Source organism: Amaranthus tricolor, chromosome 5, assembly GCF_026212465.1.
Source record: "Amaranthus tricolor cultivar Red isolate AtriRed21 chromosome 5, ASM2621246v1, whole genome shotgun sequence".
In the NCBI taxonomy this organism is placed as follows: domain Eukaryota; kingdom Viridiplantae; phylum Streptophyta; class Magnoliopsida; order Caryophyllales; family Amaranthaceae; genus Amaranthus; species Amaranthus tricolor.
Window position 1 is genome coordinate 21,681,582 of NC_080051.1, and position 135,000 is coordinate 21,816,581.

At 33.3% G+C, this 135,000-nt stretch overlaps 6 protein-coding genes and 1 pseudogene across 8 annotated transcripts; 5 read left to right on the forward strand and 2 right to left on the reverse strand.

Moving 5' to 3' along the window:
- The first annotated feature begins 6,136 nt into the window (after positions 1–6,136).
- LOC130813728 (myosin-17-like) lies at positions 6,137–26,933 on the forward strand. The gene is made up of 39 exons (XM_057679582.1): positions 6,137–6,503; positions 7,903–8,031; positions 10,893–11,036; positions 11,157–11,302; positions 11,440–11,596; positions 11,698–11,756; positions 11,887–12,046; positions 12,131–12,280; positions 12,364–12,500; positions 12,573–12,719; positions 12,812–12,913; positions 14,089–14,146; positions 14,243–14,344; positions 14,497–14,534; positions 14,657–14,783; positions 14,881–15,051; positions 15,716–15,847; positions 15,987–16,096; positions 16,326–16,386; positions 17,389–17,566; positions 18,057–18,262; positions 18,402–18,521; positions 18,595–18,693; positions 18,783–19,004; positions 19,377–19,516; positions 20,477–20,594; positions 20,680–20,730; positions 20,822–20,893; positions 21,368–21,538; positions 21,998–22,156; positions 22,266–22,466; positions 24,400–24,537; positions 24,615–24,685; positions 24,777–24,876; positions 25,214–25,270; positions 25,367–25,423; positions 25,525–25,605; positions 26,269–26,351; positions 26,436–26,933. Exons 1-39 carry the CDS (start codon positions 6,501–6,503, stop codon positions 26,557–26,559), a joined length of 4,581 nt encoding a protein of 1,526 aa, XP_057535565.1. The 5' UTR covers positions 6,137–6,500; the 3' UTR covers positions 26,560–26,933.
- Positions 26,934–29,902: 2,969 nt separating this feature from the next.
- Positions 29,903–73,121, forward strand: LOC130813729 (midasin). 3 transcript variants are annotated; one of them, XM_057679583.1, is made up of 76 exons: positions 29,903–30,203; positions 30,293–30,642; positions 30,725–30,809; positions 33,735–33,988; positions 34,107–34,283; positions 34,755–34,912; positions 35,758–35,867; positions 35,955–36,074; positions 36,701–36,779; positions 37,492–37,614; positions 37,684–37,759; positions 37,866–37,962; positions 38,038–38,172; positions 38,263–38,319; positions 38,402–38,578; positions 39,138–39,263; positions 39,345–41,108; positions 41,262–41,302; positions 41,382–41,577; positions 41,676–41,780; positions 41,863–42,168; positions 42,838–43,028; positions 43,112–43,166; positions 44,025–44,175; positions 44,474–44,547; positions 45,337–45,490; positions 46,124–46,222; positions 46,302–46,402; positions 46,812–46,901; positions 46,981–47,046; positions 47,142–47,306; positions 47,494–47,701; positions 47,773–48,659; positions 48,785–50,338; positions 50,519–50,708; positions 50,784–50,846; positions 51,752–51,828; positions 51,899–52,147; positions 52,548–52,683; positions 52,762–52,847; positions 52,932–53,017; positions 53,350–53,491; positions 53,577–53,666; positions 54,128–54,251; positions 54,324–54,478; positions 56,235–56,348; positions 56,698–56,847; positions 58,302–58,481; positions 58,562–58,747; positions 58,830–58,931; positions 59,013–59,237; positions 59,312–59,431; positions 60,202–60,283; positions 60,381–60,511; positions 60,601–60,765; positions 61,667–61,742; positions 61,837–61,949; positions 62,596–62,675; positions 63,029–63,142; positions 63,558–63,626; positions 63,747–63,903; positions 64,574–64,710; positions 64,789–64,892; positions 65,536–65,816; positions 66,001–66,258; positions 66,782–67,003; positions 67,103–67,261; positions 67,382–67,606; positions 68,205–68,486; positions 68,563–68,694; positions 68,782–68,988; positions 69,071–70,786; positions 70,877–71,158; positions 71,725–72,006; positions 72,496–72,624; positions 72,710–73,121. In XM_057679583.1, the coding sequence occupies exons 1-76, from the start codon at positions 30,099–30,101 to the stop codon at positions 72,740–72,742; spliced, it is 16,347 nt and encodes a 5,448-aa protein (XP_057535566.1). In that variant the 5' UTR covers positions 29,903–30,098; the 3' UTR covers positions 72,743–73,121. The 3 variants fall into 3 exon arrangements, with proteins under 3 accessions (XP_057535566.1, XP_057535567.1, XP_057535568.1); XM_057679584.1 differs by having other exon boundaries at positions 29,926–30,203; positions 65,539–65,816; XM_057679585.1 differs by having other exon boundaries at positions 29,926–30,203; positions 45,343–45,490.
- A 1,393-nt stretch (positions 73,122–74,514) lies between these two features.
- On the forward strand, positions 74,515–77,972 carry LOC130813730 (ankyrin repeat-containing protein At5g02620-like). The gene is made up of 2 exons (XM_057679587.1): positions 74,515–75,302; positions 76,972–77,972. The coding sequence occupies exons 1-2, from the start codon at positions 74,721–74,723 to the stop codon at positions 77,698–77,700; spliced, it is 1,311 nt and encodes a 436-aa protein (XP_057535570.1). The 5' UTR covers positions 74,515–74,720; the 3' UTR covers positions 77,701–77,972.
- Positions 77,973–82,638: 4,666 nt separating this feature from the next.
- Positions 82,639–85,801, forward strand: LOC130813731 (ankyrin repeat-containing protein BDA1-like). The gene is made up of 2 exons (XM_057679588.1): positions 82,639–83,466; positions 84,816–85,801. Exons 1-2 carry the CDS (start codon positions 82,879–82,881, stop codon positions 85,527–85,529), a joined length of 1,302 nt encoding a protein of 433 aa, XP_057535571.1. The 5' UTR covers positions 82,639–82,878; the 3' UTR covers positions 85,530–85,801.
- Positions 85,802–103,413: 17,612 nt separating this feature from the next.
- Positions 103,414–105,820, forward strand: LOC130813732 (uncharacterized). Its single transcript, XM_057679589.1, has one exon. The coding sequence runs from the start codon at positions 104,456–104,458 to the stop codon at positions 105,470–105,472; it is 1,017 nt and encodes a 338-aa protein (XP_057535572.1). The 5' UTR covers positions 103,414–104,455; the 3' UTR covers positions 105,473–105,820.
- Positions 105,821–114,806: 8,986 nt separating this feature from the next.
- LOC130813733 (PHD finger protein ALFIN-LIKE 4-like) lies at positions 114,807–127,031 on the reverse strand. The gene is made up of 5 exons (XM_057679590.1): positions 126,773–127,031; positions 126,529–126,561; positions 124,489–124,717; positions 116,392–116,536; positions 114,807–115,396 (listed from the first exon to the last, which is right to left on the reverse strand). The coding sequence occupies exons 1-5, from the start codon at positions 126,867–126,869 to the stop codon at positions 115,142–115,144; spliced, it is 759 nt and encodes a 252-aa protein (XP_057535573.1). The 5' UTR covers positions 126,870–127,031; the 3' UTR covers positions 114,807–115,141.
- A 7,026-nt stretch (positions 127,032–134,057) lies between these two features.
- LOC130813567 (2-oxoglutarate-dependent dioxygenase 11-like) overlaps positions 134,058–135,000 on the reverse strand; it is a 9,813-nt pseudogene continuing 8,870 nt past the window's right edge.

The window sequence follows — 135,000 nt, forward strand, 5'->3', positions numbered from 1 at the left end:
TCAGTAGCTGATTCATCAAGTTGCTGTCATGGCATGTTCATCTAATCTTCTGCAAATTGATCATGATACACACATACAACACATATCTAATGTAATGATCTTAATCAGCACATATAGCATGTTGCTTTGATTACCCTTGGTAGCTGATTCAGCAAGTTGCTTTGATACACACATACAGCACATACAACATGTATGTCTCAACACAATCAGCACATTAAATGAACACTCAACACAATCACAAATCTCATTGATCTGAACATTGATCCACTATGAACAGCACAACACAACACACTCAACACAATCACATTGATCTGAACATTGATCCACTATGAACAGCACAGCACAGCACACTCAACACAATCACATTGATCTGAACATTGATCCACTATGAACAGCACAGCACAGCACACTCAACACAATCACATTGATCTGAACATTGATCCACTATGAACAGCACAGCACAGCACACTCAACACAATCACATTGATCTGAACATTGATCCACTATGAACAGCACAGCACAGCACACTCAACACAATCACATTGATCTCAGTGTATGTCTTACATTAATTCAGAAAAGCACAAATCTCCACAGAACATTTGATTACATGCTGTTCTTCTAAAAATAGAGTATATGTCTTACATTAATTCAGCACATTAAATTCAAAGAAACATAGTACATTATCAATTCAAATACAGCTCTATATTTGAATTTGTTGATCCACTATACATGAAGTGGATGTTGCTGTTCCGGTTTGCGTTTGTTGACTGCTGGTGCAAGGATTTCCCATTTTAGGCCTTCCACCCTTTGACTTTCCCCCAGTTGGATTTGATTTTGCTGGATTCTTGCATTTTCTTTTGTTGTGGCCTAAGTTACCGCAATTACCACATCTTCGTTGCTTGAATTCTCGAACAACATTTACAGGATTGTTACCTCCTTTACCTTCATCGTTTTCCTTTTTTCTTTTCTTCATTTTAGGCCTTCCAGGCATCTTTCGAAATGGTGGAGGAAGAGGTTTTGCTAAAGTGGTTGTCGGCCACATTTCGCGTCCTGGCATACCATAAAACTTCGGAGCATACGTCTTTGCATACGTTTCTACAAGATACGCTTGATGGACAAATTCAGTAGCATCCAATTTTCTAATACAAATACAAGCCATGGCATGTTTGCAAGGGATCCCAAGAAGATTCCAACTTCCACAGAGGCATGTCTTATTGGTCAAATTCACAACGTAACTTTTTTCATCATCGTCCACCTCAAACTCAGACACATCCACTGGGATTACTCTCAAACCATATATTTCCTTTGAATTTTTTTCAATCATTTTGGAGATTGTTGGCATTAACACACCTCTAAAGTTACCCAATCCTTCTCTTTTGGCTGCACTCCGTTGCATCACATATCTCTTAATCCACTCCATAAGAGAAATGATGGGCTTTCCCCTAGCTTCTACTAACACATTATTAAATGACTCACAACAATTATTTAACAACATCCCAGACTTACTCCTAATAGGAAAAGCATGCCTAGACCAGTGTTTAGCAGGAATAGCAGCTAGATATTCATATGCTTGAACAGAAATATTCTTTATTTGATTCATTTCTCTATCAAAATCAAACTGTAAAGGGTAAGATCAACACTAATTAGTTCAACACTAAAATCAAACTGTAAAAGTTAAATTATGAAACATCCATACCTTGTTGTAAGCTCTTGCTGCTTTCCAAAAGTGATGCTTGTACAACTCTCCAGGGAACTTAATCTTAAAGTTAGCCCATATATGCCTACAGCAGAACCTAATTTCGGCTTCAGGAATCACTGCGTTTAAAGCTTCAATCAAACCCTACATTGTGAACACATTAGCATTTATAATGTTAATTAGAATTCAAACAAATTATAGAAATCAAACAACTAAGTTCATACCTTTTGCCTATCGCTCATGAAGGTAAAATCTTCACATCCTGCTTGCACCCAACTACTTGATGAACTAACCGACTTTAGGTCTTCTACAAGGAGATTTAGAAACCAAGTCCAAGTTTCTACGTTTTCTGTTTTGACGACAGCCCATGCAACAGGGAAGATGTTATTGTTCCCATCTTTACCTACAGCGGTAAGCAAAATCCCAGGAAATTGTCCCTTCAAATGCGCCCCATCAACACATATAATAGGCCTACAGCCAGCAACAAAACCCTCCTTACATGCTGGCAAACATATATACATCCTTTGAAACAAGGGTGGAGGTGTCTCTATTCCGATGCATTTGACGATTGCAGTGCTTCCAGGGTTATACCTCCTTATTGCTTCCGCATAATCCCACACCCTGCTATACTCTTCACTAGCATCACCGACTAACATTTTCTTTGCAATTCTTTTAGCCATGTAGCATTTAGAATATTTCACTTCACAACCTAACTCCCTGTTTACCCGTTTCTTAAATGCCTTTAATTCCCAATTTGGATTTTCCCTCCAATCCTGTATGTATTTCTCAGCTAAATACAAAGCAGTGACTTTGTTATTTTGGTGTTGGTGAGCACAAGTGTGCTCGGGAAAATAACTCCTTATTTGAAGTGTCTCCTCATCTTTCAACTTCACAGCATGAACCTTAAAAAAACACTTCTTATCGTTCCCACAAACACAGTTCACAATTCTACCTTTCGATTTAACGCAATCGCATCTATTGTAGCAATAAACAGTTATCCTAGATCTACCATTATGCAGGTAACAATAATTGTAACCACATTCAATAGCATGGTACCTTAACGCTTTTCTAAAGACATATGTAGAAGGGAACTTAAGGCCTAAAGACAAAACGATCTTACCCTTAAAATCAACCTCAGGATTGAATGTAGGATAGCTTGCTATACCTTCCTCATCAACATTCAATGCACCCAAATCAACATCTTCAAGCTCCAATTCATCATCATTAACGTATATGTCTCTATTGTTTTCCTCATCAACCTCCTTATCTACTAACAATCTAATTTCATCATCACCTATAAACACATCATCAAGACCATAAACTACATTTTCTGCAAACAAATCTGAATCATGCTCATATTCATCCTCATCACCGCAATTGTAGTCATCATCACTGCTAACCTCAGATTCAGAAAGTTCTTGTTGTAGGGTTAAACCTCTCTCAAATGGTGTAAGGTTTAGGGTTGAAATAGCATCTGAGTTATTTGTTTCAGATCTAGGGTTAGCACTAATACATTCTTTATAACCCGTACATGTGTTTGGTGGTCCCATTTCCCCAACATCAACAACTATATTTGCTCTTTCCAGGTCATCCACAACCTCATGTGCCACATCATTTCTTTCAAGCTCCACCTCATCCTTCCTAACATTGACCAACTCATTTGCCAACTCAGAATGCTGCATTTTCGAAGTACTTGCTTTTTTCCAGATTTTCAATTTCTTCATTTTACAGATTTATCTAATTTAAGGAACCATTATACATTATTCTCAAGCAACAACAATCAATTAACAAATGACAACATAAAAACAAGAAATTAATAACAAAAATTAAAGCAGCATTTGAAATGAAGGCTCGACATTACAAACAACAGAAAATTTAAAAAAAGAAGAAAAAATCCGTAATTCAGTGGTGAAACATACCTCTAAATGTTAGACGCTTCAGCTGGAAGATGTCTCAACGAACAAGAGAGCGAATTGAAGAGCTTTGAACAGCTATTTCGAAGAGGATAACCCGCTTTCTTCGAAGAAGAAGAGAAAAGCTTATGGAATTCGAAAATGGATTCTGAAATGATGAGCACAGCAATGAAGAAGGAAGCACAAATTAATTGGTCACGTGCTTCACACGTGATAGTCAACGTCAGTTTTGACGGTCAACACTAACCAATCCGTTAATAGGTACTCTTTTGCAAACAATATTATTACATAAGGTAGTTTTTTGAAAAAAATAATAGAAAAGGTAGTTTTATGCAAAAGCAGGTATAGAATAGGTAGTTTTATAGAATTTTTCCATATATATATATATATATATATATATATATATATGTATATATATATATATATATATATATATATATATATGTATATATATATATATATGTATATATATATATATATATATATATATATATATGTATATATATATATATATATATATATATGTATGTATATATATATATATATATGTATGTATATATATATATATATATATGTATATATATGTATATATATATATATATATATATATATATATATATATATATATATATATATATATATATATATATATATATATATATATATATATATATATATATATATATATATATATATATATATATATATATATATATATATATATATATATATATATATATATATATATATATAGACACACACACGTTAACATTTAAATTCATTTATGAAATAAATTTATTAAAACTAATTCAAAAATAATTTATTATAATTGTAAAATCTTTAAAAGTTATTAAAATATTAAATAATTACGTTATTAAAATCTCGGGGTGTTACAGTATAACTAACCAAACGGATCGTAAAAGTTATTGGAATCAACATAATGGATAAAAGGAAAAAAAAAATAACAGGCCGCGAGGTGATCCCTCATGCGATGAGAGCTGTCATGTTTCAAATTTTGACTTTTGGGCAGAATTTGATCTTGTGTTGTGACCATGGTCGCAAGGTGCGACTTTTATTCTCATTAAACTTTTATGGTTATATTGTTTTTTTTGCCTAATTATCTTCATAATGAGGGTGTTTATATGGATTTTTTTTATCTTTTTGATTTTGATTTTCATGTGGGAGGTTGCATTGAATGGAAAAACACTATTTTACATAGTATATGCTCTAGAGTTGGAGCGTGTTCGACATAGCGATTTAAGTAGTTGTTATTAGTAGTTCAATAAGGATAGAATACCATTTTATAAAAACATCATTGTTGGGAGAAGTAACAATGTGAGTGGGATTAAGTTAAGCAAGTAGACCTTTTGCTAAACATTACAATTACAATGCACCAAAAAACAAGAATAACAATTTAAGATTATCTTTATATTTTTTCTCAACAAAATGATTTCAATAGCTATTATAATTGATATTTTACTGAACTATATTAATATTTACAACTAATTAGTAATTAGAGATCCTGTTATTTTATAATACAATTAAAATTATTCAAATAACTAACGGTTACCTGCACAATTATGTTTGTACTCAGAAAGTGTATCATAGGTTTTGTAAAGAAAGAAAGATGAAAATGCATAGATATTAGAAAACAAAGCCTGCATAATCATACTGTTTTTTGTATACCGTTTGTTCACTTCTGCCAAAATCCTTCTCCCTCCATGCAATACATAAATATTTCTAATTTCTTCATTATCAAGTCTCAAATCCCTACTCTTATGGAGTATTCTTTTGCTTTAGCAAAGAAAATATGGTGTTTTTGAAATTTATAGTAAATAATAACAAAATAAGTACATAGTTAGATTTAAAGTCAATAATTCATTATTTCGCACAAAATATTATAAATACAACATCTAAAATAAAATATAATATCAATTAAGAGAGACAAAAGAAGTAAGTTTCAAGTCATGCAAAGTAAGCAGCACAATTCAAATAGAATATAATGTAAATTGAAAAAAATATAAAAAGTAAATCTCAAATCATGCAAAATAAAGTAGGACAACACAATTTGGAATATAATAAAATGATAGACCGAAGGAGTTAGAGGTGTTCAAAATATACTTGATGACTCGATATTCATCCGATCTTATAATCGAATTCGATTTGACCTGACTTAAAAAAATTTACTTTCATGTAAAAATCAATATAGACACAAGACTCGATTTTTAACCGACTTAAAACACCTGACCTAATGACTCAAATGGAGGTAAATCTCAACTTTAAGCCCAATTCAGACCTTTCCAATTTTGGAGTACTCTATCATTTTTTTTTTCAAATAAAAAAGATTTACAGTAAATGTTAATAAGAGGGTAATTAGTCACAATAATTACGCTCTAATGTCGTTTTTTAATTGTCGTATGACCGTATTAATTTGTGTATTAGCGTCCCCACTTTTGGTCTCCTAGCTGACTAGAGATTCCCAAGAGAGAGAAACCAAACTAAAACCGCAGCATAATTTTGGATTTTATTTTTTAAAAAATATTCAGCTATTAATAAAGAAATGAACTTTTAATGTTTTGAAAAGAACCATTTTTCAATTTTCAAAATTTATTTCTATAAGCAAAAATAAGCTGTTCTTGCTTTCTTGTTCTTTCAATTACAAAATTTATTGTTGCTATTTCTGTCAAGAAACTTGGAAATTAAACAAGTGGGTAGTCTCCTCTGTGCTGATCTACAGCCTTGGCTTGCTGGTTTTTACTTGAGCAAGCTAACTTGGTTGGTGGGTCCCACAACTTCGGGGAAGTAAGAGATTGAAATTTCATTTCAATTTGGTGGGTTTTGGATAAGTTGAAACTTGAAGCGAAAAAGATCGAATTATTAGCATAACCCAGATGGTAAATTTCTTGCTTTATCGTTTTTTGGTTTGTGTTTTAGGGATTTAATGAATTATATTGTGGGTTATTGAGTTCATATGATTGATTAACTTGTTGGGTTTATAATAGGGTATGCTTGTGTTTGTGTATTTTATTATTTTGATATTTTCGTTTTACTCGATTTTGCATTTTGTAGTTTGTTAGATAATTTGTGTTAAGTGTGTGTTTTTGAAAGTTGAGGTTTTGTTTAGTTTTTAATTTCAAGTTTGAATTTAGTTCATTGTTGGGTTCAAATGCATTTGCTATATTGTACAGAAGGATTAGATGATTGGAATTGGGTTTTTATGCTATTATAGGGGCTTAACAATTCATATGGTTTGCTGAATAAGGGTGTATATTTGAGTACTGGGTATCACTTATCAGCTGTTTTCTTGGTTAACTTTTAGTAAGGGTTTATAAAATGGGAGGAATTTGTCAGGATTTGGCACATTTTTAGTGAAATGGGGAATACGGGCAAAAAGGATGTTCAAATGTACTTCATTTTGTGTGTGCTTAGAACACCTATTTTCTTAATAAAGTTTCGTTGTGGTTATTCCTCTTTGTGATTTGAATGAGTTCATGGCCCTATATCAAACTTCGACATGGAAATATAATTGAGGTTCGGGAGCTTGCCATGCTCTTCCTCAATCCTTTGCATACATATTTTCAATCGTTTAAATCCGGAGCAGCCAACGGTGTTGGGTCATGGGTGTGGAATGTTGTACGGGCGCATGACTATTAACATCCATCATGAACAATGATATTTGAGTTTGGATATGCAGTTCACCTAGCTGTAGGGTTTTAGTGTGTGTTCATGCTATTGTGCTTATGAGTGCTTGGGGTTGTTTTTAAGTCTTGACTTGAGTGGAACATGACATGGTTAGTGACGGATATCTCACTAGTTGAATTGAGTTATTTTGTCGGTGCATAGAGTCGTTTCTGTGTTTTTAATTGATCTCAGAGCATAGAGTAGTTTCGTCTTTGTTTGATTTAACCATTTACAATCCATTTGTTGGTTTCAGAATTATGATTGGCTTTTTATTGAAAGTGATTGGTTGTTTTTGTTTAAAAAATAAAAAATCTTTTGCGACCCTTTTTCTCATAAGTGCGGTAGCACTTTGAAAATACAGATATATGTAACACTTTGTTTATTGGTTTGTCTCATTAGATCTTTATTCACATATGAAAAACCGATGTATGATTCTTGCTTATATTATGGATGGCTAAAAGCGGAAATTCTTAAAAATTTTATGGGATGGAGAATTATGTTAGTTTGAAGGCACCATTGGTGTTTTGAAGTATTTTTGACGAAATAGGTCAAAGTTTTAGCTTCTCATTTGTGCTAAATGTGCTTATCCAAAAATGTGTTGGTCTCTTGTAGGCTACATCAGTGAATATAATTATAGGCTCACATGTATGGGTGGAAGACTCTAAGTTAGCCTGGATTGATGGAGAAGTTATTCGAATCAGTGGTGACGACGTTCATGTCCGGACTACATCCGGAAAAACAGTAAGTCATTTTACTTGGAGCTTTTAGTATGGTAAGCATTTTGGCAAATTTTGATGTGTTGTATGACAACTAATTTTGGAATTACGCTAACCATATTTCTTTGTTAGTTTCCGTTGAGGATTGAAATATTTTTAAGAGTTAGATTTCCAAATTTCCATGAATTATGTTTATATCAAATAGATTTTCTTTTGTCTTTGGAACTAGGATGGTAATAAATCAAAGTTTTCTATGTAAATTTGTTTCCTATTGTATCTATTTCAATCTTGGGTAAGAATGGCTTTAGTACTCCTTGGCATAGTATTAAAAACATGGTAACGGTCGTGATCGCGACAACGAACGGTGATACGGTAACAAGAGTGATGCGACTATCGTAACGTTTAAATATTAGTCGAATCATTAGATATACCTTGAAACTTCCCAAAATGCGGTTTTTTACACCTTTATAGCGCGGGAAATAACGGTTTGTTTGTTTTGAAAACCTTTACAACGTGACCGATGCGATGTGATGCGGCCTTGTTTTTACACTATGCTCCATGGGGACCAGTGTAGGCTGCTTGGCTGATTCTGACACCCACACCCTAACTTAGAATTCATATCCGTGTAAGTTTTTCATCTGGTTCCTCATTCGGCTCCTTATAGTTATGTGTGACTTCTCAGAACCATCTTGTGATAGCTCTGGAGTAAAGCTTCATGACTCTTTCACTGAAATTCTTGTATAGCTCTTTACATTAATCCATCCATGATCATTCTGGAGCCATGTATGATGCCAGTAGACCTCATGTGACCAAATGGGACCCTGGGGGTTAATTGATAAAAACCTCTACCTATTCCACGATAAATCATCTTCAAATTTTCAAATATTTTTACTGCAATTTACAATTTTATCAAAACCTTCTTTTTTCACCATTCTTGAAGTCAATTTTATCAATCTTTTCGCCAACAAGTTTACCCTCATTTGGTTCCCAAATAAGTGAGACAAAACCCAAGGACAGGAGAGTAAATATTACTAAAAGGCTGTTACTCCTTATGATACACACTTGATGGCCTGCAATGAGATATTTTATCTCACAAAACACTATTATTTTGCTCCCTTTTGCGCTTGCTATCAATATTATTTGACTAAAGGGTCGCTTAAAACGCAAATACATTACCTTGTATGGAGTTGTTTGCCATTAATTTTAAGCAGGGAAACTGAATGTGCGACATATTGTTACCAAATGAGTACCTATAATTTAATTTGTTCTGAAGATGTCAACAATCCATGTTTGTGCAGCTAACTGAAGCAGGAGTTCCACAAATCAAAGTCTTATTTAATCATCTTAAGCAATATGTACCACCTGCTTTTTTATGATTAATCATCTGAGCCATCTGTTTTGATTGAACTACAGACAATGTTCCAGTTACCGTTGTTGCTTTATATAATATTGATGTCAAAGTCTTAATTCCAAAATTCTGTTCATAGATTATTTAACTTGAGCTGTTTACCGGTTTATTTGAACAATACGTTTTTAACATCTGTCAAGAACTTGTCTCAATCCCGTCAATGGGCTATCTCAAAACTTAATCAGATATTTATTGTGAAGAATATCATAGTATTCCTTGAATAAAAATTCTGGACTTTCCTTTTTGTGTGAGATTTTGTTGTTCCCTAGGTCAAACCTTTCCCCTGAAAAACGTTAAATATATATGGAAAATTATTCTTACCAACATTTCTGGAAATTTATTGCATGCTTAAGAACTTAGATCGTGTTTTTATCATAGTAAGTCCTGAAACCTGGGAAATTCCGGAGCATAGAAGCTTCATCTATGGTTCTTCTTACTCTCTTGAGTTGTGCAAAATGGATTTTGGGAGTAAAACATGTTGAGCTATTCATTTCACTAAGACATATTTGACTCATCTTCACATAAAACTTCTGTTTCATAAAGGGAAATCTGGAGAAAATAAGATTAGTTAAAGCCTCAGGTCCAAGCCTCAATAATGGGCAGTGTCTCCAAAGAGCTCAGTTGAGGCAATTCCACGAGGCAAGGTCAGGCTATTGAGGTGGAGTTAAGCTGTTTTGTCTTCCAAAAAGTCATGTTTTGTGGCTTTGTGCCTTATTCGAAGATGTGTGCTGAGGTGAGGCGTAGCTCCAGTGTAGCCTCAGGGTGTGTCCTGATTTTTTATTTTTTTAAAATTTTTTTTTGTAAACTAAGCAACTTGCTTAAATAGTTAAATGGCTCCTTAGATGCTTCCATGTGGTTAAAGCAAGCTGCTTTGTGATAGTCATTTATCCATCCTTTTTTCTAAATTCTATCAATGAGTTCTGTAAGTTGTTTAGAAATTTAGCTTTCATCAACAACAACATTTCATTACCCCGACGCTATTAAGTGGCTCTCGTCTAGGGTCGGGTTCAAGGGGGTCAAATTTACACAAACTAACCCTTGTTAGTGATAAAACTAACAAAAATGTTGTTTCCAATTGACCCTTGGTAGCAAAAACCATGTACAACTTCACATGAATAAAAATTGCACTTGATTTGCAGAGTCATTTTACTAGTCTATTGTAATCAAAAACCAAAGAACTATATAATTTGGCCCCATCGAAATAAGGGACATAAAAGTTTAGAATTCATCTGAAGCTTATTTTGATCAGAAAGCATGGATTGCTACGAGTCGATGTTTTGTGAATAAATGTCAATATTGTTCTGCACAACAAACACAAAATGCTGCCTTATCGATTTTCGTCTCCAAATTGCAATTTAGCTATGTTTTCTATGGAAGTATTACATTAACTTTTTCGAAATTTTCCTTTGTTATGGAAGCTTCATATCCGCCATTTTATTGGTTCAAATCTGAAATTGTGACTTTTTTTTTGAATTTAGGTTATCACCAAGATTTCTAAAGTGTTTCCGAAAGACACGGAAGCCCCACCTGCAGGAGTTGATGACATGACACGACTTTCGTATTTACATGAACCTGGTGTCTTACAAAACCTGGCTACAAGATATGAATTAAATGAAATATATGTAAGTATGACCACTCCTTTTGGTTCTGCCTATGTTTTTGGTTGAAAAAGTGGAACAAATTATGAACTTTGACAAAGTCGAGAGAAATAAGAGATGGAATACTAATAAAGATTTTTTCAGACATATACTGGCAATATCCTCATTGCTGTGAATCCCTTTCAAAGACTTCCTCATTTGTATGATACACACATGATGCAACAATATAAAGGAGCAAGTCTAGGGGAGTTGAGTCCTCATGTTTTTGCGATTGGTGATGTTGCCTACAGGTTTGTTCTCCTTCCTTCAGTTACTATACACACTTTTCTCCCCTTTTTGGAGGTGGGGAGGTTTGAGGGAGAATACATACATTGGTTGCTTGCTTTATTTGTTAGATAGCTGATTTGATCATTAATGGGTAATCTAGGGCAATGATCAATGAGGGAAGGAGTAATTCAATTCTGGTTAGTGGAGAGAGTGGTGCTGGTAAAACAGAGACAACAAAGATGCTTATGAGATATCTAGCTTACTTGGGTGGGCGATCCGGGGTAGAGGGAAGAACTGTTGAGCAACAAGTTCTGGAGGTAAATGAAATAATGTTTTTCCCTGGTTGCCTCTCTCCAGTTAATGTTTTTTTTATCGCATATAACGGCCACATTGACACTTTTGCTTATTACTGAAACAGTCAAATCCAGTGCTGGAAGCATTTGGTAATGCAAAAACTGTTAGAAACAACAATTCCAGGTACAGTTAAATTCTAAATTTTGGGATTCGGATTTGCTCGTTACAGTAAACGGTCTTGCTGTCAATAATTTTAAGATACTTTTTCTCCACGTTTCTTATCTGCTCATTCACTTCATCCATGATACTCTAGTCGGTTCGGTAAATTTGTTGAAATCCAGTTTGACAAGAACGGAAGGATATCAGGGGCTGCAATCAGAACTTATCTTCTTGAAAGGTCACGTGTTTGCCAAATTTCAGATCCTGAGAGGAACTACCATTGCTTCTATCTTCTCTGTTCTGCACCAACTGAGGTTACTTTTTTTCTTTATTACAGGATTTATCTTATTCTCATATCTGCTACTATTCGGAAATATGATCGTCACTTTTGTGTTTAGGAAATCGAAAAATATAAGTTGGGGAACCCAAAATCATTCCATTATTTGAATCAATCGAGTTGTTATGAACTGGAGGGTGTGAATGATGCTCATGAGTATCTCGAACTAAGGAGAGCTATGGATATAGTTGGAATCAGCGAGGATGAACAGGTCAGTATTTTCTTTTGCATGCACGTGTATAGGGATTAGCCAATTGGGAAACATGATTTTTATTCTAAAAAAATTTTCTTCAGGAGGCAATTTTCAGGGTTGTTGCTGCAATTCTTCACCTTGGTAATGTCAATTTTGTCAAGGGAGATGAGATAGATTCATCTGCTATCAAGGATGAGAACTCTAGGTTTCATCTCAATACAACAGCAGAACTTTTTAGGTACATTGTTAATCTTATTTCCTTCATCCTGTAATTAGTTGAACCCTGCTAATATTCAGGATTCATGGGTAGGTGCGATGCTCAGAGCCTAGAAGATGCATTGATAAAACGTGTCATGGTGACACCAGAAGAAGTCATTACAAGAACTCTTGATCCTGTAAATGCTCTAGCAAGCAGGGATGCATTGGCTAAGACAGTATACTCTCGCTTGTTTGACTGGTATCAGTACATTCTTACTAATAATTCTTTTTTTATTGTGCAATTGAAGGTTTTGCTGAATGTTTTGATTTAAATGCTTTCTGATGTTGCAGGATTGTGGAAAAAATTAATATTTCAATTGGACAGGATCCAAATTCAAAATCTATTATTGGGGTTCTTGATATCTATGGTTTTGAAAGTTTCAAATTCAACAGGTGATTATGGCATATGCTTCTCTTATAGCTTTTAAGATACCCACTAAGGGGTGTTTGGTATGAACTTTTTAATACTAAGTAAGGGATTCAATTACCATTACTCCACATATTTGTTTGGTATGATATTAGGTTAACCCAATCTCTTTCTTGAGGGTAATAGATACCCTTACTTTGTTACCACCCATTTATGTCAAGTAACAAATTCCCTTTCTATGATCAATTAAATGTTTCCCTTATATTTTCATACCAAACAACATATAATTACAACCCATACCCTTACCCTTACTCCTCTTTATCATTTTCCTTTCCATTACATATTATATTCCCCTACCAAACACCCCCTAAATATATTCTATGATGTGGGATGTGTCTCATAAATGTTTCTTTTCCTGTTGTGAGGAGCTGACTTATGAAGTTGATGCCCATTTCTCCATTGAGTTTTGATATAGGAGTTTTCTATTTCTGTAGTTTTCCCCAATTTTTGATGGATTTGTTGTAAATTCCAAAGGGTGTTGCTGTGGAAAATCAATCTCTGTAATATATACCTGTCAGCACTGAGATGGTGCTCTTGCGAATTCATTTCTTGTTTTTCATCGAATTCATTGACATTTATGGTGGAATTTCAAAAAATGTAGCTAGGAGAAATGAGGTAGACAATATTTTATACGTATTCAATTATCCCATTTGTATTTTGTTTTCCTCTAACTAGTTGTGTAAACAAGTCTCAGATGAGTGTGCTTCTGACTCCTGGTTTGATCTCATGTTAGAGCTTGACCAACAAGTCTTCCCCTCGTTCTCCTTTTGTGGTGGTTGAATTATAAATATTTTTTATTAGAAAATAAAATAGTATTCATATTAACCAAACAAGAAAGAAAATGAGAAGAATATGAAAAACAAGAGACAAAACTAGACAAGCTGTACTACACCCTTCTTTTCTGTAGACATTACTGCTTAAGAATTGCTATGAGGTAAAGATGTCTGAAAACTCTCTTTTCTGAGCGTAGTCAGCTCTACACTCAATCCATTTAGCCCAATCTAGTGGAGGCCAAAACTGTACTGATCGTACTTACAGTGAGAGAGCAAAAAGTGGGAAGTCGTAGCTGCGGAGAAATTTCCTGTCAGCCTATCCTCTTTGACATTTGTTATGTTGCTCATTAATTTTCAATGTGAAACAGCTTTGAGCAGTTCTGCATCAATTTTACAAATGAAAAACTCCAGCAGCATTTCAACCAGGTTAGCCTACCTTATTGTCATTGTGTTGGATGAATCGGGTTAATGTTCTTCATACACAATGTTAAAATGTTATGCATATGTAATTTATATTTGCAGCATGTCTTCAAGATGGAGCAAGAAGAATACTCCAAAGAGGAGATAGATTGGAGCTATATAGAATTTGTTGATAACCAGGATGTGTTAGATTTAATTGAGAAGGTGTGTTTTGGTTACCTCTTAAAATATGGCGATGAGTCATTCTGATAGTCTTCTCCACCCTACATAAGATATAAGTTGGCTATTATTGGATTGTATCTGTTTATTTGTTTAGAGTAAGTTTTACTGAAAACGCAGTCTTCTAATGTCTACAGAAACCTGGAGGAATTATTTCCCTACTTGATGAAGCCTGGTATGATAGAATTTCCATCTCTTGTCACTTTTGATCATATAGTTTTAGTAATGAAAAGTTAATAATTTTACTGTGCTCTTTTGATGATGCGGAATCCTGGGTAATGCTTTTGATTGTTGCAGTATGTTCCCCAAGTCCACACATGAAACATTTGCTCAGAAGTTGTACCAGACTTTTGCTAAAAATAAACGCTTTAAAAAACCAAAGCTTTCTCGGACTGATTTTACTATATCACACTATGCTGGGGAGGTAAGGTCTCTTGGCCGTGTTTACATCCTTTTTCTGGTTTATATTAGTTGAAACACCTGCTGGGGCTGACGGGTGAAGTTTTCTGCTGGTGTTGTAGGTTATGTATCAAGCTGATCTGTTTCTGGATAAAAATAAAGATTATGTGGTGGCAGAGCATCAAGCATTGCTGACAGCCTCAAAGTGTGATTTTGTCGCTGCACTTTTTCCTCCACTTCCAGAGGACTCATCAAAATCATCCAAGTTTTCTTCAATTGGATCAAGATTTAAGGTCGGTGTCCTGTGCATGTTTTATCATGCATTTAGCGAGTAATTGCACCCATTTTCTGTCAGAAGTGAGTATTTATGCTAGTTGGTAATATACAAGATTCTTTTGCATGTTCCAATAGAGTATAATTTTGATACAGTTTTCTGATGAGGGTTTTATGTTCTTTCAAGAACAGTTTTTCACACCGTTACTTGGTAAAATATTGGTGTTTATGGTGATTATACTTTTCATACAGATATATGACACTTTTTCGGCCACGGATACCTTTCAAATATTTTGATCAGAATTGTACTGAATTGAGTCGGGGAATGTTGTTTGGGGATTTAAATGTAACAAAATAGAGTTTATTGACTCGATTGATAAGCAAATGTATTGTTGACGGCTGATAGTTCAAATCTTTTAACTGATGGGCCACAAAATAAAATATGCTTTAATTGCTATTTGCTTGGTGAATTTTCTTTTTTGTCATATGCAATGTTAATTTGTTGACTTGTGCTCAGTAGTCATTTGTTTTAGAATGATTCATTAAGTTGATTACTCGGTGCTCTAATGGCTATTTCTTCTTGTTTTATTTATCATTTATCAATTTCAAATGTTTCGATTGTAAGTGATCTTTTTCACTGTAAATATAGTAATACCTCATTGATTCGTAGCTTATGAATTACAGCTGCAACTTCAATCCTTGATGGAGACATTAAGTGGGACTGAGCCTCATTATATAAGGTGTGTGAAGCCAAATAATGCGTTGAAGCCTGCCATTTTTGAAAATGTGAACGTCATCCAACAGCTACGCTGTGGTGTAAGTATGATTTATACTTTTTAGGGTTGGGGCAAGGTCTTGATGTTTTTAATCACATTAGTTTACTGCTTCTATCTGTCAATGAAGTATGCTTCCGATTAGACCTGATGAAGTTACTTTATTTTCTTTGAAAATTCAGGGTGTCCTTGAGGCCATTAGAATAAGCTGTGCTGGATATCCTACCAGAAAGTCATTCTATGAGTTCCTTCTTCGTTTCGGTGTCCTTGCACCTGAAGCTCTGGAAGGAAAGTAAGTCTTTTCATATCCTTATTATCTCTTGGTATTTATGTTTTCTATTCAACAAATGAACTTGGCAGCATCATGTTTTCGTCTGGGTTTACTGCTTAGTACTGTAACTGTTGTTTTCTTTTGGTAGTATGGCATATTCTCTATGTGTCAGTTATGTGCTACTATTATGAGTATCATAATAAAGTTCGCAAGATGATTTTCATATGAGTTCCCTTTTTTCCCTTTGTAGTTATGATGACACGGTTGCATGCCAGATGATTCTAGATAAAATGGGGCTGCAAGGATACCAGGTAATGTTGTAATAAACAGTTTCTGGTTGTCTACTATATAGTTGCAAAATTCAATTGGAAGTCTTTTTTCTTGGGTGGCGCAGTAAAAACTGATTGCGCTTCATTATGTTTATTCTGCATAACAATAAAAACTATGCTACTTGCACCGAGGAGGCTAAGATGGGGCACATACTACAGAAGTGACCTTTGGGTTGGATAAGAGTGTGCAAAGATTTTCATAAATTTTCTTATCCAAGTAAAAGGAACCAGCTGCGTGTTAGAATGTCTGAGTGGTGTAAGATACCAAAATTTTCCTGGAAACAGGGAATGATTCTTATTTTAAATAGCTTTACTTTCTTGTTCTACCTGTGGATAAAAATATTGCAGATGTGGAACTTGTAGGCCGATAATGGCTTTGTAGCTGCTAAAACATTATTTTTCGATTCCTGTACCACAATGGACTCTTTTGTGTTGTTTGATTGGGCGTGTCCAGAATCAGACTAATATGCGTGATGTGTCATACAAGACTGATATAATAATCCTGTTCCATCAATTTAGATCCTTTAGTTAACAGCACAACAATGTACCGTCCATTAAGTGTAGGATCATTACTACAATTGCCACCATTGATACAATTAGTATCCTGGTTTTGATTGTCTGAAATCCAAAGAAAAGTCACATGTGTTTCACTGTTGGAACATTGGAATGGGATTTCAGTCACTGATCTGTATTATGTATTCTTCTAAGGTAAAATTGTTAATTCCAGGAAAAATTACATGTATTTCCCCGTTGGAATATTGAAATGGGTATTTTAGTTGGTGTTAAGTATTATGTATTCTTCTGATGTAAAGCATTAGTATTTGCCTCATCAGCACTTGGACTTCGAGTTGTCCTCTAGTTTCTGTTTCCTGTCTAGTGTATGTTTTGTAGTTGAGCTTGTTGTTCGTTATATCTTGTGCTTGGAAAGATTCTGCGTTGTAGTTCAATTATTTTTGATTCATATGTGTATCATGGCTCTCACAGATAGGCAAGACGAAAGTTTTCCTCAGAGCGGGCCAGATGGCTGAACTGGATGCTAGAAGGGCAGAGGTCTTAGGTAATGCTGCAAGAAGAATCCAGCGGAGGATTCGCACTTATATTGCTCGCAGAGATTTTGTGGACCTCCGGGAATCTGCAATTCAGCTACAGGCTTTGTGTCGATGTATGTTGCTTCACTCTTGCAAATTGCTTGCTTTCTGTATAGTTGTGGCCATTTTTCCATTATAAGTGCTTCTTATTAATGGCTCGATCTTCTGCTTGAAGCACTGAAGAAGGAAGTATCATTTGGAATGTAAAACAAAAAATTTCCTTTTTGGAGTTCACTTATGGTTAGTTATGTCAAGAGACAGATGGTCATGGGGGAGAGGGGGGGAATGCGGTCTGTTAATTTTATCATCTAGTAAAAATTTTACTTTTTGAGGTGAGTGGTGCGCATTGTAAATTTATGGTCTTGTATCAGCTGTATGCCTCGCAAATTAGTTTCAAACTAGGAAAGGAAAAATATTTGGTGCCGTTGAGATGAGGAACTTGCATCAGAATATTTGTCATATGCCCCAAAAGCACTGTCATTTTCATGTTGTTAATTTTGTTTGTTTCTGCCTCAATGTCTTGCCAACTTATGTCATCTGGAAATGTCTTTGTGGCCTGTGTAGACAGAATGGCCTGTAACCAATATGAACAATTGCGGCGTGAGGCTTCAGCTCTAAGAATTCAGACGAAGTTCCGCCAGCATGTAGCCAGAAAAGCTTATTTAGCTGTACGCTTATCTGCAATCACCTTACAGACTGGATTAAGAACAATGACTGCACGCAATGAATTTAGATTGAAGAAACGGACAAAAGCTGCCATCCACATCCAGGTACTTTAGGTGTTTTGTACTGCATTGCTCAATAAATACTGGACCGAATGAAATATCTCTCTAAATTAAATGATTGTGTGAGTTAAAGTAACAGTTGGTGATAATTTCATGAGAATAATAATTTCACTCCGATCCTCAGGCCAATTGGCGTTGTCACCATTCTTATGGTTATTACAAGAAACTCTACAAGGCTGCCATTGCTACTCAGTGTGAATGGAGGTGCAGAGTTGCAAGAAAGGAGCTCAGAAAGCTTAAAATGGTTTGAACATCTTTGACTGCCTGATGCTTTTTTTGTGAATTCCACTGTTGACTTTTGCTTTCTATTTGTTTAGGCTGCAAGAGAAACTGGCGCCCTTAAAGAAGCCAAAGATAAGCTTGAGAAACGTGTAGAGGAATTGACATGGCGTTTGCAACTTGAGAAGCGCTTGCGGGTATTATATATGGAATTTTTTTTCATTCTTTATTATTTAATAATAGTTTCATTACTTTCCATATGATTTCTGGGATGTCGGTCTTGCAGACTGACCTTGAGGAGGCGAAAGCCCAAGAGACTACACAGCTACAGGATGCATTGCATGCCATGCGATTACAACTTGAAGAAGCTAAAACTATGGTGATTAAAGAAAGAGAGGCTGCTAGAAAAGCAATTGAAGAAGCACCGCCTGTAATTAAGGAAACTCCTGTTCTTATTCAGGATACAGCAAAGATTGATTCGTTAACAACTGAACTTGAAACGGTCAAGGTAAGTTTGGCGAACAAACTAGATATTTTGGAAGAAAACAGTTTCATGACTTTGTTGCATAATCCGTAGATATTCATGAAGCTTGTATTTTGTGACATATGGCATTTGTTATTCTCTTTTGATCCTTGATTTATATCTAATATAATCCTTTAGTGCTTACCTGAAGGAAAGCCGCGAATTTTATAATCAGATTGTAAAATAATGTCATTTAATCATGGAATTAAAATGAGGCTTTCTGTAAAATAATGGCTGCTTTATAACAGATTTTGAGCTTACAGTTTCGCAAAACACTGCTACGTAACCTCTGATTTAAAAGCATTGAGTAACAACCACTATTAGCTCTTATTCTAAGACTGTCATGTTCTTATTCAGGCTTTACTGCAATCGGAGACACGGTCAAAAGATGAGGTGAAGCAATCTTATACAGCAATGTTGACGAAAAATGAAGAACTAATAAAGAAGCTAGAAGAGGCAGAGAAAAAAACAAATCAGCTACAAGATTCAATGCAAAGGTGTGTAGGAGACTTCTCAAATGTTACTTGGTTCAGTTTCTGTATTGACTTCGATAACATGTATGGGTGATCTTTTCAACGGGGTTTCAGGGAACAAGTGCTGCGATGCATGTCCACCTTCTCAAATAGTGTTTTTAGATCTTTGCTTAATGTTTCTTGTTTTTTTATTGTGGAGTGTTGCTAGTGTTCTTGTGATTGTTGCCATTAGGCTTCAATATCAAATGGAGTTAAAATAGCTGAGCAAGTGCTGATTGTCATATTTTATTGTTTGGGAAATTGTCTATGGAATTATAAGATGTCTAAGCTCTAGCTGTGAGTGTGTCCCAAAATGTTGACACTGTAGAAAGAACTGCTTAATGGCATGTTTTGTCTGAACACAGTTACTATATTCACAACCAGTTTTTTTATCAGTGAAGATAGTCACCAAATGCATGCAATTTCTTGATACCTAAAGGTTGCACAGGAAATTGAGATCTTTAGGAAGCATGTGATTTTGAAAGGTCAACATTTTTCACTTAAATTATTTTAGCAATAATTGTTCACCTTTGGTCTCTACCATTTTGTGTTGTTAATATACTCTATTTTCTATGCCCAATTGTCTATTGTGTTTGTTGATATCTTTTAAATTATTCCTTTTATATTTCCCCATCTATGTTTTGAATTTTTATTTTGCCTTTTCTGAGGGACATGCATTCGTGGAAGTACACCTTTCTTCAGTAAAATATATTTGCTTTGTGCTTTGTAGAAAGAGTATGGCTTAGCACTGTTTCACCATTTAGGTTTCTACTAGCCACTATTTTCAACTTTAGCTTATGGAACTGAAATAAATGTTCTGGTGCTCACACTGTCATTCTGTGAGCGAAGACATGGTTTTAGTTGTATCTCTAAGTATAAATACCTAACTACTGATCATTCTTTCAGTGGGAAATTCAGAAATTTATGTGGTTTCTTGTGGTTCAGGCTTGAAGAAAAGGTTTCTAATTTGGAATCTGAGAACCAGGTTCTTCGCCAACAAGCAGTAGCCATATCTCCAACAGGCAAAGCTTTGGGCATGCGACCCAAAACAACAATTATATTGGTATTCTTGGCATGCACAGTCTAAATTTTCTTTATATGTATAGTGCTTATGGTATCTTGATTTAGCTGTGTGCCTAATGTTTCAGAGGACTCCAGAAAATGGAAATGTTGTGGATGGAGAAATTAAAAGAGTATCGGTAAGATTACATTCTACACCTGACATTTCAGGGACTATGGATTTGGTGCCTCAGCTGATTTAATGTCACTGTTTTTTTGGTTGTATATCAGGCGCTTGCTCCAGTACCGTATACTCCTGAGAGTGAAGCTAAACCCCAGAAATTCCTTAATGAGAAGCAACTGGTAAGTAAACATAAGATCAATCACTCTCTCTGTTCCTTTTTGATAGTCCACATTTCTAATATGAGCATTTCAAAATGTTTGTCTACTTCCGAATAATTTATATTTAGATAACTAAATTTTACTAAAATGTTCACCCATTTCACTTTGTTCAAGAAATTATTACTCCATTTCATTTACTTTAATTAAATATTCACTCGTTTCTCTTTGTTCACAAAAGTTATTACTCTATATATTTACTTAAATAAAATATTTTCCCATTTCTATTTGTTTATGCCATTTTCATTTGCTCAATTAAATATGAAACTACTAACTAAAGATTCTTCTTTCATTATTGAGCTATTATTCCATGGTCTACCAAAAAAAAAACAGAGGGAGTATTATATATTTTATTTACATTGACAGCAGGTATTCTTTTTGGTATTTTTGTCACTAAGCATACTTTCTAATCCTGCTTGAATTTTGTTTTGTTTCCAGGAAAACCAAGATCTTTTAATAAAGTGTATATCACAAGACCTTGGGTTTTCAAAAGGCAGGCCTATTGCTGCATGTTTGATCTACAAATCTCTTCTTCAATGGCGATCATTTGAGGTTGAAAGAACAAATATTTTTGATCGTATCATTCAAACAATATCTGCAGCAATTGAGGTTAGGTCTCACATGTTTATTAATATTGGTTCATGTAGCTAACATCAATCTTTTGGGATGAAGGCTATGGTATTGTTGTTGGTGGTGGTGGTGATGAATACTTGATTCTCCCAAAAAGAAATTTAGAGTACTTGCTATATAAATTTTAAAACAATAAATTAACTAGAAAAAGTTAAAAGTTTTTCATCAATCACTCAGGCTTCTGGCCTCATTGTAATTTGTTAATGTCTAGGCTGCACCACTGCATTCTTGTGAGAGGCATCCAAATAAGGTGACCTAGTATGGTATGCTGTAAAGAGACTAAGAGAGTACAGCTTGATAGAGCATTCAAATGCCACTTTCAGATTTCAATTTCTCTTTCTGTGATCTGGGAATGAAATATGATTGTATTGCTCCCTGTTTCTCCAAACTGCCTTTTCCTTATAGCTTTGCTGATGTTTGGAATTGTGTGTACTGCAGACCCAGGATAACAATGATGTCTTGTCATACTGGTTATCTAATTCAGCCACATTGCTGTTGTTGCTTCAACGTACATTAAAAGCTAGTGGAGCGGCTAGTCTAACTCCACATCGAAGGAGAACGTCTTCTTCAGCTTCTTTATTTGGTAGGGTGTCTCAGGTAAGATGCTTCTCTTTCTTTGATCATCATCAATGAGTTTGGTAGTAAATTTATGCTGTTCACTCCCTTAATGTTCAATACAATTTTTTTTATGTTTTGCCAAATATAGGGACTTCGCGCTTCTCCGCAGAGTGCTGGCTTCTCTTTGTTCAATGGTCGTGCTCTTGGTGAAGAGTTGCGTCAAGTTGAGGCGAAATATCCTGCTTTGCTTTTCAAACAGCAACTTACTGCTTTCCTTGAAAAGATATATGGCATGATCAGAGATAATCTAAAAAAAGAGATTTCTCCAGTGCTTGGTCTATGCATCCAGGTAAACAGCCTTAACTGTCAGAAGACAACTAGTTTAATTACATGTTCTGGTGTAATTTGACCAACTGTTTGCTTTGCAATTTTTATTTTTTGAGAATGCCCACAAATTTAATGTTGTTTTAATTGACACAAAAAAAAGGATATAAAATTCTCTCTGTTGTATAATTTGTCTGGTTGTCTGAATTACTGAGACTTTTTTTACTTTGCTCTAATATTTACTGATGAAAACTACATTTCATGTGTTTTCACCTAGCAGAGCAGACAACTTTTGCTTGATGTTAAAAGTTGAATTCCTGTTATAAAAGTGTGAATGTTGAACAGTGTTCGATAGTTGATACAAATTGTTGATAATGCTAGATCTTTTCCACGAAAGTGTTTCAGATGCCCACGCAAAAGTTGATTGATTTAGTAACAAATAAAGTACTTTATATCTTGGAATTTTGAAGGCTATGTTGGTATTCTCATGCACATGCATCAGCCTTTGATGAAAGCAACAGTATTTACTGCACTTTGCCTGTTTCACTGTAATCCCCGTTGTTGTCCATTGGTCTCTTAGCAATGGTGATGAAATGACCTAAGATCGTTCTTTAAGTAGTATTCAGTTACACAAAATTGCAACTATGAAAGGATACGCTACTCTCACTTTAGAGAAATTCTAAAACATGGGGTTTCAGAGCAACTCTTGATCTCTAACCCTTGTCCTTCAAGCTTCAACAAGCACCACAAAGTGGAAGGTCGTGTTTACAGAAAGTTGGCACAAAGAATCAAGTTTTATTTTTTAATCAAGTCTGACTTTTTATAGTAGCTTGGTTTCTTATTTATAGAAGACTTTAGGTAGATACTATACATCCTAGGAGCTTTTCATACGTCCATTTAGTGCCCCTGAGGATTGTAACTCCTAAAGTAATTATAACTTATTCAATACACCCCTTATAACTTTCTATGGGTTAAAAACACAATTAGAACTCTCTTAATGGCTTCCTATGGCCTTCCAAATAAGATGCCATCACTTAAAATAATCTTAGACTTTTAACTACTAAGCTCCTAAACTAGACTCCTATTCCCAATTAGTACATCTACTAATTGGATGCTGTTACATTCTTTGTTACAAGATCAAAACAAGTAAACATAAATCATAATAATGGTTAAGTGTCGGCTTCCCATGCTCTTCTTTGATGTGGCTCAATCGAATGCCACTCTCATATTAAAGTATCCATAATGGCCGGTTAATAGGGAGTTGTAACTCTTTTTTTGTGTGATCAATGTGATGATTATTCCTTCCCTCTTTGTAATGGCTGCATGGATGACAACTTATTGATGAATCTTTGATGACAATCATCCAACTTATTGCAAGAATGATGAGCCATGTATCCTGTAACCTCCACCTCTTATGAATGCACCAAGACACCACTTCAAAGGCCCCTTTCGACGTCCATACTGTTGTCCAAATGAAGTTTGTAGCATGTTTGCGTTATTTACTTCTTTGTAACTCATTTTGTTTTCATGTTCATACGTGACGCATCTTTCCCATGCCTTGGACCCTTTGGTGCTTCGTTTATGAAAACTTTTAATAGACTACTAACTTTCCTATTCATTCAAAGTTTTAAACGGTGTTAATTTAGTAGAAAATTTTGGACGATTATATTTGACTTGTTTCAACGCCTTTGCCTTCTCCTGGATGATTCACCTTGGGATAAGCTCATGGACTTGAGGAATATGTTGGACGTTTCCCTTAATTTTTTGAGTCTTTTGCTGCTTTCACTTGCTTTCTTTAACAACCACCTTTGGACTTGAGTGTTCTCGACTCATTTTAGTTATATTTCTGGCATTGATCGAGTCATGAGCCATTATGATCATCATGTAGCTTTTTTTATGAACGACACCTGTTTTTTTTAGTTTTATTTCGAACATTGATCAAATTTTGTTCCATGCAGGCACCTAGAAATTCCCGGGGAAGTCTAGTGAAGGGACGTGCTCAGGCCAATGCAGTTGCTCAACAAGCATTGATTGCTCACTGGCAGAACATTGTTAAAAGCCTAAATAACTATCTGAACACTATGAGAGCAAACTATGTAAGTGAAGGAGCTTTCAGATTGAAGTTGACCTTCATTGCGTAAAAGTTGACCATTACCTGATTGAAATTTTGCAGGTTCCACCATTTCTTATTCACAAAGTGTTTACACAAACATTTTGTTTTATCAATGTTCAGCTCTTCAATAGGTATTCCTTTCTGTATATTTATGCATATGATTTCTGTTGGAAATGGAAAGTAATTTGATTGATCATTTAATGTTTTGTTTCATGCCTTCAGTCTTCTGTTGCGTCGTGAGTGCTGCTCATTTAGCAATGGGGAATATGTTAAAGCGGGTCTGGCTGAGCTAGAGCAATGGTGTCATGATGCGACAGAGGAGGTAATTCGAGTTATTCTCTTATACTCTGTTATGAATTGGGTCAAAGGGTCCAAGGGCATTATTGACATTTTACTATTAGTTAGTCTTTCAGTTTTGTTAGTTATGGTAGTTGTTATTTTTAGTATTTGTTGTTGGGCTTAGGCTATATAAACAACCAGCCTTGTAATGTTTGGATAGCTTTTGGAATATTTGAATAAGAGAAATAAACAAAGGAGTTTGGACAAACTCGAATTGCTCCAAAACCTATCTGATTTTAATTACGGGTCTTGGCCAGTGTTTTACACCTAGCATTACTTGTGATATTGATAAGCAATTAAGCACATTTGTTTCTAAACAGTATGCGGGTTCTGCATGGGAAGAACTGAAGCACATAAAACAAGCAGTTGGATTCTTGGTCCGTCTCATAAATCTTTTCCTTTATCTCTTTACTTCACTGTTTTAGTACTTAGGAGCTTGCTTAATTGCAATTTTTTATTTTGACAATGGCTAGGTTATCCACCAAAAGCCCAAGAAAAGCTTAAACGAAATAAAGAACGATTTGTGTCCTGTAAGTCAAATTTCACTTCCTAATATTCTTGCATAAACATTTTGATAACTTAAGCATCTCTATATATTCTCACTCACTCCGAATGTCCGATTTTCTCACAGGCGCTCAGCATTCAGCAGTTATACCGCATCAGTACGATGTATTGGGATGACAAATATGGCACACACAGTGTATCTGCAGAGGTGATCAGAATTTAGATTTGTTATGATTATGATTTTCTCTCCTAGCTGTGATTAAATTCTGAAGGACCAAACATTTAATGCATTCGTTTTAAAAATAAACAAGAAACTTTTATGTGTGGGGCCTACCTTTTGGGTTTTTCTTTCTTTTTTAGTTTCATTGGGTTTTGCTTTTTTTTTTTTTTTTTCTTATTAAGGTAGTCCAACAGCATTCCACTACGCAACCTTACTCTTGTAAAAACATAGAGGTTTCTGATTAAAAGCAAACATCATTTAGAACTTCATATAAATAAGAAATGGATTAAGTTCCCAAATTTCTTTTTTTTGACGAAAGCAAAGAGCTAGAAAGAAAACTAGAGTTCTGCATATCATTGCTTAAATGTACATTTGCAATATGCATTTGATATAATGTATAAGGGGAAGGATCTAATGAAAAATTAAAGTGGTGAAACCCGTGAAAACCAGTTTCTAGGGTACAAGAGTCTTTAGGCGGTACAAATTTTATGAAAGGCGGTACTCCGATTTTATGAATTATAGTTTTTTTATTAAATATTTACGAAAACCCCACTTACCATATGTACCTTCACACACTGAATATGTCCTAGTTTTCGACTTTCAATGTTGTCTTCTCATTTTAGAACTGAATCTATCTCGTGAACCGGGTAGGTTATTTCAAGTATGAGAGTCCAAATGACAGAGGAATCAAACAATTCTGTAAGCAGTTCGTTCCTCCTAGATGATGACTCGAGGTAATATTGTTTCAAACCTATCTTAAACCGTGCGAAGTAGATGAACTGATGACTGACTTTGATTTGATCTATGAATTACTGCAGCATTCCATTTTCAGTCGATGAAATATCCAAGTCTATGGAACAAGTCGAATTGGCTGATGTCGATCCCCCACCATTGCTTCGCGAAAATTCAGGCTTTGCTTTTCTCTTGCAACGCTCCGATTGATTAAATATTCCATCATCACTCCTCTTGCCGCTCTAATTACCTGCGCAGGATACATTCACTTGTACATTGTCGCTGTGAAGATTCTAAGTATATCCCTGTACATTCACACCTAGGCGTATATTTATTCCGTCTTGGTTGTTTTTTTTTTTTTTTTTTGCAATCTTTTTTTTGTTCTTTTATTTTTTTTTCAGGCACGACATATTTGTTTTGATGGACAATGTGTGCATTAAGCATGCACAAAACAATGGGTTTTTAGCTGCATAATAGTGCAGAAAGCCCCTTTTTTCTGGTGGCTCAATGTATATCATGTGTTATTTGCTGTAATGGTGCTGTAAAAATTCACGTTTGATGAAATTAAAATATTATTTTTTAAAGTCATCTAATTATAATTATTTGATTAAATTTGAGGTAGAATGATAATATTATTATTATTACTTGATTAAGAAGTAAGGATATGAAAATAAATGGCTGCAAATAAATAGAATTACATGAGACTGTCCCGTATAAGACTTTTTGTAGATAAAACACACTTGTAGAATAAAACAGAAATACATGCGGCAATTTAATTTACGTTAAACAAGCATCGTTTAAAACAACACACTTCTTATTTGTCACCACCTTTATCATTGTCTCAATTTGCCCTGCAAAAAATATTTAATTTTTCTCAACTTATCAAACTCAAAGCTTGTTCAACGTAAACTCAACAATATGATTGTTCAAAATGATCTAGATGTAATTTTAAGTTTTTTTATTAATTTTTGATAAATGTCAAAAAATATAATGGTAGTATTTTTTTGAAAAGAGGCAAGTCACACAAAATGTGCAACTAGACCTATGGGTGTGAAAAATAATCTGATCCGAAATATTTGATATCCTGTTCAAAAAATCTAATAATTTACTTGCATTTTGAAAACGAATACCGCATTGGGATTTTAATGAAACCAGATTTCCGATTTTAACTTTTTCAATATTTTAATTTTTTGATAGAAAAACTCTATTTAGACTTTAAAACATGCTAATATTTACTATCTTTAACTATAATTAAGTTGCATAACTTATAATTTTTTTTATCAATTTTGCTTATTAATTATTTATTAGTTTTGTTTTTTTGATGACCCAATCATATTGCCAAAAATATTTTTTTTTTTTGGAATTACAAAATATAATTTTGATTTAAGAAATAAAAGAGAAGTGAGATTAAATATTTATGTGAACAAAAGCAAACGTATATTCAATATTTGATCTGGGATAAACCGGATATCCAATTTATGGATACCTTGTTTGATTGGATCAGACCGAATCATAATTTTAAGTATCCAAATTGATCCAAAATCTGATTTGGGATAGTCATGATGATTTAGGGAGAAAGAAAGAAAGATATAGTTAGCCATGAATCACATATGGTGAGAGCATGAATGAGGGAGAAGAGAACTCTTGGAAGGTGACTCACAGGGAAGGGGAGTCGCTTAAGAGAGGGGTCGTCGGGGAGACGTTCAGGAGGTGGTGGAGGGGAGGGAGTAGGTGGTGTAAAGGGTATTGGCCCTAATGGGTGTGGGGGTGGTAGGTGAAATTTTCCTATTTTAATAAAAAAAAAAAGAAAGTCAAACATAATCAGTGATGGTTAATGGTCATTAGGAGGTTAATTAATCGGAATCTAGTGATTTGGCCTAAATGGTGGGCCAGTGGGGGTGGTAGGTAGGGGTGTGCACCGGTCCAAATCCGGATCGAAAGACCGAATTTCAAAATATGTTAAGATCGGAGACCAGATCGATCCCCGGTTTGTTTCCTGTCCAATCCGATCTCGATCTAACTCGATAACTTCTCGATCCCATCCGAGTTTAGACCGGTTAGATCAAATGCAATTTTCGATACCAAAAATAAATTAAAAGATAGAAGATTTTGAAATATTTTAGCAAACAAATAATTATTAAATTTAAAAATTTGAGTCAAATTTTTTTTAGTGTTAGAAATAAGAAATATAATGCTCTCTAGCTATGTATATACATACAAATCGCAAACATTCTTCCTCTTCAAAATATTTTATGTATATATCTAGTATAATTCGGTTTAACTCGAATTTTTCTGGGCTTAGATCGGAACTCGAAATGATGAATTAGTAAGACCTGAGCCTTAACCTAATATCCAGTCCAATTTAGATCGGGTCTCAACTGGTTTCGATCTGGACCACCGGTCTGGTCTTATTTTCCACGCCCCTAGTGAAGGTGGAATTTTATTTGTTTTTTTTTTTCAAATGTGAGAGTTCCATCAAGTTCAATAATTTCAGGTTGAATGATATGGGTAGAGTCATGGACATATTTTCAGAGTTGGAACATATGGAATACTTCGTGAACTTTAGATTGATTCATAGGTAAAGGCAAATCTATATGCTACTTTTCGAGTTTGTTCTAACACCTCATAAGAACCAATAAAACATGACTCAATCTACCCATCCTACCAAATCTCATCGTACCCTTTGTTGATGACACTTTTGACGATCTTGTAGTGCATTCATACGTTCTTGAACCATTTTCACCTTCTTCGTGGTATCCTCGATTCATTTACATCACTTCAACATATAGGATTCGTATATTTCTTCCATGCAGTGTTCATAAGATGCGATTCCTTACATTTTTAATAATTTATAAACAATTATATGATTTGCAAATTATGATGGGGTTTGAGCACTTTCAAAACCCTTTTTATGTCCGTCACTGTGAACTACAATCAAAATTTTAGATACGTAACTATATTATGATTTTTTGATCTTATTGTTATAAAAGTATATTTTCATATGAAATTGTTTTTATTAATCTCACCCCTCATAAAAATTCGTCCAAATTTCATCACTATATGATACTGACAAAGATGAACCGTACAATATTGACGAAGTGTCTTAACAATTTATCTCACAATCCAACTTAAATTTTTTTTTGGAAAGTACAATAAAATAACAATTTAAAAAAAAAATAATATTTCCTAAATGTCCTACGTTATAATTAGGAAATATATCTAATATCGAATTTTTGAAAAAGGTGAGCGAAAAAAAAAAATTAATTGAATAAACTATTATTCAAACTTTTTCCAAAACTAAGCGTGAAAACCCCAGACCTATGGTTTGGAGCTGTTCGCAGTTACTAACTACGAACATGTCAAAAAAGACAAAATAGCTATTCGCAGTTACTAACTAATAATAGATTGTTTTTTTTTTTTTCGCTCACCTTTTTTAAAAAATTCTCTAATATCTAACCTAGTCCGAAACTAAAGCCCATTATCAACTTAGCTTCCGTCAAAATATTCTTCCTTTTCTTATTTTTTTTATTTAATTAACCACTTTTCTTAAACCCTAAACCCTATATAAAACCTCCCAACAATAACTCACCTTTCCAAAGTTTGCTTCTTTAAACTTTTGAAGCAAAACTCAGAACAAGTAAAAACCCCGCAAAATTCACACCATTTTTAAACAAATTTCATCTGCAAAATAATTTTATACTGTATTATTCAACACCCTTTTGTTAATTATCATCTTCTTCGAAGCAACTATGTCTATGGACGGAAGTTTCTGTTTGAAGATGGAGTTGGACAGATTAATTGCACGTTGTCCCAAGCTTGGAACTGTCCCTTGTTTCCGTCTTCTCCTTGAAAAGGTATAAAATTCAATTAATCATGCAATTATATGTTTGTTAAATTACTTTTTATATGATTAAAATTTGTGTTTTGATGGTGTTATTTGAAGGGGAATGAATTAGAGGAGGAACAAGTGGTGAATTCTTTGACTACTATGTGTTTGCATCCCACATATACAATACCTATCATGGGTTGTTTTCGTCCGATTGCTAAGAGAATTTTGAACCGTGTAGTGGAATTGCTAAAACAAGTTCCAAACTTGAGTTTTAATTGTTCCGGTGGAGTTATTAATAATTTTATGGAGGAGAGGTTTTTTATAGATTGTGTAGAGGTTGATGATGTTGTTCATCAATTTGGAGTGATCGAGGCGTATTTGAAACATCAAAGATTTTTGGATCTTCATGAGCTTGCTTGTCTTGCTTTTTGTAGAATGCTTGAATTGGCACCTTTTTTGAAGAGGTATGTTATTTTTTTTAGTAGAGCTTTGTATTATATCTGCAACATTTGTCCGTTTTATGTGAGAGCTTTGTTGTTGTTTCAGTGCCGTGGAATGCTACTTTGAATTTGGTGCATCCCCATTTTGTCGAGTTCTTGAAACACCATTTCTTTCCAAGGAGGATAATGCGGTATGTATTTTGGCTTTAAGCACCTTCTTATTTGAAGTTTGTTTTATCGAGTGTTTTCAATCGTTATGTGGACTTGGGAGGCTCGGATCATGTATGTAGCTCAACATGGTAGTGGTGTTTTAGGAAAAATGGAGGGTTTTGGGGAGAGGGAAAACAAATGAGGGGGAGGGGGGACATTTTGGGAATGTTCGTTTTCAATACATGAAGATCAATTTGTATCAGGTTCATGAAATTTCATGAGTACTTTACTTGGTTGCTTGCTTTGGTTATTCAAATTGCATTTTCCATGTATTATCACTTAGTCGCCTACCTGCACCAAAGGTGGAAGGGGGGCGTATCAAATGTAGGCCATGACCCCTCCTTAGTTTTGTTGAGCTTTTGGTGTTAGCCCAATTTTGAAGAACGATCACTTACTTTTATTAGGAGTACTTTGTAACCAAGGGCATATTCAAAAATAAAACATGATGTCAACAAATTTAATAAAACAAAATTGCATTTAACATTTTGAATAAGCCAATTTTCCATTTTATATCTTCAAAACCAAGCATTAATCATTTATTTATTAGTATTTAACTATCAAACTTAATCAAAATTCACACTATCCATAAATACTATCAAGCAGAACAAGTACTTGCACGTTCCAAGTTTCAAGGTAATCAAAATAATAATCAAAGAGATTGAAAGAATGAACGAAACAAGTTTCTCCAAGCTTTAAGACTTCAACTTAATCTATAATTCAAAACAAACCCAATACAAATTCAATCAAACAAATTTAAAATAAACCCAATACAAGTTTAATCACACAAAATCAAAATAAACCCAAGAAAAAAAGAAGAGAGATTGAATAATATACCAACAATAGTGAAGGTCATGGGCTGGTGGAGGTCAACCAATTTGTTCGTCAATTGGGTTGCTCTTCAGCTGACAGTCGCTCGGCATTTGGGGAGGAAAACGAAGTGGACTCTACTGGGTTAATGGTTTCAGTTTCTGTCTTGAGTGCCTTTTGGTATTTGCCTATTCGGAGAATGTCGATGAGTTATTAGGGTTTAGGAAGTAAACCACAAAAGTTAGAAAAAATAAATAAAAAGGGGTACCCGCACGCAGTAGTCAAGTTTTGAGTTATGAATGATGTACCAACGCATCTAACCGCTTTCTAAACTATCTGCTTGTATTTTTTTTATAATTTAAGAGCTGTACCAGATACCCTTAAGATACATCAAAAGTTAGTTATCCAACTAGACAACGCTTCTAACACAAGTGATTAACTACTCCGCTCTAATGGGTTTGTTACAATTCTCATATTTTACTTTACATGTTCTTGTTGCAAGTAGAAAAAAATTATCTTAATAAACAAATGTGTGGATGAGATGAAAACAAAGATTAAGTTTGTGAATGGGATGAGATAAAAAAAGATAATGTTGGCTTATGTTTAATTGAAATGTTGTAAACTAAAGTGATAAATATAGTAATATGGGTACAAAATATTATAAAATTTTTCTGTCCTGCCTTACTTTGTTGTCATAAAAGAAAAGTCATCATCGTAATTTTTTATGGCATACAATAATTATGATCTGGCTATTCGGCCATCTCTTACGCAAAATCAAGCTTCACCACTGCTTGCAACCCTGCACCTAAGAGTGGGGGATCATTATGGATTGTTTTTAAGATTCCCTTGCACACTTTTTTTAACCACTAGGAATTTTCTCATTTTGTGGTTATGAAATGAGGTTGAATCAATTAACCGTCATTTGTATTTGTGGAAGAGCTTAATTGAACAGTAGTGCACCATACTTTCTGAACCGTTAGAATTCTTTGACTGTAAATCTGTAATCTCTATCTATCCTGTTCTAGAATCTGAGATGATATTGTCCTCAATTTTAATACTTCTTCATTCTGTTTTAGTTGATAAAGCCGTATTTAGATTGTGCTGAAATGTTATTTATGGTATTGCAGAAGAATTAGTAAAAAGGTAAAGAAAACTTGTTTCAATTATTTAAAACGAGAAAATTTTCTGCGAAAAGTCTTGAGATTGATCTTCTTACAATTAAGAATAGAGAAAAGCTTCTAATTCCTAATGTAGTTCTTCAGAGAGATCACTTAACGGTGGCTGTCTCATTTAGGAGGTGGAGATGATACGATGTATGCTGATATTTATTATTGACTAATGAGACTTCAATTGCTCATTGCATACGCAAAATAATATTGCAATGTGAAATGCAATGTTATATGTATGAACTCTTTATTTTTGAACTTGAATGTTCATTTATTTGGCCTGTATTCCAGAAATGTTGTTGTCATTGGACATGCACATTATAATTGCATTGCCTTTGTCTATCTTTCATGGGAGGGTTGATTAATGTTTCCATCCATTTTTTGTAGTTTAACCATGTCCTTCGACATTACCGATGAGTTTTTTAATGCTGTATGGATGTTATATGTTATTCTTTGTCTTCGCCTGTATTGTTGTGTCGGAACAAATGTTTCTGATTTCATGGTCTTTACTACTAGAAAGGAACTGCCCTTGTATTCTAGGTCTGATTATGCGCTGTTTCTTTCTTCACTTAAACCTGTAGTAGGAATATTATTTCTGCCTTAATTCCTGCATAACCGTTCTCTCACTTTATGGGGTTGATTTTTTGTTCTAATTTCTCTATAATGAATTGGTTAGTAAATGACTATTTAATTTAAATCTTAGATATAATTTGTAATGGAGTTTGGAAAAGGTGACATTTATTAAAGATTGAAGTAGTATTTTTTGTTAAGTTTTTATATACTGGTTGGTGACCGTGTATACTTTTGTTTCTTAATGTAGAATATGAATGTAACTTGGCAAATTGTTATGCCATCTCTGATTATGTAATCTGTCTATGTTTTTATATCATGCTCCATTCTCTATTATTGATCTGCTTACTTCTGGTTTTGCAGCAAGCTGTAAAGCATGTAAGGGACCTTGTTTGGACATCTTACCGTCTCCTTCTATTGGACCCTAAATTTTTTTCAAGCCGTTGGAATTGGTGTTGTTTTCTGGACTTGGTGCATCAGTCTCAAAATTTGGATCTTGAATTTACTAGAGATATAAGATGGGCTAGCGTGCAGATAATTTGTGTCCTCCTAAGGTTACCTAGTAGAACTGCTGTGCTTAGTATGAAGCCTGTAGAATGTCTATCGTGTTTTTTGCGGTTAGTTCTTGTACCTCAATTGTCTTCACATCTGTTTAGCTTTGATTTCATGGCTGCTGTGTAGCTTGCAATTAAGAGCTTCCTTTTTGAACTCTGCTAATCAGTGTGCTTTTAATAGGTGGAATGAGTTCTGCTGGGATGTGTCAATGGAAAAGGCTGGCTGGTTAATCTCCAGAAAAGCAAATTTATATTATACTGACATGGATGCTTGTTCTAGTGGAAGAGAGCCTATTCCCACTGATTTGCTGAAGCTTATTGAATATCAACCCGAAAGCTTCAGAAGGAGGGTGCGAAGGTATGGTGTAAATATTCTTTATAAATACCAGCTTGCATACCATTTTTAGATATGCCTGAAGCTTTTTGATTGTTAGTTCACTGCTATGCTTAGGATTTAAGCTATGTGTTTGGGATTTTTGACTTGCAGAAGAATGTTTGTATCTGACCCTAATTGCTGCCAATTATGGATGCCATTGTCATATTCACAGCAAGCTTTTCCAAATGTTTTATGAAATTTGGTGGAACTATCTGATTATTCTTTAGTATGTTATTGTCCTTTCGGCAGAGGCATTAAGAGCCTGTGCTCTCTGATGGTTGCAGCTGCCAAACAAGTATCTTTAATGATGTTAAATATGTGGTTATTTAAGTTCTAGACTAAGCTATCTGTTATGTCGTGTTTGAAATAATTACTATTTTAATTGTTATTTCATCTTCATGTAGTTTGTGTTACTGTCTGATCATGCTACACTTATTATTATTGTGTGATCAGGGACTGCAGTCCTTTTTTGTTGACATCTTCACTCAAGAGTAGTTTCGAAAGAGTCATTCTATCTGTGAATCAAAAATGGCCTGTTCTTTTGTATGGTCCACCTGGCTCAGGGAAGACTGCACTTATTAACAACTTAGCTCAAGAAATTGGAAACCAAGGTATAACACGTACAATATTTGTCATTTTTTTGTTTTTCTTAAATTTCTATTTTCTTATCTTTTTTTTATTTTATTGTTTATTTAATGTTTTTTGTGGTGGTCTACTCTGCCATGTTGACCCCCCAAACCTAAACAACATACCTTAAGACTTTGTCGGCCTTTTGTAAGCTAAGTTAAGCTAGCTTACAGTGTGAGAGTTATTTGTGGCACGCTTTGATTCTTGAGCGTTGTACGAGCATAGTGCAACAACAAGGCCGCATCATATCATATTGGCTGTATCGTAAAGGTCTTCAAATTTACCAAACTGGTATTACCAGTATTGTAAAGGTGTAAAAAAACCGCGTTTTAGGCCATTCCTAGCGATATTTCATGGTTTAGGCTAATATCTGACGGTATGGCAACCATATCATCCCCGTTGCTGCATCACCATGCTCGTTATCACAGCCATGACCATTAGCGAATTTTTGCACTATGGGGTGCAACTGAGTTGCATGGCCTATGACCTTGTGTAGGAAGAGAGAACAAAAGGGAGGGAAAGGGCTGGAATGGATACTGTTACTTGTTAGTATTTCTTGGGTGGTGGCGGTGTTTGAAATATTTGTACAACATTTGCTTGGCGATGATTTGGTTTTGATGATTCTGGGGCATTAGCAGTTAGCCACATGTATCAACCTTAAAATGGATAGCTTGTAGTATTTCTAGGCACTCATTATTTTGTTGCGGTTGTTAAAATCAGCCACAAGTATGGGAGTTTTGGTTCTGTTGATTCATGTACCTTTTCATTTCTGTTACTAGGCATGTGCCTTTTCACTACTGTTTTTAAGAATTTTCTTACTTTCCATTAGTTCTTTCAATTCACATGGACGAGCAAATTGATGGAAGGACATTGGTTGGAAGTTATGTCTGTACAGAGCAGCCTGGCGAGTTCCGTTGGCAACCAGGTCCTCTTACCCAGGTTGTTCACATTTTCTAGGTTGCTTGGTCTTCCTTCTGGTTTTTACGTGTTCTTCTATTTTTTTTTTACCATTTCTTCTTTTTACAGGCAGTAAAAAATGGTTTCTGGGTTGTCTTTGAAAACATAGATCAAGCCGCTTCAGATGTGCAGTCTATATTATTGCCTCTTCTGGAGGGCGGAAGCACTTTTTTGACTGGTTATGGGGAGGTAGTGTTTCTGTTACCTCTTGCTTTTAATCAATCAAACTGCCATACTTGATAATGGTGTCTCAAGTCGAATGTGGGTGTCTTAAAAATTGTTTGTTTAGTAAATGTTGTTATTGTTTATAATGCTAATGCTCAATAAATAATCTGGTGTGCCGTGAGGTGAGTTTAATGCATAGTACAAAATATCGCTTGTGATCGTCATCTCAGCTGTGACTGAAACATACTTTTGCACTGTGCTCCAATGTTTCCTTCAAATATACACACAGCTCTGACTTTTCTATAAACTTGTGTACTATGAAGTGCAACGAATCATGGTCACCGTCAAATTATATTTTTTGATCTTATTTGCAAATCCAAATTTTGAGGATCATCTTATAGTTGCACCCTTACATACTTTCAATTGGATTAATACTGCAAAACTAGGCTGATATCTTTTACTTCATCCTAGAAGAAAATGATAGGGGAATTAACTTTTTGCATTCCTGTTATTAAAATAATTCATGTAACATGAGGGGAAGTTTTATTCAGCTTTTGTGCATAATGACCTGGTCTGCTTTTGCTGCTTTATATCAAGAAAAATTCATTTAACATGAGTAACTAAGTTGCTATTGATTGAGATCCTTACAGGGCATAAGAGTGGCAGAAGGTTTTCGACTATTTTCTACTATTTCAACTTCAAAGGTTGATATATGTTACAGTCTAGAAGGTTGGTGACTTCTTGTCAAATTATATTTGCCCTTATATGGTATTGTGAATTCATGGTCTAGGTGCAATCACCAGAAATCGTATGCTTGATGGTTTGATAGGGAGCTTGTTGTCTTGGTCTTTGTGTTTGGTTTGTATGAAAATGTAGGATTGGCTGTTATTCAACATGTGCTGTTAACTTGTGATATGCCTCAAATATCTTGTGAAGGCAGTGAGAATGGATGTCTCATTTTACATAGGTTGTCTGTTTTGAACAAATGGATCAAATAAAAGTGTTTTATACACCTCAATCCTGCATATCATAGAGACTGTAGTCTTTTTGTTCTGAAAATATCGTGTCGCTCGAATATATTTATTTTCAAAATGGCAATTAGGAGAAACAAAATTTATTCTATAATAAATGGATCGCCTAGTGCATAGATGGTACTACCTTTCAATGAGGTGGTTAGGTATGGAGATAATATTGTGTATGGTGTTAACTTGAAGGAGGGGAAGTTTTAATAGATGCAGAAAAGAAAAAAGAAAAAACACTGCTAATCAATTACTTTGTTTTCCTTCCATAGAAACATTTCTCTGTAAGCATAATGTTTTCTGTGAGATTTTGCATAACCTTGCATGCAGCAATTGTACAGTGTTATTTAAAAAAAATGCTTTATATCATTAGTTATGGAAAATTTTATATTGTCCTTTTGTGACAACATAAAACTTTGTAGGTAGATATGCTTTGTCTGCTCTTTGGAGGCGAGTGATGATCAGGCCTGCAGCTAGCACGGACTTGGCGAATATAATGACTGCATGGTACCCAGATTTAGAACCTGTAGCTGCGAAGCTCATAGGTAATCTTCCATCCAACTGGTTAATTATCTAACTATATTGAGATAATAGATAATCTTTTGGCTTTGCAGAAACCTTCGAAAAGCTTAATGAGATTTCTGAACTTGGATCTGGTAGTAAGAATTCTACAAGCAGGTTCTCCCTAAGGTTTGTTAATGGAATTCATTGTTGTTGATGGTCAATCTTCTCTTTTTAACGTAATTAATGCCTATTGTGTCATCTGATGTATTGTGATTCTCTTTCTTCTGTGAAGGGATCTTCTGAAGTGGTGTAGAAGAATTTCTGGTTCATGTTTCAGCTTCAGCATAGATGGCTTGTCAGCTGACTTGCGTAATATGATATATCTCGAGGTCTGTGATTTGTTATTTTAAATTTTTGAATTCTTTTTTGATTGCTTGCTTATTAGTATCACATTTTCATTATAGGCTGTGGATGTATTTGCTGCCACTGCAGCTTCACCAAGAAACCGGTTGAATATTGTAAGAAACATAGCAAATATGTGGGGGGTTCCTATTCCAACGGCAGAGGCCTTATATTATCTCAACAGACCTGTTCTTCAGGTAGATTTTATTCTGATTTAACGTTTGTTAATATATTCATGTGATGGGCTTGTGATTTAAGTACTAAATCCTTTCAACTTAAATGAACAGGATTTTGCAGGAACTGTACAGATTGGAAGAGTCAGTCTGCAAAAAAATGAAGATGCTGTAAGATACTTGTCGATTTGCTTTATTTGTACGTTTAGGAAGGGCTGTGTTTTGTCGGCTTATTTGTGTCATATTTCTGCAGGTTTTCCATGAAAAAAAGCCCTTTGTTGAAATTCGGAGCTCTTTTCATGTACTGGAGAGAATAGCATGTGCTGTTAAATGGAATGAGGCTGTTCTTCTGGTTGGGGAAACTGGTACTGGTAAAACTACTCTTGTACAGAATCTGGCTGCAAGAATTGGTCAAAAACTTACTGTTCTGGTATCTTTCAAACATAATCTCTTTTCTTTATGTACTATGCATTCCTATAGTATTAAACACCGTTGATTTACCAATAAAATTAAATAATAATAGCAAAGAACATATATATTAATACAACCTCTAGTTACAAAAGCAGAAGCTAAGACCTGAACAAGAGGTGTTAACACTTGATCACAATGCAAGTGCTATGCTTACATAAATCCTGAAGTACAACCACTGGGCATAGTAGTTCAGACCTTTTTAACTAATGACAGCTAAGTGATAGGAGTAAACAAGTTTGACTATTTGATTTGAACCTGCAACCTTCACGATCAACTCATATATCAAGACTCCTACTAGAATAAAAGTAAGGTCTAATTGCTTTTCAAAATTAAATAGGAGTATTAATCGAACCCAAAAAAAGAGTACCAAAATAACAAAAATAATACCTTACTAGCTCAAGAATGAAAACAAATAAATGTTTAGGGTAATACATGGTATACTGTGATAGTATTTTTCTTCCATTTGTGCAAGTTTTATTAAATTTTCTGTTATATTGTTGTATTATTTGATATTGCAGAACCTCAGTCAGCAGAGTGATGTAGCCGATTTGTTGGGGGGCTTTAAACCAATGGATCCACAGTATATTTGCATACCTCTTTACAAGGAATTTGAGACCTTGTTCTCAACTACATTCTCTGTTCAGGTATTGTTGTTGTATGTTAATTTGCTTCTAGCAGCCTTCATTGTGGCAAGCTTGAAATAAATTTTCTTTCTTGATGCCCAGGAAAATGAGAAATTTCTTGTTCGTTTGAAAAAGCTTTTAAGTGACAAGAATTGGACAACATTGTTGAGTGGATTCCAAAAGGGTGTACGAAAAGTGATTGATATAGGGAGATGTGGGCCTGGAATCAAGCGAAAGAGACCTCTAGAAGAAAGAGTTTTGGGGGTCTGGGAAAGCTTTTCTCATAAAGTGGAGATAGCTCGCAAACAACTTTCTACTTCATCTGGAATGATATTTTCATTTGTTGAAGGAGCCTTTGTCACAGCACTTCGAAAGGGTGAATGGATTTTGCTAGATGAAATTAATTTAGCACCTCCAGAAACATTACAAAGAATCATCGGTGTCCTTGATGGGGAAGGTGGTTCACTTTGTTTAGCTGAAAATGGAGTTATTGTGGATAGACATCCAAACTTTCGCATGTTTGCTTGCATGAATCCAGCAACTGATGCGGGAAAACGGGATTTGCCTTATTCACTGCGTAGTAGATTTACAGAAAACTTCGTAGATGATGTTTTGGACGAGGAGGACTTGAAATGCTTTGTTACACAGTTTCTTGATTATGGGCACACAGTCAAAGACCACGCAGACAAAGACTTGGTAAGTAAGATAGTATGCTTTTATAAAGATGCTAAGAAGGAATCTGAGGAAAAACTGCAGGATGGAGCTAACCAGAAGCCTCAATATAGTCTGAGGTCTCTTTATCGTGCTTTAGAATACATAAAAAAAGCAAGGAAGTTTGGGTTTAAGAGGGCATTGTATGATGGATTTTGTATGTTTTTCATGACATTATTGGAGAATCGCAGTGCTGAATTGATGAATGAAAATATCATTTCAAAGTTGCTAGGAGGTGTTAAACAACTTCCATCGCCTATACCCTTGGAACAGCTGTTAAACATCAGAGAAAGACCAGGATCTGAACAATTTTTAGGAGAATACATAATAACTAAAAGTGTTGAGGAGCACCTAAGGAGCTTGGCTCGAGCAGTATATATAAAAAGATACCCTGTTCTATTGCAGGGTCCAACCTCTAGTGGAAAAACTAGTCTTGTGCAATATCTGGCTGCAAAAACTGGCCACGAGTTTGTCCGCATCAACAATCATGAACATACTGATCTACAAGAATATTTAGGTTCTTATATTACTGATGCCAATGGGAGACTTGCATTTCATGAAGGTGTGTTGGTTCAGGCTGTTCGCTATGGACAGTGGATTGTCTTAGATGAACTGAATCTTGCGCCTTCTGATGTCCTAGAAGCACTAAATCGACTGTTAGATGATAATAGGGAACTTTTTGTGCCCGAACTAAATGAAACTGTTCGTGCTCATCCAAATTTTATGCTTTTCGCAACTCAAAATCCTCCAACTTTCTATGGTGGTCGTAAGATGCTTTCACGTGCATTCCGCAACCGGTTTGTTGAGATACATGTTGATGACATCCCAGAGGATGAGTTAACTGAAATTTTAGAGAAGAAAGGCAAAATTCCTCGAAGTTATGCAAAAAAAATGATTGAAGCAATGAAGGAACTACAGCTGCGCAGACAGAAGAGCAAAATTTTTGCTGGGAAACATGGATTCATAACTCCGCGAGATCTGTTCCGGTGGGCTGATCGTTTTAGGAGATTTGGAACCTCATATGAAGACTTGGCCAGAGATGGCTATTTTCTTTTGGCAGAAAGGCTCAGGGAGGAGAGTGAGAAGAACATTGTGCAAGAAGTTTTAGAGAAGCATCTACGTGTTAAAATCAAGTCAAATGAGCTCTATAAACAGGTACTGCCATTAATCCCTATCAAAATTTTGGTTCACCCAATTTTTTTTCCTTTTTCCTTGGTTTTCTCTAGATAAGCGATAAAGAGAAAGAAGGTCTTTCTTGAGTATCTTTTCGCAGCTGTTTTGGACTTATTTTGGTTTTCACATATGCAGGGATCTCCTAAGGCAAACACTTTTTGGGAAAATTTTGGAAAGTATGTATAATTTATCCATTTAGGCATTTTTATTCTTTATTTTTAATATTGTATTACTTAAGGTCTATGATTGGTGCAGTATTGTTTGGACCAAAAGTATGGAGAGGCTTTACTTCCTTATTGAAAGGTGTTATCAGTTAAAGGAGCCTGTACTACTTGTTGGTGAAACTGGTGGAGGAAAGACGACTGTGTGCCAGTTACTAAGCATGGCTTTGAGTGCCAAATTACATATCCTAAATTGTCATCAGTATACAGAAACATCTGATTTTCTTGGGGTGTGTTAAGAGATTTCTTTTGTTAAATTGATTTGGTTTTTGTTGTTCCCAAATGCTCATCATACTCTAATGATGCATTTTTCATATATCATTTTCAGGGATTCTATCCTGTTCGTGAGAGGTCAAGGATAGCATCAGATTTTAAGAATCTTATTAAACAACTAGCATTGTCACAGGCTTTTATCCATATACCCGATGTTAATGTATGATACTTTCGTCTCCTTGATTATGCATGTTACCTGACAATGTCTTTTTTTTATTTAAATATTATCTTTGCGGGCGCAGAACATTTCTGCAGATATTGGCAAAGCTCCTTCTACTCTTAAGCAACTGGGACACTTTATAGATAGCTGTAAATGTGGTCTGATCTTGCTTCCAGATATAAGTGAAAAGGATTTGGTATCTCTTGAGAATTTAAAAGAGGAACTGTCTCAGCTGTATCAGCAATGGCAAACAATTTTTGTATGGCAAGATGGACCACTAGTGCAAGCTATGAAAAATGGGGACCTATTTCTTGTGGATGAGATTTCGTTGGCAGATGATAGTGTGCTAGAACGGTTAAATAGTGTTCTTGAGCCTGATAGGAAACTGGTGAGTTTATTATTCTGTTTTTTAGACCAAATTTTGTACCTATTTTTGTTGTTTTAGCAGCATTTTGCTGCTTCTGTTTGTCTTGGTGGTACAATGTTATGGCTGCGCCATTGTTAGTAAGATAGCTGTTTTGACGATGCTTCGTCAAATTCTGCCATTTTCATATATTCCTGTCATGCGCTTCCTAATTCTGCCTCTTATTCCTTCATTACCCCAACTTTTTTGCACCCAATCTACATTCTTTTGAAACCATACTGTTTATACTGTTCGAAAAGGTGCCGCTTTTACATTTTGCCTCAATCTGTTGGTTTAGTTACTAATGAGCCAGTAAGGTCTTCAAAGTAGAGGGAGCTTTTCCTCGTGTTTGGATTCTTTTTTCACGTGGAAACTGACTAAGCAGCTGCTTTATAGCAAATTGTGGATAGTTCAGTTAACTATTCTATTTTGAAATCTGTAATCCGAAGCAAGAAATTTCGTCTTTAAGAGTTTGATGAAATCATTTCTGCCTTGTGCAGAAGTATCCAATGTGGGTGGGTGTAGATTGGTTTTTATTTGTGTTTTCCTGTGTCCAAACTTAATGAATTGCCATCTCTTAAGTAAATTGTTCTAGTATGTTTGATATTTGATTTCAAACCAAATGTCATGTCTAATAATGACTTCATTTTGCAGTCTTTGGCTGAGAAGGGAGGACAAAATTTGGAGACAGTGACTGCTCATGATAATTTTTTTCTTCTTGCTACAATGAATCCTGGTGGGGATTATGGTAAGAAAGAATTATCCCCTGCACTTCGGAACAGGTTCACTGAAATATGGGTTCCCCCCGTTAGTGACCTAGATGAGTTGAGGGTTATTGCTAAAAGGTATGCCGGCTCATTGAGACGGTTTGTAAAGAGTTTTATTGATCATTTTCTTTCTTTTAAATGACTTTGATCAACTTCCACAGGTTCCTAAGTCCCGTGCACCATCATTTTGTGAACCCTCTTCTTAGTTTCTGGGAGGTATGCATTTTTATTTGATTTAATGGCATTCATATGGTTTCTAAATTATTTAAATGGATTTGAACTTGGGACTCCCTTGTTATTTTATAGATCTTGATCTTTTTGATGGGAAATATAATGATGTTAGATGTAGAGATGAAAATGCAAAGCAGGTGGAGAAACCGTCTTTCACTAGAAAGAACAAAAAAGTAACTTGATTCTTATCATGCAAGGAAATGAATATGGAGAGATATAATGGGAATAGAGTTTGCTTGAGAATTAGCTTGGAGAACAAGGGCAAAGAGTTGTTGGAGGAAAAGGAATTTTACCATATTAGTATAAATAGAGAATAAGAGAGACAGAGAGGGCGTTATGAAAAATTGAGTGGTTAATTGTAGATTTTCTTAGGACTGAGTGTCTTGCCTCTCGAATGCAAGAGCTATTGTAATACACTGATAGCTTAGTTCTTACCACATCATACTATCATAGTGGAAATCTGTTATTTTCCATTGAAATCTTTGATTGCCTATTACTACTAGCTTTTACCGTTCAATCTTCTTCGGAAGTTTCTAATTCCAGTAAATATGTAGAATTATCAATTCCTAGTGTATTAGTTATTCTAAGTGAATTGAATCTGACTGCGTCAGCTTTATTAGCCAATAAGGATGGGAAATATATGTATTTTTTGTTCAATAATTATGAAGTATATTGAAAGGTATGGGAGTGCCACTCTCTCAATTAGTAATTGAGTTCTTTCTTTCAAATGCACCCACCAAATTTTGATTGAATTTCAACTGATGCATTCCTTCAGTTCTGGGTTATAGTGTATGTACTTTTGCTTTATGGCATCCTTTTTAACCCATGTTTGTTAATGTATAGTGGTTCAACCAGATACAAGTCGGCAGAATTCTTACTGTGAGGGACCTCCTTGCTTGGTTGGAGTTTTTCTCAAAAACAGAAAAGAGCTTACATCCTTATTTCGCCTTTTTACATGGAGCATTCCTCGTTTTGCTTGATGGGCTAAGCTTGGGTATGTCCTTTCTATTTTCTGTTGTCTGCTTCACCTTGTGCCAGACCCTTTTTTTAAAATTTTTTTAATTAAATTTTTTTTTTTACTATTTTAATGATAGACTGCTTCTTTCTTTTTATTTATATTTTTATCTTAGATAATATTCTATCACTATGTTGTGATCAAGGCTTTGGCATTTTGGTGTTGATGTATTTGTTACAATTTTCTGAAACAGATTGTTTTGGAGTATTCATTTATATCATTTTACAGTCTGCCTAATGCTTATCATATCCGTTTCTGGTTTTCTTGTTTCTGTTAGGAATTGGTATATCAAAGACCGAAGCTATGGAAGTAAGAGAGAAATGCCTTGCCTTTCTTGTGGAGCAGCTAAAGGTGTGCCTACTATTCTTCTCATCTTAGAATTCACGAATATTCTCCTTGATTATATTTTCCAATGCACATTCATTTATGCTGTGGATTAGAGGACAGTTTACCTATGAAATATCAGTGTTCACTACATTTGACATTAATGCCAATATTGTCATATATAGTTGCTTTTGTTTGATTTTTTGCTTTAAAAAGTATATAGTACTAAGGGCCTCAAGGGCTGCTGATGACCAAGAAGAACAAACCCTTGAGCTACCATTGATTTTTGCATTTACAAATTAAGAAAAGTCGAGCAACACCAGGAAGCTAATACTTGACTCCAACTATACAAATGCCTCATTTTCGGAACTTGAAGCCTTTTTGAGGGGGAAGAAATATCCTCCAATACCTTCTTTTCTTGTTAACCGCGCTATCAAATTTTGAATGGAACCATCTAAGTTCCAACTTCCACAGATCTGCAAGCTGGTATATTTTGAGCTTTTTGTCTGGGAAATAAAACATCCTCAACACAAGGTTAAACCCAGATCTTTCCAAACAAAGAGAAAGATCTGCGTTTATGAAAACAAACCGAGAGTAATATTGTATTCTCCCTCCCTTGGAAAAACTTGTGCTCTTAGAAGTACAAAAAGCACGTCCTTTCGGAAGCTTGTAGTTAAGATTGAAATGTAACACCTTATGTCGGATTGTCTGGCTGTGAACCTTTAGTGATGTGTCTGAATGTTTTTCATTGGTAGTCATATAATATTTATGACGCTATAATTTAATGTGGTGTTATTACAATTTTATTGATGTTAGATACAGGCAGATGATTCTTCTGTGGTTGATTTGGAATTACATCGAATGGAAAAATATGGATGGGCTGATGATGGCGGGACAATGGATGATTCAGATGCTGACGAAATGCAATGTGACAATCTCTTTGGAATCCATCCATTTTATATTGAAAAAGGTAGCTATAACATTAATTTATTTCTGCAACTAAACGTTTGCTGGCTGTCTTTTCTAATTACTCTCTATTATTTCTTTGTCTGGGGGAAGGTAGTGGCTTGGTGGGTGGTGTACTTGGTAGTTCTCACCAACAATATTGTTTGGAATTGTTGGTGCAAAGAGGGTCATATGAGATTTAGCAGGAAAGAAGGATCAAACTTGTCTGGCAATCATTTAGTTTCTCTGTTCTTTAGGAATGAATGTTTTCCGAGGTTGATTTTCTGTGATGCTAAGCATGACTGACTTGCTTTCTTTCTCCTTTGATTTTGATAGTGGAAACCCCCTTTCTATATCTCAATCAATAATGCACCTCCTCTCTTATAGCTCAATCATAATGCAAATTGTTGCTATCCTCCTTTTCTTTTTAATACCTACACTTCTTATGTGAGAGCTTTTTGGAAGAAGTGTAGCTACTAAAATAAACAAACAGAGGATAATTTAAATTGACATCAATTTTTCCGTCAAAGCTGTTATCATTAATATGTAGAAAAATAAAACAATGTTGAAGAAGAGATTAAATTGGAATGCATTTTTCTGACAAGGCTTTTCCAATTTGTTTTGTTTACTCTGTTTTCTTTGACTTGAAACTATGTAGGTGATGCTCATATTGAAAACAGTGGGTTTGAGTTTTTGGCTCCTAATACACGCCGAAATGTCTTACGTGTCTTGCGTGCTATGCAACTGTCAAAGCCTGGTTTGTTAACTTTTCACAGACCTTGTTTTAGATTTGGTGTTTATGTTAATTCTCACGAGATTACTTGTACCAAATGTAGTATTGTTGGAAGGTAGTCCTGGAGTTGGAAAAACAAGTTTGATTTCAGCCATTGGAAAGTTTTCGGGTCACAAGGTTGTACGTATCAATCTGTCTGAACAGGTTAGAGCTTTTGTGTATTTTGTTTTGCAGTATATATATTCTCCTAACTCACAATTTATTTTATTTTATTTTAATTTTATTTTTAATTGTGCTTTTCTTCTTGTGTACTATCTTTATTTGTACATGGGTACTTGTGTCGGAAAGTCCTACATTTTGAAGTGTCCCACTTATCTTATTTATAAAAAGCTCCATGATTTCCCCCTAATTTGAAGGCTTGATAATTGATTTGTCGATCCTATATAGAAGTGTCCAACACGGGTACTTGAAGTAATGTAGTCTTGTGTGTTAAAACCTAAAATGAATTTAATTGTGATCATTATGTTGTAAAAAAATGTACTTAAAATTTTTTTTTTGTCCTTTTTCTTTTCCTGCTCGTGTATAGACTGAATTCTATTTTAACATGGTATAGACTGATATCATGGATCTACTGGGTTCGGACTTGCCTATTGAGAGTGATGAAGGGTTGCAGTTTGCTTGGTGTGATGGCATTTTGCTGCAGGTACTGTAAGTGTGTTTTCATGTTCAAATGTGATCTTTTATCTTGTAATATTTACATCATGTATGATTCACATATACAGGCTTTAAAGGAGGGATCATGGGTTTTGCTAGACGAGATCAACTTGGCTCAGCAATCTGTTTTGGAGGCATGTTTATCTTTGCATTAACCTTTGTGATTTTAATTGAGTTGTAGCTTTACATGGTTTTTTTTACTCATTGATTGATCTTATTATTGTTTTAGGGACTGAATGCTATTTTAGACCACAGAGCTGAGGTTTTTATTCCAGAGTTGGGTCGCTCTTTCAAGTGTCCGTCGTCGTTTAGAGTTTTTGCTTGTCAAAACCCTTCTTATCAGGGTGGTGGGAGGAAGGGTCTTCCGAAATCATTTCTAAATCGATTTACAAAGGTATGTACTTATGTTTTTCATAGTTATTTGGCTATATTCTTTCAGTTGTTTTGGATTGATAGAAGTAGATGTAAAATTTCTTATGTTTATGACTGCCTCATTTTTGGTTTAGATTTTGTTAGTCGCATATGATCTTTCCATGCAGATCTTTCCAGAAAACTGACTGTTACTTTCTTTATTAAACCAGGTTTACGTGGATGAATTGGGTGAACATGACTATCATTTCATATGTCGTTCCCGGTTTCCGTCAATCCCTGAGTTCATTCTTACCCGTTTAATTGCTTTTAATAAGAGGCTATATGATGAGACTATGATACATCATAAGTTTGCGCAGCAGGGATCTCCATGGGAATTCAATTTGCGTGATATTATTCGATCCTGCGAGTTAATTGAAGGTGTATTTTTTCACAGATTCATAAATTCTTATTCAAGTATTGTATGTCTGCTAAGCATTTTCATCATGCAGGTTCAACTGGAAATTCCAAGAATGATTGCTTCCTTAATGTTGTTTATGTGCAAAGAATGCGAACTGCTGCAGACCGGAGAGAGGTATTGCGTCTTTATGAAGAAATATTTGGGATGAAGCCTTCGTTAAATCCATACCCACTAGTACAGATGGATGATCAATTTTTGGTTGTTGGGGACACTCGTATTAAGAGGAACCGATTTCAGTCTACCAGAACTATATGGAGCGAGCTCAAGATTTTTCCGGGATTAAGGAATACATTGGAAGCTGCCGCCCGATGTATACAACAGAAGTGGCTGTGCATATTGGTTGGGCCAACATCATCAGGCAAAACATCATTGATAAGGCTGCTTGCACATCTAACTGGAAATGTGCTCAATGAAATTCATCTTTCTTCTGCCACTGATATATCTGAATTACTTGGGTCTTTTGAGCAGTACAATGCCTATAGGAACTTTCACTCTATTGTCACTGAAGTTAAGAGCTATGTGAATGAGTATTGCAATTTGCAGCTAGATTCATCTGCTGACGTATTTTTGAGAGACAGAAAAGAGCTAATTACCAAATGGCTCAGTTTTTCATCTAATATAAGTTCTGGTCATGTATCCAAAACTGATACGAAGGATCATGAAAGTTGGAGGTCATCGTTATCTTTGTTGGTTGAAGTTATTGAACTTTTAATGTCGGATTTTGAGAGGTGTATGCTACCCGTTACTTGGTCATTGGGAAATTTGACTAAATCTTTGAAGAGAGTTCAGAAGTTGCAAGATATTCAAAAGGGAGGGCCAATTCCAGTGAAGTTTGAATGGGCAGCCGGAGTGCTAATCAAAGCAATTGAAAACGGTGAATGGATAGTGCTTGAAGATGCTAATCTATGCAATCCTTCGGTATGTCATTACAATTTTTAGACCGTTGGTTGTTCTATCAACCATTTCAAATATTTTGACATAAAACATTGTCAATAAATATCTGCTAATTATACTCTAATTATTTTTTTTATCTTATATTGCAGGTTCTTGATCGGATTAATTCTTTAGTTGAATCAGAAGGGTCAATAACTGTAAATGAATGTGGGAATGTGGATGGGAAACCTTTGGTTTTATCCCCACATCCAAATTTTAGAATGTTTCTCACTATGAACCCAAGCCACGGTGATGTTTCCCGCGCAATGAGAAATAGAGGAATTGAGATTGCTATGATGCCTCCTTATTGGCTACATGATGGTGATGACCAAGAGAAGATCCTAGAGATTGAATTAGATGATATTAAGAGCTTTCTTGCTCTATTTAACATACCTAATGAGATGTTGGTTGGTTCTATGGCGAAAGCACATATGTTTGCCAGGAATGAAGGTCTGCTACTTAATGTGCAAATAACTTATCTTGAACTAGGACGATGGGTTCATTTATTTGAGCAGCTGTTGATGACTGGTAATGATGTTCTATGGAGCCTTCAAAATAGTTGGGAGCATTCATATCTCTCATCATTAGGTGAAGCTGCAGGATGGCATATTGTTCAGGAAGCAAAAGCATCTTATTTATCAAAAATTGGGTATTTATGGATTGAGGGAAATCAAATTGTAAGTTCTAGGGATGGTTGTTCAAAGCAAGCATCAGAGGTGTCTAGTGGAAGCTTATCCCTTGGCTTTCCAGGTGGGTGGCCTGCACCTTTGAGACTGAGAGATTTTGTCTGGTACTCAGTCGAAGCTTCTGTCAGACAAAAGTGCCTGTATCTGGAGTATCTTGGTGCGCAGTGTGCATCATATGAGCTTTATATTCCAAGGAATCAGATGATGAGGGACAATGTCCACTCCAATACTTTGAAGTCAATATACTTGCTAGACTTGAAGCTGTTGCAGACAATTATGTATCCACAAGGTCCAACTGGTGAAATTATGAAAATTTATTCGACAGCAGAATATGCTATTATGCTAACTAAGAAGAAGCTTTTATTTGCTGCTGATTGGGTCATGGATCAAGTCAGCCGGAAAGTTGATCTTGAGCTATGTCTTTTGTGGTTTAGCTGGTTTGGTTCGCAGTTGCAGCCCTGCTGCCATTTTTTTGAATCTTTGGGAAATCTGCTTAGAGAAGAATTGGGACATCCAATTTGGAATTACATCTTTAAATTTCGAGATGATATGTCCCGTGAGTTAGATGTTGACATGCAGTCATTCCCATTCCTCGCTTTGGAGTCTGCCAATGTTCTTGCAACCTTTTCTGAATCTTCTGGGAGCCTTCTATGTAATGCTATAAATAGTGTTGGTCTTCTTAGATGTAGTCTGCGGCAGTGGAATACTGAGATCAATGAGGGCATCGCTGACAGCTTTTTACAATCTGTGGTGAATTCTCTGCGGAATCTGGAAGAGGAAGTGCTGAGTGTGATGGTTGAATCCCCATGTTTTGATTTTTTACACCAAACATATAGTGAACTTTTGGAAGAGCACATCTTGTTTTGGAATGTTGTTGTTTCATCAGACTTTGAAACACTGCTTGTCTATTGGCGTGCTTTGATGAAGATTGTGTTGAAATTGCGAGAGCATTTCCCTGAAGCCGTAAACAATTTGTTGGTGAGTTAATATGCTGTTATCGCAAATTGTTGTTTGTCTGAGTGGGGAGAGAGAGAATCGTTGTTGGCTTATGTTTTTTAAAAAATAATCTGTATAACATTGTTTGTTGTAGTTTCTTCAGTTGACTCATCATGTTGGTTTCCTGCAATATGAACATAATATGTTTTGACACTTTTGCAGAGAAGTTTTCATATGATGTCAGGGAATTTGAGTAGAAGATTGCCTTACTCCTTAAATTCTGAGAAGTCATTGTTGTGGTCACATGGAGGCCATCCATCTTTACCTTGTTCTTCTGATGTATTTTATGAACTCCAAAAACTTGTTAGCTTTGTCAAACTAGTCTGGCCAAGGAAGCACTTGCAGAGACAGTGTATGCTTTCTTTTACATTAGTTTGTTGTGTTTTTATAAGGCATGTGTATTTTGCTAAAGATATTGGTGTTGCAGTGGACAATGTTGTTGAGATTGCTGTATCAACCCATCCAGAACTTCGTTTTCTCACCATGCAAGGTGGGTGACAATTTTCCTCACTTACTGGCTATCATCTTTGTTATATGCAAGGCATACAGGTTTAATCCATTGTTGAGTGAGAGTCATTGCATGATCTGTCAATGCAGTTTGGGAATGTTTGGAGAGATCTAGAATTTTATTTTTACTTACGAACCCCTGATGAAGTCTCATCTTCAAACTAGTTGGCATTTGGAAGTCGGTATCTAGCGTGGTACTGTTAAATGACATTTATGACTAGATGGACATTACAAGTCATGAAAACAGCAAAGCATGTGACTTATGGTAATAAGTAATGTACCTTACAAAGGAGTATGTTACAAATACTAGATCCTCCCTTCAGTTGATCTGTTAATGCTTTCACCTTTTCTTTTTTGAACTCGATACTCCTGTCCCATTCCCTGTGGTTCTTAGAAACCTTTTACCTGCTGTTAGATGAATTTCTCATGTCTACCTGAAGAAAGGCTTGGTATTTCTCTCGTTGTCAACTTGCTCATCAATATGATGGTCTGTTGCTTCAGATGTGACTCTAGTTTGGTAATATTGATGTTTTGGCCTGTTTGCATTGTTAATGCCCATATGTGGCAAAGGTAGGGGGAAAATAGACTTGATTTTCACTTTTTTTATATCTGTCATGTGCTTCATCATGTTTCCATTTGAAATTAGGAATGGGTGAATCCCTCCTGAACATGATCTCAAAAGTTTTGCTTCATTTTGGAGAATGATGATGTTTTGACAGTGTTATTATCATAAAATAATATGGTGAAACCTTTTGTAAATAATTTTCATTGGGATGGAAGTAATGGCTGAACTTTTATTTGCACCTTGTCAGTCCTGTTTTGTCTGTGTACTTTGTTTTTGGTTGCTAGGTTTAACATCTTACCTTTTTCATGCTCTTGGATTGATAGGTCTTTGCATGACATTTTCTCTATATGGAAAATATGAAGAGGGAGACATTGCTGAGAAGTTAAAGAAGATGTATGAGGTATATATTCTAAACATAAAGGACATCTTAATCTGATACTACATCTAATGAGATTTTATTATATGTGAAGATGCTATATAGGAGATTTGAAAGTGAAAGGAACGTATTGGAGGCGAATTCTATATCTCAAATCAGTGGATATCCCCTGGCGAAGCATGCTTGTTGTAAAGCCATTCCTGAGATCCTGAACTGTAGATGTGGTTTCGAAAGTTGGGTCGCAAGCCTTCCTATAGTTGATAAGACAAGCCTTTTTCTGGACTTGTGTCTGCTCTGTGATTTATCAGAAACTATTCTTGCGGATCCTAAAGACTTGCAATCAGTATGTCCTTAATTCTTTCCCTCTTGACGAATAAAGGTGATAGAAGACCGTGATATATTCCCCAAGTAGTTTCTGTGATAGAAAGCCTTCTATCATTTTGTTTCACATTCATTTTCTTGTAGAAGTAATCTTGTTTTCTGTGTGGGTTATAAGATTATCAAGGCCCTTACAAATTCTGATAAACAACATATAATACTGGAGGTTCACAGAGGGGTAATTTCTTGTGTATATGATATATCGTTATCAAGAATCTAGTGTGTTAAGCTGTTATACCTTGAAATGCTTATCAATAAATTTAGGAAGAGCTGAAGATAGGCAAAACAGTCAAACTTGGGATCATATGTTAAGATAGGATTGTTATTGACAACCACATGACTTTGTTTTCTTTTGTTATTTACAGCTTCTATCAGGTTCATATGATAGTTTGCAACATTCAATGGACTTCTCGATAAGTCTTTCATCACGGTCTCCATTAGATTTTGTACCTCACCAGGAAATGTTATGGATACTTGATGCATGGATGACTGTCCCAGAAGGTCAATAGAATTCCATTCTGGATTTTATTGCAAATACATTGTTGTTTTCTCAAACTTTCATTGCTTGTTGCATTGCAGTTTCGCAAAAACTTGTCACTTCTGTTCTGGACATGTGGTTTAAGTGGCATTCTTCCTTGTGGAGTTGTCCCATTGTCTCTAACAAGGTATTTGCTGCTGATGTTTGTTGTACCAACATAAGCCATTTTCAATTGCATTTTTTTTTAAATCAATTCTTTTTTTTTTTCTAGGAGCTTGTCAGGACTGATACTTATGGATTCATGCTGCCTGATACGCTTGTTAAACCATTGAAGATAGATACTGTACAAAATATACTGTAAGATATAAATATGTTTTCTCTTTTGGCTTTGCCGCATGCTGATGATTAATTCAGCTGTAGAATATTTTTCTTCGTTTTCATTAATGCAAACACGATATGTATCTTTGTTTTTTCGTTGTGGGAAGTTGTCGGTCTTTTTTATCTTGACGCCTTTAAATATTCCTTATTGTTGGATATATGGCATTCTTTCCACATTGACTTATGATCTGTTTCATTGGATTTGTTTGGACGGTATTTTGTTGATATAGTAATTTGAAAACAACAAAGTAGGTTGAAACTTGAAACAGAGGTTGATATTCCATGACAATAATATCTGTATTTTTCTGTAGGCAAACTACTTTTGTCATCAAGGATTACCGATTTCATTGCTTCAAGCTCAGGGTTGCGTCATCCAACATTTGGAGAAGCATTGTGCCTAATGTGGACTTGCACTTTTCTCTTTTGCATGCTGCTCGTTGCTTATTGTTGCAGGTATCATGTGCTCTTTAGTTGCTCATCTTTTTTTTCCTTCTCGTCAGAGATGCATTTTTCTTAGCTGATTAATTTCCTTTTTCAGATTATATCTGCTCATAGAAAGTCTTTCACTGCTGATAATTATGTGGCAATCAAATCATGTCTTTTGTCTCTTCAAAAGAATGAGATCAAGGTAACGTCTTATATCAGAATTTATGGCATGGTTTTATTAGTGGTAATTGAATAGGATGATACAGCATCTGTGCTGTTGGCTATGTTGCTTGGATGTGTTCCTACTTGAAACTCAATGCATTACTGAGATATACTCATACACACGCATTCCATTACCCCAATGCTCGAAATGTATTGACACACACATTCCATTACCCCAATACTATTAAGTGGCTCCCACCTAAGGTGAGGTTTGGAAGGGTCTGATGTCAATTTAGTTATTGTAAGACCTTTTATTTGAAAATAACGGAGATACCCAAAGGATTATGTCTGTTTGCAGAAAAAATAACAATAGATCATCAAATCCATTGCCGAGACCGGAGATGATAATCCTTAAGGAAACTAAGTGACAAAAAGTTCAATAATAGCTTTTTTAAAAATTTAAGGTTTGATGTCTAATAAAAAATTTGATGTTCACTGCAGCAAGATGGCGTGAAAACTCTGCTTTCACTTCTTAGTTCATCCGGACATCAGAAGTTCGTTTCCCTTGTAAAACCATTTTTTGAACCTCTACTCAAAGAAGTTGCTGAGATAAGCTTGAATCAGGGTACACATTCTTTAGTTTATGAATTTCATTCGTTATTCTTTAGTCTATATTTTGACCATGTAGTCTTTTCAGATTTAACATATCGTATAAGCTGTGCCTGGTTAAGACTTGGAGGATTGAGATTTCAGCTTTTGCTTGCCTGTGATGATCTGGATCCGGCTATTAAGTATTGGTCCAAATATCAGAAGCTGGTGGATAAATGTAAATCACTTGGACTTGAAAATGAGGTAAGTTTCTCAGTTCATTTTGATCTTCGTATATTAGAAATTATTTTTAGTCAGCTTCTCTTTTCTTCACTCTGCTATTCTTCTACTATATGATTCATTCATCCATCCAACCCATGATGTCAAAACTCGGACGAGTTGACACGGTTTCTCAGTCAACCATTCCGAAATCGCGCGAATTGTAATGTGGTTTGAAAACACGGCGCACCACTGTTCTTGCCAGCCATTTTGACCGTTTAGAATTGGACTTAACGGCTTGTTGCGGGCAAGATCGCATTTCTTTGGGCGAGTACACGGCGGACCACTGTGCTTGCCAGCCGTTTTGGCCATTTAGAATCAGACTTAATGGTTTGTTGCGGACAAGATCGAGTTTTTTTAGGCGAGTTTCAGGATTTTTGGGCAAGTTTGAACTCAGTTAATGAAAAGTCGAGAGAGAGGTGTGTATAGTGTATATAAGACATGCTGTAACTGACGGGAAAAAAGTAGTAAAATATTTCTTGCCTTGATTATTGGGATTCTAGAAAATGCTAATGGGGGATGTGCGATAGACTCCTCCTAGATAGCCATTAGAGTAACGTAAAGGAGTACAAGTACTTTATTTAAATTAATATACCTACTTTTTTGACATGAGCACATGACTATCTTATTAAAAGTGCAGCTTTTTTCTTTTTTTATTCTTTCTTTCTTAAGCTATTAGTAGTATGAGTGTAATAGAACGTCAAAGGTTGGGAATAGTCCTTTACTCTATACTAACAATAATATCATATTCCTATTTCAAAAAATACTAACAATGTCAAATAATTGATGTCCTATTACAATTTAAATTGATTTAAATTTAACGGATAGGAAGTCATTAGTTATGACATTTATTAATTACAAGTCTAGATCAATAAATAATATTTTTTTAAAAAATTAATATTAAGTACTAAAAATAATAAATAAGATTATTGCAACCCATTCCGCATTAACCGAATTTTTTCGCCCCCACAATCCGCAAACGCGACCGTGACTGCAATCTTGCACCTTGATCCAACCCAAAACTCATGCTGTTGAAGTTTAGTCCTTTATGTCTTCTCTATTGTGCTTGTATTCTTCGTCCTGTATTTTCACTGTGGAGTGTGGATATGTTCGTAAAAGGGTTATGAAATTTGTTGCACAGTGATTTAAAATAATGGAGTAATAACCAATATTAGTTATGCTAACATATCATCCCCATTATTACTTTTTTTAAAAGGATATTAGGTTCAAAAAGGTATATTATAAGCTTTATTTTAAATATATATTCCATAAAACTTGATTTACTATGATAAAATGGATTTTTTTCAAGTTAACATTAACAATCTAAATTGCTACGTCGACATGATTTATAACACCACAAGGTGCCGTGTCTGCAACATCGCGTCACGTCCGTTATTGCAATCGTAACAACATCCTTACTTTTTTTATGGATCTGCTTGAAAAGATATAGGCAAATAAAGATCCAAAATATGCCATTGCTCTGTAAACTGAATGGAACTCATCTGTAGCAATGTTATTTTAAATTATGATTCTATGGTAAATGTTTTTTTGGAGCATCTTCTCTCTTTTGCTGATGTGAATGTTTTCTTGCGATTAATATTGGAAATTGTTTTATTTGGAGCTTAGTATTCCATATCCTTCAGTGATCATAAACATCTGAAGCTGTGAAATTCTAGTTTCCTGCCACCCTATAAAATTTCTGTTAGGAATTTGCTAATGTCCTTTGATATGCTAATTTCAGGTCAGACATTATTGTAACTTCCTGGTTGGTTCATCTTCAACTAGAAAGACTGATGAACGAAGAGCAAGCTTATTGGGAAAATATGAAGCTGATCGTAACAGATTGCAAAGCAAGGTACTGGAATAAACCTAGATCACAAGTATTATTGAACTATATAAAATTATCCTGCTAATGCTCTTATGGAGTTCCACAGTTTCAAGAAATGGTAGAAAGCACCCTTAATTCCTATGCCTTTATAAATGAAAGAACCTTCTTCTCTTTGTTTGTGAATTATGTTTCCTGCTTCTATTTTATTTATCCAACACATGTGACTATAGTCGTGTGAGCAGCTCACTATTATCTTTAAATACAAGAATTATTTTATGTTATTCAATTTGTTAATTGTTCATGTGATTTAGCTGACTCATTAAAAGCTTTCTACATATCAATAATTTATTACAGAGGTGTAAATTCTTGTATCCAGGTTATTTACCGTTCTGATCGTGGAAAATTTATCAAGTTAAAGGATGAATGCAATCAATTCTCTGAGAATGTTATCTCAGGAGTGAAGCTTTTGGAGTCTGATCAGATTGCAAGCTTGGCATTTCTTATCAACCAAACCAGCAACTGGCAGGTACATGTCTTGTATTTTTCTATCTAGAGCTCTGTATTTAACTCATCCCCATGTCCCCAAGAGGCAAAAAGGACAGAAGAAGTCAAAAAGAACAGAGAAACAGAATGTTGTTGAAGTATGTGGATTGTGGAGAAAAATAACAAAAATAATCATACTTGAATAAATAGGGGAATAGTTTTTGAGCATAGAACACAAAGCAGGTATTTTTACTAATTTCTATGGGGGAATTGTACGGATGATACTAAAGGAATTCTCTCTATTGATTGTTTTGAACATACTTCTGGTGTCCCAGAGTAGTGGGTAAAGCAAATGGGGTTATACATAAAATGTGAGAGCAAGTTTGCATATTTTGGTCAAAAAAGGAAATGAAGCGAACATTTAAGTAAAAACTAGTAGGGTAATTTGCATTGCTCTAGAAGGGAAAATCCTGTAGGAATTTGCCCAAAATAATGTCTATCTTATTTAAAATTCTCTAAATCAACCACAGTCTTTTACCCTAATGCCGTTAAGTGGCTCCAAATGAGGTCTGTGGGAGTCAAATGCACACAACCTCAACCTTGTTAGTGATAACAAAAAGGTTGTTTCCGATTGACCCTTGATAACAAACTTCATCTGCAACTTTACATAAATAAGAAGTGCACATAATTTGAAGTTTTCTAAACATGCAACATAAATTTTATTTTGGCATAATATCCACGTAGGAGTTTTTTATTTAATTTTTTTGGTTGAAGCTAAGAGAATGCAATTACTTCTAGGTGAAAGCGAAACCAGTAGTAAACCACAACCCTGCATAGTTTTTAGCTTTTTGTAAACAACTAGGACTGCAAATTTCACGAGCAGTTCGTTACGTAAAAATGCTACCTGAGAGTAGAGGTTCTAGTATTTATTTAATGCAACTTTTGAATGTAATAACGTAAACTATTGTAAAACCGCTAGGTTGGCTTTTTAGGAAGAAAAACTAAGTTTCTCTAATAAGGTAAGAGGTTTTTAGTAATGAACCGCGTAGCTGTTTTACACTGTATTAAAACAAAGTCAATCTTAAGCCTATGTGAATGGTATTGTGAAATTAATTATCAAGTGCTTTCTTTTGAGAATTTAGAACAATTTTAACAAAAGAAATACTCCCTTTGTCCCATAAAAATTTCCCTATTGGCAATTGGTGGGAAAATTAAGAACAGTGGGTAAAGTGGTATTTTATAGAAAAGTGGGAGAAATATGTGAATTAAATGAAAAAGGTAACTTAAATGTATGGATGAGAATTAAAGGAGTGTGGTTCATGGCCAAAAACAAAATGAGACAAATTTTATGGAATGAACTAAAAAGAAAAGTGGGGTAAATTTCGTGGGACCGAGGGAGTAACCATTTAAGGTATTTTATTTTATTTTGCTATTATTATTTATAATATCTTTGGAAAGAGCCTTGAAAACATTATATTTCTAATATTTTTATTTCAGGCAACTGCAAGTCGTTTCATTGACCGCTTATCAGAAGAGTACGCTAGTTATGTTGATATAATCCAACCTATTCAAGTTTCTGTTTATGAAATGAAATTGGGAATGTCACTGCTTCTGTCAAGTGCTTTGCAGAAGGATTTTCTTGGTAGAGTGCAAGAAGACAATATTGACCACATTTTGGTATTGGATGCCTTACTTTTGACTTCACCAAGTTTATCTATTTTTAACATCTCTTTTGCCTGATTGTGAATTTTTCTCAGGATGCTATTTATTCTTTGATGAGATTTCCTCTGGGATGTCCTTTTGAGAGACAAGTCCAGCTTAACTTCAGTGCACCTGAGTACCCCTTCTATAGTGTAGACTTTTCATCTTGCATTTGGGTCAACAAGATGGATTTATTGAAGAAGGTTATTTTATCTACTGAAAATGTCCATGGAGGAAAAAAGGTTTGTGTTTCACTGTTTCTAGGATCTCTGACACAATGAGGTGTTAAAATCATTATTCACAATTACTTGTAATACATATCAGGTTGCGTCTTTCCGGTTGCAAGTTTCTCTATTGGATAACATACTTGAGCGTGTTTTGAAACTTGTCAGCAACACAAAACTCTTGAATGATGCATCTTTTAAGGTAATGAATTTCCTATAGATATTATGGATTAGTTTTATTTGAATAAAGAACTCACTGTCTTTGATGCATTCCATGAATCAGATAGTTGATAAGATATTTTACTTCATTACGAGCTTGTGGAGGGATGCTAAAGCTCAAGAAAAACATGAGAAAGATAATGATGCACAGTTGTACAAGTTCAGGCCACGTCCTTTTAAACTAGACAACGTGTATGAGATTGATTTGTCATCGTTGGGTAGTTCTTTCTCAGGTGATAGCTTCAATGAATGGAAGGAATTGCTCCATGATGAAGAGAGTGTTCAAGGGGTAAATTATTTGTCTTTTATGCGTATCATGGTTTTTATTGAGACCAATATTTAAAAAAATACTTGAAAGTGCAGAATGATGCCATTGATCAGTATGAAAACTCCGGAGATTGGAACCTTATTCCAGAATCAATGCTCAGCACCATGTTGAATGTGCATAATCAGTTATTTGGGTCAAACAATCTTGTTGACAATGTATGTTCTTACATCTAGTTTTTTTATTTAAATTTCTTTTTAGAGCTATTTGTTGGGATTAAGGTTTTGGCATTTTTGTTGTATCTTCTTCTAGGGCTTGAGCCTTGAGCTCATGGTTATTTGGATTAAACAATCTTGTTGACAATATTTTCTTACTTCTGATGCCCCAAACGCCGCCTAGGAAGAAGCACCTTAGTGACATTGGGGAAATAGCAATCTGTGTTGTGAATGTAACCTGTCATGACAATCTTCCTTTCTCCTCGTTTTGAATGATTATTTTTGAATGAACTTTATTTATACTTTCACTTTTCTAATGTATTGTGACCTGTCATATACCCCCCCCCCAACCCAAATTTAATTTTATTCGTTTTATACTATCTTTTTTTAATTGCTACACTTCTCTCTTTTATGTAAAAGCTTTTGGAGAGACGTGTAACTGACAACTAAACAAATAGAGGATACATTTAATATGTTAAGGCATTTTTTAGTCACTGCTAAATATTTGATTTAAAATCATTTGATTAAAATGAGAAAGCATGACAACATCTCTCATTGGAGTTCCAGAGTTCTCATGATACAACAGTATACTTGCTTAAATGAGATACATGTAAAAGAAGGTTGAAAAATAATGTTAATATAAGAGAATCTTACTAATATAGTAATAAATGAAACATCAATTGTTTATGTTGGGGTATTTAATTTTTTGCCATTGTGAGTTGTTCAAACTTCAAATATGATTTGTAGATACTAATTAAGTATTGGTTGTGCAGCTGGGCATTGTGCAGTTGTCTAATGCAGACAAGCTGAATCTTTTTGCTAAATCTTATACTCTTGGAGCAACATTACTCAAAGGTAGAAGTTGCATTTTCTAGAACTGTAAAATCTTGATTTATGCATCAAAATTTTGTGTCATGGATATTTTTTCTTACGTAATTATCTATGCATTCAGATATGGCAGGAATATCTGCTTCAATCTTGGATTCTAGGTTTGTTGGAGAGCATATCCTTCGCCTTTGTCTAGAGCATGAATACATGTTGCCTATACTCGACAAATCAGTTGTGTCACGAAATTTTTATAAGGTATTGGATGCTTCATTGTTATTCTAACTTGTTTAATCCTGTCATTTAAATTACAGCAACGGGCATCAACATTGTTTTTTCTTATCTAGGATCCAAATCCTGCTGTCGTGGCAAGCATGGTGGAGTTGATCAATGCTCTAAGAACAAAAGTTTTTTCCTTGTTGAAGGAGAGGGATGAACATCCAGGATTGCAGAAAATTCTGGATATTGTGGAAATGCTCTTGGGTCTTCCTTCAAGCACCTCTGTTGCTCAGGTAAATTACAAGATTTCTTTTATTTTTATAGGTGTTATGCTTTTACACTGAAAACTGAATACTGGAGAGCTATTAGACGTAGTGGTTCTGTTAATATATTAATGTTGTCAACCATAAGGCTGCATAAAGTTTGGTCAAAACCGTAAACCAAATTTATGCATTTGAAGTATTTGAACTATGAGATGACATGATCTCACTAAAAAACTTTCCATCTATATAGTTTTAAATTTATGCAAAAAGCTTTTAAATTTCCATAGATCACTTGGTTAGTACTTGTGAGAAAATAATATTAGAACAATTAATTGCTAGTTATCAAATCAGAATTAATATTTAACTTGGTCAAAAATTCTAAAGCTAAAAATCGTAAACCAAACTATACCACTTTAGAACGGTCTGGTCTGATCCAATGTTTTTAACAGTGGTCTAGGAAAATTTCCAGAATAATATTTCTTGTATGGTCTGACTCTAGTGTCAAGGCGGACTGTGCCCCCCTAGATTTAACCATGACAAAGGCTTCAATCCAACTTATAAAAGTTTGGCAACTAAATTAATGGGTTGATTTATTTTCCGAATATCAGATATTCTGTTAGTATGTTATAGTTTGGGTTATTAGAACTTTCAAAACTTAAAAAAAAAGTCTCATTTTTGTTGGAAGAATGTAACATTCATTTCACTGGCATTTTATATCTGAAGCTATATGTGATACTGCAGCCATACTAAAACTCCATTTTTTTTGATTTCGGCTTATAAAAGTGCTGCTTATATAGTTCTTGCGTAATTTTTTCGATTATTTATTACAAGGTTCGGAATCTGAAAAATATACATGTTTTGTGATAATTTTCTTCTGTTGGCAACCCTCAGAGTCATTGCTTTTGCTAATCTGTTCTTGTTCTTTCTGAAGGCTTTGTCTGGCCTACATTACCTGGTCGGTCAAGTGAAAATAATGCAGGAAAATGGTGCGAAGTTCCCGCTTTCTGGTGAGATGCTTTACATTTTTCACGCGTGGGAGAAGGCTATTTATGTTTTGTTTAGTACTGAAATATTTTCTTTGTCCTGACTGTGGTTGTATAGATGAAGTGGAATCTATTTTCTCTCTCATTACCTCCTTACAAAAAATGGAGTTTGACATGTGGAAAACCATGCTAGATGATGTTCATATTCAGTTTGAAGCCAATGCTGATAAGGTAAATTATAGAGTCTGTTTTTTGTTTTCGTCTTTTTTAAAATCTTCTATATATGTAATCATACTGCTGATTTGGACACAAATTGTTGCCAATCCTTGCCTGAAGCCAAAAGCAAGTGCAGTTTTCGCAAGAAATATTGAATTCCTATTTCAATTTATAGCAACATCAATCTTGATCTTGAACTGGGTTAGGATGTGAAACAAACAGGATTTGATCAATGTCAATCCTCTCACTTAAGGAAAAGTTGACCTTCTTCCTCTCGTCAAATGTTATTAATATCCTCAAAAATACCAAATCCAGAAAGGTCTTCTCAAAGAAATTGGCCAACTTTTCAAATTGTCACCAATCCCTATAGCTAACTCCTGATTGAGAGAAAGTACAAAATTTTGTACCTGCGAAGTTGCAGTATGAGAGACTAATTCTCATACTACCTCAAAAATATGTAATTAAGCGTGGTTCTTGATATTTTCTATATCATTGCAAAAATTCTGTGTTGATAATTGTATTGTTTAAGTTTGAGTCCTGACTCGGTTATGGTGTTTGGGTATTTTTAGGATACTATATATGTTGTGTTGGTGTCCTTTTTCTGTCTTTATGTTCTGTCTGAACCATTCTAACTGATGATTTCATGATTTTTCTTATGCAGCTGTGGTTTCCACTTTACCTGGTTTTGCATCGAGAAAGCACCTCTGATATGGTTGAATATACTCAATCCACATTGCAAAGGCATGTCAAATATTAATGAAATATTTTTTGTTTTAAAAGGAAAGGTGTGCAATTTGTACTTCCCGCAAGTTAAATAACTGGGGAATTTGACTGAAAAATTGCTGAATCAACATTTCCCTGAAACTAGAATTTTATGTAAACAGGAAGTTACTCCTTTCCCGTTGGTTAAAATGAGATATCCTATTAGCGTCTTGCTGTATACCACATAGCTGTACTATCCATGACTTAAAACGTCTTAGAAATTGCAAAATCCTTGAACATTTACTTTCTTGTATTCAATCAACTGCTTACTGATTTAAATTTAACCAAGATGAAGCAACTGCTGACTCAAATGTTGTTCTATGCACATGCAGCTTAGAGGAGTTTATTCGAACATCCAGTGTTGGTGAGTTTAGGAGACGTCTGCAGCTTATGCTAACATTTTATGGACAACTGAATGCTGGCATAACCCTGGGATCTTATGTTAGGTACGTTTTGCTATATTATATTCAATTTTTCAGTTCTGCTGTGGAACATTTCATCTTGGACTACAGGAAAGAGAATTGGTAGTACAACTATGGTACTACTAATACCTGCATTTTCTGGTCTTTCTGGCTTTTTAGCTTAACTAGTAGTAAGTAACTTGGACATGTAAGTTTGTACTCTCTCCGCCTGACAGTCTGACCAACAAATTTTCCCTGAAATATACTTCTAGCCACAATTAACTTGGAATCAGGCCTCCATGATTTTTCTGATGCAGCTGTATGACTTGTTTTCAATGGAATTTTCACATTTGACTAGATGCTGAACTGCCTCCTACTTGTGATCATACATTTGTTTCTTCTTGTTCTAATAAATGTTTTACTGATGTGTACTTGTTAAAATGTTTATTGGGCTGTGCAGTTTTACACACAAGGAAAACAGAGATATCTTGTACAATATTTTTGGCTTTTATATGCAATTATTGCCAGCGTAAGTCCATTCACTTGTCCTCATTTTCCTATTTTTGCTGAAAACCTGTTGATTTTCTCTCCTCTTTTGTTGATTGGGCATTTTAATATTGACTTCAGTAATTTGTGTTTGTTTTTTTAGTGTTATGAATCACATTGCCACAAATACTAAGAATATTAAAAGAGAATTGGAAGAACTTCTGAAGTTATGTCAGTGGGATCGTGCCGAAAAGCTTGCATCTCTGGAGAACTCGAAAAGACACCGTCTAAGGCTGAAAAAACTCTCACAGAAGTACACTGTAAGTAAATTTTTTTATGTGTTCATATATAATGGATATTATTGTAACTGTAGACGTTCTTTTTGATTTTCTTACTAGTTAATGGTTTTGGTCTTTTTTATTCCACCAATGCAGTTATGATCTGTGTTGCTTTCTCATTAGTATGTTTTTTGAGGTTTATTTTGTATATTAGGTCTGTCGGTCTTTCCGGCTGAAAGTTCTTTTGTCGATCCTTCTTTTTAACGTTAGTCTGTCCTGTTGATAGTTGATTGAGTGAAATTATATTTACTTCTATTGATCCATGATATGGCCATTTTTGCTAGTTCCTTATGTTTGTAATTTGCAAGTTCTACTATTTTTTATGTAGCCTAATGTGTTTTAGACTTAAACCTATTTTGGATAAGGAGTATGCAAACCAAACAGAAACAGTGACTAAATAAATTGTTTGGTGGGATGAATTAAAGTGAAGTTATTTAAGAAAACTACAGTAAGGGTTCGAATTAATGGTGAACTTTTTACTGCTGACATGTTTGTTCATTTTACCATGGGAATTGAGGTAGTGAACATGTCACAAGGAGATTTACTCCAACATAAAAAACTGATCCAAGCTTTCATTTCTATGGATCTGGCTGTTTCTCATATCTGTTTCCTTCTTCTTTGACAACGTTTGTCACTATTCATTTTGGTGTAGGATGCACTCCAGCAGCCAGTTATGCTTGTTCTTTCTCAGGAATCTGAACATAGTGATCTGAAATTTCTGAAGTTTGACCACTCACCTGCTAGTGATCAAGAATTCTCTACATTTGATAAATCTCAGTTTCACAACAGGTAGACTTGCCTTATTTCTCCTGTGTCTTTAATTTGAGAGAAAGTATACTTGTTCCTTACATAGTATGTTGTGTACAGGACAACTTGGTATGAAGATTGGAAGAAAAAAGTTGATCATGCTGTACAATGCTTGCATAGCAGAAGAAAATTGAATATTCAGACTTCATTAGTTAACTCAAATGGTACTTAAAGTTTCCTTTTATTTATCAATTGAAATACTTAACGACTATTTGCTACAAGCCGGGCTATGGGGTCATGTCAAGTAGCGTGGAAACATAAGTAGGACTAGTAAGGGTCTGTCCCCACCCAAGTTCTTATTAATATCAACAGCATACTAAGTTTATAGATGTGCAATAAGTTGGCACAGTCTTGGGAATCTTATAATCTTTAAGTGAAGTTTCCGTCTCTGACCCTTCTAACTGCTTACAAACCTTTCTTATTTTACATAGATAAGACCTCAACTATTCTAAACCATTTTAATATTAAAACGTTGCCCATTGAATATTAAAACGAGCAATTACCAGTAACTTGTTTTAGAATTTTAATGTCATGAAATTTTATATCCGTTGGTTAATCGTTTGTTATATAGAACTTTTAAACCAATTTCCTCCCTCAATTAAATGTTTTAAGTTTTGCCAATAAAATTATGAGAAAATCTCATGAAACCCCTTTGTGAGCCTAGGCATGTGCATTTTAAATATAGACCTATGACTCTCCTGTGCCTACAAAGTATCTTATTACATTATATTTCTCTCCTGCGTTAGGCACATGGCCATCAATTGCTTTAGTTCTCGAGACCTGACAAAAAATCTTTTATTCTTGCAGTAGATGGCAACACTATTGGGCATCTTCCTATTTTGAAGCCTCATGGTCATACTTACATGGAAGAATGGAGAAAAGTATGGAAGAACCTAGGAAAAATATGTAGAGCTGTAGTAGAAAGTGCAGATATGTGGAAAGATGAAGGGAAATCTCAAGTAAAGATGAGGGCTTTCTCAGATCTTCTAAAGCTTTTGGAAAAATATGGATTATCAAAGCACAAGTCTAGCCTTCATAAAGTTTTGGAGAAAAGCTCATTTTTCGCCACCAAATCTGCATTGATCGATGTATGAACTACTTTTATCTCTTTGGTATCTAGTTTATGGAGTTTGGCTTTCCCTACGGTGCTTTTCTGTTACTTTTGTTCATCGTAGTTCCCATATTCATCCATTTTTTTTGACACATTGTCAATAACTACAAGAACTTACTCTTTGGATATTGCATCCTCATTAACATGATCATTATATGCAGGATAAAGTTAAACAGGGGCAATCAAACTGGTGGTTTTTTCTACCATCATATGATGTACAACATTTGTTTCTGAAGCATGACAGCTTGGCTTTTCAAAATAATGAGGTTAATGATTTCAGTCTCTTCAAAAGTTCAAACGGAACAAGTGTAGAAGAGACTTGGAAATGTGCTAATCAATACTATTTTAAGAGTCTGGCATCAGTGGCGCATCTACAACAGATATCTTTAAATTTTCACAAAGATTTTAATGCGGATCAGGTTAATCTCTTGTGAGAACCTTTGGGAATTTTTTTTATCTGATTTTGTTTGTGATGCGGATCAGGTCGCTACCTCTCATTATATTGGAACCAATATGCTATTTTCAGTCAACTATGGTTTTAGGATGTAGATATCATTTTTAAAACCTCCATGATTTTCATTGAAGAGCTGACGGACTATAATTCAGTTGTATTAACTTTGCATACACAATAGTAAAAGCTTATCAGTTGAGAATTTTTGTAACATGCTTATGACATTACTAAACCAAAATTTTGAACCTTAATGTGTGATGTACCTTCTTTCAAGTCTTGTGTCTCGACATTTTCTTTTGCTGCTCTGGCTAGTTGGTAACTCACTATGTATCATGCATTAAGTTTTTGCAAAGTAGTCAGAAATCTCTTGTTTTTTAGTCGTCACTGTATGTTCAATGATAACCGTTTGCTGTGTCTAATAGCTTATTTTATGCATAGAACAAAACACAGCTACATGGCTTCATATCTTTTTTGAATTATTGCTTATGCAGGTTAATCGATGTAGTACCTTCGTTGAGCATCTCTTAATGATACAAATGGAGCAACGTGCTGCATTTTATGATCTGTCAAGGCGACAGCATCACTTAAGGAGAAACCTTGGATATTTGCAAAAAATGTGTTTGGTTTCCAATTCTCTTACTGAAAGGACTACTGCTGAAGTTAATATCCCTACAAGGCAGCAGCTTCTTTTTAGATGCATGTGGCAACAAAAGGTGATTTTTTTTCTTAATTCACACTGGTTAGTTCTACTTGTTTGGGATTATTTGCCACTCTGTTTTGTCATTCCATCTATAATGGGAAAATACATGCAGGAACTTTTTGACACTTTATGCTCTGTGCTGGATGAAGAATCCTTGATGCTACAAATAATTAGAAGTACCCATCTGAATAGCTGTCAGAGCATGAAAGATGTAGGAAATGACATTCTTGTGCTCATTGAGAAGTTTAGTCCATTATTTAAGAGATCTAAGGTAGGCATATAGTACCTATCTACCCCCTTTCTCTCGAGTTCTCTATAAACAAATATAAATAAATATATTGGTTCAGTTGCTTTTGTAGGCTGTATCTTATGGTATTTGTTACTGGTACAGGTATCTTTGGATGAAGAACTTCTCGGTGATGGTGAGTCTGCATTTAAATTGGCTGTTCTGATGCACCCTGTTGTGGTAACAAAAGATATGGAAGCGTTAGTCATTCAGAACTTTCAGCTGATGAAGGAGCTTCAAGAACATATTCTTGCTTTACATGTGCAGATAAAGGACAAGAGATCACTAGAAAATGTCCTACTTGGTCATTTTGAAGATATCATAGAAAAGGTAGTGTTCTCTTGTTTCACCCTGCTTCTCTGGCTTTGTCTGTAACCTTCTCTTCTTTAATACCATGTTATGCACTAGGGTGAAAATAAGGTTTTGATGGTAGATTATTTTATTGTGGAATTCAAGAAAAACAATTCATTTTGGTAGAACGAGAGCACTTGCGAATTCCTTTATTAGATGAAGGCTGTGACGGATCTTAGACCGTAAATTAGGGGGGGCAAGGTTATTATGTAAACAAAAAAATTAGGGGGGAAAGATTTGAACCGTTGACCTCTAGTTCAAAAATTATACCTTTGACATAAGCCACATTTTTTGGTAATAGTTATACAACATTTTGCATTTATATAATGACCAAAAAAATTGGGGGGTCGGGCTCTTTTCAGTCTACATGATTATCCGCCGCTGGATGAAAGTGACCACAATTACCGGACTGAGATTTTTCTTTGGAGGTGAAAATATTAGAGTTTGGGAGGAAATTATGTATCTCCAACTAATAATTATTTATGTTTATTCTAGTGGAAATTTTATTTGGCTCAACCAAAGGCTTTATTTAATTGTCTATTATGCTGATTAAAGCTTATACTCCTTGGAATTGCAGGCCAAAAATGTGGAAAATGATTTCTACTCTACTAACGGGGACCGACATTCAGTTTCTTCTGAAGATCTCTCATGCCTGGAAGCTGGAATTGGTGCATCACTCCATGATATATTTAGATACATTGGCAATGCACTTCAAGAACTAGGATCCTGGAGTAACAAGGATCTTTCTGATGATGCTTTGTCAGAGGTCTCTGCGTGGAAACTGTTGTTCGACTCTTTTGCATCAGATCTACGGCTCGAACTTATCATCCAGGAACTTGATAAACTAATATCCTATGCGGTAAGCTTCATAATCAGGTTTCTCAGCTTTACTTTTGTTAAAGTAGTCATACTCTAATCCATTTTTCTTCGTGCAGGGAAAACTGCCGAATTTGAGTGGTTTATCTTCGAAAACAGCTCAGCAATTTAAGCGTCTTGAGGAGATGCTGGTTCTCTTATTGGACTTTAGTGATGGCCTTTTACGTGAATTTTTGGCTGTCCATGAGATGGTATGCTGTTTCGTTTGTGTTCTTTCGCGTTGATAATGTGCTAGTCGAAACACTCAAATCACCTGCCGACTTGATTTACTATTGCAGATATCCATTTTGACTCATAGGCTTGCTGGGATATTTGCTTCACTTTTTTCCAAAGGCTATGGTGTACAAAGTGAAGACCTTGTTGAGGATACCCATGGTGACAAACCACAAGATGCATCCGGAACTGGCATGGGAGAAGGTGCGGGAGTGAAGGATGTGAGCGACCAGATAACTGATGAAGATCAGCTCCTTGGGACTTCTGGAGAGGTAAATAGCCGTTCATTTCCCCAAGTAGTACTTTTAAACTTTACAATGTAAACATGTATAATGAGTTGATTTACTGCCACAGAAAGACGAGCCCGATACATCCGATCAATTACCCAGCAAAAACGATGAAGGAATTGAGATGCAGAATGAATTTGATGCTCCTACGTACAGTTTGAGCGAAGATTCTGGGGATGAGGATAACAATAATGATGATGGAGATGATGAAGCTGATCAATTGGATGATGCCATGGGGGATACTGGAGATGGCAGTGAAGTTGTTGATGAAAAGCTCCAAAACAAGGAAGAAGATCAAAATCTTGATGATAAAAATCAGAAGCATAAAACAGGACCTTCAGTGGAAGACAAAGATCCCAATAATAGGGAGCTTAGAGCTAAAGAGGATTCTGCTGCTACAACTGATGAACTAACAGAAGGAAAATCTGATGTATGTGATGATAATGAAGATATGGATACGAGTAACGATGGCACTGATGACAAGGATAATACAGATCCAATGAATATTGATCAAGTAGAGGCGGATAATGAACCCACAGACATTGATCTTAACGAACCAAATCCAACTTCTGTTGAAGATTCGGAGAACGTAGAAGTAGACCCGGATAATTCCATGGAAGAAGATGTAAAGGATGAGGGAGACAATGATGTGGATGATGGAGATATGGAAGACAATAATGATGTCCCGGAAGATGAAAGTTTAGCGAAAGCAGATGCTACCCAGTTGAGTGAAGACGCTGAGATGGATGATTCACAGAACAAGAATGAGAAAAATGAGGATTTGGATCTTACCGCACCTACTAAGGACAGAAGTGAGCAGGGGTATTCTGAGTTGTCAATTGATCGTGTTCCTAACATGCAGCCGATGTCCCAAACAATGAGTGAAATGCAAAAGGCTGATTCCACAAGTACAACGCTTGAAATGAAGTCCTCGATGAGTAGTGATATCCAGAATGACCTTGCATCACAAGAAAACGCCAGCCAGATGGAAAGTCTGTTGGGAAACTCATCAAAGGGTAATCTGTCTGATAACCAACCACAAACCCATTTGCCTTCTCAAGACATGTCATCCATTCAGAATAATCAGCCAAACCCGCTTCGCAATATCGGGGATGCGCTTCAAGACTGGAAAGAGAGAGTGAAAGTATCTGCTGATGCTGCTCCGCAAAGAGATGAAGATACTGTGGATGATATGGAAGATCATGAAGCAGATCAATATGGGTTTACATCTGAATTTGATCAGGGAACGGCACAGGCATTAGGATCTGCGTTGCCTGACCAGATGGAACACAACATTGCCCATGATAAACCTGATGGAGATAAGCTCATTTCTCAGGATAATGAACATGAGGAGCACCAATTCGAGGATTCTAATACTGAAACAAATCCCAGTCATCCAGCTTTCATGAGATTGATTGAGGAAAAAAGCAAAATTTCTGATTCGCGTAATGAACCGGCAGAAGATGCTCAAGAAGCTAAGAAAAAGAGTGATGCTGGTCCTGGAAAACAAGTAGAGAGTTTAGTCTCAGTAACGAAGTCCTACATGACTCACGATATGACAACTGAAATTTCAACTGATGATGAACCAGGCAAAGTGCAGAATCTTGCTCAACAACTGAGTGGCATGAATATGAATGCTCATGATCTTTGGAGGAAGTATGAACTTCGTACGATGAGGCTATCTCAGGAATTGGCTGAACAGCTACGCCTAGTCATGGAGCCTACACTGGCTAGCAAGCTTCAAGGGGATTACAGGACTGGCAAAAGAATCAATATGAAAAAAGTAAACATTTGAATCCCTGATCGTAATTTTGTCTTTCCTATGTTTTTTTTGTCTTAATCTCATCATGCTTCTCTCCTTGTTGAACTGCAGGTAATTCCATATATTGCTAGTCACTATCGGAAAGATAAGATATGGTTGAGACGTACTAAACCCAACAAACGTGATTACAAAGTAATGATTGTGGTGGATGATTCCCGCAGTATGTCTGAAAATTTCTGTGGTGATTTTGCTGTTGAAGCATTGGTCACCGTATGCCGTGCCCTTTCTCAGCTAGAAGTAGGGAAATTAGCTGTTACAAGCTTTGGGAAGGAAGGGAACATTAGTTCATTGCACGACTTTGAACAGCCTTTGACCGGAGAAGCTGGGATGAAGGTCAGTTCTTTTTCTTTTTGATACCAGTAAAATGAGAAAACTGTTTGAGTATATAACATATTCTGGGACTCAACTATCAGCTTAAGCTTTTGGTTGAGTTAGTTCCTTGGTATCAGAAGCCAGTGTGACAAGAGGTCATCGGTTCGATCTCAACCACCCCTCATTTAAAGTGGAATATTCAGCACCAGATATGAGGAGGACCTGTGTAGCATCCACACTTCTAGCCCGAAGGGCTCTCGTGTAAAGGGGCGTGTTAGAGTATACAACATCCTGGGGCCTCAACCATCGGCTTAAACTTTTGGTTGAGTTGGTTCCTTGACAAAAACAGAGACTGTCTGTCGAGAATGAAACATTAACTTGAGATAATGAAACATTAACTATTAATTATTTGGGGTTGGGTATGTTAGAAAGAAGGCAGAGCAAAAAATCGAGAGGAAAGGAACATTTACTAGATAACATTAACTGGAGATAATGAAACATTTTCATGCTTTCCTCTATTCTTCTTTCAAGTACTTCATCTCTTTTGACGGTAAGACTTATTTTTCCTTGAATATTTATTGGAGCAGATGATCTCAAGCCTGACATTCAGCCAAGAGAATACATTAAGAGAGGAACCTATGGTTGAGTTACTCAAATATTTGAGCAACATGCTAGAACAGGCAATGGGTAATGCAAGACTGCCTTCTGGTCAGAACCCATTGCAGCAACTTGTTCTAATTATTGCTGATGGACGATTTCATGACAACAAGGAAAAGGTGAAACGGTGCATGAGAGACTTATTGCATCGAAACTGTATGGTCGCGTTCATCGTTTTGGACAGTGCTCAAGAATCCATAGTAGATTGCAAGGTATTTTCCCCTTCTGCAATTTCTTGCTTTGGTAATGATGGATTTAAGCCTTGGAAAATTTGATATTAATAATCCAACCTTTCACCCATCCACTGTGAATAATCCCATATTTGGATTATTTTTTAATAATCTCACCTTTGCCCTTAGTTTGATATTAGCATAACATTTTATCTTATGATAGTTCAACCTTTGGCCTTAGTTTGCTATCAACATAACATTTTATTTTATAATAATTCAACCTTTGCCCTTAGTTTGCTATCAACATACCCTCTTAGTATGCCGACATCAAACTAAGGACAAAGGTTGGTTTATTAAAAAATAATTCAAAATTGGAGTTATTCACAGCGGATGGGTGAGAGATTAAATTATTAATGTCAAATTTCCTTAAGCCTTTGCACTTAATCCATCATGTACTTCAAATGAAACTACATGAGCTTGTTTCTTTTTTCTTTTTCTAATAATTTTTATTTTCAAAATTTTACAATGAAGGATTATATCTTCAAGAATGGAGTACTTCAAAAAGCCGTTCCTTATCTCGACTCGTTTCCATTCCCTTACTACATTGTACTGAGGAACATTGAGGCGCTCCCTAGAACACTAGCCGATCTCTTGAGACAGGTATTTCCTCTTCTGGAACTCAAATTAGCTTTGACGAGTATTACTCATGATTCATATCCTAATATCGGAACCCTTTCTGGTGCAGTGGTTTGAGCTGATGCAGCATTCGAGTGACTAATTGGGATGACTGCCATCCGCCGTGTTATTCATCTTTTTGATTGGTCTTAAGCAGGCATCATATGGCATATGGTACTGACATTCTTAAATTGACAATTGTTAACTATTGTGTACACTACAGTATACAGTTTTGAGTACCAGAAAAAGGTTTTGATATGGTAGAGATGTATATACAAATTTTGGCGGGAATGTAATGTTAATGAGAAACAATGTAAGTCCTGATTCTTAATTCTAATCCACTGTTCAAGTCATCATTTTTTATAAAAGTTTCTCAATGTTCTTGTGTTTTAGGTTTTTTTAGGGACATTTTTATAGTTCACAACCCTTTATATTTTGTCGCCACTCCTTATATATTGAACTTTCAAGATTGCTCCTGGTTACTTTTCAAACCTTCAATTTCTAACTCTCTGAACTAAAATTCAATATCAAAATACTATGGCAAATGAAAATAATCACCAAAATGATTCGGCAAGCATCTATAACGAATGTTAATTTCTAAAAAAAATGCTTGTGTTGAAATTTGATACATGTTCACTCTTTTGGCTATAACCTTTTACAGGAAAATCACATAATTGCAATGTTTGCGGCATTAGAACCTAGACTTTAAGATCTTTTCAATGATATATTATATGCCAAATTTTAATAACTGAGTGAGAAATGACAATCGTTTATAGTTTGTTTGTGCTGAAATTTGATTTTATTTTCTGTATGTTAATACAAAAATAAATAATCAAAGCATATTTACAACAACTCCCAATTAGAAATTGCCATGTAGCATTGTGTTTGCTTCTACCAACCTTCTCTTATCTCTCTAAAATAATTTATTAGTGGTTGACTTTTAATTCAAGAACCACAAATCATACAATCACAATTGTTTATCTTTCTAAGATGAAATATAAGCCATTTGATTTTATAATTAAAGTGATTAAAATGCATAAAAAATAGAAATTAATTTAAGAAACGACTTCCAAATAATTTCTTTTACATAAATTTTTAAAAATTTTTAATAGCAGGTTATACAAATGTTAGGGTCAACAGGGCACTTAATTTGGTACATTACCATGTGCACGAAACGGGCAAATTAACACGCATTTGAATGACCAATTTTCTGGATTTTCTTTATTTCGTAGACCGAACTATAAGTACATGTTCAATTTTGACTAATGCTAATTAGTGGAAAAATTAAGGAAATATAGTAAAGTAAAATTTTTTAACAACAATTTTTTTTAATGAAAATGTGTTGAGAATTATGATTGACTTTTATTTTTTAATTCTGATTCATATATTTTAAGTATTACTCTCTATGTTTCATTTGCTTTTTCATGTATTTTTTTTACAGATCCCAATGCAAATTTAAAATTCAATTAATTTTAATTGTAAGTTTTAATAATTCTAAAAAATTGACATTTAGTTGCAACATTGCCTTCTGACACAAGTATTAAGAAATGTCATTGTCGCATAATATCTATAATATCCTCAATAATAGTAGGTAAAAAGTTAATAATATATAAAGTGAGAATAAAATAGGGGTAAATAAAAAATTATTTAATAATGTCTAAACAAGGAAAGTGTTGTAAGTAATTTGGAACGAGCAAATATATATCAAGAAGAATATATCAAAATCTCATATAGATATATTTTTTCATATAGATCGATGAAAAATCATATTTAAAGTTTTAATACTAAAATTCGTAAATTCTATTTGAAAGAAATCTTTATCGGGTCTGAATATTTTAGAACGGAAAAATTATAAAAATAGATAAATTTCTAGGGATTGGATTATAGAATGAAGTACAAGTATATCCAATTTTGACCAAGTAAACCAATCCCACTTGGCCACTACCTTCTTCTTCGCCGTTACATATTGGAGTACTTTTCTTACCAGATAAGTATAAAATCTCCAGTATAAACGTATGTCCTATAACGCCAACATTAAGTAAACACACAAAATCCCAAAGAAATTAGTATTAGAAATAGAGATGGAAATGGAAAAAAAGCTTTATGATGCTGCTTTTCATGGAAATGTCGCAATTTTTAAAGAATTAATCCAAGGAGATCCCTTACTTCTTGACAGAATTACCCTTACAGACACTCCCTTACACGTAGCTATCCTACGTGGCCATCTCCAGTTTGTTAGGGCTCTGCTGAGTCACAACTCTCGACTCGCTACTCAGTCTGACTCGCTTGGTCACTTACCTCTCCATGTGGCTTCCGCCAAAGGTTATCTCGAGATTGTTCGCGAGTTGCTTCGTGTGGGGCCCGCAAGTGCGTGTTTGGCTCGGAGTAAGGATGGGAAATTGCCGATTCATTTGGCGGTGATGAAGGCGGTTCGAGTTGAGGTCGTGAGTGAGTTGGCTAGGGCGAGTCATGAGTCGACTCGGTTGCGAGTTGATGGAGGAGATACGGTTTTGCATTTGTGTGTGAAGTATGAGAATTTGGAAGGTTTGAGAGTGTTGATGGAGGTGGTGAGAAGTGAGAATGATAGTGGAAGTTTGATTAATTTGAGAAATGATGATGGGAACACGGTTTTGCATTTGGCTGCTCTCTACAAGAATTTGGAGGTAATACTCTTTTTTTTCTTTTTATTTTAAGAATTTCGTTCACAACTATAAATTAATTATAATTATTGATCAATTTCTTGAATTGATCATTTTATGTAATATATTTTGCTAAAATTATGTAATTCATCCGTTTCAAATTACTTCCAACATTAGCTTTTCACGTAATTTAATGTTCTAATTTAATTATTAATATCTCAAATTATACATAATAAAAAATTATAAAAATTTGATATTAATAATCTTTGCATCGAGACAAATCAAACAAGATCTCATTTGACTATATTTAATTTATAGATTAAAAATTAATTACAAATTAAGGATGATGAGTGAATAGTGTAAATATTGCTAATATTGCAAGTAATTTGGAAAGAATAAAGTACTTTATTATACTTTCACTATTCCTATGAAATTATATTAATTGACTTAATTATGTGAGAATTTTTGAGTCAAATAATGGTATTTCAATAGAATATAAAGATTAATTGACTTATTAATAACTTGCAATTAATCAATATTAGTATAGATTATAAAACATATGTCCTTTGATGGACAAAAAATAAGTAGTTTTTTATCTCAAATTAAATAGTAAAATTTTTGAAGAATTCACGTATATTTTTTATTTATGTGAAATCGTAAGTGATATTTGTTATTAGTTATCGCTATGTCATTATACTTTCTCCGTTTCAGACATAATAAAATAATGCACTATTTATTCATCACTCTTAAGTTATGATAAGTTATAATCTATAAGCTAAAATATAATGAAGTAAGATCTTGTTTGATTCGTCTCAATCTAAAAACTATTAATATTAAATTTTTATATTTTTTATAATAGATAATTTAAAATATTAAAAATTAAATTAGTATATTTGAATGCATAAAAAATCATTTTGAAATACCACGTTAGAAAGTGAGCAACATGTCATCTTATCTTATAACTAAAAAAGTGATCGTCAATCATTTTCTGCAATATGCTTTTGGGAACAAATCCCTAAAACTGTAACAACTTCGTGATAAGATTGCCGAAAATGTTTCCAATGGATTGCTTTCATTGACTAAAACTGTGTTTTCCAATATAAGAACTAATGATTGGAATGAGACACTTACTCTATTATAAAGTTATTTATTAACATAATAATTATATTTAAAAATAAGATTGACAAATTAATTTATATATTAGTTAATATCTCACAACTCCAATATTTAGTCAGTAATCCAACCTCACATGTAAATCCGATTTTTATACCTATCACAAACCATCATGGGCTCTCAAGCCTATGACCATTTGTAGGCTCATGTGTACAAACATCCATAAGAGGCCAGTTGCTATATGCAAATTTGATTGAGTTTTTTCTGCCAAACTGGTAGTAGAAGAATTAGTCCATCCAATTTATATACTAATCAAAATCTCATTCAGCATTAATATGAGAATAAATGTCGACATATTAATATATATTACAATAAAATAATTAAATCAATAATTCATCTCTCATTCTGTCATATCCCTTTTAAAAAGCTCTCACTTAAAATTAAAAATATAATAAAACCAAAAGAAAAATATTCAAAAGTATTCACTAAACTAACTAGTTTTAGTTTTTACCAATAATAAGATCACTGTATGTTAAATTTATGCCTCTAATCATGATTATTCTTATTATTCCTCTTACAGATCACAAAATACTTGCTAGCAACACCAGAAATTGAACCAAATGCAGTAAACAACAATGGTCTTACACCTTTAAACTTGGTTGAAAACTCACCAAGAGACTTAAAAACACTTGAACTACACAACTTCCTTCTACAATCCAACTTTCTCAAATCAACCCATAACCCATCATCTTCTCAATCACCCGCAAAATCCCAATCAAACATCCCAACACAACCCAACTCTAAAAAGTCATGGAAAACATTTTTCACCTTCACAGAACACAATATTAACCAATTAGAAGATATGAAAGGCAAAATCTTGATAACTTCAGCTTTGATTGCTATGATTAATGCATTACCCATCATATATTTGAGGGTAAACGGGCCTGATATACCCGACCAATACTCAATAAACTCGGCCTCATTTGTGCCTGCTGTTACAATTATGGTACTGTTAGTTGCTGGTTTACCTTTGGAAAACAGGTTTTGTGCTTGGCTTATAGTGCAGTTAATGTACACTGCACTCGGGTTTATGGGTTTGAATTACATTGGAGAAATGATATCTAATGAAAATCGATACTCGAGATTCGATATTGCTCTTGTTTTTATGATGATTTGGTTCGTATTGTTGATGATACTTAGTGCACTTAACATCATACGCTTGATAGTCTTGTTTGTTACGACGATTAAAAGGAGGTCGAAGCGAAGAAATTTGCGCAATATAAGAGAGAATGCTTTGTCAAGTGCTTGATGAAAGGGTGAATTGATCTGAATTTGGGTCTGTATTTTAGTTTTCTTTGTTGGATTGATGTATATGTTGCTCTGTTCAAGTTGTGTTCATATTTTAATTTGTGTGTTAAGAAGATAAAAATAGAGGAGATTGTGGTTAAAATGTAAATTCAATGAATATATATGTGGACGCTTTATTAGTTTACTATCATTTGTAATGTGTCTTTTATTGCTACATGTAAATTCAATTTTGTTTATCTTTATTTGTATAGTTTAATTTTTGTTTTCTTTATATATTTACCGTCAATATAAGTGTGTTCTTGTTATTAAAGATGATGCTAACTGCATGAGTATCAGAGTATGCTAGTACTTTTTTTAGTTATGGAATATCAAGGTTGAATTATGAACTATAGATGCTATTGTTGTGGCAACACGAAGAAGCTAGGATTCTTTAAAAACTTGTTGTGCAGAGTAAAGAATTCTGAGGTCTAATTTATTTTTCATAAATTTTTAAAATTTTTATAATTAAAAAGAGAGATTTTCTTAAACTAAAATAAAAAATTAATATAATTATAATTTAATCTAAGGGGCTCTGTGTGGTAAGGCACCCTGCCCAGTGCATACCACCAAAATAGGCCCTCGTTACTCTAGTTGTTTTGACTTTTAATACTCCTTCCTATTCATCTAATTAGTTCCATTTGACTTTTTACTATTTTTTAGATAGGTTAAATGGAACCACTTAAAAAGGAGAGAAAAAAGGATAATAAGTAAATTATTAATGATTTTCATTAGATTTATTGTAATAAGGTAATGTGAGTAAGAATGATAAGATCAAAAATACACCCTATAAATAGAAATGAGACTAATAAGATAACTTAACTATATTTAAAAATGAGACTAATAGGGAGAATAAGAGGGAGCATATTTAGGGCTGAACATGGTTTGGTCTAAACCGTAAACCAAACCGGACCAAACCGTAATTTAAATATTTGGTCTGGTCTACGGTCTAAATGGTCTGGTCCGGTTTTTTGTTTTTTAAACGGTTTACGGTCCGGTCCCGGTTTTAAAATTTTTCAAACCAAACCGGACCGAAAAACCGTATTAAAATCATATTTTAGGGGATTAGGGCAAGTGGGCAACTACTCGTGAGTGAACTCCTGCTGCTGGCTGCCTCCATCTCCTTTTCCAAAATCGTGAGTCGTAAATTATATTCTACGCTATCTCATTTCTCTCTGCTCTTCAAAGAATCACATGTGAGTTTCCGTTCTTCAAGATTTCATTTTCGATCTCGCTTGCAATTTCGCATTTTGATTTGATGTATTCTAGGCCTTTTGCAATTTCGATCTCTGCTCTCTGCAATTATATTCTAGGCCTTTTGCATGCGCTTGATAGTGACAATTCAGTTGTATTGCTATCCTTGAATTTCGTCTCCAAATTATTCATTTGTCAACTAGTTTAGTTGGCCTCCTGATTTTGGATTATGGTTTATGCAACAGGAAGTATTAGGCTATTATAAGCTGCACTAGCTAATAAGCAGATGTTTTGTAGGTGGAATTTATGAATCTCGTAATGTTAAATTGTTTGATTGGAATTTGATTGGAATTTATCAATTTTAGGGTTTGATTTGAATTTTGATATGTTGAATGTTAAATTGTTTAAATTCAAAGAATGAAGAATCTCACTCAATAAAAATTAAAAAAAAACCGTAGACCAGACCAGACCAGACCGCTCTAGAACGGTCTGGTCTGGTCCGGTCTGGTCTCTTGACTGGTCTGGTCTGGTCTGAAAAATTTTCAGACCGGAATTTCTGGTCTGGTCTGATTTTTCTGTCAAACCGGACCAGACCGGACCGTGTTCAGCCCTAAGCATATTGGAAGAGGGTTGTTGTGTGGTGATTATGGGCATGGTGAAAAGGAGGGTAGCGTAGGGGAGTTGGGTTGTGGAAATAACCGGAGAGAACTTGAAGCAAGAGACTTGTGGAAGAGGGGTGATGAGAGTTTAATTCAATTAAAAATTTTTAATGATCTTCTATTTAAAAAAAAATTAAAAAAAATTGATGAAAAAATATATTCAGAAAATTCATGTTATTTATGGTCAATTAATACGTGAAAAAAAATTAGGATTTTTCCCGGTAATATTCTTTTTGTTTTTTCACTTGTACAAAATATGTAACAATTTATGATAGTGTTGTACTAAGATCAAAACAATTGGGAAGATGAAGAAACGAATTTTCAATGAAGGTTTATAAAGATTGATGAGAAGACCATGTTATGTTCAAGATTGATAAAATGTTTTTAGTAATTGAAAATGCCAAACATTAAAATTGTTTTTGTGTTCAATCTCATTAAAAATATAATGTGAAACAAATCTGTTTCAAAATTTATTTTTTAAAAAATAATTTATGCAAACCTATTTTTAGTAACAAAAATTATTTTCTAAAGGTTAAGACGAACTCAAACTAAATTAGAGAGGAAAAGTATTTATAATGCTTAGATTTATGATTACTTGACAAAATAAAATGATGAAATAATAAAATAAAGGTCGTTGCCTCATTGGTAGATGACGAATTGAACATGCTTGTGTTTGTCATTATAACTTGACTAAAGCCTATATTCTCATTCAAAATCAATAACTTAAAATATTTTCGTGAGATTTTTTTGATTTTCTATAAATATTATTAATTTTAAATTTTATTAATTTTTATTATATATAATTAGAGAAATTAAAAGTTAAACTAGTGTATTGAAATGTGTAAAATTTCAAATATTACAAGTAATTTAAAACGAAATAAATACGAAATAGATAACTTTAAGTCTAAAATAAACTTTAGTTTCTGAGTGCTATCTGACCCGACATTAATTGAAACGAGGATAGATTGTGGGAATGATTTGCCTAAGTAGTGTTGGAAAATAAAAAAAAATTCAATTTGGGGTTCACCAAAATTTATTTCCCAAACTAGTGTCCATTAAGAAAAAAAAATTAATTAACTCTATTTGATTGTGGTTTGAAAAGTTCCAAACTTATTAAATCTCTCCCAAACAAAACTAAATCAAAATTAAATTAATTCCAATTTCAACAGCAAGCCTATTTATTTTCTCAAATTTCTAAACTAAACATCAGTAAGACTGACGACGGAGTACTTGAAGATACTGATGACAACCACCATCCACGCCAATCGCCGGTTTTCCACCACAACCGCCACCTATACCGATCACCGTATTCTAAAATCCACTGTTCTAATTGAGATTTTTTTTCCAATGTGAAATTGAGGTAATTTTAAGATTTTCATCTCTATTTTTGATTGATTTTCATCACGAGGATGATGCTAACAACAGATCACAAGGATACGCTATCTTCGACAAATATCTTTATTGATTTTGACTTTTGGTCTTGATTGAAATTTTTGGTTATATGTAGAAGTATTTTTTAGGATATTTTACTCAATCTGTAAGACTTGTGGGATTTTTTTTAATTTGTTTACGCATATATTTATTTGATAAAACAACTTTATCCTCTTGCAGCTTTGAAATTATCAAACCAAAAAAATATAGCTTAGTAAAACTATTTTATTATATGAACATCATTTTGGGAATTATGTTAAATTTTTTCTATTTTTCAACTCCAATTAAGCAAATCACTCTATGGCGCCTACGTAGTGGGTCTTTAATTTGGATATTAAGATTAGTCTAGAAAAGATGACTTATACTCCATATTCTTGCTCATTATTGTTTCATGTATTCATAGTCAACCAAATTGGTCATCCAAAGTTGACTAAAAACACAATTGGATTGCCGATACTTTTCTGTCATTCTAGTATATTACTTCCTCCGTCTCAAAATACTTATACTTTTTAATGTAGTTTAATACACTAAGTTAATCTTTAATATATAATTATATATAATAAAAGATTATAAAAATTTAATATTAATAATTTTTATATTGAGAAGATTTAAACAAGATTCAACTTTACTATGTTTTAACTTATAAATAAAAAGTTAATCACAAATCAAGGATGATGAATGAATAATATGTTATCTTATAATGTAGCAAGTAATACGGAACAAAAGACTTAATAAAGAAAAAATTAGCTGACTCTTATGTTTATTTTACACTATTTTTTATTTTAATTTATTTTATTAATTTTTTATTTTATTCTTTTTAATCTCATTTTTAAAATTACACTTTTATTCCTCTTAACCACTCATTTAAATTACATTGATATCCACCATTCTAGTATTAAGCAATAATAACAAATTGGTCATTAGTAATAAAGTTTGTTAGATAAATTGTACACATCATATTCATAGGTGTTTGTTATTCTCTTCTTTTTCATTTTGCTTTCTTGTCTTTTTCAATATAAAAAGAAGTCTACTCTACTATTCATTTGAGTTTTACAAGATAATAAAGATTACTTTCTTCTTCTTGCTCAATTTCATATTTCTTTCTCAATTCATCTTCCATGGTTGAACGAGCATATACTCTACACCAAATTTAACATATTATTTACTTGTTTTTCTCTCAAACTTCAACCTAATTTTTTTTTACAAAATTTCACTTATATGTGCAAATGAGAGGGACAAAAGAAGTATTTTTTCAAGGAAAATTGAATTTAATAATAAATAAAAAGATAATAAATTATATTAGGAAATAAAAAAAATCAAAATAAATGAACAAAATCAAAAAGTAAAAAAGATGCAAAATAAAATTAACATGTAATCCCTCCAATTCATCTTAAGTAGCTCATTTTACTTTATACACTCTATCCAATGTACTTATGTAATTCTTAATATATTTAATTATGTATAATTAAAAATTATAAAGAGTTGATATTAATAAACCTTGCATTAAAACGAATTAAATAAGATTTTACATAACTATGTTTTAATTTATAGATAAATAATAAAATACAATTTGAAGGTGATAAATAAATAACATTTCAAAAGTAAATGAGATACGCACCTTAAGAGAGAGTATGATGTATTATTTGATTAATTCATAGTGAAGTCATAGGGCTTTGTTTTCCAAGGGAAAGCAACACATTTTGGACCAAGTCAAAGTATATACAAGTTGCCCACTTTAATCTCAATCTGATAAAGTCATACCAGCAGATCAACATAAATGTATTATAGTGTGCCATTAAATTGCTAAGACGACCATTAAAAATTGCATAACACATTGAAGAGAAAGAATTACACAAAGCATGGAAATGGAGAAGAGATTGTATGAAGCTACTGTTCAAGGAAACATTCCTAATTTAGAATCATTACTCCAACAAGACCCCTTACTTCTTCATAGAATCTCCCCTTCTTTCTTTCAATTTTCCCCTTTACACTTAGCAATCTTACATGGCCATCTCGAGTATGCACGAGTTTTACTGACTCACAACCCCCAACTCACTACCGAGTCTGACTCACTCGGCCAGTTACCCCTCCATCTTGCTTCTGCCAACGGGCAAATCGAGATTGTGAGTGAGCTTCTTAGTGTAGATACTTCTGCCTGTCTTGCTCGGGACAAGGATGGAAAGGTGCCGCTTCATCTGGCGGTGATGAAGGGTGCCCGAGTTGAGGTTGTGAACGAGTTGGCTAGGGCGAGTCCTGAGTCAACTCGGATGAAAGTTGAAAGAGGAGATATTTTATTGCATTTATGTGTGAAGAATGAGAGGTTTGATGCACTAAAAGTATTGGTGGAGTTGTTGAGGAGTGAAAACAATGGAAGTAACTTGATGAATGCAAAGAATGATGATGGTAATACTATCTTGCATTTGGCTGCTTTATGCAACAATTTGGAGGTACTCTCCTTTCTCTTTTCATTTTTCTTTTTTAAACCAACTTTGACTTTTTTCATTTTTTAAAATCACCGTGAATAATTAAACATTTTCTTAATTTCTCAACTATTGATTAACTATAAATAATACTAATTTACGAGGATTTTTCCTATTATAATACCAACTTTTGTTTATTAACTAATTCACCAAATTTTTTTATCATATAATCTTCAATAGTTTGATTTTTAAAATGTTAAGCATATTCTAGAAAAACACCTTTCGAAGTTAATATTATTTATAATTAATCAAAACTTGATATTATCATAGGGAAATAAGCAAAAGGTTATATTATTCATGTTAATTTTTTCTTTTGTTTTCCATTATCATTTCTTATAATTGTGTTTTTAATTCAAGTGTAAAAGGACTAGTTCAAACATGTTTTTATCTAACTTAAAATTGAGGGCTAGTGGTGAATCAATTCAATGTATTTAGGGGTGAATCTAAGAAATTTGATTGGGGATTTTGAAAATGTTATGTATAGTATTTAAATACTTAAATACAGTATTAATTAACAAATCTAATAGTATCAAATTAAAGCATGGTAAAAATTGTGTTTTGTTCTCAATAAATTTACATATTGATGAATCCGACTAATAATTGCATATTATAGTTTATCATCTAAAAAACATTTCTCTAAAAAATTTTCATTAGGATATGGAGTATTTTTTTATCACTAAAATCTTCACAAAAAATTATTGTTTTGTTTTTATAGAACATTTTCTTATAAAAAAATGTTCAATATATCACTTTGAAAGTTTTAGAAAGAAATATATGCTCAAAATAAGAAACTAACCAGATTTATTGTAAAGTCCACTTTATATGATAATGTGCAACTAAAACAAATAAACAGTTAGAAAAGGGGTCATATGGTCGTCTTTAAATTACAATTGGGCTTCACCCAAATTTTTTTCCTTGTTTTTGGGTTGGATCATATTTGAGTTATAGGTTAAAATTTATGAGTTTATAACCTACCGACACTCAATTTAAATTTTGTGTCGATTTTGAGTTAGATAAAAAAATAACAAATTTAATCTATATTTTTATATTTTTTTGTGCAATCCCAACAAACAAATTGGAGTCGCCACTAGATATACTTATACTATAATAAAGTATTGTTTTAACATTAAATAAATAATAAATACTTCAACCGAAACTGCTACGCCGAAAACGTAGATATAATATCCAAAAGGAGATTATTGTTAGAAAATCAATAGAATTAGCCAAATCTATCAATTTTTAGGAACAATTAGCATACCATGTAAAAGTAGTATAATTTTATATGCTTCTAATCATGATTTATCTTATATTTACAGATCACAAAATTCTTGCTAGCAACACCAGAAATTGACCCAAATGCAATGAACAACAATGGTCTTACACCCTTAAACTTGGTTGAAAATTCCCCTAAACACATAAATACACTTGAACAACTCAACTTACTCCTCCAATCCAACATTCAAAAACCTACCAAAACCCACAATTCTCCTTATCTCCAACCCACTAAATCATCCCTAAAACCATCAAAAAACAAGTCATGGAAAACATTTTTCACCTTCAATAACAATAACATTAACCAATTACAACATATGAAAGGTGAACTCTTAATAACTTCAGCTATCATAGCCTTAATCCATGCATCACCCATCATCTATTTAAGGATAAATGATCCAAAACTACTTGATATTTACTCGATCAATTTCGGGTCTTTTGTGCCTGCTGTTACAATCATAGCAATTTTGTTGGGTGGTTTTCCATTACAGAACAAGCTCTGTTCTTGGTTTGTGATACAGTTGATGTACAGTGCAGTTGGGTGTTTGGCTTATGGAAGTTATTTTGGTAACATGATCTCTTTTGAAAGTCGATACTCGAAATTGACGATTCCGATTGTACTTATGTTCATCTGGTTTTTGTTGTTGATTGTTCTTAGTGCACTTAATGTCATCCGTTTGATTGTGTTGTTGGTGAAGAACTTTAAGGGATGGACCATGGCTGGGAGGCTGCGTAGCACAAGTGAGAATGTTATGTAATGTTCGTAAGATTGTGTGTATCTGATCCTTCGATTTTCGCTTGACATTGGAGTATATGTGTTGTACGAGTTTTTTTTCTTTGTATGATAACAAGTTGGTGGGTCAGTATAGATGTACAATGTTGTAAGTTGTATATGTATATGTATATGTATTTGTTTTGTTAGATTGATTTTTAATGAAAAATTATAATACGAAATTTGATTAGGGTTTAACCTGGTGAATACTGAATTTGTATTAATTAATAATAAGAGGTAACAACTCTATTTATACAAGAGATATGACTAAAAATAAGAAAACAAAATATTAACATAAACCTAAATAATAGGAAAGTATCAAGAAGAGAATAATCTTAATATCCTAAATATTAAAAAATATATTTTAATATATTTTATTTTCCTACAAAATATTCTAGTATATTTTATTTTCTACAACCCTCTTTTTTTTTTTCCAAACAATAACCACCATTGTAGGCCTTCCATCAAAGCTTCAAGAAAGGGTTTTTTTTTCATTAATTAAATATCTAGAACAAGAATAGGTGTGGCAGCGCCCATATTAAGTGAACAACGTTAATTCATCTGTTAATTCATTTGTATTGCTTTATTATTAATTTATTTTACATAATTTTTAATTATTAAATCAACAATTAGCAATTATAATGTATGTAGAAACTACTTAGATCATCTCGCAAACAACAAATTAACATACATGCCGTAACAATCAACAATTATAACAAATGTAAAAACTCAAAAGAAACCGAAACAAGAATTAAAATAAAGTAATAATCTTTATTAAAATGTATTAACACCCAGTAATTTCTTGTATTATAACTACATAGACAACTTTTAATGCTAAAATAAGTGATTACATTAAATCAATTAAGAACAAGATTTATAATTAATTAATCATAGACAGAATTTATTTTAAAGCATAATAATTAATTAAAATCAAACAAAAAGTTTAAAGTAAAAGACCTCATTTCTAGGATCATAATAAATCCCAATTTGATCATCTTTTTTAAACCCACGAGACCTAACTAAAGCCAGATTTAACCCTAAAATAAACTCATCATTTGACCCTTTTATCAAATACGTATGTTCATCATACGGTCCATACATTATCGGACTATTTTCATCCGTTACGTCACAAACTTGTACGTACATTTTTTTGCCCGTAACAACATTATTTGCGCTTTCAAAACTTGTGTAACGAAATATATGCTCGAACACGTCTCCTTGTGTTAATCGGATTTTACCCGTTACCATCTCGTCACTATCCAATTGTTTTCGGATCCTCCATGGGTCATTGTTGATGTTATTCGGGTCAACATTTAATGAATTCAATGTCATGGATGTGGGTATCGGGTTCGGGTTGTTGTCTCGGATTTCAATGAGAGTTGCCGTTGGTTTGTAAGGAAAATTTGTTGCTAAAGCTATCATTTCTTCTTTCTTTGTTGGGAAGAAATTGTAGAACATGGTTTTTTTCATTAGTACCGCCATTGAAGAGGAGAGAAAAATTGATTAGAGTTTTTGGATTGTTTTTTTTAGGGTTTAATGGTATTTATATTGAAAGAATAATTGGGTTTAATGGTATAATCAAGAGAGATTTAATTTGTTTCCTTTGAAAGAAGATTTCTTGCGTATATATATAAGTTTTGGTGTATAACTCATATAATTAGTCGATTTAAGAATTTGTTTCACCATAAGATTATCTCATTTCAGAATTTATAATGAACATAAATAAAATATTTTATTAAAACTTCCTTATCAATAAAGATATGAAATCAACATAATTTAGTAACGTTTAGGATTGCGATCAATTATATTTGGAAATGGATATTTCTTTAATTCATTCATACCCCGTCCATTCCAAACAAAGGGTAATGATTTAAAAATATTAAAATTACGATTGTTTTAATATATATACCATATATGTATAGATTTAGATAACTATTCGAAATTTCTTTTACAATATTTTCTAAAATATTATTACATTTATCTATTTTAATTGATTTTTACGATTGAATTTACAATCTATAAATCTATTCTATAAAAATTACTAAAGAAAAAACAACCTTGAGACCTGTTAGATTAGGGGCAAAAATTCTACGTCTATTCTTCAAACTAATATAGTAGAAAAAGATTGACATCTATAATTTATTCTTAATATTGTAAATATGCAACTACACCACTCTTATTTCCAAGATAAAAGTGGGTAAATTATACAACTCTTAATTAATTATTCATTTCTTAATTAAGCATATTGAAGCGATGTAATATATATATATATATATATATATATATATATATATATATATATATATATATATATATATATATATATATATATATATATATATATATATATATATATATATATATATATATATATATATATATATATGTACACACATATATATATATATATATAGATAGGGAATTGAGAGAAAAATACAAATGAGATTCAATATATTATATAAATATGTGAATGAAAATTTAAGAAATAATGTAGCTCATGATCAATAATAATAAGAAAAATATAATGAGAAAAAAATATGTGTAAAACATTATCCAATAACCTTTGTATATAAAAAATTAAATAACCTAGAAAAACTTTTATACAAGTATGTAATTAAATCAAAATGTTTTTTCAATCTACGTGCTACACATGATCTATCTAGTTTAAAATAATTATCAAATTAATTATCTAAATATTTACTTTAGATGCATAAGTTAGAAAAAACTGATAAAATGAATTCTAAAAATATGACAAGATATACTTTATTATGCAGTTTTCTCTTTACTTGAAAACATTAGAAAACGAAAACATAACATTTACAATAACAAGTTGCTATAAATATATAATTTATCTTAATATTTTTTATCTCTCCTGATATCTTTAATTAAGTTCAAAATAATAATCAAATTTATTGTCTGAAGTGTATGCATTAGGTGCAAAGATTAGAAAAAATGTTTTTTGATTAATTATAAATAATCGAAAATTTTCCTTATAGCAATGGCTAACACACGGGTCTAGCACGTTGGTCAGACCAGTGCCTCATGTCGAGTCGTGCCCAATCCTCCAACTTAAAATTGTTGTCATGTCGTGGTAGGCCTCTCTTGGTGTAGGTACAACATCCACATGTAATACAAATTGCTTCATATCATATTTTGTTGTAGCGTCAACATGTATTACAAATTGCTTCTTCATTAGTATATTGTGGATTGGGATAATGTTTTATTTGGGTTTTCATATTGACAATAAATCATGCTATGATATTCTTGAATAATATTAAATGATTTTTTTACCTATGCACTAGGTTTAAACAATAATTTGGTAATTATTTTGAATTCAATAGACAATACTTCTATCTTTTAAAATAGGTAAATATAATACAGTAATATATTCCTTTTATTTTTAAATATTCTTCTCATTTACTTTTTCACAAATCTCAATGCAAACTTTTAAATTAAATAATTTTAATTGTGAGTTTTTAAAAATTCTAAAAAGTTGATATTGAGAATGTACATATTGAGACGAATCTAACAAGATATCACATGAATATGTTTTTTCTTATAGATCGATGAGAAATCGTAGTTAAAGTTTGACACTAAAACTCGTAAATTATATTTGAGAAGAATATATGAGAACGGAGGGTGTATATTTTAAAGAGTATCCATTTATCTCGTACTATGTTATACCATAACCTTTAAAAACAAATAAAATTGAAACAACTCTTGTATAAGACATTAATTATGATGTTAAGACGGATTTATATAAGTAGTTAAATATTAAAATGATGTGTATAATATTAAACAACTAAGTTATTATTCTAAGTACGAGAATATATGTTTTAATTAATTTACTTGGGCTATGTAGCTCGATTTACAAACACTTAGATTGACTGAATTGTGTATGTAATTTGGATTAAAAATTTTTTTATGATAAGTATCATGGTGAGAAAATTTTATTTGAGGTCAAATATTCTAACTAAATTAATTAAAATATCCACATTCATACTTAATATATTTATTATATTTAATTGTTCAATAGTTTTGAATGAGATCGTCTCACCATAAGACGGGCTCATACATACATCTTATTCTCTAATGGATCACTTTATTATTGTAAGCTATTAATTTAAGGATATAATTAATCACTTTAAGATCATTCTAAAAATGTAATTGTAATACCCCACTTAATATTCACCTAATTAGACAAATGTGCTACTAAGTATAATTTTAAGACAATTTCTAGAAAAATAATCTAATGAAACTAATACAAATTTTGTTACTTTAGCCTCATAAAATATTGCTCAACCCCAACACTAAATTATTAAAACAATGAACTCTTTTTATGTTAAATAAATTATACAAATTCTTAAATAAAATGGTCTCATTGTAATATTTAATACGTTAACGTGATTAATTATAATTCGGAAGTAATCCATTAAAGAAATAAACTAATTATATACTTCCGTCTTATGATGAGACAGTCTCATAAAAATCGATCAGAATAATTATAATTATTCACAAGAGTTGTTGAATTTGAAAAGGATTCATTAATTTCCCCTTACAAACTTGGGCCAATACCGAGGGTTATAGGTTATTAGGCCTTGGAATACGTCTATTATAATTATCAACTAGTCTTTTAGGAGACCGTTTTTTGAGAGACGTATCTTAAGTCCAGCACATTAAAAATTAATAACTACTATCGTATTTTTAATTGCTACTTATATTATCCTTAATGCTTACTTCCGTACTTTTAATGCCTATTTTGAATTTTTTAAATGTCTACCTACATAATTTTTAATGCCTACTTATAATATTTTTTAAAAAATATAATGAATGATCTCATGAAAAGTAATTTGTCTATAATTATTTACAAGAGGAAGAGTAGTTACATTAAGATTTGGAAGAATCAATAAAGATAGGATTATTATTCAGGTGGGCACACATGATTGTCAGACTATCCAGTGGGTAGAAATAATAAAAGAAAACAGGTGTCCATAACACTTATGAGAACTCAAACAGAAATGGTCAGTGGTCACTCACTATTCTCAATACTCTCACCGCAGCTTAAAATTTATTCCATTTAGTGGTCTTTATTTGGGTTATTGAATTAATTTTAGATTAAGTATTTTTTGTTGGTTTGAAATTGAATTTTGTGTTTATATTGTTTTCTACATCATTATAAATTATTTTTAAAATCGGGTCAAATCAAATTTGGTTACAAGATCGGGTAAATTTCGAGCCATCGAATCTGTTTTGAACGGTTTTAGTTCCATTTAACAAAAAATACTTTAAATATCTTAAGTAGCAAATTTAAATATCTGAACGAGAACCAAAGAAAAAGTATGTAATATAACTAAACATAAAAATAAAGTAAATTTAATTCGAAAAAGTAAACTAATAAAGGGTGAAATAGAGACAATATTAACATCGGTTGCATCAAGATAAATTTAGAGGTCACTATGCATACAATTCATTCTATTAATTCATTTCTCTTTTCTACCATCGTATGACACACCTTTTTTTTTCAAACATAGAGTAATTTATCTTGGTATATTTTCTTCCTCATGTGTCCTTAAATTAACTACTTCTATTTCAATATTTTTATCATATAAATTGAGCTTTGAATAATCACGTTTAGTACCAAAAATGTTTATATTGTAATTGTAATAAAAGAGTAAGTATATATTATATTTATAATTTTTATTTTGATATAAAAATTGATAAATTAGAGATGAAACAAATAAATAAAAAAAATTTATAAATAAGATTAAGATAAAACATGAATATGTAAATGAAATAAGATGAAAAAAAATACTCCATCCATTCCGTAAAAATGTCTCATTTACTTTTTAACACTATGCACTTATTAGTCTTAATTTGTGTTTTATTCTTAATTTATAAATGACAACATAGTCAAGTGAGATCTTATTTAATTCATCTCAATGCAAAGATTTTTAATATCCACTTTTTTTAATATTTCATAATGTATAATAAGAGATATTAAGTATTAAATAAGTGCATTGGATAGCATGAAAAAGTTCCGAGGGTGTTTGGCTAACAACCGATAGCTGATTATAGTGGCTGATTTGACCAGCTGATTTTATTAACTGGTTAGACCAGCTGATTTTAACCTGCTGCTATGAGCAGCTTGTTCGAAAACAGCTTATTCATATCAATAAGCTGTTCCAACCAGCTAGTTCACTAAATATTGGCATTAGTTGGTTTGACCTCTCAATCCTTTATTTATATCCAAACAAAATAAAATTATTCAATAATCTAATTTGCCAAATAGGTAAAAAAAAATTTGAGTGAAATAAAGGGAGTATGAAAATAAAATCCAAAGTATGATAAATAGCTGAAAATGGATAGAGGAATTACAATACTTTACTTATTTTGATGGACTCTGATAGTCAGTCATCAATGATCATAGTGCATAAAACTTTGCAATTTTAATAAGTCAATCTTCCGCTCTTTCTCTTAGGAATTATGATATATGAAGTTCAATATACACCATTTTCAAAAACTTTGATTCAACTTTTTAATTAAACATGATGCTCCCTAAAAAGAACGTGTTAACATGATGCAAATTTGGTGACCTCATGTCAGATATTCAGTTATAGACAAGTAAATACCCTAATTTATAACATTGATAGGATGATACTTTTAGAATTTTAATTTATTTTTTTTATTTTATTTACTTTATTGGTATATATTTTATCTTTTTATGGTGATTCATAAATTTAAATTACAGAGATTAATTAGAAAAATCTAGTTATAAACTAGTGAATTTTTTCTCATACTCTTGTGATAGGCGTTCAATATCCACCATTTGCTTAAAATTATTTTATTTTTCTCCTTGCGTGTAGTCAAATAAAAAATTAGCTTAGTATTTATAGTTTAATCTACTAGTCATGTCTTTTCCTAATTAAATTTTACAAGTATAAGAAAAAATTACCTTAAATAATTTAATCTTTCATTGATTTTTCTATAATAATTATAACTTTTAGTTAACCATGAATAATCTCAATTTTATATTCACTTACCCAAAAACATTGTTGCCTAAATAGTGACCGATTTTTCAGAATAGTTGCAAAAAAGTCAAAAATATTATAAATTAAAAGTTAAAATAAAAAAAAAAACTCACTTGATTTCTTTTTTATGTTTTCATAATTTAATTGTGTGTTTACTTTATGCTAATGATTTGTGTATAGGTAAGAGGTTACATTGATGCATTCTTAGCGAATACCCCTTATAATTCGGATTCATGTTTAATTAAAAATTAAAATTATTGTAGAAAACTCAATAAAAGATTGGATTACTTTGGAATTATTTTCTAAGTATAATTATCTATCTAGTTTATACAATAAAAAAATTACTCATAAAAGTGAATTAATGTGGAGTGTAATTAGATTAATAGGATTGTGCTTATTGAAGGTTTTGGATTCGACATTGCAAAAGTGTAAGATCATGTAACCATCTTTGTTCTACCATGAAAAAAAACCAATAATCAGTTAAAATAAATTTAATGTAGTAAATGTACATTAATTCCGAAAAAAAAAACCCTAAATGGTTAGAATTTAGTCTTTAACTAGATAGATTTACGTGTCAAATATGATTTATTAATTATTTAATTCAAAATTTTTAATTATATATATGTAATTAAGTTTTATATAACTCTTTAATCATATTGAAACTATAAATGTACAAAATTATTTTATTGAAAGTATATCTTTTACATAAATAACTAATATTTCATCCGATAATCATCCATTTTAATTAAGAGATACTAAATATCTTAATTGATTGTATATGGTAAAAAATTAGTAAATAAGAAATAGTTTAAAATCTTTTGTAACCAATTAATTAAACTAATCTAATCAGAAAGATATTACATGATATGCTATAAAATTGTTCCTTAATTACAATTTGAAAAGAGCGAGAAAATTTTTGCTATAAAGTCGACATGTGTCCTAATTGAATCTGCATTAGTATATTAGTATATTGTATAGATGCTTTAATATGCCCGAATTCCAACCTTGTAAATAAACTAAAAAGTCAAAGTCTAATATGAGTAAAAATAATATGATGAACACAAATTGTCTTGAGAGACGGTCTCTTATAGAGACGCATCAGATATATAGGCTAAATAACTCAATTAATGCAAATTAAAGAGAAACTAAGAATGTGAACTTCTTGTTTTGAGGTCGTCTCTTTAAAAGACGGTCTCTCAAAAGAGTAGCTGTATAACAAAAATAAAGCCCTTCAAGTTCGTAAAAGACTATTTAAGTGGGCTTATGGGGCAATAACCTTGCATTTGGAGTGAACGAAAGTCAGTTTTAGCGAGTCTTGTATGAAATCGTTTCATCATGAAATGAGTTATATGATTTGTTAATTTCACTAATATATTAATCACTTTACATTATAAGTGATCATTTTAAGTTAATAAGTGATTACTTTAAGACCATAAGTGTACATTCAGTCAGCCCAATAGAATTAGTCTCACCGTGAGACAGTTCCCTTTGAGACTTTATGAGTAAGTTTACGTGGGGAAAAAATAAACAGCTAGTCTCTTGAGAGACGTATCTCAACACTAGTGGAAAAAAACTTATCTGCTGTGTATCATTTGCTGCGGTTTTATTCAGACGCAGCATTAAATAGCAAAAAAAAACGAACAAAAAAATATATCAAATGCTGCGGTTTCACTAATGCCCACACGCCGCAGCAAATAAGTTGGTTATGGTGCGGTTTTCCCATTACCCGCAGCAATTAATTGAAGATTCACTGTATATGCTGCGGTTGTTCTTAGCCCGCAGCAAATAAGCATTAAAAAATCTCGCCTTTTAACGTTATACCCTTAAACCAACACGAAGAATTTTCATAAAACACTCGAAAAAGACTGCTACTGTTTCATAAAACATCTTCTTCTTCACGCTGCTACGTACTGTGTTCTTCTTCAAGTTCCATTGTCTTCTTCAAGTGCCATTGTCTTCTTCAATTTCGCATACTGTCTTCTTGTTCAACCCACGCACACACTGCTACTGTCTTATTCTTCAAGTTCGTTCTTCTTCTTCAAGTTCCTTCTTCTTGTTCAAGTTCTTTAAACCCACACGAAAAACCCACGAACATTTCAAAATAAACCCATCATTTTCGTTCCTTCCTTCAAAAACCCACCATTGTTGCTTCCTTCAAAAACCCACGAAATAAGGGCTTATTCTTGTTCTTCGTCAAGGTATTATTTTTTCAAGCTTAAATTTAAGTTCTTCAAATTTCATTATGTTTTGGGGAATTAGTTTATTTTATACTAGTTTTTATTTTGTTTTTCATTGTAGGTTGCATAATCAAATTTAAAAACAACATTATCATATCTATTTACCTAGGTATGTATTGTATATTTGAATGTGAATAATTTACTTGTGTATGTACTTGTATATTTGAATGTGAATAATTTTGATTAATTAGGATTTTTAGGGTAGATTGAATGTGTATAATTTACTAATGTATGTAGTTGTATATTTGAATGTGAATAATTTACTTATGTATGTAGTTGTATATTATTAGTTTCTTAATTATTTTGATTTATGTGTATTAGGTTAAAGAAAAATGGTTTTTTTTTGGTTATGTATGTTTTGTAATTAAAATATACATAATTTGAATACTTTAAATAATATAAAGGTTATATAGGGTTAAATAGGGTTAATTTTGGTTCATGCCAAGTTTCATTAATTTTGTTTCATGGGATAAGTATCCATGTTAAAAGTTGTGTATTAATTTTATTTTGAATTAATCAATCACACTAATTAGGATGACAAAAGATCGTTCTTGGATGTATGGAAGCATTGAATCGTCAGAATTTATTGATGGCGTATTAAAATTTTATAGTATTGCGGTTGAACATCAAGTTAGGACGGGGGAGTTGGTTTTTATTGCCCATGTGTCACTTGTGGCAATGTATCAAAGGTAGATAGTGCTGATATCCTTAGGGAGCACATACTTCGACATGGGATTAGGCCTCAATATCATGTTTGAGTTTGGCATGGTGAGGAGGGAGTTTACAAAGAGAAAAGTGTTGTTGAGGACGTCATTAATGTGACTGATGTCAATGAGAATGTAGTAGATCATAATGTTGATGGGTATGAGACAGATGAAGAGAATGTCGATGAGGATGTGGATCGTTTTGATGAGATGATGGAGGGAGTCACATATCAAAGAATGAATGAGAGGCTTTTGTTGCCAAAAGAACAACACCCATTGAAGTTATAAGCATTCCATATTATATTATAGCTTTTGATTTGAATTTACTTCTTTTTATTCAATCATTAAACTAATATATGACATTTGATTTTTATTGATTAATTAGAAAAAGCGTGGTAAAACTTTTGAATCAGCAAGCAAAAGGAAGTTTTACCATCGCTTGGGCCCAAAAACGTACGACGAGGTCCGAAAAGAGTGGGTGGATGCGGGTTTATACCCCAATCAAAGTCCAGCCACGTCCTCATCTACGACTACCTCCGCATCCGTGAATACTCATGCTGAAGATCGGGTGCGAGATTGGTATTGCGGACTTCATTCCCGAGATGCAAGTGGTAATTTACCATTACTGATCTGGGAACGAAGAAGGTTGCTGATGCTGTGGTGAGTTTTGAAATTATTAAGTATATTCTTGATCTATTTTGTATTTTTTGGCTTTGATTTACTTATACTAATTGTTATATATGTCACTTTTTATTTGAACAGATGGGCTGGAAGGAAAAAGAAGCTACGGGGGAGTTCACCCCAAGAGGCAATGTTGATGCATTGCATATGGTCTTAGGGAAAGACCATAGAGCGTGGGTAATCGGAAAAGGAGGCGTCCGCATGGGGTTAAAGAAGGCATTCAGCAAAGAGTGTGTTGCTACTCAATCCCGAACGATGCCACTTGATGAAGTAGCAACCCTCAGAGCAGAAATTACGAAGGACGTTCTCGCCATAGTGGCACTCGTGTTGCAGAAGATGGAAGCACCCACTGTAGACTTGGCAAACCTGATTGTCGAGGATCATCAAAGTCAACATGGGGATCCTAACGCTTCGGTCGAGCCAACACCTGAGCCCATTACCCTCGAAGCACCCCAGCCAATTACTACCCCCGAAGGGCAAAATCCTACACCGGAGACCATGAACTCCGTTGCTCAAAATCCGGAGCCAACTCCCGAGTCAGTGGTAAAGGTACATAGTTTTTAAATATATAAGCACTTATTAATTTAAATTGCAACGTGTTTTAATATTTTATTATGATGCTTATTATACTAAACGACACAATTTTCAAGAGGCGACTCCTTGTTCTCTTTTGCTGCCTCAGTTAGGTGTTGCTAGTGATTGCGACTTAACTGACGCTGCATATGGTGTGGCATAGCCAACCAAAGAGGGCCAAACAGTGCATTCGATGCCTATTACAAGTGGCCACATCAGTTTGACCGTGGAAACCATTCTAAAGGGGTTTGAAGATTTCTCACTCCCGGTTCCAATGCCAGAATGGAGCCTTGAGAAACTATCAGACACCCTAGGTAGTTTCGTCACATGGCCATATGCTTGGGTCCGATTCACTACCATGGTAATAATCATTTGTATTTTATTTATTTTTATTTTTTTAATTGCATGCTTACACTAATTTAATTGTATAAATTGAAATAGGAAAAGAGTCCAAAGGGCTCTAGGAGAGAAATCGGTTCCTCATCATAGGTGTCGACTGGGTCAAAGTCGATGGCAATCACTCCAATTTTAACTGATGCGGAGCTAAAAGATCTCTCTCAAGATTGCAAATGGCTGCACACATGTGCATCTCGCCTGCGTGAGGAGGACCCAATCATTCTAACCCTATAGAAGGAACAATTCTGCTTTGTTGAGAGCCCATTTGTAATTATTGGTCCTAGTGACATTGGGCAATTTTGAGAGGAGAAATATTGAATATAGCTCTTACCCATGTTTACATGAGGTGATGTTCATTATCTTACAATTTAGGCATTATTGTTTAATTGTATTAACAACCGAATTACTGATAAAATTTCCTTATTCTTGAGTTTAGTGCGGCTTACGAGGAGCTAAATTCTTGCCAACCTCCAATAAAAATTGGATGGTTTTGTCCTGAGTTTATTTGGGGTACTAAAAGCGTAAATGATCCAGATAATGTCAAACCATACATTGAGACTGCTTTGAATAATTCTCTTCCATCTAAACACACGTTCATTCTGGCTCCATATGTGGAAGAGTAAGTTTTACTTTTGGAATTGAACTTATCTTTTGATTTTTAAGTTCACATAATCTCTAATTTGTTGGTTTTAAATTTGCGTTTGTAGTTTTCAATTGGATACTTTTGGTCATATGTCCTTTAACGAACAATGTGCACGTCTTCGACTCATTACAAAAACCTCAAAGCCCGCGTCGCAACACAAAATTCAAAGCCTTGTTGAATGCGTACGTAATTTTATAAATTTTACCAATTTTCATTTAATTAAGTGTTATATATATATATATATAAATAGTATTACATTAATATTATTACATGCATTAAAATATAAATAGTTATACTTTTCCATGCGTTTCAGCACAATGAAGAAAGTACGTGGAGAAATGAGATCTATATCCAGAGCCACATTTTCTAAATGGACAGCAGTAAAGGTACACAACATTATTCGATTTTATGTGTTTTTAAGCTTTTTTTGGACTTTCACACATAAAGTAGCTCAACTTGGTTTGTTTTGCATGAAACTTGGCACACAACACTATTTAATATATATTATTGTGTTGAAGTGGTTAGAATTGAAAATCGAAGTCATATGCTAGAAATTACGTGCTAAATTGTGATTTTATGGGTTTTTAAGCTTTTTTGGCACTTTCGCGCATAAAATAGCTCAAACTTGGTTTGTTTTGCACGAAACTTGGCACACAACACTATTTAGTATATATTATTGTGTTGAAGTGGTTAGAATTGAAAATCATAGTCATATGCTAGAAATAACGTGCTAAGTTGCGATTTTACAGGTTTTTAAAGATTTTTTGGCACTTTCATGCATAAAGTAGCTCAAACTTGGTTTGTTTTGCACAAAACTTGGCACACAACACAATTTAGTATATATTATTGTGTTGAAGTGGTTAGAATTGAAATCATAGTTATATGCTAGAAATTACGTGCTAAGTTGCGATTTTATGGGTTTTTAAGCTTTTTTGGCACTTTCGTGCATAAAGTAGCTCAAACTTGGTTTGTTTTGCACGAAACTTGGCACACAACACTATTTGGTATATATTATTGTGTTGAAGTGGTTAAAATTTAAAATCATAGTCATATGCTAGAAATTACGTGCTAAGTTGCGATTTTATGGGTTTTTAAGCTTTTTTGGCACTTTCGCGCATAAAGTAGCTCACATTTGGTTTGTTTTGCACGAAACTTAGCACACAACACCATTTGGTATATATTATTGTGTTGAAGTGGTTAGAATTAAAAATCATAATCATATGCTAGAAATTACGTGTTAAGTGGCGATTTTATGGGTTTTTAAGCTTTTTTAGCACTTTCGCGCATAAAGTAGATCAAACTTGGTTTATTTTGCACGAAACTTGGCACACAACACTATTTAGTATATATTATTTTGTTGAAGTGGTTAGAATTGAAAATCATAGTCATATGCTAGAAATTATGTGCTAAGTTGCGATTTTATGGGTTTTTTTAGATTTTTTAGCACTAACATCTATTTTCTCTTAGTGCTTTCGACAAGCTGATAATACCGTTGATTGCGTCTACTATACCCTCAAATATATGGACGATATCTTACAATCCGTGAAGGAGGTTGGAGTCGAAAACATTAAAGCCGTAAGTATTTGTTACGTTCTTAAATTATAATATTATATATTTACTATTGGTAAAATCTAATGTTTATGTATCATTTAATTTAATATTATATTATAGGTTTTATATGACATTCCAAGGGAAACACGCCCTTTGAGAGATGGAGAAATGCGCCAATTGAAAGACAAGATTGCCGCGTATCTTGCTAATTTTTGTTCTTGGTAAATAATATAATTATTTTAGATTTAGGACTTTAATTTGTATATGTACATATTGTTATATATATGATCGAGAGTTTACAAAGACATTATTGGTGATAATTGTTGATTATCATGTGATTATTACATTGTACATTATTGGATTATTTATTAGTATTAAACGAAAAAAGCAAATATATATATATATATATATATATATACATATGTATATATATGTACATATGTATATATATGTACATATGTATATATATGTACATATGTATATATATGTACATATGTATATATATGTACATATGTATATATATGTATATATGTATATATATGTATATATATATATATATGTATATATATATACATATATATATATATATATATGTATATATATATATATATATATATATATATATATATATATATATATATGTATATATATATATATGTATATATATATATATGTATATATATATATATGTATATATATATATATGTATATATATATATATATATATATATATATATATATATATATATATATATATATATATATATATATATATATATATATATATATATATATATGTACACGCTGCGGGCCTCCATAAAACCGCAGCATATAGTGCAAAACTATATGCTGCGGTTTTTGGGAGGCCCGCAGCATATAGTCTTGCACTATATGCTATATGATGCGGTTTTAGGGAGGCCCACAACATATAGTTGACTTTTCTGCTGCGGTTTTGAACCGCAACATTTACAATAGGCCATCTGCTACTATCACTAATGCTTAAGTCCAAAACCGCAGCATATTATGGCCAAAAAACCGCAGCAAATTAGGTTTTTTCCACTAGTGCAAGCCCAGCCCATTAAAGATTAATACATTATCATCATCATCATACCCAGTGTATTTCGCTCATAGAGATCTATGAGCAGGGTCTGGGGAGGAAGGAAAACGACAACCCATACCCATGAAAGAGGATGCGGTCAAAGAGTCACCCGGCTCAAAATTGATCCTCCGAAGAAGTTTTTTTTTTTTTTTTTACCTTTACTCGCCGACCTGCACCATAAGTTTGACCTATAACAATAATTAACAAATAAATATACATAAAAACTAAGCATATGAAACTAAGCATACAAAACTAAGCATGTAAATAAAGGAAAAGTAAGAACTAAGTAAAACAAGTCAAAGAGCGATATATGAAAGGCAAGGAAAAAGGACATCAACAAGTAAGGGGAAAGTCTCAGTAATCTAAAATATGAATACGACGCCTCCAAGTATCTCTATCCCTGGTCAGGTCTGCAGAGAGTTGTAACTCATGCAGGTCTCTTTTTATTTGTTCCTCCCATGTTCTCTTAGGTCTTCCTCGACTTCTCTTACCCTGCACTATGATGCTTTCGATCCTTCTAACGGGGCATCATATGTCTATCTCTTCACATGCCCAAACCATCTCAACCTATTTTCACGTATTTTTGCAGAAAGAGAGGCAACCCCTAACTTCTCTCTGAACTCCTGGTTCCTTATTCTATACATCATTGTGTAGCCGCTAGAGCTGTTCAAAAGTGACCCGACCCGGAAATCCGATCTGAAACCGAAAGTAAACCGACCCGAAAATGTATTCCTTTTTTAGGTTTATCGAACCGATATTACCTGACTCGAAGCTATACCCGAACCTGTTGACAACCGAAAATGGGAAAACTGAACCCGAGCTGTAACCGATTTTTCTAACCGACACGTAACTGTAAACCGAGATTACCCGAACTTAATAGTGACCAACCCGAGTCATATCCGACCCCAATCATGCTCAAAACCGAACTTGATTCGGCTAAAACCGACTTAACCCGAATGAAGTTTAGATCGAACTGCTGTAAACCTGAACCAATTTTTTTACATATAAGTATGATTGACTCATATATAATCATTTTATCAGTTATTCTAATAAAGTCATAAATATTTTAATAAAATAAATTTTATAAATACATGGTTTCATATATTTAGAGTTAATAATCAATGGTCAATGTTTATTTAACTACTTTTAATTGAATTATATGAAAATTGATAGAACTTTATAATTTTAACTTTTGGTTAAACAAGTAAAAGTAACAATGTAATAATGATTACTAATTGATTTGCATTTTCACTATTTTGCTTTAAGTAAAGGAACCTTATCATCAATTAAAAAATGACTAACAACTTAATCTGATACTGACTCGATCAATAGTAATTAGTAATTCGCAATTCGTAGCCGAATTCTACTTGAAAAATACTCGAACCCGATCTGCACCTGGTAAAACCGAACCAATTATTAACCGATGACAACCCGAGACCGATTGAAACTCGACACGAACTTCAACCGACACCGAACTGATGCTAACCCGATAGCTCGAATAACCGATCTTCAACCGAACCGTGACTAACCGACCCGACCCGAGTATGACCCGTCACAACACGCATCCGAAACCGACCCGATTACCCGAATGAACACCTCTAGTAGCCGCGTATCCACCTCAGCATACGCATTTCTGTAACTTCCATCTTATGTTCAAACGTCTTTTTTATTGGCCAACATTTCGTCCCATACATCGCAGGCCTAATAGCAACTCTGTAAATTTTACGTTTTAATCTACTAGGAAACTTCCTATTACATAGCACCCCCAGTGGTTGCTCGCCACTTAATACGTACTTATCGTATTTTAATGCCTAGTTATATTATCCTTAATGCTTACTTACCGTATCCTTAATGCTTACTTACCGTATCCTTAATGCCTATTTTTAATATCTTAAATGTCTACTTACATCAATTTTAATGCCTACTTATAATATTTTAAAAAATATGTAATATGTCGATTCAATTAGAGATAGTGTCTCAAAAGAATTCGTGAAAAATAAATGTTGTGCTTATGATAGCTAATAATCACTAATATTGGCAACGTTTCTTTTTGAAGAGAACCATAGGCAATGTTAGAAGCTCATTAAATAAAATTGCTGATAATCATAATGCTTAAAAGTTTAGAAAAAAAAATACTCCATATACGAATTAAATCACATTTCTATATATTTGGACTTTTGAATGACGATGTAAATTTAAGTGGTTCTTAAGTAAGAATTTAAGATCACCAAAAATTTACTTTGGTTAAAAATTGGCTAAATTGTCTTCCTAATTCTAAAAAAAAAATTATATATATACTTTAATAATTGTATCCTATAACAATCGATAAATAAAATAATACAGTCTAGTTAAAATTTCTATTCATGATACTTATTACCACTTACTATGAAAGATCTTGAGTATTAAAATATATTATCAATATATATCATGTATATTTAGTTCTATATATTAACAATATATTCTTAACATTGATTTCAACTTTCATCTGCTCTACTGTTCTCTCAGTCTAGCTTAATTATACTCTATTTGTTTTTTTTTAATTTACTTTTTACATGTATTTTAAAGTAAAATTTGAGGTTTAATATCTCTAAATACGTGTTATAAAAATTGTAAAAATTATATCTAAAAAAAACTTGACGACAAGACAAAACTAACAAGATTTCACATGAATATATTTTATCTTTAATATATACTTTAAAAATGTAATTTAAATTTCGTGAAGGTAGTAATAAAAATAAAATTATCAATAACAATTACTTTTGTCTCACTTTTTATTTTAATATGTCCTAGTAATTAATTTGCTTTAATTTATATTTAAATATGTGTTAGAGTATATAACATATTATAGAACCTCAACCATCACCTTAAATTTTTGGTTGAATTGATTCCTCGACAATATAAACTTACCACTTTTATTCTTATATAATGTCTTTTATTTCTAAATGTAAATAATACAATCCATCACTTTGATGTAGCGTACCTAACTTCTTTATTTTTATGTCAAAAATAATAGAACAAAATAGGTGCAATCAAGGACTATTTTCTTCAATTCATTTTGATTATCTACACATTTCATAAAGCTAGCCTATATTAGTATTTTGGTTGTTCTATAATTAATATTTCTATTATTTTCTTTGTTTCATTATATTTGTAACTCAAAATAAGATATTTTCTCATTTAACATTTTACTATCAGTTACAACTATTTTGTAACGGGTAATATTATTAAGTTTATTTCTCAATTCCAAGTCCATATTATAAAAACAATAAAAAAACAAAATTCTGAAACCGGATAAGGGTAACCGATTCAGAGTCATGCCCACGTGTCTAGTCCGTGCTAGGACAATCCAAGAATAAAAAAGGCAAAAACCCTAACACTCACCGACACGTGTCAGTTACTCACTCCTCCTTCCAAATCCTAAACCCTTTTCCTCTACAACTCTACTCCCTACTCTTCCTTCCACCATTTCTGCCTTCTCCACTGTCTTTCCATCAACCCACCAAGAAAAAACAAGAAATTCACATCAAATATATTATTAAATGAAATAATGATAAAAATACTTACCTTTTCTGAAAAGATGATTAAAATCTTGAGTTTCCATCCCAAAAATCGGTAAGAATTACATAAACCCATTTGATTGTTCTTTTTTTCTTACCATTTCGAACCCTTTTTTGTCTGATAAATAATGCTTGATCTTTTCCCTGTTCTTCTCTTTCGTTCTAAAATCTGGGTTAAGAAACGAAAAAAATCCCATTTCACTCCTTAAAACTATTTTAAATCCCCTTTTTTGAATTTTTTGTTGATTTGTCTTCATCAATTAGATTAATCTAACTTTCCCCTGTTTGAATCAAACCCAATCATTGTAATTACCTCTAATCTCCTTTTTTTTGTCCTCTTTCTGGGTTTTTCTTTTTTGTTTGATTTGATTTGATTAATTTTTGTATATAAATCTCTAGAACTAACCCCAAAAAATCCCAAAAAGATTGGTAATATTGCAAGTATGAGTTTAGGTACAGCAGAGAAAGAAAGCAAGGAAGAAATCCACATCCCAGCTGATATTAATTGGGAAATGTTAGACAAATCGAAGTTCTTCATTCTTGGTGCTGGTTTATTTTCTGGTGTATCTGCTGCTTTATACCCAGCTGTGGTCTTAAAGACTAGGCAACAAGTGGGCAACCACCCGCCACGAACCGGCAGTTTCAGAACTTCTATAACCATCGTTCGGAGCGAGGGATTCCGAGCTCTGTATCGAGGGTTCGGAACCTCCTTGATGGGAACCATCCCGGCCAGGGCTCTCTACATGACCGCCTTGGAGGTAACCAAAAGTAGTGTGGGCTCCACTACTATCCGTCTTGGTGTAGCGGAGCCCACAGCTGCCGCTATAGCCAATGCTGCTGCTGGGGTTTCTGCAGCTGTGGCAGCTCAACTGGTGTGGACCCCAGTTGATGTTGTAACCCAGAGACTGATGGTTCAGAATACTAGGAATTGTATTGGGAATATGAAATATGCAAATGGGATTGAGGGGTTCAAACAAATAATCAAAACCGATGGATTGAGAGGATTATATAGAGGTTTTGGGATTTCTATATTGACATATGCACCTTCAAATGCAGTTTGGTGGGCTTCTTACTCTGTTGCACAACGTTTAATCTGGGGTGGAATTGGGTGTTACTTCTGTAAACGTGATAATGATCCTTATAAACCCGATTCGAAGATGGTGATGGTGGTTCAAGGTATGAGTGCAGCCATAGCCGGTGGCGCTTCCGCCTTGATCACAATGCCATTAGACACCATCAAGACAAGGCTGCAAGTTTTAGACAGTGAGGAGAATGGGCGTGGTAAGGGACCAACTGTGGCTCAAACCTTACGGAACTTGGTCCGTGAAGGCGGTTGGACAGCCTGTTACCGTGGTCTAGGGCCGCGGTGGGCTTCCATGTCCATATCTGCTACCACCATGATCACTACTTATGAGTTTCTTAAGAGATTATCAGCTAAAAATCAAGTGGGTGTGACATAGTTTTAGGTCAATATACAGGGGAATTATCAAATATGGAAAGTATGAATGGTAGAGATCAAATGTAATGAAGTGAAATAAGTTTTTTTTTTAGTAGTTTTTATGACTCAAAGATCTCCTTGTTCAAAGAATGTTCAATTTTTTTAAGAGGGGATTTGGAATTTTGATGAATGTAATGCTCTAATTACTTCATACTCCATATTTATGCTTCTTTTTTATAATTATTAGGCTTATATTAATCATTGTTTAGATTGAATTGTCCTAATCTGGTTTTGTTGATTTAGATAAGATATTTGTTTGATGAATTGTCCTAGTCGAGGTTTTTATTGATTATAAACTTCTTATTTCTTTTAATAAGGTTGTAGTCTGTCATTATCCAAATGTTTTAAGAGTTTGATTTCTCTCTTGTAAATGTTTTGAGGGGATAATGATAAGAGATCTATTTGTTTAGGGATTCAAGAATGAGATGATGAGAGAATAGCCAATATGTACAAATTGTTTGGTTTAGGCAATACCAAAACTAAAAGGGGAGAAATTTATTCCTCACTTTTGAAATGAAAGATGGAGACAACTTGCAAATGGATGCAATTTATTCCAAAGTAAATTTGCTTTGAAGTAATTAATGGGTATGACTCAACTCTCAAGCCAAAGCAAAGCTCTTACATTGCTTTCATGTGCCAAAAAGTGATACTTCTAAAATTGAAAATGAACACATTAATGAAAATTCTATTTTTCTATTGCCTCTCACCAATTTGAGCAATTCAAAATCAAAATGGATAAAAAAAAAAATTAGAAGAAAATTTAAATGTTTGGATAAGAATAAAACAAATAGGTGAGTCATGACTAAATGGAAATGTAACAAATTCTTATATATATACCAAAATGGAAAATATAAGCAAATTCATGGGAGAATAAACTTCTATATTCGAATGGTTTGCATATATAGAGTTAAGAACGAAAAAAATTCCAACCTTGGTGTTCATTAGAAAAATTTTCTCAAAGTAGTATTCTTATAGGTGAGGTTTGACACAAAGCTATCTTATTTTTGATTTGGAGCCACCAAACCTCAATCTAAACTAAAATAATTGTAGTACAGAGTAATATTTTTTTAAGGGATTGAAGAATGTCTGAAAATATCTTCAATGTGCGATTAAAAAAAATCATTTCTCTTAATACAACTATAGCTAGCCACGAATAATTGGTGCATTTGAGACTTGTAGCTGAGTAACTAACATTGAAAATTAAAGTAAAAAGTTAAAATGAACATTTTGATATAATAAGTGAACTGCTAAATGTTGTCCTAAATATATTACCCATGCAATGCTAGTTTTTTTAAAATTCCCCCAACCCATTTAATTACATTTTTTAATTATATCTAAAAAAAAGCTGACATTTTGATTCTTTGTTGCGATTTCACATCGATATTAATATATCCTAATTAATTTTATCTAAAAGATGTGATACGATGTGTATACTAATTATTTTGTTGGTTTTATTTTTAGGTTTGAAGCCTCTAAATCAAATTAAGATAAATAGGTTAAATTTATCTCCTCCGTAAAAACTATTTTAAAAAATAAATTTAGTGAGCACTAGAAAATGTATTGTTTTCTTTTCTAATTCTATTTAGACCTATTATTATTTTGGTTCACAATAAGGTTTGGAAGATCCAAACCAAAAATAAAATAGCTTAATGACATGTCTCACATACATAAACACTACTTTAAAAAAAATTTTAAGTAAACACCAAAATATAATTATTTTTTTTTTATATATTTTTAACTCTACTTAGGCAAATTATTCTCCATATTCCTTATGATAGTTATGCTAATTGCGAATAGCTCAATAAATTAATAACCTCCATGAGGTGTGACAATTTCTTTATGATCTAGAATTTTTTTTTCTTCATTCCTCAATAAAAAAAAGTGCACAATTCTTTTGGTATTGGACTTCCTACTTACCAAGTCGAGGTGGTTAATGGTTGAGTCGAGTCTGATACATCTACATGAAATTTAGTGAAAACAATTGTTTTGCTCCATATAAAAAGTCAAAAGGATATAATTTTGCCTTTAAATTAAAATGGTTGATAATAGTTTAATGAGTTTAAAATATAATTTTAATAAAAAAAATTATTATTCGGTAAAGTAGTAATTTAGGTAGTATTTAGTGGTATAAGTTGTTGTTTACAAAATGTTACAAGTTTTAGCATTTCAAAATCAATTAACGAATTAAGATTTTATCTAAGTTTTTTTAGCAAATTATATATTGCACCGAGTACTATAACTGTTAATTCTGCCAACCAATATTGTTTTACATAGCTAATAGGAGAATTAAATATTTAATAGCGACAATTGTATAGATACATTGATTTACGCACAATTAATAACTATACACACAACTATCTTGCACCGAATAGACCCTGTAGAAAAATTTTAAAATCCAATATCATGCTTCTATAATATACTTCATAAGTATATATTTATAGTATGGTTTTACATATAAAACAAAATCAAATGTATTTTATAACAAAATCAAGAGTAAATCATGATTGAAGAATCGAATTTTATTTCAATCAAAGAAAGTACTATTTTTTCTTGCATGATTCTGAGATTGAATCTCATATAATCTTATCTGCTTTTTCGGACCTACTTTCTTGTGATTGGAAAACTAGTATCTATCAATTTCGTAAAATATTAATTATTAATATCAAATTAAGAAGCTTCTAGTCTAATCTACTTGAATAAATAATAAAAAAAAATAAAAAAAGGGGGAAGAACAAGATTAGTTGGGGTCATAATCTGATCGTGCTGCTTTATCTCAAATTGGATTATTATTAATAATATTTCAAGTGCCTCAATTAGGAAGTGGGCGACATAAACTTTGCTTGCATCTGGGAGTATCTTAATTTATTTATTTATTTATTCGAATTACTTTTTTTTTTAATTTTGTTGATTCCATTGATTTGATTGACAAATTCAACGATGTCTTTATTGATATTAGCTTTAATCATATAAAATTATTATTGTCATTAACTACTCTCTCACAAAATGTTAGATTCATTATATTAAACTAATATTAATATTGATATTAGCTTTATTTTAATTTTGTTGGATTCTTTTGATTTGTTGGGGGATTAATTGGTGAAAGACTAATAAACATTTTTAATTTTTTTGAAAATTATTATACTTCTTCTATCTCATTAAATTTATTCCATAATTTGACGAAGAAATTAAAAAAAGAGAGAAAAAGTAAATACTGTAAAGTAGTGAAAAAAATATGTGGATGAAATAAAAAAATAAATTAGATATATAAATGTAAATTAAAAAAAAATTATAACTGAAGATAAAAAATAAATTTAAAGTAAATTTAATAAGACAAACTAAAAAAACAAATTTTCAAATTTGTATGTTGCTTTATTAAGTGAATATCTTACATCACTTTTTTTTTTTAATTGTTTTTTGAAGAGCTTACATCAACTTCTTACTTTGTTGTTTAGAGTATATCAATCTACACCATGAATTAAGCAAATAAATTATCATTGCTATGTTTTTGGTTATGTAAGATGACACAACTCTAACATAAAGAAATGAAATAGAAAATTTTAATTATAGTAATTATCAATATATTTTCGTTTTTTAAATTTGCAACCTTTATAAATAAAGATGCATATCTATATGGAAGTTGTAACATGATTTTCTGTTTTTTTTTTTTTTAATAGCTACACTTCTAAAAACATTTATAAAAAAAGAAATAAAATAAAAGAAAAAAAAACAAACAACAATGAAAACTTCAAACCCAATTTATGGGTTGAAAGCTCTATTCAAACATAACAATCAATCTAAGCCCGCATAGACAAACACGAATTAAGTTTCTATATTTGTATAAATAACTTTTTGTTATATTCGTCTTAATGTATATATTTTTATTATATACTTTTTATATTTTTTTATTATGCGTATTTAGAGATATTGGAGTTTAAAATTTAGGTTGGAGATTATAAAGAAAGTAAATGAGAATTAACAAAAACTTAGGGTTTAAAAAAGGGTATGAGGGGAATGACAGTTAATTGAAGGGAATCCACAGTAGTAGAAGTAGTAGTAGTCAGGTCTAAATGTAGTCCCAACAATTGTCACCACCATGTTACTGAATTAAATTACAATGAGATTCCAGTTTCAGTTCGTGCAAAAGCATGAAAGTCGTTCTTCTTGTCAATTCCATTCGAAATATAGGAATCATGGCCCACTTATCAACTAATTTTAACACAAATTACAATTTTACCAACCATTATACACTAAGGTTCCGGAAATAAGATTTTTTAACAATTTGATTTAAAAAATAAGCTTTGGCCAAACTTTATTTCAAAAATAAGCGTCTTTGGCTCCAAAGTTAGACTTGGTGTATTCTCGCTTTTACTAACAACGAATTAAAAGAAATGGTCAAAATTTTAGTCAAGCCTGAAGTCGCTGTTAGTAACAGCGACTTAAAGGTTGACCGGTCAAACCTTAATGTCGCAGTTACTAACAGCGACTTCAGGCTTGACTAAAATTTTGACTTTTATTGACTTTTTTGTATGATTTAAACTAGCCGTTGTAAAATTGAAAAATAGTCGTTATGAAGTTGAAAATAGCCGTTGTTATTATTTTCTATAAATAACTCCATCATTTCCCTACTTCATTGTATCCAAAGTCCATAATTCTTGTTCAAATTAATCGATTTTGAAGGTAACATAAAGTATTATGTTAGTATTATTCTCAATTTATAAATGTTAATATTATTTTTGAATGTTTACTTATATTACTATATCATATGTGTTCCGTAGATGTCACATGAGCATTCTATTGAAGAGCTTTGTGATTGTGGTTATGAATTTGAGATTAATACAGATTGGAGCGACGCCGATCCTGGCCGTGATTTTGTTGCTTGTCCTTTCTACTTGGATGAAGGTTTCGAATGCACGTACTTTAGATGGGTTGCTCCGAAGGGTACCAAATGGCTTGAAAAAAAAACAAGAGCTTAAAGATGAGGTATTTAATCTCAAGAGACAAATAGATGATATGGAACATAGGAAAGAAGAGACTGAAAGGATTATGAGAAAGTTGAAGAAGCAATCTTAGTTAGCGGCGGTGGTTTAACTTAATGAATGAACTATGTAATTTGATATGGATTCGTTGAACATGAATGAAATTGTGTTTAATTTTCGAGAGCATTTTCCCTATTTGAATATGATTGTCTGTTTGATTTTGATTGAATTCATATTTAATTCTTGGCGAAATGATTCATCGTCGAAAACTTGTCTAGTAATTAACATCATTTCATTCATAATAAACATGTGATAATACGATAAAAATATATACATCTAAATATATATTACAAATTATACACAAAATTCCAAATGTTACAAATATTCAATATGTACAAATGTTACTAATGTTCAATATATACAGAATGTTACTAATGTTCAATATATACAAACAGTATACTAATGCTAATCCTCCTCATGTACCCTGTCTAACTGTGACGGTTTATGATGCCTCCTACAATAGTAAGAGGTCGTCGAATGACGCTCGGGTATGGGAGGTCTCCCTAGTCCACGAATGTGATCTGGATCGTGTATCACCTCAACACCGGTGTATTGAGGCCATGACCTCTTATCAATCAACGACATGAATATTTATTCATATGTATTAACATAGCTCTGGGTAGTGTAGCAAGAGTCCACAAAACGCTCATACGGTAAGTGTCTTTTAATACAAACGGCAAGAACATGAGAACAAGGTAAGTGATATATGGATGGTTTGTTACAAGTGCATTTCATCTCTCTCAAATCCACACTTTGTATTTTACCACTCTTAGCGGATCCTCTATTACCACGTCCAGTCTTAACTTGAAAAAGGCCTCGTCTGTAGTCAAATGCGACGATCTCATGGAAGTTTGCCTTCTCAGTGTTACAGGTGATAATTCTTGTGGCATGTGAAGTGTACTTACTTCCCCCAATTAGCCATGCATTTGCATTCTCGCGTCATTTAACAAAGTAATCATCAACACGGTAGAAGGTGAACTCCACAAGAGTAGTTATAGGCAAGAAACGTAGACCCTTCATCACGTCATTGAATACTTCGGCTAAGTTGGTGTTGGTAACACCATACCTATATCCTCCATCATGACATAACCATTTACACATATCACCAACTTGATCAATCCAAAAAAGAGCTTCTCGTTTAGCAACACCAATAGCCTTCAATCCCTCGATAACCTTATGTGGTTGTCTTTGCTCTACAGTCCTTCCATACATCTTCTTCAGCTTCACATTACCCATTTGACAGTTGAAGTTACTTAACAAATGCCGCAAGCAAAACCTATGATGGGCATTCGGAGGTTGCCATTTCGGCTCCTCCATTGTTGCTAGAATGCCCACATGTCTATCAGAAATAATACATAAACCTGGACTATGCATCACATGCTTACAAATACACGCCATAAACCAAACACCACGCAGCTATGCATTCTTTCTCTACCAAAGCAAAGGCAAGCGGGAAGATTTCCTTGTTGCCATCTTGAGTAATCGCAGTCAATCATGTATGGCGATACTTACTGTACAAGTGTGTTCCTTCAATGGCAATAAGGAGTTTGCAATACTTGAACCCCTCAATACTTGGTTTAAAAGCCCAGAACACACGTTGGAAAGTTCTAATACTAGGACGGACGTACACACCAACATTATTATCTTCCTTAAAGAACCACTCAACTACAGTCCCGGGGTTAGAAACTTGCATTGCTTTCAAGAAGCGTGGAAAGAGAGGATAAGAGTCTTCCCGTGTCCCATAGATGGAGAGAAGGGCTTGCTATTTAGCACACCATGCCCCCTTATAGGTCACTTTGACACCCAATTGGTCTTTCACCATTTGTCGCACCACAGAGACCTTTATTGATGGGTCTTCAGCAACACAATTTCTAATAACATTGTTAGTCACGGAAGATGTCTAATAAATGTGTCCAGCTCACACATTTTCAGTACTTAATACACAACCCCCATACTTCCCTTTATATGTAACAATCTCCCATGAAGGTGAATAGGAGCTCTTCCTAGCCCTTAGCCTAAAAGCACATCCTCTCTTACACTTCAAGGTGAGCACGGTTTGATTCGAAGTCTCAGTTCGGTACTCAACGTTCCTACGAATATGATACAATCTAACAGCGTCCAACAAGGCATCCTTGTTATCAAACATCATACCCTTTTGAAACTCTCCTTCATCGGTGTAGGTTGTATCACATGCCCAAGACCTCCAAGAGTTGTCCTCAACGTGTTCATCTAGAGGGGGAACTAGTGCATAAGGTGTAGGAGCAACGATTGTTGGAATGTTGCCTAAGTCATGTCATTAGCTAGAGCCTCCTCATCCACACCTACTTCGTCCTCAGAAGGAGCTTCAACGAATTCATTACTCTCACTATTAACATCATCCCAAGGCTCATTTGTATCTTCTAAGTTAAAAGTATTATCATTAGAAGGAGAAGAGGAAGATGTCATAATGGGATTTTGGGTTTCTTGAGTAGGGAAGGGCGTAGGAGAAGGAGCAGAAGAAGTTATATTCAGGAATGCATTTGTTTCTACAACATTGACATCTTGATTCCCTAGGAGTACCTCTTCTACATATAACTCTAAAGAAGAAATAGAGGTAGACTTTGAATACTCCCACATTGTATCTATAACCTCCTCATCCTCAACCGGAAGAGCTAACGATTTTCCACTCATATTGTATTTAAAACTTACATTAACAGTACTTCTTGTAGTGTCAATGCCAATCTTAGAGCATATAAGATGTTTAAATTCATTCAAATCCATGTTTGAGTTACATGCAAATAGTTTACGTCTTCCCCCAACATACTTAAAATTGCTACTACTTTATCGAATTGAACCATTCCAAAAACATACAATAGTTACACGAAATGAAGCCATTTCTACAACAATACATACAAAATGAACATCACCATCAAGTTCATAAATATATACATACATAACAACATTGATTAAATTTAGGGTTCGCATTCAAACATTCTCTACATTAAACTCAAATTTAGGGTTTGCATTCAAATATTCTCTACATTAAATTCATGAACAAACAACCTCATTATGAAGATCATGGCAAATAACAAGTACATTTGACATATTCATAGAGTTTAAGTGTTAATGACCACTATAAATGACATACTTTTTAAAAACAAACAGAACTAAAGAATTTATAATAAAAAGGTACCTTAATAAGCTATAAATCAACAAGAAGTAGTAAATTTCAAGTTTATGAACCTGCATTTATGTGAAAGTGAATATAAGAAGATGACAGAACTAATTAGTAGTAGAAACTTGGAATTTGATGAGATTAATTGAAGGATTGAAGTTGATTTTAATGGTGGAAAGAAGAGGGAGATTTCGTGGGTTAGGTCGCTGATACGAAATCGAGTGAAATGAGGAAAGAGGAACAAGGCTGCTGTATTTAGGCACGCCTAAAATCGTTGTTAACAGCGAAATAAGGGTTTGACCAGTCAACCTTTATTTCGCTGTTAGTAACAGCGACTTGAAGTTTGACTAAAATTTTAACCATTTCTTTTATTTCCCTGTTAGTAAGTGCGAGTATACATCACGCCTAGCTTTGGATCCAAGAATCCTTATTTTGGAAATAAAGTTTGAACGAAGCTTGTTTTTTGAATAAATTCATTAAAACATCTTATTTATTTTCAAATTTTTCTAAGGTTCCAATATTAAACTAGATCAACAAAACACAACACAAGTTGCCTACAATTGAACCTTTGAAGGATAAGGGTTATGTCACATGTTTCTTCGCCTTGTTTTTTTTTTTTTTGCTGTTAGAAACGAATAAACAATTTTGACTTTTTTTAACCAGTTTCTTTGTTTGCTGTGTCTGTTAGTACTTAGTAACTACAAATAAATACCTAACCTCAGCTTCAGCAAGACGTTTATTTTGTAAATTAAAATTTCCCAAAAAATTATTTTGAGAATATTTTTAAAAATAAACTTTTTTTTTCAAATTTTCCTCAAATTGCAAATTATGGGTAAATTAGAATGGTCCATGCCCTCAAATCACCAATCTTGTCAATATGAACGCAAACTTTTATCTGATGAACTCAACATTTACGATTATGTTCCTACGAAATTCCGGAGTCTGATACATACAAAGCCGAATCATATTGCCCACATTGGAATTTGTTATGACATTAAAAATAATCAAACATTTACCTCGTAAAAAAGTGTTAAAAAAACCATGTTTTGAGTTGTGTTGAGGATATCCAATGTTTTACACCAATATTGAACGTCATGTTAGCTGCATTGCCGGGTCAACACCACAAACGAAACCGTTTGCGCATTTTTGCACTATAATCTGATAAGGCAATCTAATAGAGTACTTACAATATGCAAACTCATACAATAAAACAAGAATAATGATGTTTGCAAACAGGGTCACTAGTGTTTTAGATGGAAATATATAAAACATAATCTACAGGCTTATGCAGTTTTTGAGTCCTCTACCGAACATCCTAGATCCTAAAAACGAGTTAAACATGCACAAGGAGCCGATATAAAAAGCATAAATGCCGAGCAGAAGCAAGCCATGATCAACAACATTGTCGGAGTTGGACAAGGGCTATGAGAAACGATGTATTTCACGTCCGGCTTCTTTTGTTGCTGCTGCAAGACGGGCATTTGTACTGCTTGATGTGCTCCGCTTTTGCAGGTGTGATCTTCACGCACTTGCCGTGGAACCAGGTTTCACATATGTCACAACAGATCCAGAACTCATCTGATGCATAAGATTCTCCGCAAGCCCCACATAAAGTATCCCCATGCTCTTCCTCTTCCTCTTCATCTACGACTTCATCATCTTCCTTTGGTGGAGTAGCCTTTTGTAGCTTGTTGGTCTGCAATCGTAAGTTGCTTAAATATTCTCATTTATGGGAAATTACACAAATGACATACTTTTGGCGGGCAAAAACAATTGTTAGACCCAATAAATAGATTGAAATAGTAGAAACAAATAAAATATTTCTCACCTTACACAATTATGTGACAGACTGAAGACTGTCAAGTTCATGATTCATAAATCAAACAGAATTTTGTATGAATTACACTTGCCGCTGCAGACAGCATTCACAAAGAGAGATGGATTTTCCTAGAGGTGTTCATTCGGGTCATTAGATTGATTTCGGGTTAGGTGCTTTGGGTCGTTTCAAATCGGGTTTTGGTGTCCGTAATGTTTTTTACATGCTTGAAATTTATTTTGACATCAGGTTCGGTTACAAGGTCGGATAGATTCGGATCATCGTGTCAGATTTGATTTTCCTACCAAAATTTTCCAACTTGGGAAAGATTTTAATTACTTGAAATAAAAGAACAAAAATCCTTTCAAATCCCTTCACTTCCTTTCCTTCTCAACTCATCCACATAAATGATGAATTTCTTTTTCCCCTTTTATGCCCTTAATAAATAGGAGTATTTTTTATTCCTCTACCTCTCCTTTCCCTCCCCTTCCCTTCTATGTCCTTTTTTGTCCTTATTAAGTGTAAAGATGACACATAGAAACCAATAATTATGCGAGAACAATGTTTATATCACTACCAAGCTACCACGCATGAATGCATGTACTGCCGAACTCATCCAACCATTGAACCAATACACTCGCTGATACTGATAGTTGTAAATCTGTCTCATGCAATAATTGTGTGTTAAACAAATGTCACCAGTTCATCGCACATCAGGTCATCAGCTAGTAGGAGCCATCATCTATGTGAAAGCTGCTGCTAGCACAGAATCTATGAAAACTAGAAATAAGGACAAAGAAAAATGATGCTACATTGGCACAAAACAAAACAAGAAAATAACAACAGTCAAGATGAAGCAGAAGATAATAGTCTACCGATTTAGAGTTGGAGTTGGAGTTTGACTTTGACTTGTTGCTGTGATTAGGAACTGAAGATTTCTCCTTCACTTGTTTCTTAGCGACGCCAGTCACAACCTCAAATATTGTAGGGAGTTCATTGATCATATTGAACAATCGTTTCCTACATCATAAATATTGACAGATATTCAACAAGCTAGAAGTGCGTAATACATAATATATTCCAATCTATCGCAAAAACAAGCAAAGAAACATCCTAAAACACGCTTTTAATTGTTCTAGTTTTTACTAATTTCATTGCTTTTAATAGTTCATCACATGTTATTGATTCTTTCGAGTTTATTTTTAGAAATCGTGTTTCTTCTGCTGAATTATTTTTTTTACTGCTTTTCATTATACAAGATTTGTGAGAAAAATTCCCAGCTAGGATGATGATTTTGCATGCTAATGGAAATTCCATTATACTAGGCTTAATTATTCATTGATTATATGTTTATGTCTCATATATATTTATCAGCTTTGTTCTTAGTTTGAGACTTCAGTTATAATCATTGTCAGATTTTGTTAGTCATACTTGCATAAATCAACTTAAGGTTTATTTAGTTAAAAAGATTTTTGTTCTGTGTTCGACCCCCATTGTATAATTCTGGTTACTAATCAACTCTTCACACATACTGCATTCCCCATCACCACATTTAATATGATTAAACTGTATTCTCAATCTTCTCAGAATAATCACATTGTATACTTGATGTTATTATTGAACTCGTGAGAGGAAATCCCACGCTGGACCTTTTGAGTGGACCAGAAACTCCCAAAGTGATTACTCACTAATAATTACATAAGCATGCCTTCACAACAAACCCATCCACCTATATATATACAATGTTCACAAACTACACATTAATGCCAACTCAGCTTATCTATTTCTCCTACTATACATAAGAACCACTTCTGATTTGTTTCTTTCAGTCTCTGTGGTTGCTCTGGGATCCATGGCATTATCTGCCCTAAAGAGATTCACCTTGTCCTCAAGGTGAAAGTGTGGAAAATGGGCATCAATAGTATGGTTGTGCTCCCAAGTGGCGTTTCCATGACAGAGGCAGGCCTTTCCATTTAATCAAGACTTCATCAATGGCAGTAATAAGCTTAATTGATTTGTGAATGCCTACCAATTCCGTCGGTTTCACATGCAGCTCAGGGTAGTAGATAAAGTGGGGTATATCTAATGCAATAAAGGCAGAACCACAAGCTAGTTTCAACTGAGAAATGTGGAAGACAGGATGAATTTTACTCGTAGGTGGTAAATCAAGTTTGTAAGCCACCTTACCAATTGGACCAAAACTTCGTATGGATCATAATACTGGGCAGAAAGTTTATCACAGTGACGATGAGCCAAGGACTACTTGCTATACGGTTGAATTTTTAAATAGACCATTTCCCCAACCTAAAAACTTAAGTCTCTTATCTTCAAATCAGTTGCTGCCTTCATTGACTGTTGTGCCTTGAGTAAGTAAAATTTTAAGTCATCCAATACAGCACACATTCGCGTAACCACTGTTCCATGCTATCTACTGTCGTCGTGTTATGACCAAATCAAGTTAAGGGTAGGAGGAAGGCAACCATACAAAGCATGAAAAAGGGACATTTTGATGGATGTATGCGGGAAAGAGTTATAACAAAACTCCCGCCCAATGGAGCCAATGAGACCAATGTAAGGGATACAAATTTTCACAACATTTGAGGTAAGATTCCAAGGCTTGATTCACGATTTTTGTCTGATTGTGTCCGTTTGCGGATGGTATGCTGTGCTACGGAGTTGTAGTCAAAAGAGCTCCCTCCAAAACACGCTCATGAACATCTTGTCATTATCCGAAACTATAGAAATGGGAAAACCATGAAGTCAACCACCTCCCGTACAAAGAGAGATGACCCAACACCTTGCACCATCCCATTTTACCCCATCAATTTGCTTACCCATATCTGATACTTGACTCCTACCTCTCGTTGTTTGGCAATGAAACGCAAACTATGGTAATCGGACCATACAACGAAGTGGCGACCCAACAAGTAATTTCGCCATTTTTGAACACCAAGAACAATAGACATGAACTCTTTTTCATATATGAGTTTAGCTTGGCCAGTACCCGTAAAGCATTGCTAAAATATGAATCGAATGAGAATTTTGGAAAGCACCGCCCCTAAAACACGCCTAGAGCCATCGGCCTCCACCACAAAAGGTAGATGAAAATTAAGGAAACTCAGGACGAGCTTGCACAATCGCATTTATGAGCTCACCAAAAGCCATTTCAGCCTCAAATTCCAAGAGAAACAATCGTGCTTCAATTGCCGGGGAAGGGGAGTAGTAATGTGCACATATCCTTTGATAAATCTACGATAATTGCCTGTTAGGCCAAAAAATCCCCAAAGCTCCTTCAAAGTATGTGGACTTAGCCAATCTAGCATAGCCTGTACTTGGACTTATCCATAGAGACCCCTGAAACTAAAACAGCGTGACCCAAATTAGCGACTTCATGAAGACCAAAATCACACTTCTTTTCATTGACATATAACGTGGGTGGATAATAACTCGAGAACCGTAGCTAAATGTTGGGCATGCTCCTCCATCAACCTGCTATAGACCAAAATGTCATCAAAAAACACCAAAATAAACTTGGAAAGATAGGGGCGAAAAACGTCATTCATTAGTACTTGGAAAGTGACTAGTGCATTCGGTAGCCCGAACGACATAATATGGAATTCGTAATGACCTCATGGGTGCGAAAAGTTGTCTTGGGCACATCCTTACTTGCAACCCGTATTTGGTGGTAGCCGAACTTCAAATCATGTTTGGAAAATACCGAAGCAACATGTAGTTCATCCAACTCTTTGATCACTGGGATAGGATAATTATCCGATATATTTCCTTGTACAAAGCTCGATAATCCACATAAAAACGCCAATAATTGTCCTTTTTACCAATAAAAGAGGACTCAAAAGGGGGATACTAGAAGGTTGGACAATACCAGCTAACATATCTTCGACCGTTTTATCGATCTCCACCTTCTGGATCTGAGCGTAACAGTAGGGATGAACCGCGATGGGGTTTGTACCATCCTTTAAGGTAATCTGATGTTCTTGGCCCCTCAATGGGGGCAGCCCCATAGACATCTCAAAAACAGCCTATAATGTGACAAAACCTCCTGAATTTGTTGCGGAAAAGGAGCCTTGATGGAACTGGCCGAATTCGAGAAAACACCTGCACATGATTCGATTCGACCAACAAACCCCAACCTGCCTTGTGAATGTTCTTGAAGATTGATTTTAAAAGTGAACCGTGAATGCTCCAAAGATGTATCGCCGCGCAATATGACCTTTGCTCCCTTCCACTAAAATTGCATTATGTGTAATTTCCAATTAGTCGAAATGTTGCCAAGCTTTTCAAGACGCTGAATACCCAAGATCACCTCAAAATTTCCCAACTCCAAGGGAAAAAAAATTCCAGTCTCAATGACGCCCAAATTTAGAAGCACATTCTAACATTCCCTGTGGCCCCTACCGTACCACCATTGCCCGAGGAGACGGTGAAATCGCCAGAAGGAGAAATTGGAATATGTAACTTTGAGACTGTACCCAACGGTATGAAGTTGTGAGTAGCCCCAGGATCAAACATAACTATGAGTTCCACGCCATTGATGGTAACTTTCAATTTCATTGTTTTGGGATTATCAATACCTACCACCTATGTTACTTGGACTCGGGTACCGATGTTGGATACTGGTACGTGTCCAAGTGTGGGATATGTATAAATAATCAATTTTACACCTAAAATGAAGTGTCTAAGTGCCAAAACAATGTCCGAGCATCAAGGATCGGACGCGGGTACATGAAGCAAAATGAAGAGTCCGAGTAACATAGCCTACCACAGAAATAAGAGACACTTATAGGAGACTGAGAATCCAACCCGGTCCCGTCTACATCTTCACTACTAGCAGCAAAGTCATCCCCAAGCACATCTTCGTCGTCATCCATAACCAACATGACCGTTAATTCCCGTTGTTTACATTTATGGCCCAAATGCCATTTTCCATCCCAACGAAAGCAAAGACCCTAACCCTGCTTTTCTTGATATTCTGTATTTGTCAGACATCGTATATTATCATTTGGGTGTTTGTGGGAGGAAGAATTCTGGACATTGTTAGGGTTTGAAATTCGAGTAAGGACAATTGAGGAAGGAGCCCCTATAATGAGTACCGGAATGTTGTATTGGCTTGTAAAGAGAAAGATTTATTAAAAGATGGGGCCTTCTTGAGAGGGGGAAAGGGTTAGGCCCATGAGGAAGTAGCCCATCAATTGTCAATTGTTTCTCTTCCAACCTACCCGCCCACTCAATAGCCTTCTCCACATTAAATGGGTTTAAAAACCTTATTTCGGTTTGGATACGAGGCTCCAGTCTCTTAATGAAATTTGACAGCATTACCTCTTTAGGAAGATAAGACAATGGCACTTCAAACGAAATAAAATGGTCACAATATTCACCCACCGTGATGGTCTGATAAATGGAGAGCCATTGTTCGCTGATAAACATATTTTATAACATTTTTGTACCCCATTTAAGCCACTTTGTTTGCTAATTTTTCCCCGAAAATAGCTTTATAATAAATTAAATTCTCGATAATTTACTCTTTTGTATAGTTGGTGGTGTTTTTAGTATATTTTGTAGGATCTCAAAGTAATTAGTTAGAGCATCATTGGATAGGAGATGGACCCTTGATAGCATAAGAGCTTTGAAGAACAAGAAAAGAGAAAGCAGCATGGCTCGGTCGAGTCCAGGTCAAATTCTTCCTCGGTTTAAAACAGCCTAGAAATCAGTTTTGCGAAATTCATTTCTGCATCTTCTCCAACTCAAGCACAGACTTAAAACGCTCTAGACTTCTCCAGCCCTTCATAGACCAAGATATTTTAGGGAGATATTTCTCTTAATTTATGTAATAAATTAGTGGTCACAATTGATCTTGTTCTCCTATAAATAGGGTTCTTCTCCTCCATTGTTGGGCAGCCAATTCAAGGACAAGAAAGCAAAACTCCACCTACATTTGTAATCCCTAGTAAGTAGTAGTTGTAAATTCTTCAAACAATCTATAGTGTTCAAACATTCATCTTCAAGAAGCAATTGAAGATATTACATTTTGTGATTGGGGTATTAATTCTTATTCAACTTTTCTAAATTTAATGTTGCATTGTTTAGTTTGATCTTTAGAAATTGCTTAATTCCAAAAATGGATGATTGAATTGATGGAAATGTTGTTGAATTTAGCTTGAATATTCATCTTCTTCCAACATTCATCTTCACTATTCACACTTTCCTGTTACATTGAACATAAGAAATTAATCGATTCAAACCTACAATTTAACTTTGTATCAAGAGATTAATCAATCTATTAGTCAAATATGCATCTAATTAACTAAATCATATTCTTATCATTCCATATTTAATTAAATCATTGGTATCCAAAATCTGAAATTAACCTTTATTTTTCACCATTAGCAAGAGGTTAACCTAAACTTCTGATATTATGGATAATGTAACTGGTATTGTTGTTGCTTTAATTTCATCCATGAGTGAGTAATTCCCCTCTTGGGCTAAGGGATGTAGTTGACAACATTAATATGTCTAAGGATTAAGATGGGTTGGATAATGGTCATTGGCACCGGTAAACTCTATGGTAGGAAGTTGGAAGACTTCATTGTTAAGGCCTAGTCAGCCTAACAAATGGAGTGAGATTAGATAATCCCAGAAGATGCGCTAATCACGTTCCAATCTCCAACCATAGCTTGTTAGACTAGACATATGAAAGGAATTTAAGACATATGATTCATACTAATATTGAGCAGCCCAGAAGCTACCCTTATTAGGAGTCCTTCGAGAGTTAGTCAGTCCAAGGATAATAGATCATATGCTTAAACGAAATTACATGTCTAGTATAACTAAAAGGTTAAAGAACTTAAACGAGGTTAGTGGTTTAAACGAATTGTACGCCCGGAAGCCGAAGCTCCTAAGCCAAATCACTAAACCAATAACCATCTATACCCAGAAGTTGTGATGCTAATAATCAATTAACTTTGTTTATTACCAAGGACTGTGATCCAACCTAATCTTAAGTTCTGAGCATATTAACGAGTCATATCTCCGAGCCTAAGATTAAATATTAATCGAATAATAACTAATAAGAACTCGTTGTAATTCCAAACAATATTCTATAATCCAATAAACCTTTGATTACCACCATAACTAAAGTGCGTACTTAACTAGCTTCCCAATGGATCGACCTCGTACTTGCTAACTATACTAGTTGTAGTAGCTAGTGTGGGAATTTATTGTTTGACCGACCCCTCTAGAAATAGAACAACCTCGGAGAGCCGATCATTTGCAAAGTGAACCCCTTCATGAGCGCGAAAATGGCGAAGCATCATATTTTTCAATTCCATCGAACTAGCAATCAGTCGTCATTGGTTTTCCCACTGCCACCACAACAAAGCTCAACCATCCAGCCTTACCACCGCTGCATCAACCTTCTCTGCTTCATCTAAATTATAAAAAGTGCAATACCTCATTGCCTTAGATATCCAGTTGTCGGGATTATCTTCGGTAAATAAGGGAAGGTCTATTTTCTTATACCACCAAGTCGACCCATTCTAACCGGAATTGTTAAGCGACTATCGCTCCTCACGAGGGGAGTCAAATGGAGGTTTTTGATTATTATTGTGGTCAAAAGTACCCATTTTGTTATGGAAATTCTTATTAAAGCTCAAAGATTCATAAGAAAAAGAATCTTGATGCACCTTTACCATGGCTAAGGACTTAACTTCAATGGTAAAGATGGCAATGGCGGAAACTCATCATGTTTCACATCTTGCTCGGCCTAAAATTTCCACTGCGAACTTTCATTAATCGAGGATATGTCCCAAAGACGATCCTCCAGACCTTGCAAATTGAGGCGTATTTCTTAAAAAGTCTCCTCTACCAATTCCAATCTACTCGCCTGGGATTGGGCCATTATCACCCCAGACGACTAATCTAATACCATTGTTATGCACCCTCGAGATAGGGAAGGATTACCTTAACAAATAAAGTGAGGGACATATGAGTAAGAGACCAATAGACACAGAACAGGGAATGAGAATTCTTGATGCTATTAATGAGCTCGTGAGAGGAAATCTCACCTTGGACCTTCGAGTGGACTAGTAACTCCCAGAGTGATTACTCACTAATTATTAATAAACCATGCCTTCACAACAAACCAATCCAACTATAACTACACCCCCCCCCCCCCCCCCCCCCCCAAAATATAAAATACAATAGTGCCAACTCAACTTATCTATTTCTCCTATTATACGTAAGAACCACTTTTGTTTTCTTTCTTTGCTTTGGGACCCATGACAGATATGTACACTACACTCCCTTATGTCCAAACAACATTAAACCAATCAATCCCTCAATCTACCTTCAAGAAAAAAGTGAGAATGAGACAGCTAGAATTGAGTGGCAAATGAAAAATATAGAAGAATCACCAATGCAACCAATGGCTTCAATATAACATAATAATCCACACAAAATAGGCAATTACCCATGGCTTCAATATAACATAATAATCCACACAAAATAGGCAAATACCCAGATCACTAATCATGCATCAAATTCTCAACTAGTACAAAAGGCTTCAAATTTGACACGTGTGATACCAATAAAGATCTATAATCTATATAGTACAAAATACCAAAAACACAAATCATGGTCATTTCGAAAATATTACAGCTTATATGCTAGTCTATACTCAAGAAATCAAGCACAAAACACACAACCAATTAATAAAACAACCACAAACTTTGAAACACATGGCACCTATAAACATCTGAATATAAAAACAAAGGATATGAAGCAGACACACCAAGAAGATCAATATATACAAACGTTATCATTTCTGATAACCATCAAAAGTATAAGAACTACAGACGGGTCACAAAAAAAAACATGAATACGAAGAGTGTAGCAGCTATTAAAAAACATAAAATTATAAGATAATGCAAACTCACAACCAAGACTACAATATATACCTGTCAGCTTTGTCAAAACCAAACCTAGCACCAAAATAAAATGCAACAGATAGCAACCACGCATCACTGTGAACAGCAACCAAAGCTAGCCAATCTTTCTCTTGCATTCCATTCCTTGCAAAGTTAATGCCTAAGGCAGGCTCTGGAAGCTCAGGAGGCACCTCCTCAGCAGGAAGGTTGACTTCCCAATGTTCACTAGGGAGCCCATATAAGCAAAGATTTTCTTTCTCTGTCGAGCAGAAAACACATATTTAGGTCATCAACTCAAAAAAAGAGAAACGTGGTGAACAAAGGAATACATATACAAAAAACAAGTACCGAAAGGTAAACAATGTATCCCAGAGTAAAAGAGGGTCATATTACAAGGACAAATTGACCTAAAATACGAAGTGGGAAAATAAATTAACTGCGTGTATGCACTATGCACCATGCATCATGCAATTTTTTGAAATGCTCTCATAATTGATCTTAAAAGATGTTCATCACAAAGAAAGACGCAAAAACTCCGTAGAAATTCCCAAATTAAAGCCCAAATCAATTGTATAATAGTAATAGAATTCAACAAGAACTTCTAAGATTTTTAAAGTCGTGAAAATCCCTAAGGCACTAAAGATCCAAAAAGGCTAGGCTTTAGGCACCATGCAAAGGCACTAGCATGGTGGGCAAAAAACCAATAAATTCAAAAACCCAAAAATAAACAAAAATAAGAGAAATAAATAAAAAAGAGAAATCATGCCATGTAGATGGTTTCTTCTAAGGCCAAGGCCATAATACCATATATTAAAACTTAAGATATAAAAAATACTTATTGTTTTATTTTAAAAAATCATGAAATTTAAACAGAAAGAAATAATACAGAGTCTCAGCCAAGGGAATGTAGACTGTAGACATTAGTACAAGGTCCACAAGCTACTTGTTATGACAGTGACTCACAAAAGGAGGCAAGGAAGGCATTGAACAACATCAAAATTCAAACACTAGTATAATCGACAAACTCTAGTAGAGCACAGAAACCACTGTTTCAACAGACATCGGCATGCTGAAAAAGAATGATCAAGTCCTATCCTATGAGCTTAGTTTTAAAAAATGCACCTCACTTTGCACATTGGGCGCAGTGCGCCTCAAGCTCAGGCTCAGCTAAAAATGCCTCAACTAGGTAAGACAAAGCTCACTACAAGAGGAGTGCGCCTTGGTGCGCTTCGATGCGTATTGCTTAAGCTTTTTTGTTTGAAAAAGAAAAAAAAAACTCGAAATCCAAATTCACTTGAATATGAAGTTTAAGAAACCGTTGCTTCCATAAAAAACAAAGCATATTAGATTGGCCGGTGAAGGAAAATAATAACTTGAAATCCAAATAAATTTAAGCTTGTTATGTGCCAAAGTAGTGTTCACGACAATAATGATGAATATTTTCAAGCTTGTTCTATTATAAAATAAGGCCATGTTGTTTTAGGTTTTATATATGTTATGAAATTAAATTTTAAACTTTTTAGCAAAAAAGAGCCCCCTTCAAAAACAACTCGCACCTAAGCTCCACGTACCTTTAGCGCCGCACGCTTTCTAAAACTGAGCCTATGAGTGCAAAGTGAACTTTTCTATCAAAAATTCAAGTTATGTAGTCCACTGTGACCATATTCAGTTAAACTGAACAAAATTATCTCTACAACTCAAACATAAATTTCAATTTCAAGGCCATGCTCAAATAACTCATTCGGGTAAATCGATTTCTCCAATTAACAATTCGATTCAACCAGCCTAAAACATATGATAACAAACAAAAACTTACAGCCGAAATTGTTTGTCTCTTTTTTTTTTATGGGGATAATATTTTGTAATTTTCACAAGTACAACCTATCAATTAAAAACTTAACACACTTCAAACAAACTCTTAAAAACTTAATTACCCACCAAATAAACAGAAATTCAAGACTACAATACATTAAAACAATTTATCAATAATGCAATATTATTAAAATTAAAACTTGCGCAGTTATAAAAACATCAAAAAAAACACAGAACAAACGAGAGATAAATCCTAACCTGGGTCACACTGCTGGTAGAAATCATCAACATCTACAAAAAGATTTTCCAAAAAAAAACCGTAAGAACCAACAAAAAAGATAGAAAAAGGGAAATTCAAGAAACATTCATCACACCTGAGTTTCGTTTGTCCTGGGAATTACGCAAAACATAAACCCAAGAAAACAAACACCCAGATAATAAACAAAATCAAAAACACACCCAAAACAACTTCGAAATAATGGGAGAGAAAAAAAAAACAAACCAGTTGTAAGAGCCCTAATTAAACCAGTACGTCGACCCTTAAAATCCCTAAAAACTTCTTCAACAGTTCGTGGATTATACTGTGCTCCAGTGTCCATTTCAAGCGACCAGATAGACAATTGACAGAATTGAAGAAAGTGTACGTAAGTCAAAGGAGGAGAGAGAGAGAGAGAGAGAGAGAGAGAGAGAGAGGGGAGAAAGAAGGGGGAGAAGTTGGGGTTTTGAATAATATGCTGAATCTTTTGGGGAAAGAGAATGGTTGGTTTTTGTTAGTTTTAAGGAAAAAATGAAAAGGAAGCTCCTAAAAAATAAACTAATATCTTCACAATCTACTGAAAATAGACTTAATTATTATTTATTCGTATTTCTCGACTTACAAAAAACTTTAAAATTTGTTATAAATAATAGGTCAATTTATTTTTAGCAAATATACTAATACGTAAATTTATTTAAAAATAAATAATAATTAAATGTATTTTTAACGCATCCAACAAAAATTAATTTATTATTACCAACCAGCAACCAAATATAAATTGGATTTGACGGCTACTACACGTACTCACAAATCAATTCACAATGCTAGCCCGTTTGCAAAGTAAGGCATATGATATTTATAAAATAAATTTTAAAAGATATCATTTTACTTTTAATAGATCTTGCGAAGACCATCTGACCGTGAGATCAGTAGTCCAATCAACTTAAATATAATTTTTTATAATACGCGATCATTAATTAATCAATTTAAGGTCATAACTATACTTTTAAGGTCTAATTTGATTTCTTTTAAAAATTATAACTGATCATTTATAATTTATAACTTGAAGAATAAAATTAATTACTTTAAGATTACAATTGATCTCTTTAAGGTTATAATGAACTTGTTTAAGAATATAAGTTACAATAATTGATCATTATACAGGTGATGACTTGCAATTTAGCATATATAAGCTTTAAATTGATCACATTAAGGTTGTAATTCATCATTTTTAAACTTGTTAGTTATCGAGTTAACGTTGTTCGTCATAATGTTATATTGATCACTTTATATATATATTTGATCACTTTAAGGTTTGAATTTATCGCTTTAACGTCAAAGTTGAAGACTTTAAAAAGATCATAAGTGATCTATTTTAATTTTTATGTTTATGAACTTGTAAGTAGAAATTGATTACTAGAATCTCATAATTGATCACTTGTAAAAATTGATCTATTTAAGTTATATTAAGTTAAAATTAATCATTTTAATGTCATAATCAATACATTTAAGTAACAATTTCATACCATTTGTAATTGTATTTAAACTCATTCATACTCATTATGGTCAATTGGGCATACTCATTAGTCATCATGGTTAGACCCACCTTCTACTTGTCTTATATTTACTTTAAGTATGCCTTATACTTAATTGTACATCTAATTTTGTAGATCTTTACAAATTTAATTGTACATCTAATTTTGTTTAAATTATACAAATGTAATAAATAAAATTGATTTCCTTAATTTGTAGTCAATAGTTTTTAATAAAAATATACAAAATTGAAATAAAGTAGTACATTGTAGATATAGGATGGACGACTAGAGGGGCGGGTGGGTATGAAGCCGTCGAAAGATGATCAATGGTTCAAGGTTCCTGTCATCCCTGGTGCACTTTTTGTTAATCTTGGTGATTTTTTGGAGAGGTAAATCATTAATCACTCCTACCATGCATGCTTTTAAACATCAATACTCGTTAGTTGGTTTGCATTTTAAGATCAACGATCTGATTGAAGAATGATTTTTGACTTGATTTATTGACCGAGTTGTGAGGTGTTCAATCGGGTCATTGGGTTGATTTCGGATTACGTATTTCGGGTCGGTGAAAATCGGTTTTTGCGTCCCTATTGTTTTTCACATCATGGTAAATCATTTTACAAATCGGGTTCGGTTATAAGGTCTAGTAAATTTCGGATTATTAGGTCTATTTTGAACACTTCTAAATTTATCTGTTGTTAAGTTAATTGTTATGAAAGACGTTTGTTAAAAAATATTGTTAGTTATAAGTTGTTTTTTGGCATTGGGTTAAGAGTGATTTACCAAAACTTTTAATGGATATTTGAGCAATAAAATTGAAAAAAAAAAATCATAAAGTAAACTATATGAAATTATATTCCTTTATTTCAAAGAAATAACTCAATTATAAATTCGGTAGAAATCAAAGAAATTGTGTAAAAGTGTTATAAATTAAAACGGTATATATATATACATATATATATATATATATATATATATATATATATATATATATATATATATATATATATATATATATATATATATATATATATGTATATATATATATATATATATGTATATATATATATATATATATGTATATATATATATATATATATATATATATATATATATATATATATATATATTTATATATATGTATATATATATATATATATATATATATATATATATATATGTATATATGTGTATATATATATATATGTGTATATATATATATATATATATATATGTGTATATATATATATATGTGTATATATATATATATATATATATATATATATATATATATATATATATATATATGTGTATATATATATATATATATATATATATATATATATATATATATATATATATATATATATATATATATATATATATATATATATATATATATATATATATATATAAATGAGAAAGTGAAAAATGTTTGTGGATGACGAGAAAGATAAATTAAATGTACGTGGAGATAAAAATTAAGAATGAAACGTAAGTCATAATTAAAAATAAATATAGAGCAATCAATACATCGGACTAATAAGGTTATTTATTTGAGAATTTAATACAAAAGATAAACAACTTGTTATATTAGCAATTTCTTCGTCATATTTTCAATTTTCACCCTTATTTAGAGTTGATCGACTATATAGCATTATCTTTAAAGCTTCAGGTATTTTCTTAAGCTTAAGCTGATTTGTCAAAGTCTCAAGATTAGTAAGAAGGGGTATGAGTAGGATTCGAATAGGGTCTAGCAAACTGAGATTTACACCTTATTTTTTGTAGGACCCAAATCCAAACTCAAATCCTTTGAAGTTCAAAATTTAGGACTCATATCCTAGATTTATAGGGTCCAAAAAAAGAGTGAGACCCTCAAATTAGGGTCGACTCTGGGTCTAGACACATACACATCTATACTCCATGTAAATAATATATGTATATCTAGTCTATGATGAGTTCTTAACCTGATTGTAGTCTTAAATGATGGCTTTAAAATGCAGTTGATGAGTAATGGGATATTCAAGAGTGTAATACACAGGGTGATTCCAAATTCAAAGAAGGAAAGGTTTACAGTGGCAGCATTTTATTTTCCAAACCCAGATGGTGAAGTGGGACCTGTCAATGAACTGATATGCAACAATGAACCACAGTTGTATAAAAGAGTGTCCACTCAAACATACAGAAACCTCTTCTTTGAGACATACCCTACAGGCAAAAGGGTCATTGATGTTCTCAAAATCTAGTTTAATTTGTATTCTTAATTTCTTCATACTTTTGTCTGCATCATCAACTTTCTTTACTCAAACTATCCCTTCTTCTAAATGTTGTACTTTGATGTGGAGTGTTTTTTTTTCTTCTAAATGTGATGAAAATGTTATGATTATAAGTTTCTCTAAAGGAAATCGTCCATTTGGGTATTATCGCAAACACACATGTATTGTACGCGTAGCTAAGGGTTTAAACACACTGGAGTTAGACTAATTAAATTTACCTTATTTCAATTGCCACATACTGGATTTAAAATATATTCATTTCGTATTTGTTTTTTGGACATTATTCATCGATCACTCTTACGGCCCGTTTGGTACATGGTATTAGAGGGCGGTAATGATAATAAAATTAAGTAATAAAAAATGTGGTTGTTTGGATGCCTTCAATGGTAATGGATGGTAATAAAATAAGGTAATAAAATTACCAAAAATGACCATTTTTATTACCATTAAACAACCTGGTATTAGGCTGTAATGGTAATGAAGTATTACTGTGGTAATAAAATAAGGTAATGTTGTTTCGAGCTGAAGAAAAAAAATAATGAAGAAAAAAAAGGTAATGTATGTAATTATCCAAAAAAATATTATTATTAAAAAAGATTCATTAGATAGAATAATTTAGATATAATAATGCTTTTAGATACAAATATACAATAATGAAACTAAGAGTCATTACCATTTTTTATTAATAACAACCAAATGCAATCAATGGAATATTATCTTCCATTACCATTCTTTAGTCATGCACACCAAACAAAAGAATCTTCATTACCAATTCTAATATCCATTCCTTCATTACTATTGCCATTACAACATTTCATTCCCATTACTTCATTACCATCAACCAAACGGGCCGTTAGGGGTATTTGATATTGGAATATATAATGTAATGGAAAGAGAAATGATAAATACGAGTAAAGGTAAGAGTATAGATTGTAGTTATATGTTATTTGGCGTAAAAACATAAGGAAACATTTACTTGATCATAGTATGAGAATTTGTTACTTGACATAAATTATAGGTAACAAAATAAGGTATTCATTAACCTCAAGAAAGGGATTAGGTTAACCTAATATTATACCAAACAAAAAATGTGGAGTAATGATAATTCATAATTAAATCCCTTACTTGGTATTAAAGAGTTCATACCAAACACCCCTTAATGTGCATTTTATTTTCAATCCATACGATAAAATATAATTAAATAGAATTTTATTGATTCGTCTAAAACATACAGTTTATTAATATTTATTTTGTATAATTTTTAGTTATGTAGAGTTACAGACTTACAGTTTTAAGTATCCGATTAGTGCATCAATGACTTTACTTTTATATAGGCAAATTACTCACCAAATATGATAATAAAACAAAATAGAAAAAATAAATTTAAATGGAGTATGAAACTAGACATGAATACAAAATTAATGAATGTTAATTTTCACGTTTTAACTTTTAACTAATAGAGATTATAAAATACTCTATTATCATTAAATATACTCTTAATTTTTTATTTTAATAAGACAATCTCATATTATCATATACACAAGTTGACTGAAAAATAACATACACAACGCCTAAACCAAAATGGCGTTAATTAATACTTTGTGTTAGTTATTCCGGAGGCACATGTAGAATGCTTTCAGGCGCTTCTGTTTTTTGCTTTCTAATTTCAAATACTCTGCTCATTAGTCATTACTATCAAATTTGTGCTATAGATATCTAATTTCAAGCGTAAGATTAAAAAAAGTCTTAAGGGGTCGGGTTCAAATCGATGGCACGGTCCGTTAATATTTTGATCCGATCCGTTGAACGCCTCTAAATATGCGATAGTATTTAAATACTAAAAAATAAAATAAATTAATATTTTATAGGAAAAAGTGGTAAAATGCGAGATAAAAAAAATTAGTCATAACTAAAAATAAAAACACAAATTCTTGTGAGAGACCATCTCTAATCGGGTCGGCCCAATATATAATTTTTTAATCTCACATCAGGAAGCTAACAAACGTGGCAAGATATATGATCGTGAAAATTCTTCATTTCTTTTCAATTTAAACGACCAGGTTTGTCGTGGAAATGATTAATCATATATTTAGTTTCTTAGTTCTAGATGAAACTTCATTTTGCATATTCTGTCTTAATGAGTTTTGACATTTATTTACTGACTGTGCAGTTTGTTCTTGATGCTTATCGGAAAGGCGACAAGTTGAAATTTGCCAACCACTCCTCTGATCCAAATTGCTATGCAAAGGTATCTCTTGCTTTTTTTTATGTAGCTAATTGTGAATTGCAATTCTCAGGAAAGTAGAGATTTTACTTTTTTTTTTTTTTACCAGTCATCCTTTATGTCTTAAAGTGCTTAGTCTTCAATGTATGACTGGATGAATGCTTTTTTCTTTATAAGTTTAGCCTATCTACACGACATCAATCGGATAAATGGAAGTTTTATGTTGCTCATCAGACTTGTGGGATGATCAGTCCACTATGTTCAGTACATAATCATCCAACCGTTATGAGCCTGATCGAGCTCCAGCATGGGCTCGGAAACCTGAGGATGTTGTATCCAAAAAAGATGCCGCAGGACCTTCCAGCGGCCGTGCAAAGAAACTAGCTTAATTCCATCAGTTATGATTTGATTCAAAGAATTCATTTTGTCATTCTTTACAGGTCGAGCATATAATTTATATCGCCAGATAAAATCCTAAATCCTAACTACTGACGACCCTGTGAAGGGGAAAATTTTGAATTCATTTCAAATTCTAACTCAATTGTATTTATGCACATTGCAAAAAGGATGCTGAGTTTGCTTATTTATTTGAATATCTGATTCTTATTGAATCAAGTGAAACATATAGTGATTTACTGTATAGTTTTGTATTGTTTGTTATATTATAGTATAGTATAAATGCATCTCATTTTTTTCCTGTGTCAATGGCTACTCTGTCAATTTATTGAGTTATTAATGGCTTTTCTAAATCCACGTGTGAAGCAAATGTTATTTGTTCTCTTGTTTTTAGGTTACAAAGCAAAATGGCAAATTTTAAAATTTTCATAGATTCGAGAATCTTCAATGCCTCTTTGATAATCTGTAAGAGATTTGTGAAATAAAATTTTGTAGCGTGAATATATGTAGATGAATTGCAAATGTTAATAGTGGTATATTTATACTCGTTTTTTTAGATTTCTCATTTATTATTTTGGGTTGCTTTATTGTTGTTTTTATAAGGAATTTTTTTATTTATATTATATATTATATTTTAATTATGCTTATGATTTTTATATATTTTTCTCTAATTTTATTTTAATATTTTAAATTTTGTTATGATTTCCATGTGTTTTACCTAACTTTATTAAAATATGTTTTAATAATTGTCATTTTCTTATTTTTTTCACTAATTTTATTTTAATATTTTTTAAAGTTCATAAAATTTATTATAAAATAATATATCTATCATCCATCTCATTTAAAAAAAATTATATATTATCTAAAATTTCAATTTTTCTTAATTTATATTTATTTATGACATTACAAAATTGAGTTGACAATTGTAATGTCACAAATAAACATATTTAACAAAAACAAACTGGCAAAATGAAGTAGATATTGTTTTTCAAATTAAACAAAATAAATATAACAAAAACAAAATAAATGTAAACTGTTCAACATTTAAACTTGTTCTTTAAACCATTTTATTTAAAAGATTTTGGAATTAAGTGAAAACTCTAAAAGATGCAGAGTATCATATCAAAGGATGAAGGAAAGGGACGATCACAGTCGTCACGTGAAAGACCTATACGAAATCGTGTAAAAGGCGGCTATCACGTGAAATCAAAAGGTATAATCGGATAATTATCATTAAGATTCAAATTCAAGAATAAAAACAATGATCAGAATTGAGATGATGTTGATCAGGTGAGTCTGATCACTACTTTGATCTTATAATCAAATATTATAATAAATTGTGGTGTTAGACTTCTACAACACAAGATCCGCATAAAATTATGGAGAGTGACTGCACACCAAATGATGAAGTTTCATTCTTAAACAAATTGTTAATAAGAGAAATAGCTCATCAATATGTTAGTCAACCTCATTTTAATTATTTGATCTAAAATCACATACTCTCCTCATTTCAATAACTTTGTCTTATTTTATTTGGGCATAAAGTTAAAAAAAACTAGTGCTTCATATAAAATTTTACTTATTTTACTAAATTGTTAATAAAGAACAAAGTAAAGAAAGGTAATATTGTAAAAAAGACCTAATAAATAAGAAAATAAAACAAAACAAGTGGGATGGACAAATAAGAAAATGGACAAAGTCAATGAAATGGACGGAGTTTTGATTTATTTTTCTAACAATTTATGGACATATTTAGTTGCAAAAAAAACCCCTGCTTTAATAAGTCTAGATCATTCATCATTTATTTTGATGTAATTGATAAGATATGCATGCATTTAGCACAAGTAATGCAATGCTAGCTGATCAGTTCTATATATATATATATATATATATATATATATATATATATATATATATATATATATATATATATATATATATATATATATATATATATATATATATATATATATATATATATATATATATATATATATATATATATATATATATATATATATATATATATGTGTGTGTGTATAT

Bases quoted from the DNA above. Each gene is read 5' to 3' on its own strand.
- LOC130813728 (XM_057679582.1), top strand. The intron at 11,303-11,439 runs GTTTGTTCTCCT...TGGGTAATCTAG, and splicing joins ATTGGTGATGTTGCCTACAG to GGCAATGATCAATGAGGGAA. The intron at 11,757-11,886 runs GTACAGTTAAAT...ATGATACTCTAG, and splicing joins GTTAGAAACAACAATTCCAG to TCGGTTCGGTAAATTTGTTG.
- LOC130813729 (XM_057679583.1), top strand. From the start codon at position 30,099: ATGTCTATGGACGGAAGTTTCTGTTTGAAGATGGAGTTGGACAGATTA. The intron at 43,167-44,024 runs GTATGCATTTTT...GTTAATGTATAG, and splicing joins CTCTTCTTAGTTTCTGGGAG to TGGTTCAACCAGATACAAGT. The intron at 65,817-66,000 runs GTATGAACTACT...CATTATATGCAG, and splicing joins CCAAATCTGCATTGATCGAT to GATAAAGTTAAACAGGGGCA.
- LOC130813730 (XM_057679587.1), top strand. From the start codon at position 74,721: ATGGAAATGGAAAAAAAGCTTTATGATGCTGCTTTTCATGGAAATGTC. The intron at 75,303-76,971 runs GTAATACTCTTT...TTCCTCTTACAG, and splicing joins CTCTCTACAAGAATTTGGAG to ATCACAAAATACTTGCTAGC.
- LOC130813731 (XM_057679588.1), top strand. From the start codon at position 82,879: ATGGAAATGGAGAAGAGATTGTATGAAGCTACTGTTCAAGGAAACATT. The intron at 83,467-84,815 runs GTACTCTCCTTT...TTATATTTACAG, and splicing joins CTTTATGCAACAATTTGGAG to ATCACAAAATTCTTGCTAGC.
- LOC130813732 (XM_057679589.1), top strand. From the start codon at position 104,456: ATGAGTTTAGGTACAGCAGAGAAAGAAAGCAAGGAAGAAATCCACATC.
- LOC130813733 (XM_057679590.1), bottom strand. From the start codon at position 126,869: ATGGACACTGGAGCACAGTATAATCCACGAACTGTTGAAGAAGTTTTT. The intron at 126,562-126,772 runs GTTTGTTTTTTT...ATCTTTTTGTAG, and splicing joins AATTAGGGCTCTTACAACTG to ATGTTGATGATTTCTACCAG. The intron at 124,718-126,528 runs GTTAGGATTTAT...TCTGCTCGACAG, and splicing joins CTACCAGCAGTGTGACCCAG to AGAAAGAAAATCTTTGCTTA.